The sequence below is a fragment of the Ascidiella aspersa genome, chromosome 2, assembly GCF_963924565.1.
Source record: "Ascidiella aspersa chromosome 2, kaAscAspe10.2, whole genome shotgun sequence".
Classification (NCBI taxonomy): Eukaryota; Metazoa; Chordata; class Ascidiacea; order Phlebobranchia; family Ascidiidae; genus Ascidiella; species Ascidiella aspersa.
The window spans coordinates 14,033,349-14,149,158 of NC_139448.1; the positions used below are offsets into that span (position 1 = coordinate 14,033,349).

Sequence of the window (115,810 nt, forward strand, 5' to 3'; positions counted from 1 at the left end):
TTGCAGGTTGTTTTCCTAATCATTTTACAGCTAGGCCTGATCCCCTGGATAACTGTGAACTAAGATTAGCGATAAAATCCTGTCATTGAGGAAGTGCGCACACTCATGTAACCATTTCCGAAGATATTCACGACGACACTAAAGTCTTGTCAGTGTTGTCCAACGTCAATTGTTTTCCGTGTTCTTCGACTTGTGGACATGCCATTCAACGTTATTCAGATGGTCAGTCACGCGCATGCAGCACGCGTCCATGTGACACCGCGTGTCCTCCTTGCAAGACTCGGGCGGGAGCCCCTGCTTCATTAAAACTTTCAATTTCAAGAAGGAAAACTTCAAGCCTGGCGTCATTGCTTTCCTACCTGGACATCTTGGGGAAATTGGATCAAGTTTTCAGCTCCTGGCATAGAAATGCAAAGTCGTTCTTTGCAGTTGCAACCGGCCAAATGACTGGATACGTATACAGGAAACCAATAACTGCCCTTAAATTTTCGCAAACATATCGCTATTTGAACCTCGCTTTTCTCACTTTTCTCACTTTTCGTCTAATTAATTAATTGTTACTATACAACAACGGGGTGATTTTAACGCTCCTCTCCTTGATTTATTTTTGTTAGCTTATCCACAAGAATGGTTTCCCAATAACACCATAATAACGAACCGTAAAGCTTCCTTTCCTGTTCGTTAGCTACGGACCGCGCATGTATAAAAAGGTCGCGCCCTTTCATGTCGTTTAGCAACTGGTTCTCCTAGGGTCGCCATAGCACATAAAATAACCCTTGCCCTATTTGGCAATGTAATTAATATTTCAGTAGCTCTCGTATGTTTCAAACCGACTAACTTTCGGATAAAGCGTTTTCTTTTATGTCTTTGATTGCTTGTTTGTTTTCCGACGATTCACTATGAAATGCACAAATTTAAAACTGAACTAAATTCTAGGCTAATTATACCCTCCAAAAAACAAATAGACCAAATTCACGGCTACTGAACTGCAGGATCAAAGCATCGCTTTTTCCTTGCAACAAACAAGTTTTACAGTTAAAGATTTACATGCTGGGACAGAAGCACTCGCCCGCGACTTGCGAAACTTTGAACAAATGCAACGTTCCGAAGACTGTCAACTATTCCGCCTAACACAACAAAACCGTCTTCTTGGGCTACAGAACCAACGTAAGCAACTTGAGACGTCTCACATTTCTCTCGCCACTTCAACCGCTGAACGGGATTTGCTCCGAGCCTGCCTTCGTTCACTACACACCCTTGGAAACCTCACCCGGTATAACACTTCGATTTATTCCTTCACCTCATCGTAAGGCATTCTAAGATTTTCTCGCCTTGCAAGAATTGAGTCTATGGAAGCCTCCAACACTTCCGATACGAACTTCACTGGAATCAGCGCGATCCTCCACCGGCAAAACACAAACATCTCTAAGAAACTTGAAGACATCGCGAGTTTCGACAACACAAGCATAAATCTAACGTTCAGCAACTTTCGTCCTTTGGTTTTCACTGAGGATAGCCACCTATTCAACTTCTCGCATGGCGCTTTCTTTGCTAATGCTGGTGCAGGACCCAACTCAATCGAAGGCGTCCGTGACATAGGATTTTAGGCCAACCCCTTTCAATGGTGGCAATCATCGGAAGTTTGGCGCTAGCAGCATTTTTACTTCTCATCGGCGGATGCTACGCATGGAATCGTTTTCGTCACAGTAAAGACAATGGCAAACACCGACAAGGAATCGCGTTTTCAACTCTCTTAAAAAGGGCGATGGCATGTTGCGGTCTTGCAACATCTTTAGCCGTTAGTAATTACTTAAGGAATATTAAATTAACACACTCAGTAACCCAGTGGGTTTTAAACATTCGTGCATTTCATAGGCGCCGGTTACCACGCAATTTACCTCGCGAATCTGTGTATGACTATAGCATGTGATATCACTTTTTATTGTGTAGATAATGTTGGATCAATTAGGATAGTATTCAGATATAGGAATTGGTATAGTGTATTTGTCGCTATGTATTGTTGCCGTTTTGAAGATATATTCTATGATAAGGGAAAATGTTATGTAAAAGTCTTTGATTATAGTTGTTTATTGTTTGGTCGATAATGTATGTAAGTTACTGTAATGCTTAAGCTCGTTTTTGTTGTCAATAATTAATAATGGTATTTACGTTTCTTGGTATTTTTGAGTATCAGGCAGATAGTCTTACTGCGGCAGAACATTAGCGCTAAGATACAAATAATCAGAACTCACGCTAAATTTTTATTTACGATATATGAGATCGTAAAATTGGTCCCCGAATATCGTAAAAGTACGGTAAAGACAAATCACAAAATGTACAGAATTCGTTACACAGGAAATTATACCAAGACTGTTATTCTCACAAGTGCAGGTTATAAATATAGCGTTTGATCCCATGTATCCCAATGAAAAACAACTCTGTGCAACGCTTATAATCGTGCCGGAAGTTGTCTGTCTCATAGTGTTCAAGTTCAGTAGCGGATGACGTTTGTATTTAATTGCATGTTTACAAATTTGTGCATTAAGTTCGTGACAAGTTTGTCCATTTTTGCAAAATAATGCTGGTGTTAAGAACAATCTTCTTCGAGTTTTCCATTTGTGCACGAACGTTTAATCGCCTAACTGAAATGCTAATCTAGTTGTCCAAATCTGCCAACAAATACTTTTAACTGAAACGTTTACTCGATCTAAAGACACAAGCTACCACCAGACTGTAGGTAGACGCTGATTAACATAATTACATCGCCCAACCAGTATTTAAGAAAACCACTAATCAAACAAAAAAGCGCCTTTTGTCCTTTCTGTGCAATAATTCTGAAAAATTATTAAAAACACCATAGGCCTACCTATAGAATTCAGATTTTTCTGCATTAAACATAACACTAAAATCACATTGGTTTTGTGAAAAAAATCACATTGGTTTTGAGAAAGTTATCTTTCAATCGTATGAAACACGCACTGAGTCGCACTCGTCTTAGTCTTATTTACGTCTTTAGACAGTCTAAATTCGCAACGGTAATAAACGTGCGCTACAACCCGACTATAGGCCTCTTTATGGCACCTTTTAGTCGTCTAAAATTCGTTTTCGTCTTGGTCATATCTGCGTCTATGGGAAATCGTAAAGGTAATACAACTAGTACTGCAGTAAGGTTCGAACTTACGACCTCCGGTCAAGCCGGGGCCGTCGTTCTACCAACTGAGCTATGCAGGATCAGAGAGGGACACGCGAGAAACAACCATGCGCCAATGCTCGCTCAATCTGTTAGTACCGGTACAAGCAATACAATTGAAGGGGATCCACAGTACCATATCATTTATTCGATGAAACATGCACACATAAGCGTTCTGATAACGGAGATCTAGGTAATGCACACTTATTAAAATCGTTTAAAAACACATTTCAAATATACTCTCGTTTTGGGTGTTTAAGGCGTCTTCTTGTCATTTTTATTCGTCTAAACTCGTAAAACACCTAAAAAACATCATTTAAATCGAGTACAAAAACGTTTTTATGGCGTCTTTTGAACGTCCAAAACTGGTTTTCGTCTTGGTCTAGTTTTCGTCTATGAAAAATCGTAACGGTATTTCACGACCATAAAAATCGTTTGAAATACGTGTCAGATATGATCTCTTTTGGGGGGTTAGGACGTCTCAGGTATTTTTTAATTCGGCTAAAACGCATTGATTATTTCGTCTTTTAAGTTACACATTTTCGCAACACTTTGGTTATCAACACTAGAATTACCGCGTTGTTGACAAACCTAAAACTACCACGAGCGGTCAAAATAACTGTTAGTTCAATAAGAAAAATGCAAAATAATTGCGTTTTCTTTTCATTAGGAGTTTCTTTTAACTATTGAGACGTTTCAGCGTTTATCTAGTTTAAGTTTAGCAAAACATTGTATTTCAAATGGGCCTTTATACCGTCGGTGTTGTTCCTACTAACAAAAACAGTAAACGTAATTGTGCTTCCATAACGCTATCCGTCTTACCGCACACGGATTAGTTTTAAAGTAGAAATCACTACCGCTCCTGATATCATGCAATATTGCGCTTTTAGTTTACAGACCCCAAACTAGTTTAGCGGATTATTAGAATTACAACACTATATAACACATATATTTTCAAGTTTTCGGAAACTATGAAACCATAGGAGGAAACAAATTACGAAAGGATGTTTTAACGTTTATTAGCAAATGTACACATAACAAGGTATAAATATTAATAATGGCACTCTAGTGGACAGAGAAAGAACTTCAAGAGTTTAAGCGACGCAGAAAGTCTTTGATCTGAAATTTAAAGGCATTGATAAGCAAACCTAAATAAACTGGTTTACTATTAAATAACGTAACACAACTTTACGCACGCATGTAATATTGTCTGGTATTTAACGAACGGTAAACAACACAGATCAATAACTTTTTGGACACAAAGTGTTAGGGTCTTTTATGATATTTCTGGGCCCACGAGCCCGAAAATGCGTTCATTGTTTTTTGATTAGTTTGTTTTTAAAAGCTCTACTTTTCAAAATATTCGTCAATAAAAATATGTTTAATTTTCCACGAGTGTGGTGTCTAGCAACGTGGAGGTTAAATCAGACTTAATGCAATATTTTTTTATCTTAGATTTTGCTAATACCACATCAATGTGCAGATTCAAACCTTACTTTGAGCTGGGAGATCAAGTTAATTTCGGGCTTCGCGCAAGTTTGTAAATGTTCCACAGAAACTATTTGTTTCTGGACTTAAAGCTAAATAGATAGCAATCACTTAAACAACTTTCCTCTCAGATATACGCCATGTCGCATTTTGAGGGTAACTTTTTGGTCAATAAACAATAAATGACTGTTTGTTTGTTGCATTAAGGCTTTTTTATTTCTTTGAATGTACCTGGGCGTACTCACGCTATGCCTATGTGATGTACGAGGCGACGTTTATGTATTCGTAGGCGAAAAATGCGAAAAAAATAATTTTGCGATATCTCAGAAACTAGAGCAAATTCAAACAACCCAAGTCCATTTTCGGAATCAGGGGCCCTAAAGTATCATTAGAAAATTGTTGACCCGGTAATTAAGCCACGTGTTACTTAAGCCCAAACGAACAAAGCTCACCATTGCGTATCCCAGCAAAGGTCGCTGGTTTGAATGCAAATAACCAAGTTGGTGCTCGATCTCAGATGCGAAGTCGGTGGCGAAGCTGGTTGCGTTGCGACGCTCGCCCGGCGAAATTAGCATGCAGCCTGGGAAGTAATGGACACAAGATCATTTGATTTAGTGTTAAGATTTTCTTTCAGTGTTCAGTTCACTCAAAGCAGTGGTTCTCAAAGTATCACCTGCGACCTAAACATGGGTCGCGCAGTGTCTGCCAAGATGATTCAAATCTGTTGACACCATCTTTTTTTATTCAATGTTGTGAGCTTTTTTAATTCCACCGGAATTGAATTAGTGCATTTTACGTATTTCATTTAGCTTCATCTCAATAAAACATGTTTTTTGTTTACCGTGCCGTAACAGGTTCCGAGAGTTAGCCAAGTAGCTTGTAAGACTTTAGGTTAATATTAGTTGATAACGGGAGTGTCTTTGGAGTTGAATAGTTCAGCAAGTAGGTAGTGGAGTATCAAGACACTGAAACATTGATACACAGGGGCGTACAACTGCGATCTGGCCCTTCAGAAGTCGTACTGACCAACGATAACGCCACACATATCATAGTACACGAAATACCTTCAAAGGGCTAACTAAAATCAGTTAATCAATTCAGGAATATTTGATGAATTGTGTAAGCAAGGCCCGACTACAAAAACAACTAGCCTGAGGTGATTTTGAACTTACGACATCCGGCCATACAGGGATTTTTTCACTGTTGTCAGTTTCACAACTTTTTTTAACAACAAAAAATATGACCTAATTGACCGTTACTTGCCCCACGACTAATGAGACAAAAAGGCCATTGGATAGGCCGTGATCTTGTTGATCACTCATGGTAAATCCAAGGGATGAAATTACACGTGAAAAAGCAGGAATCCATTCTAACTGACACAACAAGTTTTAAATATAAACACGACGTTAAACTCTTGTTAGTATTTTTAGATTGGCGAAACACCACATTTTAAAACAAAAACGTATACATAGGTCAAGTATGAATCGTACTGCAACTGCGACGCCAACACAATTTCGGCGTTACTTACCAAGTGCGAGGGCTTGCAGATCGAGCGCCTTGAAGTGTTGAGCCACACCGGAGATGTCGATTCTCAGCAAAACGGGACACTTCATAAGGAAGCGGTACGAAGTCAGGGCCGCATCGCGCTGAAACGTAGAAAGTACATACCACAATCAAGTGTTCGTATTGCAAAAATATGTTTCTTAGTGGCCTAATATTGTCGCCATATTAATGCCCCATATAAGTCGACCAACAAACTGAAAGAGAGTAGGGCGAGAGCAGTAACCCCTCTAAGATGCGCAAATGCGCAAATTGTAGACCGGGACATTTGTGCGGCAAAACTGCTTTTTTCGCACTTTTGCAATAAATTTCTTATTAGGATTAGGCAATAAACAAAGACAATTGTTAAAAAACTATAAAAGCACAAAAGTACGTAGAAGCTATATGAATTAAATGCGTATTTGTTCGTAATTCGGTAAAATTGTACACAAATTTTACCAGTTTACAACATTTCTAACTTATTTGTCCCTGTGGTAACTCAACGTTATTCATGCTCAACAAAACATACATTTGCAGCATACAAAGTTTCGCGAAAGAGACACTGGCAAAAAGTCTTTTTGTAGCTGACAACAAAAAACAACTGCTTACGTTTGTCTACTTTTCGATTCGATAAGTTGTAAGGAGGCTGGTACTTTTACAATATCGATAAGTTATAAGGAGGCTGGTACAATTACAATATCGATAAGTTGTAAAGAGGCTGGTACTTTTACAATATCGATAAGTTATAAGGAGGCTGGTACAATTACAATATCGATAAGTTATAAGGAGGCTGGTACAATTACAATATCGATAAGTTGTAAAGAGGCTGGTACTTTTACAATATCGATAAGTTATAAGGAGGCTGGTACAATTACAATATCGATAAGTTGTAAGGAGGCTGGTACTTTTACAATATCGATAAGTTATAAGGAGGCTGGTACAATTACAAAGCTTGAATACTTTGTACTTAACTGGGACAAACCTGTCGAGTGTCGAGTGGTGGTGTTAGCGCCACTAGCGGCAGTGTGACGCACGATTGCCAGACCGAGGCGAGGCAAGACAAGGAGCGGACAGCCGGGATGAGACAGATCGAAGGTAAAAGTTGTTGCAGGTAGGTCACCTGTGATGGAATGCAAGTGGGAAGATTACAGGTTACGTAAAAAGTAACAAAAAAGACACGGAAAAGACTTGGAAATATGTGTTTTAGATGGTAACTTTGGTAGGGTCTTAAAAATGTGCACCAAATGTTGCGTAACTAACTGGTTTTTGTCGACAACAGTATCTGATAAAGAACGTATAATATATAATCCATACCAGAATCTAGCATGAATATTCAAAAAAAAAAAAAGTATCGCTAAAAAGGATTACCAGCAGAAAATATTTTTTCAAAATGTTAAAAAAATATCAATAAATATACTGTTGCAGCCAGGCATTGTATCAACTGTAAAAATTTTCGTTCGGCAATATATTTTAATAAATGTACCGACGTTGCGACAACCCGTTATTATATTATTATACAAAGATTTTTACAGAAACATCAGCGATGCAACTGTACCGCATTTTTTTACTGGGGTTCTCTAGAAAAAAAAATCCGTGCCAGTTTTACTAAATGTACCGACGTACCGACGTACATCTAATAAATTTCATATTCTATAAAATATTTTGCCCAAACTGCAGCGACAGCAACTTTCCCCGAGGCTCTCCGTAACAAAAAATCAGTGACAGTTACGCGCACGTCGAAAGAAACAGAAGTCCGACCTGCTGCAGCGAGACGAGATGTTGCAGCAGAACGGCCCAAGTCTCAGGTGCCACTGGGCCGAACTCGCGACAGAGGTCGGCCGCCGCCCTGAGGGCCAAGGGATTGTGTCGGTGGGCCGGGGAGGCCACGATGCTGCGGGCCACCGACGACTTGTCGCTGCGTCTGAGGTGAGCCGACGGGATCTTGAAATGGGCGGCCTCCAGCTGGGTCAGGTAGACCAGGATTCGAAGCTCGGACCTGTAGTTGGAAAGTTTCCCTTTTTTAATAAAAGACGCGTTTTTATAACGGGCGTATAAACCTTGGAAAAAACTATGGGCCGCAAGGAGCCTTTTCTCTTTTGTTCTTTAATTACCAATTGTTAAATGGCATTGGAGCATAATGGTTGTGGTTGTACTTAGACGTAGTAAGAATATGAAAGCCCATAGCGAAGTAGGCATCATTTTGAACGTTTCGAGCATATCATTGTTCACTTGCACCATTGTGAGAAAAAACTGATTATGAGTATATATTAATGGCATTTTTTCGTATACAAAATCTGGGCCCATCTAAAAATGTTTTTCAACAGGTGTTTCAACTCAGTGAACAAATAGTTGTTTGTACATTTATAAATACACCTTTAAATATTTTGGCTTTTAGTCCTGTACAGCTTCGAAAAAAAGTTTAAAATTCGCACAAGAGAAAGTAACCTGACAATTGGCAGATTTTATAAACAACCACTTTTTGGATTTTTAAATTTAAACGAATTATAATGGCATATATTACCAATAATCTAGTCTATTTACTTGTTATCTGATGTTATATTTTTTTCAACTCAACGTCGTCTATGAGGGTGTCTTTCAGCAGCATTGGTAATAATATTAAGTTTTTTTGGTAATGTTGAGTGAATCACCCTTTGAATAACAAAACATTTCGTTTTGGATCGGATCGGTTGCCAGTATTCACTGCGACGAATCCTTACCGGAGCTGGTCGCCGGTCTTGTCAGTGAGCGATTGCACGATACTGTCGTTGGCGATGTGCAGCAGACAGTTGATGGCACGAACACGACAGGCGTTGGTGAACTTGCGGTTCTTGTGGTCGCCAATTAAGCGCACCAGGTAACTGCAAAATAACAAAGTTAGCAACGCTCACCTTTCTGTCCGGCAAGCTAAATTTTGGGGTTTTAGAATCTTAACTACATTTTTGGTATTGACGGACATGCGAAAAGTTTCTTTACCGACTTTCAAATGTCCCGGGACCGGTTTTTCGTCAAGATAAGAGTTTAGATGGGAGGGTTACTTAAAATGTAGAGCAGTTAATTACACACGAGGAAGCTTGGAATTGAAGTTGGATAATTAATCTTTAGGTTTATTAGGGAGACAATGTAATAGTTTTCAGAACTTGTAAAAACATTTTATGATTCCATTTGATAAACATTAACATTAGCAAACAAGTGATTTAACATAAACAGGTGATTTGTTTACTTTATTGAAAATGGAAGTATATTAATAAGATTAACCAAGAGTTGGAATGACAATTGTGATTTCTTTCTTTATGCAATTAGCTGGTCTAACCAAAGTTAGTATATGTTTTCTTGCTAATCGATTAGGACTTAAATTGTCCCACTTACGTGGCTTGCTTCAGTGGATTGGTGTGAGTGAGAAGGTAAATCAGGTGAATAAGTTCCTTTTCGTCTTCGGAACGTTCCGAGGGTTCCTGGATCAAAGCCGCAGTTCGTATCCTCTCCAAATTTGTTGTCTTAAAACAAAGTTTTAATTGGAAAGCAAGAATAAAAAATAAATAACTCCAAGAAACAACAAACACAGATAGCAGGTGGTGGTTATTTTTTGTATCTGTTTTACACGGGCACTAAGCTGAGTAATAACTAGCGAAAAATATGTTTGAAATATGAAATTAGGAATATTGTTCTGCTGGCGGCATTTACGTCTTATTAGAACCACTAATTGCCCCACCAACCAGACTTGCAGAACAGATATAATTCTAGTTTAACGCAACTAATCCTAATTCTATTCTAGTTTGTGGTTTGCTTGTGCGCTAATTTAGTGCTAATCTATTTCGGCTTTTACCAAAAATGCTACTTTCTCCAACAGCATTTTTTTAATTTTTTTTGTTGAAACTACTTGTTGAGTAAGTTTTACAGCATAGAAGCCAAAACCCACAGAAATATTTGGAATTTACATTCTGATTAGAATATACTGCGATTTAAACTAAACTGATTGTGAGTAATTAAATGTAATTCTAGTTCAAAATGTAGTATTACTTTTTTTTTTTTCAAGAATTCACTAATTCTTATACTAATCTATAGATTTTAATTCTTTTGTAATTTTGAAAAGCAAAAATAAATCAAGTTGTGCAAGTCTGCCACCAACCGTGTCATCGTCTGCAGCCGAGGTGTCTGGTTTGTCAGCAGCCAGCAGAAGTTGCCAGATCATGGTCAGTCGGAGCTTGGTGACGTCATGACCGTGTACCTCGCCCAGGTGCTCAACAACCGCGTGTATATCTGCGAGAAACATAGTGGTCACTGTAGGTTATCTAGGAAGCATCAGGGGGCGTGTTTCGAACTGTCTTGATTTTATGCGAATAGTAGCCTTGGACGAATTCAAGAATTTAAAGTGCGGATTAAAACAGAGAATCTATTACAGGATTTATGTTGACAATTCCATCCAGGCTGTACAACACTTGAACTTCAAAGTAAAGTTTGTCGATTTTCTAACGGGGCGTTATCATCCTGACAACTCCTTAAATGTTGAACTTCGAAGTAAAGTATGAAAATTATAGCTTTTGAAATATCTAAAATTGGTTCGCTCAACGCTTTTTTAATATAATTCGAAACAAATCAGTATATATAATTATACATGCCATGGTCACCGCCATAAAAAATAGTAATAGTTTTTTTTCAATGCACTTACTGAACACCTAACTTAAAGCTGCACATAACATAAATCCAAAGACTTTTAAATATACAAATAGGTTCAAAGAGTTTTAAAGACTCAAAGACTTTGTGGCAACCCTGTACATTGTACAACGTTTATTACAGTTTACAATTGCCTTGAATGCTTCAAAAAATTCGCTCGTAAAAATGTAAAAAGGGGACAAACGCCCGATGTTTAACATGCGGAGAATAGCAAAGCGCCAAAGTTCCATCAAAAAACAGCACCAGGCCGACAACGGCGTTTGAAAGGTGCCTCCGTCTCAACAAAATGCTCCCCGAATCGGTTAAACGGCTCCACGCACCTGGGTACTTGTCGCCGGGCTCGAAGAACCTCCTTACTATGGAGGGATGCTTATAGAGCTGCACCACTAGATTGGTGGGCTGGTTCATCAGTTTCAGCAGGTCAGGGCTGTCCAGGGCGTGTCGGGCCAGCAGGGCCTCGGTGTCGGCCTGTTTGTAGCTCCACACCAGGGTCTGGTGAGCGTTGCTAATGGCCTGCCGTTCGTCCGAATCGTCAGTGATCGTTTCACGCCACTTGTCCACCAGCGAAATGCACCTGTACGTGTACAGTAAAAAAAAAGACAGTCGTTTATTGTTGCAACTGACTAAAGCCTAAGAGTTTGCCCGACATTAGCTATTTCTAACTACCCCGAAATTCATCAATACTGTTAAGATTAACAGTGAGCTTGCTTAACCGCATTTTTATGTAAGTACTTTATGACCTATTTAATTGTGTGATCCTTCTATGACTTGCGGTCAAAGGTCACTGAGCACATGGTGCCTTGACATTGTAGTTGTCCTTACGGCAGTTGGTGTTACTACCTTGTCGCGGTAGGAGCTCATTTTATTAGTTACTTGTAAGTGTTTGGCAATGATGTTTAACTTACTGATTCTGTTTCAGTTTTATTAACGTTGTTCTGTATTGATTCTATTGGAATAAGGAATCCACTTGTTTAAGCCTTTGCGTGTTTTAGTAAATTCCTGTACGTGTACACTGATAAAGACTTCAGTATCGGATCGGATCCATTAGTTTTCAAATACCACACCATTTAACTGCACTGAACTGGACAATACGTAGGCAATTTTGCGATTAGATAGATGTCACAATTGTCACATAGTCAAGGTTTGGCTAAATAAAATACCAATCCTTTAAAAAAATGTGCCAAAAATAAACGATTTTCAAACAGCAAATGCATACGAAAAACATTAATCGATGTTAGCTTGAAACTACTGTAAATAACTTGGGCCTAACTCCGGCCTAACTGGCCAAGCTACAATACTGGGGTATATATTTTGTTTCAAACAAGGTATTGCTAGTATTTTTATTCGCTCCAAAAGACATAAAATAAATGTGTCACTTACCACTGGTAAGCGGCCACCTTGTCTTCGCCAGGCGATAGCACCTCGGAAATGCGCTTGGCCATTGCGACGGCCATCGTGCAAGAAGTCATCTTTTCCGTGAGGGCTTGAACTTGGGCGAACACGTCGGTGGCAAGTGCTGCGTTGCCGTCAATCTTCGATGCTTGCTGCAACAGCGATAAGACATTTAAGTTGCTTATTTCATTGAAATATTTTTAAGAAACTGGGAACCAGAAAGCATTTTAATAAATGGAACTTAAATATAGATCGCAGTAAACTTTAAACCGTTTTTTTTTTATGTTTTTTTGGTCCCGTTTGTATACATACAGTATCTGTACACACAGCCCGGACAAAGGCGACTGGGTAGTGGATAGGTACAATTTTTAAATTGGCTATGAGAGCTCTATTCCAATATTTAACTTTTTTAATGATTTTATTGATTTCATGTTGCGTTTGTTGTAAATTTTGCTTTCATACTGTCCTGTGCTTTAGTAACTGAAGAAAAACTGTTCATAATTTTGCGATTTGCGAATGTTTGGGCTACTATGTGGTAGAAAAAAGGTTAAGAACCACTGTTCTAAAGTATACAAGTTTATACAGATGTTAACTATTGATGTCCCACAATATCGGATACGAGGTTATAAGGCTAAGTGATAGTATCGGTTCACATTCGATACAAGTGTGACATTTCAGCAATTTTCTTCATTTCAGTCATGTCTTGCGATCCAACGCACAATTTTTTACCTTGAAAGGTTAATCTCTCAGAAACTGACATTAAACTTTGAGGGTCTAAGCTTTCTAAAGCCAAATCAAACGTTTGCTTACTAAGCTGGACAATGGACATTGGACAGCCATGCTTTTGCACGTTTTAGTTTTATCCATTTTGTAATTAAACAATACTAAAGGGGTCGTTTTTAAATCGGACGGCCCACTTTTAGCCCTGTAAGTAACAGAAGAAAAGAATCGTACATTCCCAGTGTAATCAATATCGCCCAACTTCACCACTGTAAGAACGTGGCGTTAAAAGTATATGGGTGCAATTTATGCCGCCATGGCATCCACGTTCTTGTGACACGCACAACATAAAAAAAAAACTAAAAAGCAGTAAATTCCCCCCGCAGACTATTTACCGTGTATCGCGTGATGACGTTCTCGGCGGCCACCATGTACAGCTGGTCGACGTCGAGGCCGAGCAGTTTAACGACGGGAGCGAGAAGGTGCGCCGACTTGTCGTCCAACTCGGGGCCAATGATCTTCCACGCCTGCGCCGCGTCGCCGTACAGAAGCGGGTGCAGCGGCAGCCTGCGAGGTTAAGAAGGAATATGAGCGATCGACGGCGGACGCCAAAATGGGACTTCCACAAGAAAACTGAAACATATGACACACTAAATGAGAGCACTCATTGCTTGAAAATTTAATGCGTGTCGCAGGCTGCACAAAATGTTCTTACAGAGAGCGTCTCTCCCTTGCTGTAAAGGCACTTTTGATGAGCAGTACACTGAGCTCCTAATCTAAATAGATATATTTGTCGCTATGCATGCGTAATCCTTATCAAGCATTTCGATTCCTGACCAAAGTATTTTGTATATATAGTCGAGTGTCTCGTTATCGAATCAAGAACCTTGCAGTACTGCAGCATTCGATTTGCTTTACCTCTCGGCGGCCAGCTTTGAGGACGACTTTGGAGCGAAGTTCTCGCGGTGATCTCGGTGCCACAATCGGCGCGATTCGAAGTCGCTCGGTTTTTGGTTACGCTTCACTTGGCGCAAGCAGCTGATCAGTCCCAAGCCCTGCGAATCCAAGTCAAAAAAAATTTGATAAGCCAAATCTAGCACATGTAATGTGTATACGAAAATATACGTCTGGTTGGGCAAGACCGACATACAACGGTCAACTTGGGTTAATCGCTTTTAAGGGTCAAGGGTTAGGACAACTTTTGCAAAAATTTTACAAATTTATAGATATCAGAATGTATTAACTTATACAGGTTTACAGGTGACACAGATAAACGTAAAGCGCTTTGCCTAATTTGGGGAAGAAACACAGGCGAGGGTCATATTTTACATCAGCGCGGTTTACAATCTGTAAAGACATTCTTTATTTTTAGACCGTTTAGTAAGGCGTACGAAACAGAAAAATCTATTTTCCAAGATGCTTTACATCAGTGCTTTTCAACCCGTGGGATGGTACGCACTTATGATGAAAAAAATTGTAATACGGATGAATGTGCGGATGAAAATGGTGCATATAATTATTTTTCATTATGTGTAATACAGTAATCCAATAAGGTGGTGCGCCAACTTATGCCTTACGGATACAACAAGATAGTCTCTTAGTGGTTCAGTGAAGCTATCTATTTTATATCGATTAAGGGCAACGGTTTTAATACACAAACCTATTCATTGGTATTTCACAAATAAGGAAAACTATAAACTAAAGGAAGCAAACTGACTGTGCTTGTTTCGCGCCGATGAAAATTTTGCGAAATAACAAAGTGCGAACGGTTCTTTTTAAAGGTTGAAAAGCACTGCTTTACAGTAACTTGAACCCTCCAAGGCATTCGAAGTTGCACTGTACTTTGCACACCACACAAGATAAAATCACAATTCAGCAACGTTCGTCCCAACGCACCTTGGTCACGTTCAGAACGCCCCTGGTGGCCGATTGGCAGGATTCGATGACGTAGAGCAAAAACTCGGCTCTGTCGTAGTCGTACGGGGTCACGTGATTGTAGAGGCAGTGCTCGAGTTGACGACGCAGTTCGTACTTGTCGCGGATGTGCTGCACGAGCCAACCTGACGCAAACGACAGGGGAAGAGTCAGCTGGTATAAACTACAGAGCAGTGTTTCTCAGCCTTTTATGGCTAGCGTTACCCCTCATAAATAATAAATAGATTGCGGCACCCCGTTAGATTTTTCTGTAGGTAATTCACTACAGAATGTCACAATAAACGGAACTGGAACAACACACATCAATTCTACACAATATAGGAAGTTATTTGCATTCATTCCACTCTAATCTAACACAAAAAGTTGTAGAAGTTAAGGAAAAATCAGATTCCCAAATATATTGCGGCACCCTCGAGGACTAAAAACGGCACCCCGGTTAAGAACAACTTCTATAAGTGTGAAGAACGTGGAGTCGTCGATTCAAACGATCACATATAAGTACGCATATTTTTTCATAGAAAGCATTTTTGAATTAAGCAAACGGGAAGGAAGTGATTAGTCATGTAACAAATAGTTTATAATGGTAGTTTGTAGCCCGAAAGGCAAGTTATTCCGACCAAGTGAAAAAAATCAGACGTCGATAAATTGATTTTCGGATTTTCGGTGTTTTGAAAATTACCGAACGAACAAAAAGCTGACCATACAATAGAAAAACTAAACTCTGTGAGCACATATATTTTAATAATATTTATTTTTTACGATTGATGTGCGTTCATTTTAGAATGAAGCTTGGTATTCATAAATGCATTTAACATATATAATATATATAATATAGTGTATATACGTCTTATGGATATCAATAAAATGAATATAATAGACCAAATATCATATAGCCAACTTACGCAGTTCTTCTTTTACTTTATTCCAGGGGAAGGTTTCTTCGTCGTCTTGCTCTTCCCGATTGTTCGAAGACGGCTTGGCCGTTTTGTAGCTGTGTCCGACCGCGAGCAGTGCAGTCGACGAGCGAGAGAACTCGATCATGCACGTGTCAGGCGAATGAGGGCTAGAGGCCTCTGCGCCGCTCAGGATATCGGCGCCGAGCAGCACTTTGACGAACTGTAGCAGTGACTGGTCACGGTCAAGGCCGTAATCGCTGTAAAGATGAATTGCGCTCACTTTAGGTGGCAACGCTACTGCTTAGCTTGCTTAAACTGCAAGTGTTGGGCGCCTGACACAATGTGGTGGGCGACGAGTTAATAATCTTTGGGCGCTAGTTTCTGATTTAGGGGTTGTGGTGAGTTTATGACTCCCTCTATGAGTGGATTTCTGTATATACTCCTCATTTTAGTTGCTTAAATAAGTAGTATGGGCTGGTAGAGTCGGACCTGAACTCGAGATTTTGACGGAATCGGCCAAGTTCGAGTTTATTTTTTAATCTGAGTGGGACTCAAGAGTAGGACTCGGGTTGTGTTAACCGACTCTGCAGCCTTTCTTAAACGAAACATCTACTATATGCAATACGATACGGACGCCAGGTAAAAACAACTTGTACTATTGAGTCAACTGCTTACTGCTTAAACACTTCATCTTACTTGCAGTAGTCGAGGATAATCGCTCCAGTCATCTGAGGATGGGCGAGAATTCGCAAGAGGAACTTTTGCTTCCACTGTTGTGAAGAGCACACGAAGCTGTCGACTGCGATCTGAAGAGGATAAATTGACAATACTAAGAGTAATGTGTTTTTTCTACATTATTTAGTGCTAATCGACCCGTCTTGCTTTCTGCCTAGTGGAAACACTAAAAACAAATTAAAACAGTTAAGTTGTTCCCAGGATAGCACCTATAAAACCACTCAGTATTACCTCACGGGATTTACGCTAGGAATTTTGCAATCATTTTTTAAGGGCTTCTAACTGGGTATTTTAAGGCTGTTTTTAAAAATCGTTTTGGTCAGTTTTGTATTAAATTTACTCATATCTTTATTTATTATACGATAAAAGCGAAAAGTTTCCCTTAAAATGAGATACACCAAGTTAAAAAAACAACTTCACAACCATCAATATTTGCGGCCCGCCTAACTGCTTAATCTGAATTCCTCTTTTTAGCAGGGGCAGCATTTACAGAATGGTTAGTGGTTACACAAGATCGACTTGTCGAAAATTAGCAAAGGTCCTACTGTAAAATAACGTATAATAAAATAAAAACAATTTGTTAAATTTATAAATTTAATGTTGTCAATCAAGTTAAATAATCGAGTATTAGCAAAGGTGTAACCTAATTAACCTGCCCATTTTCTGCAAAATATACCAATTTCAGACATACATACAAAAATGTTCAATTACACGTCGTACGTTATAATGTAATACACAGTATATATACTGTTATTTCAAATCACAGCGAAGATTCGAACGACTTACCTGTAGGGGCGATAAGTTCTGCGCCCACTTTGAGTCGAGAAGCAGCGATTCAAAGCGAGGAACGCGGGAAAGCAAGCTGTGCTTGCGAGCAACAGTCAAACCGGTTTGAGCGACCGCCTATAAAGGTAGAATATAGTCTTTTATAAGTGGATCCTCCAACCAATTGATCAAGAGTAATCTAAATTTAGGTTTTTATAAAAAACTACTTGTTTTTTTTTATTTTTAGCTCGACACAATTCAACAAGACATCTTTGAGACAAATTGTGTCAGTGCGGCGATCACTCAATCGCGGCCTTGGAGAAGGTTTGGGTTTTTTTTCCTTATTTAATTATTATTTACGTGTTTAAATATAAGCTCTATATTGTAAACAACTAAACATATAACAAAAAGCAGGATTTTAATTTCCGCCGATAAACATTTCAAAAAGTTGCAGTTTATGTGGTAATGCATATTAAACCAAAGATATTAACAGGCGCTTTTAACCAGAAACGATGACGCGCTTTCTGCTTTCCACTTAAAATACAAAAACATCCTTGTATAGAAAAATTTAGGTTCGGTATATTTTTATCAGGTGAACATCCGCTCACGCTGATCCGCTTGAAGTTCTTGCCGGCGCCCTGATAAATGTTGGTGAGAATCTGGAAAGAGTGCTCAGGCTCAAGATCAAGCAGCAAACCAATCGCAAGCGCCACGTCGGGTTCGCGACTCAAAAGCACCTGGGTAAAGTGACACGAATTATTATTTATCATTATAGGCAAGGTTCTTAACTTAAAAAAAAATTAAATATTTATTTAAACAAGGGTCTTGACTTAAAAAAAAAATATTTTATAGACAAGGGTCTTAACTTAAAAAACGAAAACCTAAGTATAAGGTAAGGTTCCCAACTTAAAGAAACAACTTATTATATCATTATAGGCAAGTTTATTAACTTAAACAAAAAATAAATATCATTAGAGGCAAGGTTCTTAAGTTAAAAAAATTGAAATATCTTTATAGACATGGTTCTTAAGTTAAAAAAAACTTAAATAACATTATAGGCAAGCTTCTTAACTTCTAAATATCACTATACCCATGGGTCTTAACTTAAAAAAAAAACTTAAATATGATTATAGGCAACGTTCTAAACTTGAAAAAAAAACTTAAATATTATTATTGCCAAAGTTCGTAACCCAAAAAAAACTTAAATATTAGTATTGACAAGGTTACTAACTTAAAACAACAAAACTTTAATATCAATATAGGTAAGGTTCTTAAATTAAAAAAACAAGAGAGGTCGATTTTTAACAGGTTTTTTTTTTCGGACAAGATTGCATCCTCCAACTTTGAGTAACAAAATATAATATTTATGATAATATTCGGATTAGATCGAACACTGGTCGGTTTTTCACTATTGCCTGCAGCATTACAGAATTTAGCCGATAAGAACAAGTAATTTATTTTCTTGTTCAAGTATTGTAAAGAAGAAGGATTTGTCAGATAATATCTCATTTACTCATTGTAACATTGACTTATATTAGTGCTGTTATCAAAGGAAATTTGCTTATATTAACGTTCCACAAAACGACGTTTTAAACTACACATTGCTACTTAATGCCTCAATAGAGAAACTTACTTTTTCAACAAGGGTCTCCAGAAAACCTTTAACTTCGGTCCCTCCCTTTTTCATTGTTGTAAAAATAATCGCCTGGATCGATTTGCGGAGCTTGCTGCCGCGCTGTAAACACAATGGGAACGATAATTATGAAAAATGATATATTTTTGTTCTACGTATCTTGGTTTATTACTAAAGGTAATATATTGATGACGAGCTCAAAGTTAGGATCGCATGTTTAGAAAATAATAAGTCTCATGCCCAAGAAAACCATAATTTGATTTGAAAGTTCTCCAATTGAATTCCATTGTGTTAACAACAGTATGAACCCACTTAACACTGGAAAGAAAGTATTTTCCAAAACAAGCAATACATCGACCTACAACACTACTTTGCTCACACAACCACCTTACATGCTACATTGCTACATTTCAATTAAAAATCATATCGAGGATTAACGGACTCGGTGCTACCACCATAAGATGACAAGTGCGAATCTATCAACAAAACCACGATTGGGGTAAAAAACGACCACCAAATGCTAAAACTTAACCGACGTCGTAGAATGACTTGTGGTTGGAGAGGTGGCTAATGAGTGTGTAGCGGCACTTGACCACCAGACGCATGGACATGGTGCATCTGCGCGCGTTCAACAGATGCTCGACCAGTTGCGCCGACACCTCGCCCAGCTTTCCCACTGTCGCCTTAGCTGCGTCCACGCTGACGGGCTGAGTGCAAGCCAACGATACTCCTGCAGCAGACAAGATATATAAAATATATAAACTGTTGCTATCAGGCATAGTAATATAAATAAAAAACAGCCCCTCTGGTAATTGTAATTATTTACCAACGTTTCGGCAACCTATGCGGGTCGCCTTCGTCAGGGTGAATGACACTGAACAATCTTGCCTAAAACGTTGGTAAAAAATAACAATTACCAAAAAAGCTGTTTTTTGATTTATAAGATATATAGAATGTAGAATCATAACTCAAAACAGCGACTCTTCTGTTGGAGCATTTTTACGAAGTTTGCGTGTTAAGGTTGGAGGCTGTGGATTGATACGCTTGTGTGGTTAGCGTCGCAATACCTACCACCATGTCAGGCGGTGGTCCTTGACCTTTTTCCTTGCTGTACCCCTTTCAAATCACTAACCAATCCTGGCACCCCCTTCTAGAATTGCTTATATAAATAAAACATTGTAATTTTATTTTTATACAACAAGTAATAACACAGTAATACAATACCAAAATGAGAGTTAGTTTTACATTTAACTGAGCAAAGAGTAACTTACAGTAACACATTTTCTGTGTCTGATTCAGCATCCCCGCACCCCCTTGGGAACAGCACCCCTGGTTAAGAACCCCTGATGTAAGTAAACGCGATCTATTGCAAGCGTGAGGGGATTTTATAGCACCCTATTTATGTTAATGACGTATTGATGTACAGTACAGTATTCCTACTTTCAGGCCAAAAAGAGAAACCAGTGTTTCACAACTGATATTTGTGCCATTAAGGGTCTATATAACACAAAAAATTGGTCCAGCTTATTTGACCCGTGGGAAGTCGCCCTTTTGGATTATAAAATGGCAGCAAGGGTCGTTACATGTCAGTTCACCATCCCATGTAACCAATGGTTTCAGATTCTCAAAAATGAACAAGTCTCTTTGAGAAAAGTTACGCATTTATTTTATTCAATTATTTTTTATTAAAAAATAGGGATGTTAATAGAAGTCCCGGTGGAAAACATCAGTTGGCCAAGTGCAAATCCAAGTGATCGTCATACCAAGTCAAACCATTGATATCAAGTATAATTATAGTATTAAAACTTGTCCTATACTAAATGATTTAAACCGAAGTCAAGCCATTGACCTAAGACAACGCTGAATTATATGGTCAAATAATTCAAACGCAATTGTTTTCTCAAATCTTTACCTATAAAATAAAACCAGTTGGATTAATACTAAAACAATACGGTCGGAGCACGTCAACAAAAATCGTCAAATCATCGACGGAGGATTCTACCTTTTTCGTTGATGAGACAGGTTCGCAGTTTGCCGATCAGCGGAATGAGTTGGTCAGCTTCGAGGTTCAGTCCGTCTTCTTCCCTGTACCAGCCGTGCAACCACTCTGTGTGATCGAACTGGGATCGCTTTACCTTGGGACCCGACGTCATGCACTAGCGCGATAAAACAGATAAAAATGGTTTAAAATATGTGGATATTAATTGTTATAAACTATAGACTGCAATCGGGTGCACGTCAGTCATAACTAAACAAAATAAAAGTATTCATCAATAAGTGTCTCCTTTGAGAAGATGTTCGATATCCGTTATGTAACAAATTGTTATCCTACCACGGTTTGTTTAGTAAAACAAAACCAAAGTTACAATCTACCGATACGACAAAATAACAAAACAAAAAATAAAAAAAGAGGTCTCTTGTAAATAGTTACTGCCCTTTTTCCAAGAAACAGAAAATTATCAATACAAAAAGGTGAAGCAACCCAAAGTATTGACAAACACACGCTAACCTTATATTTCGAGTATGACATATTAGCATCATTAACCTTTTCGGGCATCACCACGAATTGAAAAACAACGGTCAACAGTAGAGGACTTTACACCATCGATAGAGGACATTTTACAAACCGTTGTCGCATACCAAAAATAGTTCTTGCAAAATAAGTCGTTTTAAAAACATGCCACTAAGTGGCGGTGGCTCCGGTGTGCCGCAGCACCATGGTGTGCCATTTCTAATGCCTAATGGTGCCGAGAGATATTTCTTTAAGAATTTGATTGTTGCTCAACTTTTACAACTTTTTTTGTAAAGATTAGAGTGGAATAAATCCAACTATAACTTTCTACGTTGTGTAGAGTTTGTGTGTTGTTCCAGTTCCGTTTATTGTAAGATCCTAGTGAATGACCTACGGAAAATTTGTAGGGCTGCCGCAAGCTATTTGTTATTTCTGAGGGTGCCGCTAGCCATAAAATGTTGAGAAACACTGGGCTATCGTAACCAAAACAAGTACAACCAACCTGCGAGAGCACCGCCTTCTTGTTGGTATCGCTGGCTAGGAAGAGCTGTGCGGCGATGTTGCACAGATCGTAGAGCGCCATCACGTTAAGAAGGTCGTCTTCGCGGCAACAAGTCGACGCCAGGCCAGCCAGGGAACGGAGATCTGATTTGGAGAAAGTTAGATCTGATGCGAAAAACGTAAATTAATGCCGGAGCATGGTTAGATTTTTGGCACGTATTCAAAAAACTTTTTTGCAGGCCCTCTAGTGCAACAAAGTTTATTTTAAGAGGAAAGTTGGCCCCTTGACAAAAAAGCTCAACATGCACAACACGTGAAAATATCCAAGTGGAAAATGCTGCTTGGAAACGTCAGAAGCGATAAACGATTATGTGCCTATAATCATTTGCGCTGTGGTATTTTCTGGCTTTAATACTCTCGTTTAAACATATGTAACAAGGTTGCTCAACTGGGTCCCTCGGCCCTCAAGGGGCAACACGGAACAATCTTTGGGGGATCACGAGCATATAACATTTTGATTATTCGTCAGTTAAACTCAGATTTGTGACAGATTTCCCCTGTGACGTTCCGTGACGTATTTATCGGCAAGTTGGGCTAACTTCAACGGAATAAAATAATTCCGAATGGGATTACATATCCGCGGACGAAACCTATTTTCCAGCATTTAAAACGCGCAGCAGGAGACATTTTTGGGACAAAACTCACTTGGCAGCTGGCGAAAAATGATGTCGGGGTGATTTTCAAGTTGTTGGAAAAGCAAGAGGGCGACCCTGTGTAGGGTCCCAGCAGTAGATGCGGAAGGTGAGGTGTCAAATAAATCTCTACAAAGTTGAAAGATACATAACATATTGCAAATGCGACACATATGCGTGACGCAATCAGTTATATGGGTAATTTTTATTGCTTAACTTAACACATACGGCGTGTTTTAGGATTTCCCTTATTGGAAGGAGGGGCCAATAATATGATTTACATATTCTTCACAAGAGTAACATGCGCACGGCTGTTTTCGGACATTGCTAAAAAAAACTAAAATTTAATATAAACATGGCCAACACGTTATTGTCTTTACTAATACTTGATTTTGAGGCATAAAGCACCACCGTTCAACTCGAAAACAAATTTCATTACTTCAGTTAAATCAGAATTAGGCAAAATTGATACTAAAATTTCAAACAAATTTTTTGAGGGAATAAAACAAAAAAAATATTTTATAACTTAAAAGTTAAGTTCCCATTAGATATAGCGCCTCGCCTATATTTGCAAGTACTCATCGGGTATTATCGGACACCACATCAATGGTATCGGTTGTAAATCCTCGTCGAACAATTGTTAAGCTCATTCACCTGCAAAGCTTTATTGCGGCTTCGGCTTGGCACTTTTTGGCCGCCTGAACGGCGATCTTGGATTGCATGGTTTGCTGCGGTACCTGCAGCAGGCGGGCCAGGAATATCACCGACGCGAAAGTTTCACGATTCTTAGGAGTCCTTGCGTCGCCTTGCGCTGCATCGGCTTCGTGGAGCTGATTGCTGCTGCAAAACGGAGAGTTTTCTTAAAAACATGGGGGGCTGCTTTACTAAATAGAAATCATCTGTACTGTAGAGGTGTTTAATGAGACATGTTTTCGAAAGGCAGTAGGTTGGGAGGTTTTCGCAAAGCGTAGAGCAAATTTGACCGTTTATGCAGCAACATTGTCATAGATCAGAGGTGTCCAACTCAAACAGGCAGGCGTGCCAATTGTATCTTACAACTTCTTCCTGTGCCAAAGTTTGGTAAATAATTCGTTCTAATATTAAAAGCGCTTTTTTGCCAATAATAAAGCGTTTATTTGCACATGAAAAACATTTCTTTATTTAATCAAGCTAAACATTTATATTATTGACCAGACTGCCTCTTTGCAAAGGTTTGTTTTCAGACAAACTCTGCAGATTGGCCTTAACTGTGTAGTAGCAGTGCGCATTACTGCATCTTAAGTGTCCGTCGGTGAGCTGACTTTTGGTTCTTGTTTTTTTACACCAAGCTTTATAATTATGTGAATGCTAGCCTCCACTACAGTATAATGTTATAGTATCAGAAGTAATTGTTAGTTGTCGTGATTGCCGCGATTATTTTATATAGTGAATAAACAATGGCAATTACCTGTATACGAATTTAGCATTTTTTGACAGTTAGCTAAATAACAAATCTAGTAGTTTTGAAGGGCTTACGTGCTATTTTTATTAGGTCGCGTGTAACATTTGTCACGCGTGCCGCATGTTGGACACACCTTCCATAGACGCTAAAACTACTATTTTTCATACACGATATTTGTGTCTTCTACATATCGCTATAATTAGACACTAGACAGTCATTCCAGCAGCTATACGAAAAAAATATCCTTTTGCCTTCCTTTTTCGAGGCAACCTTAAACACGAGGATATATTGTTGTTTTTAGCGACCACACAGTTTAAAAAAATAGGCAAAAACTCAAACCTTTGGTTGGCGATTATCGATTTGCTTGCGTCGAGCTCGGACACCTTAAAAAAATGTAAGTTTGGTCTAACAATGGTATTTCAAAGTGGTAAATAATTGAGCTTTATTCTCACGTTAGTCTGAACGATGGCGGCCTGATGCGGCAACCCGGTGTGATTGCGGTAATAGGTCACGATGTGGTTGTTGAGTATAGCGTCCCTGTGACGCTTGTCGTTATAGTCGTTCACAGAAACCAGCTCACCGTACTGACTCTGAAATACAGGTTTGATTCAGGAGAGCTAAAACAATTGAAATATATCCAAATCAATCCGGTCGTTTTGGAGGAGTTCAAAAGTGTGACATTACATATGCCTTCACACAATATTTCTACATTAAGCAAATTTGTTTTGTCACATAATTGGTTGTTATAGTTGCAAACGCTTTAATTTAATAGAACTGCTAAATAGTTGTTAAATTGTTAAGATACCAAGCATCAGTATTAAAATTGTTAGGATACTAAGCCTCAATATCTCACACAGGAAAACAATCTAAAAAGTTATCCGCGATCTAAATTACACTTTCACCTAAAATACGTTTTAGACGAGGTATACGATGTTTTAACACACTAAGCGGCGTTGGCCTAACGTGGGACAGTCTAGGAATTATAATTAGAAGCGCAACACAAAAAATAGTTTAAAAACTCGAGTATTGTACAAAAAAATATGAAAAACAAAAAGCAACTTGGCGTAGCACAATCTTTTCGATTTAACTCATACAAATTAGGAAAAGCGCAAAAACGTGATAACCCAAAGTGGTAAATAGCAAAAAGTCTGTTTTTACCACCAGAGCCCAAAATTAGCATTGAAGTTCCCAGCTCACCTGCAGGGAGTAGATGTTCCTGTACATTTCCAGCGCGTCCTTCCAATCGCGCAGCAGGGCGACGTCCAAGTGGCCGGGGAAGTCCCGCAGCATGTACTCGACCATGCTGATGGCACTCTGGGCGTAGTCGGCCCGCTCGCCGGTCCACACTGGGTCGGTCTTCTCCAAAACCAGGAAGGCACGGCACAGGACCCGCTTGACCAAGGTGACGGCAAGGTCGGGGTAGCGGACTAGGAGCTCGACGCATTCGAAAATCTGATTGTGGTTGAAATTTTAAGTTTGAGCTTCGGGCGGAGAACATTTTTACTTTTTATGCTGGCATTACCAAGCTAATTATTATTGATAGAAAGAATTTCACTGAGCTTGTAAGGCACACTTACGTACTTTACTTGTAAATCGTTTCTTTCTGAACAAGCTTGTAATCGATTAGATTCATTTACCTATTACGGAGTAATTTAAACGTTGACCCATCAGTTATGGCGGAGAACGTTTTTACTTTTTATGCTGACATTACCAGACTGGCAATTTCAGACTATGGAAGCAAGAACTTCTCTGAGCTGTTCTATGCGGCACATTTACTTACTGTACTTGTAAAACGCTGCGTTCTGAATACACATGCAATCGATTAGATTCCTTTACTCAAAAAGAAGACAATTTGCAAATTAATTTTGCAAATTAAAGTTTTGAAATTAAAAAATCAAGAAGTGAAATGGTTTGAAAGCTGTCATTCAATCAGCTTACAACAAATCATCGCTTACTAGAAGTGTATTCCTTAGTTTATTTAAATAATTTAATCTAACTTTATTCTAGTCTCCAAAACAACATTTTCATAAAGACTTCAGAGCGCATTTTAAAGGTTGAAATTATAAAACAGGACATAATTTCAATAAAAATATAAAAGCCATAATATTTGATAAAAGCGACATTTCGCAATTTACAGACGTTTCAGCAATAAAGGACATAATTTTCTCCAACAAAAAATATAACAGTTTAATTGAAACTTTCAAACAGTATTCGCAACCTTTGGCTTTGACCTTTGATATATCTTCAGGACACACAGTCACACACACATCACCTTACTAATGACAGACATGTTTAACCTGAGCTGCGTAAAATTGGGATCGCAACCGACGTAATTCTAAAGGTATACCTTCTTTTTCTTGATGAGGTGGTGCACTTGGTAGATGTAGACGGCTTCTTTAGGTTGGCTGGAAAAGGTGTGAGCGACTTCGATTGCGTCGCATAAAGCTTCCTCGCTGTCTTGGTTGATTAGATAGCGGACGAATTTCTGTTGAATAACGAATACGGTGTTTTAACGACCACCTGCACGGTAAACGGTATTTTGAAGTGCATGCGCGCCATTTCGACAGTCAGCCGCCCAGCTACGTCACGTGTCACATTCAAAAACCCAATAAACGATTTTTTTTCGCGCCTCGCGCGATTAGACTATACTTCAGTTTTCAAAAGAGATCGTTAGACAACAACAAGCATGTTTAAGAATAATTGTTCTATCTTCTATGACGTCACGTTATGATTTTGTACTGGTGGCCGTGAGATAAATAAAGACTGTCAATGCGGCCGTAAAGAGCTAAAAGGTTGGGCACCCCTGGTCTAAACCCTACCAAAGCGTATTTTTGTTCTTAATTACGCGACTGCAGCTTGTGCTTTATTTGGCTGTATAGGAAACTACGTAAAACTGTTCTTTTAACAATAGTCACGGGTTGGAATTTGACCTGTTTACCTCGTTACCAATTGCGTCACGCTTGAAGAACTCGCTGACGTTGTACTTGGCGGTGATGGACGGGATCCTTTCAAGGTGGACGTAATGCTGCAACTCCCTGAACACCTCGCTTTGCCACTGGAACAAAAAAAGATCATAAGATCAAGTTATTCAGTAGGTCCTATAGGCAGAGCAACACTTGCGGCAGAGCAATAATAAAAATTGAAAAATCAATTTTGATTATTTTGCTATTGCAAAGACACTCATCTTAAAACTAAAACTAATACGAAAAATAGGAGGATACTTCTAGAACAAGAAGTATTTTGGAACAAGAAGGTAGTTAATTTAAAATGTTAATACATAATCAACAGAAAACTCGGATTGTAATATAGTTTACACTAAAGGGTGGATTAAACACTCACAGCTGGTTCCGTGCGCGTGCTTTCCGATTTGGTAGACTCTAGCGCAGCTTTCACCAGATCAGTGACGTCATTGGACCAGGGTATCGACGCTTTTTTGGCAAGTTTGGCAGTGGCTTCGGCAACAACCTGCGAAAATCAACTTTAAATTAAACGAATTAAATAAATGCGGCTAAAATAAAATGCAGCTGGAATCAAATCGGTCACAAATTTCCACAATTTTTTTTATTCGCTTAACTTATTCAATATGTTATTTTTTCATCGAATCGTTTACTGCTGCTTGTCTCGAACTTACCTTATCGTTTCTCATGCACCTGATGACGGCGATCACTTTTCGTTCTCGTATCGATTGGAAGGCTCCCCGGGAATTCTCGTGACACCCAGTCAGAGCATCCTTGTGGAAACAAGACGCGAATAAGTACAAGAGGAAATACCAGTTTTGATAGGTTTACAAACACAACAAAAAAAACAAAATACTGGTCGATATGGCAGTAGTGGTTGTTTCATAAACCCTGTGATGAATCGACCCTGGTAATTCAAAGCTATATTCACCGTTGAAAATAATTCTATACCTCCCCTGTAAACGTGTATGTTACCCTTTGCAAAATACACGAAAACAATAACAATAAATTACACGAAAAAAAATTACCCTTTGAAAATAACACCGCCAGAGTTGACTATTTAAAAATCAGAGTTTAAAAATCCTAAAAAAATTCTGAACATAAATTCTACCTCGATGTACTGCAAGAGAGTCTGGTCCTCGTTGAGCTTATGTTCTTTCATGTAAGGACGCAGCGTGGTCTCTAGCGACTTGGGAACCAGCTCCGGAACGCGAACCTTGTCCAACATACGGAAGGCCAAGGACGTGGTCGTCTCCTACGAAGGAAAGTAACAGTTTAGTGTTTAAGATAGATACATAACCTTTTTTCCTATATTGGAATAGGAGTTCCGCACGCGACACAGATTGTTTGAATCGATTGTACGTCTGCGGTGTACTTGGCATATTAGGGAAGTGGCTCTCAACGTTTTTTGACTTACGGCACATTCAAATATAGTTTGCGACCATCCTATTAGCATTTTCGTTAAATGCTGAACTGAAAAGTTACAGTCATCAAATCTGGAACAACTTACATCATTTCTTCACATAGGAAAAAGCAATTAGATTTCGTATACGGTAATCGCACACAAACATTAAAAATATCTCTAAATATCTCTCGGCACCGAGGACCATTCGAAATGGCACCCCAGGGCACACCTACATAGAAGCCACTGTATTTGGGTTATAGAAATATAACTGTGATGTATTTTTGTTGCGCTTACTATTAAAACGGGCAGCTTTAAACGGACATTAATAAAGTTTTTATACACATAAATTGTGGAGTACAGTATATCAAGTGTAATGCGCACATCGCGACCGACGTCTATTATGTCGGCTGTGATTGTTTAGTAGCACTCATAAACTCATTATTTATATTGAATATAGACATAAAAACTTAATAGAAACAGCAAAGTAGGAAAAATGTTGTTCAACAGAAGTAGCACGACCCTTTCTCGTCTTTCTCTAAATTCTGGAAAATCTTGCAACGTTTCTTTACCTTTATGAACTCGCTGAGCGAAACGGTACACTGGTATCTGGTCTGCAGCTTGCACAAGAGCTGAAGTCGCGACACAAGAAGCTGCAGCTTGGACACTTGCTCGTTCTTGTTCTTGTGCACGAGGTAGGTGGCCGACATTTCTTCCCTGATAGTTGGACAAGTTTAAAACCGGAAAGAAGTGCAATAATTTGGATAGATTTGTAATCAACGGGGGTGATTCTAGTCAACGGGGGTGATTCTAATCAACGGGGTGAAATATTAGGTAGCATTATTTTAACAAACTTTGATCGGGCATTAGTTTATAGGGACATTGTTCAAAACAGCTCAATGTTAAAATAACAACGTTTTTTTGGGCGTATAGTCGAACATCTTGAATGGCAGTAATCACCAAAAAAGGTCAATGGCGATATTTTTTATAACGAACCGTATGGAACCAGTCGAGGAAAGCTGCCTCTGAACTTGAAAGAACACATTGGCGAGTTTGAGTCCGTTCTCGGGCCACTCGTCGGGGAAGATCTCCTCCAGCGTCTCACTGCGTTCATGAAGCCACGACGCCAGAGTCTGCGGGGGAAAAATCCGTCGTGTTAGTGGTACGGGCCGATGCCGGGCCGGAAAAGGGGGGCCGGAAAAGCCGCAACCACAGTCGGGGTTATTTTTAAATGACTCCACAGACCTGAAAAGATCTACTACTGGTGCCAACATGTCTCCTAGTGCAGTGTATGAGAAGGCCGTTTATGTGATTTACGTATAAGCATTTAGAGATAAGACTATACGAATAGTGAATTAGTACTCACAAATAGCGTTTAACGAAATACATAAGTTTGCACAAAAAGACCCAAAGAAATTGCCAATGACTATATATTAAAAGTGAGTCTCATAGCACCCCTAGATTACGTGACGAAACTAGACACAAAGTTGGGTCATAGGATTGTCCAGCGTAAATTTAGATTACTTATAGTTGCTTTATATGCGATACCTTTATAACTTTACTAATTCGGACGAAACAGAACCCTGAAATAATTAAGGGCTAAGAAAAATAGGTAAAATTCGAAAATTTGTACCCGAGTTCAACAAATGTTATATTGAAACCAATAGACAGCCTGTTTGAAACACTTAATCCACTGGTTCTCAACCTTTTATGGCTTGCGGCACCCCTCAGAAACAACAAATGGATTGCGGCACCCCTACACGATTTTTCGTAAGTAAATCAATAGAATGTCATAATAAACAGAACTGGAACAACACACATCAACTCTACACAACGTTGGAAGTTATAATTGAATTTATTCAACTCTAATATTTTACAAGGAGTTGAGCAAAAATCAGATTGTTCAATATTCTTAAATATCTCTCGGCAACCTTGAGCATTAGAAATGGCACCCCTGACTTAATCGGTTCGATTGTATGATAGTTTTTCAGTTAATTTCGCGAAACTCACTTCAACAGAGTTTGGTAGCGACGAAGACAGTATCGAAGGAATGACGTCCTCCAACCAACTAACGAGCGAGTCGGTGGCGACATCTTGCGGAATGAGTTTGAGCAGTTTCTGGAGACTTTCCTCGCCTCCCTGTTTCAGATAGCTGAACAAGTCGGCCTGGAGAATAAGCAATGACGTTAAAAGTAGTAAGAATATCAAAGCCAATAAAGAAGTAGGTATCATTTTGAACTTTTCGAATAACTCTTTATTTATTTAAAGTGTCTTCTCACGATGTTGAAAATGAATTAAGAGTTATTCGAAACATTCAAAATGATACCCACTTCTGTATGGGCTTTGATATTCTTACAACAACATCCAACCATTATGCTCGAAACTTTAAAACAAATTTGGCGATAAAACGTCAAACAAAAATACGACCTCATGAAATTTTCATTGGTGAACACTAAACATAGCTCGGTGCACTAAACGAAATGTTTGTCACGTACAATCATAAAGTCGTCAGATAGATAAAAAAAAGTGTGAATATCTCAGTAAATATATAAGGCAGATTCTAATTACACTACTTCTCAAACCAAACTTGTTTAAAATATGTCGTGTAGAATCACATGAAGAAAACAGCAGCTTTGTTGCAAACAATGTGATTTTCCAAGTGTTGTTAGACGTGCTTTTTCTAAGTTAAAAATCAGAAGAAAATCTAGTGTTTCATTACGATGCATTGGCAATATTCACCGCAACAAAATGTCAGATAAACCAAACAAATTGTGCTTCGTAACAAATAACTGAAAAAAAAAGTTTGATTTGCATGCTGTTACTGTTAAGCGACATGTGGTGCCACAACCACCAAGGAAGGCGCAAAATACAAAACTGAACTTTGTAATTGGGTGACATCGTATTTTTAGTGGGTATGTATAATTAAGTATGTTGGTAACTTAAATGTTCTCAGTTTTAGTGACGATAAAACACAGTCTTCGCCGGATAAGAAGCATGGTACGGGTATGGTCATAGCTGAATAACTTTAAACACTCCAAAAAAATTAAAAAAAGTGTTGAATCGGCAGCGATCATACCTCGTGTCGAACACAGATGACCGACGCCGACTGCAAGTGTCCGGTGGCCAACAGACCCGCCACCTGCTCGGCCAGAGGTCGACTGCTGAAGGTCAACCACGTGGTGGCGTCGCTGCTCGAAAAGGCCATTTGGAAGGTGACCACCAGGTCGAGCAGTTTGTCGATCTAAAACGAAATATTTTTAAAGAACTTTGTTTTAAACGGTTACCTTATTATCATGAAGTGCACTAACATCAGGATCTCTATACGCATAGAGGACTTTAACAAACTAGAAAAGTATTATTTACTTAACGCGGGCGTTATTGAGGTTTTTAAACTGGACTAAAGCCCAATGGAATCAAAGTGAGCATATTTTTTTCTAAAAAGATAGGAACCGAAATCCCTCTCTGACAGATAACTAAACCTTCAATCGAGGGGTTCCTAAATTTCAATGCGCTCTTAAAAAATTGTGACCCCTGTTACCGTTTCATTAAAATAGCCACGAAAAATTACAAAGAAAAAGAGAACCCTGCGGTCTTACACAAAGCCTTGTTTGCTCCGGTCACGATTCTGTTAGCAAAAAGAACAACTTACAAGAGCATCTGGTCATACAAACTAAGACAAACAGTTCCACGCCGCGATAAAGTTCAGCTGCCAAAAGGCCAAGGATTTAAATCACAAAAATTTGGGGCTATTAATTGGTAATGGGTGGGGTTGGAAAATGGGTCAGGATTGAACTTATTATTAGGGGAGTTAGTGATGAACTTAGGGGTGGAGTTCGGGGTTAGGGAGTGTTATTTAGGCCCGATTTTGACCATTTGGGTCTTATTCCGACGGGTTTAGGACTTATACCGATTAAGACGTTATTACAATATAGGTATTAGCCCTATTTTGGTCTTATTTCGAACTGTGTTTTATTACGAAGTTGGTGTTGTTCTTATCTCGGTCATATGGTTGAAGTCCACAAAAATTCCAAGACAAAAAAAAACAGAAACTATACTGGGCGCACCTCGAGCCGGAGATGCAGATCTTGCTCGTGGCCAGGATGTGACGTCAGAGAAGCGCGAAAGGACCTTCCGCCGCTATCGATGTGCTCGCGGGCGAGGGTGAGCAGACGAAAGGTGAGCGTGATGTCGGGAAGCGAGACGCTGGTGCAGAGCTCACTCACGAACACCGAGTCCGACACCCTGAGCAAGAACGACACGTTAACAAAGTTTTTTTAATGCTTGCCGGAGACAATGTGTCCGACATTGAAACGAAACGCACAAGGCGAAATGTTTCTTGCAGGTAGCCATTGGGTTTTCAACACGTCCGACACCCTGAGCGGGAATGACACGTTAACAATGCTTTTTCCAACGTCTGGGGCAGACTTGTACAACTAGATCAGGGGTTCTCAACCTGGGGGCCATGAAATCAATTAAAAATAATAAATAATAATGATATTGTATTTGTATTTATATCATTTTATCATTCTAACTACCGGTCACTGTATAAACCAGGTTTTTAAGTAAACTGATGTTTCCTTATTTTTTCAAAAGGTTTAAAACATAAGAGGGCAATTGATTTCTCAAAATTTTCAAAGGGGGCCACGGTGTAAAAAAGTTGGGAACCCCTGAACTAGATAATTCTAGTTTTCTAATCCATTGAATTGGAGCAAAAAGCGGCCAATTCTACTTTTAATCTAATTTGTGAATTGCCTGTGCGCTCTGATTCCAGTTCTAATCTAATTCGGATTTTACTAAAAATGCAACTTTGTCCAACGGCATTTTTAGTCTCTTAGTCAAAACAAAGAATTTAAATTCAAACGCTGTGGTTGGAACGTAATTTTCACGGTCTGATAAGCTTATGCTATGCTAAAAGGCATCAAAATTAGCCCACATATATTTACCATTCACATTCTTACTAGAATACATATCGATTTAAACGAAATTGATTGTGAATAATCAAATATAATTCTAGTTCAAATTCGTTTTTTTTAATAATTCGGTAATCATAGTTCCAATTTAATTTGAAAAACTGAAATGGTCTAATTTCAATTCTAATCTAATTTTAGTTGTCCAAGTCTTGTCTGGAGACAGTTTGTCCGACATTAAACCGAAAAGTACAAGGCGAAATTTTTGTTGTACATAGCGATTGAGTTTCTTAAGATATTTAGGAAAATTGGTTTTCGCCTATCAAACTGTTTTTCGTGGTTTCGACCTTAAAAACATTAATGGAAAATTTACTATTTATTTCGTATTGCTCAACAAGCTTTAAAGTTTTGCAGCAAAGTTTTAATTTTTTAGAGAATTCCTCTGTTAAAATATTTCGTAAATTTCGCTGTAATGTGTAATACAAAAACAAGCCATTAGTTCTAGTTTGTAATATTTAGACTATTTTTAAAGTTACAGACAAAATATTCACGATGTAACTAAAATGTTTTTGATATAACTGTATGATTACTTCAAACAAGGAGCGACAGATATATTGGTTCATACTAGGAGCAAACGACTGAGAGCAAGTTGAATTGACAGCATTGCCTTCTATCGGCAATTTGCAAACGCTATTGGTCTCTTACTTGTTTGCGCAATCGCAAAACGCCTCAAAAATGCTGTTCAGTTTCGCTTGGTCGGTCAAGTTCTCCATCGAGTGAAGCAAGAAGGAAGCCTGTAGAAGAAAAGTATCAAACAGAATATCGTTTTCCACGTTTCACAACTACAGAAATAACAGGTAATGAATAGAAAAAATGTGAAACCATGTTTTTAAAAACGCGGTCCACATAAATTTACATTGATCAATTGCAGTGTTTTTACATCGTTTTCTATAACATAAGTATTATATTTTTGTCGCTGGTAGCTTTACGGCCTGCACCGAAATTTGTGATTCGAAAAACATCTTTCCGCTTTTACGGTGAGAAAAGATATTATTAACAACAAGTAAGAAGAAGTTATGCTAATTTAGAGCACTTTGAAAAAACACCCGCCTGTTGTTTGTAAATTGGCTGAGGGTCCAGGCTGTACTTTTTGGCGAACTGCAACGCTTCGGCGAACTTGTGCTGCTGCAAGAGTATCAACAGCCTGCTGTCGGGCGACGCTTGGCTGATGCACTTTACATTTACTCTCATGTCCATTTCTTCCTCGCTAAAGCAAGAAAAGGTGCATTGGGGTATTGCGTCAAAAACAAATAAACACAATAAAAGTGCACTGAGAAAATAAGTTTACTTTATGATGATTTAATGTTTTTTCGCAAAAAGATTTGTTTTTCTGAAAAAAGGTCCTACTACGTACGTTCCATGGCGTATTGTTTATTATCAACAGATTCACAAACCGCTAAAATGGCCTTGTTTAAATTATCTCTCAAAACGGTTTTATAAAGGTACTTTAAATAAACTATATGTTTAGATACGGCCCAGAGAAAGAATTACTATCGTACAGCAAGGCCGTTACAAAACCAAAAAGGCTGGACGTTTTAAACAATAGACAACGGCGAAATGTTTGGGTTGAGTGCAAAAAATGTGTGACTTGCATTTCATTTACCTTCGCAGTGGCCCTTCAGTCCATACAACGTCGTTCACAGCGCAAGGTGCTGCGCAGAATGTAGCAGTTTCATCAACCGTTTCACTGAACACCTTACAAATAAATAAAAAATATTTGTAACACTCGTTAACAAACTATTATGCGAGAGCGAAATAAATAGCACTGACCTTTTCCATTTCGGGTATCTTGAAAACCACAACACTCTGCACCGGCGAATTTGGTTCTTTTACCATAGCGTAAACTCTTGCAAGACTTGGACTAAAATTTGTTTCACAGTTAAATTAAAACCTCTAAATCAGGGATGTCCAGCCTTCTAGCAGAATGGGCCGCATTGCCACTTTAAAAATTTCGATAAATCCCGTTAAATTAAAGGGGTGACGTCATAAGTTGCGTTATAAAACAACTTTAATTATAAACACCCGCTCTTCCAGATAGAACCGCAAATACGCAAGAATTAACCCCGGGAAAGCGAAGTTCTAATCGCGCGAAACGCGAAAAATTGGTTTTACATGCTGTATCATGCTATGGTACGACACCATTTATTTCCTTAAAACCGTCCGCAAAAACACACATTAAAAAAAAACGTTAGATTCGGTTATAGTCTTAGACAATATATTAAATTAGGTCTACATCCAATACAAGTCGGAGCAAAATGTTTATATTTCTAAGTACTTATAAGTTATAGCCAAAAAGACAAAGAAAATGTACACAATTTTCATAGAAATGCCATTATAACAAACCTGGCTTGGTTGAAGGGCGAGCAAGGCATCCTTACTGTAATATCGTGGAGTTGATGGCTGTGACACCATTTTAGAAGTAGTAAATTGTTTGCCTCGAATTGATACAGGTGGCCCTAAAATATAGCTATCTTACGTATTTGAAAAGTTGTATTACTTTTAAGGTGGTGGAATGACAATTAGTGAGACTTCAGTTTTGCCAGGAGCTATTATTTTAGATATACATATGCACGTGATAAAACGTTGCAGCTAATTAACTATTATATAGTCTTTGAATGGACCAAAATCCAGGATTTTTGGTAATCAGAAAAATAATATACTTTTATGTAACTGAGCCAAGGAATTGACGCGAATACTGTGAACTAGCGCAAGCATTTGCTTCATGTTTTTAGCCCTTTTTATGTATAGTTGTATCTATTAGCCTTTTTAACTTGTTAGAAACGACAAACCAGCAAAATATTGGCTTAATAACTCTTTCCAAGGAATATGGATTATTTTATAGAACAAATGTTTATACCTCATTACTCATACAGTAAACTGCATTGAATGCGACACAAATTTTGCTGAAGCCGAGAAAAGACGAATTTTGTGCTCCAGGAAGCCTCGACATGAAGCTCCTTGTTACAGTTATTGCGGGAGAATATTCTTTGGGTGCTTTCTCGAATGCAAAGAGAGACTTGCCTGATGTCCAACTAACAAGCACGTCGTTGCCAAAACCCTTAAAACATAGAAGATGTTGATTTGCTTATTCTGTTGTTGAAGTCAGAAAAAAAGTTTAAACCGAGTGCACAAAATAAATTTTAGTATTAGCGCAAAATTCGGGAAACGCACTTTTTCAACTAAAGTGCGCAAGCAAAAAAAAAAGTATGTTTTTCACCAATTCCGTTTTTCACCAATTATCTCCAGTTATCTCCTGGAACCCCCACGACCACTATTTTATAAGGATAAATAACTGTAATACCTTCAGTGCCCCATTTTGACTTTATTAAATTTTAAAAAAGTAACCAAATTACTTTTATTTATTTTTTTTGTTTACGTACGACCAAAAATGCCCATCTTAGTTTTGTTCCAGTAACGTACGACCCAAAAACGAAATACATGTATATATACAAAAAAGCAATGTTGTGTGTTATGTCTGAAAGGAATAGACTAAATGAGCACCCTGAATGTATCTGTGAACACAGAAGACATAAGCAATAAATATGTGGCCTTTTAATCACTACTCGTGTTGTGCCATCCCTGTTTAAGTTTTTCAAAGTCACGTGTTATTACTTATAGGTTCAAAAAAATGATTATTGCAATTTAACATGTAAGTAACTAAATTGCAATGTTTTTTTGAAGTTTTTTTGAAGGCTCTAGCACGCGAAACTTGACTAATCACGTCATGCATCTTTAACGAAATGAAAACAATTGACATATATCAGCAATGCATAACGTAAAATCTTAAAGATACGCCCCAGTGTGGTGTTCGACTTGCGTAATGTGCGAACCTGGTTAAACACACTGTACGAAGCCATTACGCTTATAATTAAATCACTATTTTCCATTATGTTATACTATCTTAGAGTAAGTTTTATTGAGTCTTGTTTGCTTACCGGTAAGCCGCGTTTTATAACGGCCGCAAACGCAATAGAACCCGTGACCATTTAAAAGTGAAAACTGCTTTGACTATTGGGTGGCTTTAGCGCACTACTTTTGGAAAGTCCGTCACCCAACTCAAACAAACAAGGAAAATGGCATCTCAACCGAGCTACTTTGGCAATAGTCCAAATAGAAAGAGAGTAATTTTTTCAGTCTGGAATAAAATGATAAAATGACTCAATTTAAGAGTATTGCAAGGCCTCTTGCTTGAGGCGCGATGATACTTTCACGCTCTCTTAGTCTCTAGTGCACATTTCTCCGTCTCTTGCTATTGCTATGCAAACCTCCGCCGTCCGGCGAACAAACCAAGCCAAATATATTTATAAAATATTTTTGGGTGTTGGAAAGAACCTTTCAAAAATATATATATATATTTTTTATTCCTTGCAACGTTTATAGAATTTGCCAGACAGGTAAAAACCCATAATTTTCATGTCGCCAAAGGAATGCCTAAATCTAAACAGTTATTATAAGGGTTAGAAAGCGGTGGTTCCGATAGATCTGGCGCAAGCCTTGATCAATGTAAGAAACATAAAGACCAAAATAAAAAGCCCGCAGTCGATTTGGGCACTTTTTACATTTGGTAATTTGATCACTTTGCCCCCTAAATTTTCACTTTGCGCAAATTTTTACTGCGTATGTGGTAAAATTGTGAGGGAACACTGATGAGAACTAACTCTAGGGTACTTTTCAATTTCGAATGGACGTTTGAAACACACTAAACTACCATTTAAATTGCATAACATGATGATGATGGTTTACATGGCAAGATATTCCGGAATTTAAAAAAATATACAATAACGTTTTATAAGCAAACTAAAAAAGGCATCTGTTGTTTTTTAGGTAACTATAATTAAAAACATGCACTATAAAAAAAGGCAATACTTACAGATGTGAAAAAGCCTTGTCCAAATGCAAGATGATAAGCAACTAGTGATGAAAGTTGGTCATGATGTGAATGGAAATCAAACACACTGTGGCTGATTTTACTTTTGGTTGCACTTTTCACCTCAAGTCCTTCTGTAAAAACGAGTCTATTAATGCAGTTTAAAACACTAATTAAATTTACTTTATGTAAAAAACAGATATCTTACTGTCAAAATATAAATTTTATCTCACCATGTGTAAGTACATCAAGGTTAATGTTGCTAAAGACATGTGCATTTCCGCAATGCAGACCAGCAGCAATACAATAACAACCTAAAAAAATTGTTTCAAGTGAAACATAATTTGGACAGTTTAAGCAAAGTAATATTAACATCAAACAAGTATGCTCTATTATGATAAGTATTTCATAAAATATCCAGGAGAATGACACCACCATACAATAAGTTTACTGGTAAAATATGTACATATTTATTTGTCATAATTGTTCTACAAACAATGAAGAAATATGTTATATAAACACATTCCTAACTTTTTGATATTTCGAGTTGTTTATCGTTTTATAAGGTAAAGTGTCTGTACTACTGCAGACATCTGCACTTAAAACTTGCAGTGACAAAACCTTAGAAATCGAATTCATAAATTTAATATTCTTAATCAATACAAAAGATTTTATGCCAGGATCCACAATATATTTTATGATACATTTATTACCCACATTTTATTAAGGCCTCAAAGTTAAATTCAAATAACTTGCAAATTTAGGAGGATTACTTTGTTGTATAATTTGAAAAAAACTTACCATTGCCTATCGCAAAAATATTCAAACATGAAAAACATTCACTCATTGAAGTTACTGGTTTAATGTTGACAACCTCTTTAGAGAAAATCAATTTGGCAGAAGCACTGGCAACTATGTGAATGAAACCAACTGAGTCGCCAAGGACAAGGTAGTTTCCGTCATCACTCCATGCAATACAATCTACCATGCAGTCTTCAATACAAAATTTTAGTATATAAATAACAAGCACAAATTGATTTAAATAGGGTTTATATAGAATAGACTATAGTATCTTAAATGCCGTACTTAGGCAAACATCCCATTAACTTTTTTGCCCAAAAACTATACTAAAAAGTACCATTTTTAATAGTTGTAACATTAACCAACATAAAACAAATAATTAGAACCCACCAAGTTGTGCAGTTTCTTTGCATGTTGAACCATTATCAGACAATAAAAATAAAGAGTTGTTGATGATAAGAGCTACATTCGACTTCAATGACTGTGCTGATACAATTTGCTTGGGAAGAATCTGACAATTTAAGGTAAATGGACAATGTTGAATAAAATTAACATACAATTGTTACGGTTTCTAATAAATTTCACAACTGCAAACAGAGAATTAACATTTTTAACCTTTGTAAAAACATGAAATTATTCTCAACAAATCTTACTTAAATGAGCCAGTTCGTTTAAACCTGAAAATCATTATTACAAATTCATGTAGTTAAAATATAGTACCAATTTTAACAGACAAACATTATCACAAACCATTTAACTTTTCACGACACTTACAGTTGTGACATCATATGATAGAGATTGAAGATCTTCAACATCGTAAAGCGCTGACATGCTAAAAACTCTTATCAGAAGTATATAGGGCGAAAACCGCCAAGTGATACTTAATCTTTAACACGACTTCCTACATTAGAATTTAGATCTTGATTAGACGTGTTTTTTGGCAAACGGGTTACTTTATACGAGCGTTGTTTTAGTAAACAAATACAAAAACGTCCCTAATTAAAAAGTAGCAAAATTTAGATTCAGTTTTACTATGCTTAAATAGCCAAAAAGTCCCGCCTGTTCTGCTCCGTCGGTTTTCAACTCAAGCGTCAGAACACCTTACAGAAATTCTTTTACTGCATTTTTCAACAAACAAACAAGGTTTTAAAAATTGAACAACCATTAATTTATTATAACGTAATGTTTATGTTACATTAGTTTGATTATTGTGAGATGTATACTTTTTCACCTTTCGATGTTGTCTCTTTTATTATTGACATTGTGGAAGAAAGACAAGATGCACTGAAGCAAAGCGAGTTATATAACTTTTTGCTTTGCGTTTTTCTGGACAACTTTACTACATCGAGCGCGCAAGATAAAATTATGGGTGCTATGGGAAAAAGCGTGATGTACCTTCTATCTGCTGTACAATGGTGTGAGCAGCAAAACTACTTTACTCTAAATATCGTATGCTTGAGGGGTACTAGCAACGGTTTAATGTCGTTTTGTTACGCAGTAAATATGTAGCAAGTCAATATTTTGTTTTAATTAGGCCTCGCCTTGGCGCTTTATGTATATTCACAATTATTTCTTATTGTTCGTGAAATAATAAATCTATTTAGTGAATAAGGCATGGCAACACCGCAACTGGTTATTATCTGGCGTCAGAAAAATGCAACATATGAGGTTCGCATTTAGAAATGGGCAGTTCGTATATTTTAGTTTTGAATTAAAGTTAGCAGTCTGCTTTCGTTTAACTGCTATTACATGCCGTTTTTTAGTAAAAAACGAAGAAATACGAAGCTGAAAAAGGTTGATGGTGCTTACATTTGGTTAGCTTGGGCACTTAAAGTACAAACAGTGAGTTACGTAAGTTTAAAAACATTGTTACACAAAGCAGGCGTTTGGCTTACGTAAGATCAAATATCGCGGTATTTGAACGAACCTTTATTACTGAATTTTTCCAGTGTTCTAGAGTAGTGTTTTCTAGATAGTGGATTTTAAACGAAGATTATCAGGCAAACAGAAAGAAATGATGTAAAATTGTTAAAAGCACATTTTGTTTTGTTTTTTTAATAAAAAATTAGAAAAACGAAAAGACATTAACAGTCAATTAAAAAATAGGGGAATGCATTTATATTAGTTTTTTTTTTTTGAACAATGACCAACATGTTTTGATTTTTAGTGCACTGTTGCTGCTATTTTAGTAACAAATAGATGGCATGTAGGTCTGTAATAATAATCCAACAACTTTTAAGACTATTGTTTTAGGTTTTTGTACCCCACATTAGTGTCAACAGTTGTACAAAATTTATGCATATAATTGTTATCTTATTTGTATTTTTTATGTTCTACTTGTTTTGGTATTTTTTTGGTAAAAATAGCATTTTTGTTTGCAATTAGCATTTTACCCAATGATGTTTTTTTCTATTAGGCTTTTCTTGTATTAGATTGGCTTGAAATAGAAAATATGAGTTTGGGGAAAAGTAAGTCCAATGAAGTCCTTCCATTGGAAGAAGTAAATCATCAAAATGCAGATGCATTGTCTACAATTTCAGTGGAGGTTGATGCCAAGGAACAATTGAAAACATCCCAAACTGTTATGTCATTTCACAAAATCCAGTATACGGTGGAAACTAAAGGTTTCTGTTGTCGAAAATCATCAAAGGAGATTTTGCATAATGTTAGGTAATTACTTTTTTAAGCTTTTATTAGAGTTACTTGCTTGATGCTTACTTAGGCAAGTTTGTTTACTGTTCAGTTTTATTACTGTTTGTTTATTAGTAATCTATTACTTGGTATGTTACCACAGCCAAAAAACTATTGATTTAGCTATGAACTTATTTTTTTGGGGTACAATCCAGTTGCTAAGTTGGCAGCACTGGTTATTTTGCAATAAATGAATTGTTATATAAGAAAACATATAAAAAACAAAGTAAAATGATGAAACCTAATTCTTAACCAATGAAAGGATATAACTAATATGGTCTTAAGACAAAGTATCATTACCTACACAAGGAAAGAAATTTGCCACAACATAACTAAAAAAACTTTTGTGGTCACTGTATTTTTATAGTTGTTAGATTAAACCGTATATGTGTTTTATTTAATGAGTTGACAACTGACTTTAAACACCAAATGTATAATGCTTATTATATATTGCCAAATATGCTACTTTGGTGTTAGCACAATATTGTTTAGCTACCTAATAGCTTTATTTTAAAGGACAATTTTATAGAGAATGATCTGGTTTCATAATTTTAATCATTTTGTTTCAATTCTACAGTGGGGTTATGAAGCCCGGACTGAATGCCATAATGGGACCAACTGGCAGTGGAAAATCGTCGTAAGTATATTGATGTGACCTGATCTGGCTTGTTTGCCACTAAAAGATCTGGCTTGTTTGCCACTAAAAGTCAATTGGAATTAATAATTTAATCGGCTTGCAGATAATTTGCGAGTTTATACATCTAATTTTAGCGAAAAATAGTAAGCATTATTTTTTCACTAATACCATCTTAAACCCCAGCCATTTTTATCCCACCTACATTGCCTTATGAAATGATTGGCATTGCGGAAAATCGAATTTAAATTAATGTGTCCCTTTCCGCACGCTGTTTAATCGCTCAACGGCTTTCGGCGTGGGCTTATTATAACGTTAACATTGTGTTTGGTATACACTACTTCAACCAATGCCAACAAAAAGCCTGACTCATTTACCACACCTGCACAGCATCAATAAGTGATTGGCATTGCAGAAAATCGAATTAAAACTTTCTGGTCGTGTTTCGCACGTTTTAAACCGTTTATAACCTTCACCTGCCTTTACAATTACGTGTGAAACCTTGGTGTTTGATTCTTGGCAGCCTTCTTGATATTCTGGCTGGGCGGAAAGATCCGGTTGGCTTGAACGGCCAAGTTTTGATCGACGGCCGGCCATTGCCCTCCAACTTCAAGCGAATCAGCGGCTACGTCGTGCAGGTATGGCCGAAAATATTTAAATTAATCTAATTGCGTTTACGCCTATTAGCAGTTGGTGTTCTTCCAAATGTTGAAACTGGCGAATTGTAGTTGGCACCGGCGTTGTCTTGGATTATTCGATGAAACGTTTTATTTAATGGATTATTCGGTGAAACGTTTTATTTAAACTACGATTGACGGCTAGATTTTTAAATCGCATTGGCGTGAAATCTATCATGTTGATCTTAAAAACGAACTTCTCAAAGATTTATTTGATTTTCAAAAAAAATTAAAACTTGGCAAAGTTTACCAATATTGCTCGACAGAAAATCGTTTTTTTTGTTTGATTTAATTAAAAAATCGCGTGTTGCATCAAACCAAAATAATATTTTCTCAAATCATTTTTGTAGCAAGACATAGTGATTGGCACCCTATCTGTCCGTGAAAACCTATGGTTCTCCGCCAACCTGCGACTGCCACGCTCTGTTTCCAAAGAAGTGAAAAGCAAGAGAATCGACGAGATTTTGTACGACCTGGGTTTGACTGGATGCGCCGACACCAAGGTACACATTTCGTGCTCGTTTTCTCGTCGGCCGTTAAACAAACAAAACATCCTGCATTTTGTTCTGGTGTCATTTCGTCACATCGGTAAATACAAAAAACAGGCGAATCACATCGCAAACCATTGTCAAATGGACGCTATAGCTTGTGACCCGTGTATTAAAAAAATCGTTTTCTTTCTCTTCAAAACACACACTTCGCGCTGTGCAATATTGTATTGTCAACTGAAATATGTTATTCCCTTATCGCACAGTATTTTGCTTTAGCTTATAAAGCCGCCATTTCCTCAATAAATGGCATATGTTTGATGCAGAAATTGTCATTGTTTGGGGTCAGATACTATATACGCTGCTTTTGATTGGGAGATTACTGTTAAGCCTTGAGTCATGTCATAGTAAATATTTTTGTCTAGTATATGTTTTGGAACTGTTATCCGCTTTGCCAATCAATCTATGGAGGAGCCTAATATTTTTTCTATTTTTGTGGGTTAAAGTATATATGTCGAATACCTTCTCTATGTTGTATGCGTTTATTTTCCGTTTACAAGTCGGTTGGTCTGCTTTAATAGCATTAGATTTAACGAATATTTGACGATATATTTGGGTCTGTCCGCCGAATACGTTTACCAGTTAAACAGATACAGTGTACACAAACACTTCCTTTCACCATAACGGGGTAAATTTGTCACGATCACCAACTCATCAAACATTTTTTGCTAGCAACGTCGAATGTTTACGTCAAAGGCAACATTTTGCAACCTTTACAGTTTACACTATGAATTCAAAAGGCGTTTGAGTACAAGCAGAACTCCAGAAGGTCGGGTAACTGGACTGCTCATATGCTGAAATACACTGGAATAAATACCATTTTTTTTAAATTGCGTCTAATGTCTAACTTTCAAAAACGCAACTTGAGCAAAATTTTACACCGAGATCAGCTAAGTTCATAGTTTCGTTCTACATTTAATATAATTTTGCACGTAAAACTATATCTAGGGACCACAATATGTTATCAATTTAGTAAGTAGATAAGTAATGTTTATTTTCCGTTGGCGCTGAAATTAAAATACACAAAGTATAAGAAACAAATTCATGCGCTAAACTAGCTTTTAATAAAGACATATGATTGAATAACAATGCTTGGATAAACATAAGCAGAAAACCGTAATTTTTACTATGTGCGTCAAATTAAACTCGAAATTGAATTATCTTTATATTTCGGACTAATACGAAACCATTAAACATACAATTGCCGCGATTATGCATGCCTGAAAAAATCCTAATAGCCCTCTTGCGTAAATTCACCATGATTGACGTCTTATTTGACGCAATGTTTTCAACCAATTTAGTGTATTGGATATTATAATACCTTGGTAAATAGGTTTTGCAATAGTTTGTTCAGGTGTCTTAAAGCAGTGCTTGTCAACCAGTGGGTCGCGACCCCACACGTAGAAATCCAATATGTAAGCTCAAGTTTCGCAATAATAGTAAATTGATTGTGTATATGCTTTGTTTCTTTTCACATTAATTTGTTTTTTATTCATTCGGTCATATCTCATTGCGGGTCGTAAAATTGCATTAGAAGTGGTTCGTGAACTAAAAAACTTTGGTAAGCACTGTCTTAAAGTGTCATCATATGCCCGAACAGTTTTGATTTCAGCCTAAAAACAGTCCAAAGTGGCCCAAACTCGACCCTCACACAAAGAAGAATCTTTATAGGTTCCAGTTCTAGCACCACCGGATTACAGATAAACGCAGCACTTTGTCCGGCTTGCTGCTGCCTCATGCTCAAAGCTCATGCGCTGCTACATCTTCCTCGCAGGTCGGCAACGAAATGATCCGGGGAATCTCGGGTGGCGAGAAGAAGCGGGCCTCGATTGCGATGGAGCTCATCACCAACCCTACCGTGCTTTTCCTGGACGAGCCCACCACTGGACTGGACGCGTCCACCGCCAACGCTGTCATGGTGCTGCTGAAAAGGTGCGCTTTGAGTTCGCAACTGGTAGTCGTGTAGCGTGTAGTTTCGGCGACCGACGTTGCAGCAAACTTGATTAGTTGTATTGACCGATTTTCGAATGAATTTTGTCGGGTTACTATAGTTCGCCATCGGGTTCACAAAGGTTACTCGAATTCATTGCGTGCAAATACTTGAAAGAATTCGACCCTAAACTTTTCATTGCACGCTATAAGACTCTTTTGCGCCTCTGTAGCGTTGCTCAATATCGCATTGTTCACAGTAGTTTTATGCTCTTAAGCAGTATCCAGAAAATCAAACAGGGGGGGCTTTCGAATTTTTCAACTTATAGATTTCCTCTATTTTTCGTTTGACGTTAATGAAAAAATGACGTCATTAAATAGTGACTGGTATGACGTCATAACTTGGCGATTGAAATGACGTCATAAAAAAATCAGACACAGTCAATTAACGTCCAGCAAAAGCGAACCATAAGACGCAAAGCAACACGTGCGTCGAAACCGCTTATTATGCAATCGTCAACTTTAGGCGAAAAAATACCAAAACGGTGAAATGTGTGTGATTGATTTTGGTAGAACCATGTTTACACTATCAGCAGCGCAGTTTTCTAAGTTGCACTCACGGGGGGGTCACGCTAAACAACAAACACGCTTTTCTCCACCTGCAATACTAAAGAAGATCGTTTTTCCCGGGTGTTATTAGCGCAACATTTGCGCGAAGCTGTTTGCCAAGTCAGCTAAAATACAATCTGCGGTTGAGAAAAAAAGTTGTGTCAATTGCACACTGAACACGTGGTGTTATGATATGCTTATAGAAAAAAAATTGCGCTAACTATCATTACATAAAAAAGGCCACTTTAAACAGTCACAGTTCGACCACCTTATAAGAGTATCTGCTTCAGTTAAAAAAATGCCGTTGTTACACAACAGCGAGAAATGACTCGACGTTTTTTAGCAAGAAAAAAGGAAGAAGGCTTGATTTCGTGCTGTCATTTGTTAAATACACCCTTGCTAATCAGCCGACTTGAACGAATAACGCAAGGCGAAAGAAACCAAATACCCTGCATTTACGGTCGACCAAACTAGAGACGAAAAACGGCGTTTGCGTTTGATTATGGATTCACATTAGCTTAAAACGCTTGGGTTAATCAGATTAAAAACATTTACACTTTGGACGGTGAGTTAAAACCTGACAAAAACGAAGAAAAACGATAATATCACTTCCGAAAGGGGGTCCTACCCTGGATACGCCACCTAAAAAGAGTTTTTGTTGGATTTTATTAAACCTCTGCAGAAAAGTAATATGAGCTGTTTCGATAGTGTTCATAATTGTTTTGTCATATGAAAATATTAATTTGGGTACACTATGCACGGATCTGTAATGTAGCTTGATAATAAGTTGCAAAGCCAAAAAGGTCGAGTAATCGACAGCATCTCGATGTTTAGTTACTAAACGTCGACACCTTATCAACACCGCTGTACCTGTTCAACACCTGAATGCTAAATTATGTTCCTACTTTCGAAACTCAGACTGATAACAATTGCGTCCCATCTCTTATAAGTGGTGCTCAAATTGCTTCTCAGTCACATTAACTGAAGATGATACAAGCTCGTATCGTCTTAATCAAGATGCTGTCGATTTACTCGACTTTTTTGGCTTTGCAATTTATTATCAAAATATTTATTTGTATTATAATTTTAATGTTACTCCATATTTTGTCTTCGCTACCCCGGAAGCTACTTTATTTTGCTTACTGTTTTACGACGCACATTTCTTCACTTTTTGTGAATTACTTTTACAACAAACAAACTAAATTGCTAAATGGTTTGATGAGCTTGGAAATAACTCTTTCCAAACTAACTGCCCTTAATTGCTTCATGTGCAGACTCGGCAGCAGAGGCCGTACCATCATCCTGTCCATCCACCAACCGCGCTATTCCATCTTCCGACTCTTCGACTCCCTCACCCTACTGTCCCTCGGTCATGTGGTCTACCATGGTCCCTTGGAGAAGACGTTACCCTACTTTGAAAGTATAGGTATGGCGACACTATACGAATTTACCAATTCAAGGTCTCGTACACATAATTAACCGATTTCAGGTTTCACACGTGAAAAATGGCTTTCGTAAGTAACGGTGGTTTATCGATTGCCTGTTACATGGGCTGCGATAACGTGCGCAAAATTTGTAACTTTGATTTATAGGTAAGCGCTTAATCGATGTGATTTTATACAGACACGCCATTAATCGTGCAAGCCTGTGTGAATCCCCTGGATGATTTTATTTGAAAACAATTGCTCCCATATCAGTCCTGGCCTTTTTAGTAACCAGGCCATCTCACATCTGCTGGCCACAATGGTTATGACAAACGTTTTACAGTCAAATCCTACTATGCCACTTGCTTATTATAAATATCTTAACAGTTACTTGTTTCCAAAAAATTACCCATTTAAATTAACAATCGGTTATGCACTCTCTTTTAACATGCTGTTTTACTTCAATCATTTTCTCTGGATAACACTACTATTTTAACTAAAATTTCTTACCAGCAAACGTATTTTAGCACAATTCAAAAATTTTAATAAAATACCTAGTATCACCTAAAATTGTGTATATTCGCCTATCACGATGGGAAATGCCACACAATGTTTGATTGAGCATGTTGAGGCCCGCTGTTAGCCAACTTACGCAACACAAGTGGTCACGTTTTAGAGCAAAATTCGTTCAGCCTATGGCATCAAATATTAAGCCTAAATATTTAAGTTGAACCCTATACTCCTTGGTACTACATAGTGCCATCTGGGGTAGGCGATTTTGTTTTTTTAATAAAATGTTAAATTGATTCACGCCACTTTCAAACAGATAATCAAATTGTTGTGAAAACCATTCTAACAATGCAGTAGACAGTTCGTCAGTTTCAACAAATTAAACCAGCACTTATAAGTGCACTAGGTAAATTATTAATGCTGTCACACTAAATGCCTGAGACATTACGGTGACCTTACCAAACAAACAAACAATGCATTTGTTCATTTTTATACTCAACAGTTTTACTTATGTGCGCAGTGCAAACTTTTTTGCCAAGTCTAACTATATACATATACAAACCGAATGTTTATTATGTTTCTGGTACGCCCGGCGGTCATTTTACAAATTATTTTCTTAATCGAAATTATCATTACGTTTTAATAATTTTCAAATATAAAGGTTTAAAAAAGTAAACTGATAATAAACGTTGTACACACTTTTTTATCAAACAAACGCAAAACCTAAGCAATCTTTTTTTTCAATCAGTTTAAACCTTTTGTCGTAACTATAAAATGTTTGCCAGCTAAACGACAGTCTTCAAGAGTTGTTATTGAATTTAAACTTCGCTAAAAATGTCGCCACGCTGTCTGCAAAGTTCCACCCCATATAATTGGTATTTATATTCACAGATGTTTTATCCTGCCTTGCTATTTCAATTCGTTAACAGTGTTTCGTATATGGTCGGTTGACCGGACTTTTGGGATCGTTGGAATTTTACCCTGTTTGATGCGCTTGTTACGTTCGTTTTTGTTTGGTTGTGCAAGCGTGTATAATTAGCGATAAACGCTATCTTTGGCAAACTCTATGAGACCTCGTCCCGCACCTTGCGCAGTTTGCCATTTTATCGGTTGTGCGCAGGTCACGTGTGCGAGGAACACAACAACCCGGCCGATTTCTTCCTTGACGTCATCAACGGCGACTCGACCGCGTTGGCGAGTACGACTGCGGGTGTCGAATCCACGGGTAAGTGATGACGTAGCAATGTGTTACACTGTTACAATTTACCAGTATTTGTTTTAACCAATATTCACTAATTTGCTAATGTTTTAAGGGACAATCATTTATTGCATTAATTTTGTAAAAAAATGAGATAATTGTGTCTTTACAATACCAATTTCTACTTATAATTAAACGTTTTTTTTTAAATTTAATCGTAAACTGCAATCATTGTTTATAGCCCAGTTTCGAGTAGATTATGCTTTGTGTATTATATGCGTATTTAGTATTTGTCTGCGCACAATTATCCTCATTTTAGGCCTTTTTGAAATGCAAAATGCACCATCGCATGTGCGAAGGCAATGACATTAGCTTTCACCCTAAAATAATTGTTATTTTGTTGCTGCTTGGCTCTCTTTTCGTTGATAAAAGAAGCCAACGGCGGCCAACTAGCCGTGCGCTATGCCGGAAGAGGTCTCAATGGCGACGGTAAGACAGAAAATGCACTTAATAAATCAATAATTTTCTGCATGTAATTATATTTTTTTGTTTGCTGCGATAACAAGGTGTACGCGGCCCGTTTACTTTTTGTTTCTATCAGTTTCAGTTTGTTGAAAGCATGTGGATTTTTGCGTTGAGGTAACTTTGTTGAACAATGAGTTTTTTGTTTTGCACGGCGTTTAACGTTTACCACACACTTTTGTTTTTTTCCATGCCCTTGGTTTACAATGCCTTTCTATATTTTATTATTTTACATTATATCATTTTGGATAGGAATATATAAAGTTTTTATTACGCTTGGATGTTTCTCAGAAACGCCTCTTTGTGTAATATTGAACGCACAAACAAGTTTTCAAACACTTAAGTTTACTGCACCTGGGCCTTGAAGCGCCCAATACTAATAATAACAGGAATTCCTAATATTCATAATTCGGCTAACCACCAAACTCGACGTGCGTATTGTGTGTTGCCCAGTCCACTGTCGTGCTCGTCGGTCGATCAAAGTATTTGCACGTTTGACCCAGTTGGGTTAATTTGCGGCAACCACCACGGATAGTGCCGCATAACTTCCAGCAGGAATGCATGTAACGACAACATTGTTACCTATTTAAATCACTTAAACATGCATATACACAATGTGTAATCTGTGATCAGGCCCTCCTAGAGTCGTACTGGCTAACTATAACAATATATAGTACACAAGATGCCTTCGAAGAGAAAAAAAACCTGGCCTAGCTTGCACAACAATCCTGTTCAGGCTGACTTGATTTTGGTAAGCCTCTCTGAAGGCTTCTTGTGTACTATTTAAATACCATTTTACATTTTCGCATAACTGTTAAAGCACATTTAACTGATTTCAAGCTCAACTAAACCTAACCGCATTAAAGTGTCGGATAAAAAAAAATAGAATCAAAAAATTAAAGATTCAAGTTTCTCGAAAAGCCGAACTAGATTACAAGATATGTTAATCTTAGGTTTTGATATAAAAATTTAGTTTTCTCTTCTGGCTTTTGAAAGACCTCTTTATGCTTACAATTGATATACTTACAGAAGTGGCCGAAATCTCTGAGGAAGCGGCGACCAGCCTTGCCGAGCAATTGGCCGACAAGTTCACTGAGTGTGACATAAAAACTGAGACGGACAATGAACTTTCGGCCATTTACAAGCAATTCCAGGGTAATGAGCTATGTTTCATGCGTGTGTTACTGCAGCCTTTAGAAAAAAAGCAGCCGCCGTTTAACCAACTTGGAAAATAAAACTTTAAACTCGTGTTCCCAAATATTGTAAACCCTAACGCAACTAACTGCACATAAAGTATTTCCCTTTCGTTTCCATAATGAAATAAAGCCAAGTACAATGGCGCTTGTTCTTAAACCAACCAGTAACGAAGTAGACATGATAAAAAAACAAAATACCCTATAATCCGTGTTTAGCAAGGTTTGGTGCATTCATATCTGCCTGAAGAAATTTAAACTTCATTCAACGTCACTTGTAGTCTGGTAAGTGAAATATAATATTATGTCTACGTATTACGTGAAGTGGCATTTATTAGACACGGCTAATTTTTTATTGTCATATTATTCCAAACCATGTATCTTGTGTATTTCAGCCAAGAGCGGCCGAAAACCTTCACTGCATAAGACCAGCGTCTACGCCACGCCCTTCTATTACCAGTTTGCAATTCTGTCACGGCGCGCCTTCAAAAACGTCATCCGCAACCCTCTTGCCTCGGTTGGAAACGTGAGTTTTACCAAATGTCTAAACAATATTCCATAGCAAAGTTTTCCGTAAATCAGCAGTTCTTTAAATGTGTGTCGCGGCAAACCAAAATGCCTTGATAGACTCTCAAAAGCGTATTGTTTTGTAAAGTACCCAATCGTCTTACTAATTGACTTAAATGCGCACTGTTCGTTAAAAATCGAAAAATGTTGTGATATCGATTTATTTAATGGTAAACTGACCGTTTAAAAATGAAGATATTTCCTCACCTTCCACGTAAATGACGACAATGACTTCAAATGGGAACAAATATTCTTTGAACTTTCCTGTCCTAGTCAAAGTCAGTGAATAATAGGTCGCCCTTACACGTAAATTTGATTCATTCGAATTAGGAGAATGGTCATGCCTTATTTAGTGGCGAAATATATTTTTCTTTAAAATAACTGGAACTTATGAATGACTGGCTTTGACTAGGACAGGAAAGTCAAAAGAATGTTTACATTTGTTTGCTGTTAAATGTAGTCTGATAATCGGTACGTAGTCGTTTTGCTTGCTTACACATACATACGTTTTCGATTTAATGCTATTATACCGTAATTAAACTAATACCACATTATATAAAACCCCACATACGTCGTTTTCCATGCGAAGTAATACGCGCATGTTGTTTTATATTCCAGTTGGTTCTCAACCTTATCGTTGGCGTTGTGTTCGGCCTCTTGTATTACCAAGTGGACGACTCGGCAACCACTGGCGTGCAAAACAGGTAAAGGGTTTGTTCGTAAAGATTGGTGAGATTAATAAGTGAAGTGTTCGAAGTTAGAGGTAACAAACGAAGATAGGAGGGGAGAAGAAAACTCCTATACTGTAAAGCAGTGCTTTTCAACCTTTTTGCTGGAGTGGAACCCTATGGAAACATTCCAGTAGCTCGAGGAACCCCAGTGCAATAATTCCACTGGCTCAAGGAACTCCAGTGTAATAAACACACCTCAATTAGCTAAACAATTTAGCAATTGCGGAACCCCTGGACTGTACTAGCGGAACCCTAAGGTTCCGCGGAACCCTGGTTGAAAACCACTGCTGTAGAGACTATACAATTATACATACAACCGTATTTTTACATACTTCACAGATTTTTACGGAACGGCCATTAAAAAATCGGTTCATTTTGGCGGACTGGCAGTTGATAAAACGCCACTTTTTTGTACTCTAATGATGTACTTTTAAAATGTTTTTCGCCATATTGGTGAATTATTTTTAGTTTGTTAGTTTGTATCATGCAAATGGGATATGAGTCCACCTATCTATGCCTAAGCGAGCATTTCGTCTGATTATTTTGCCCTGCTGTCCACAACAACCAGCCGTCTGTTTTTTGCTATTTCTAGTGTTATGTCCCACTTTTTGACTAACAACTGATACGCGTCCTCCTTTTTCAGATTCGGAGTCCTGTTTTTTATCACCACCAATCTTTTGTTCGGCTCTATCAGCGCTATCGAGGTTTTCGTCAAGGAAAAGGACATTTTCGTGTAAGCATCCTGGCGATTTATGTTCAGCTATTTAACTCTCGTAAATAAAACCGGTGCTAGTTTTTTTCCCGGTTGCTGCACACTAGACCGATATTTCCTGATAAATAGCTTAAGTGAATCAGTCCGACTCCAGTGGTGTCCCCGCCGTCTATTGGCGAATGGACGTTAACTACCTCTACCCGTCTATCCATAACTTTGGCAAGGGCCATCGTTAAGTTCATGTGTGGCCAGTTTAAATGCTCGTTAAATTCACCGTCGACGTACAAACGGGTTTCTTTTTTCTTAAAGTCTAATTTTGTGATTTAAAACTATTTAAAAAAAATGCATTGACTGAGCCTAAAAATGGTCTTTCTTTTCGAATCTCTGTCGTATTTTGTGTGTAAGCAAATGAACAGTTTAATATATTCTTATAGAGTACTCTCTTAGTAATCTTGTGGTTATCGTATTAATTGCACAATTCCTGCAATAATGCTTTTTGAAATTCCAATTGCAGGCACGAATACGTTTCGGGATATTACAAGGTTATTTCCTACTTTCTTTCCAAGTTGGTGGCTGACCTTATTCCGATGCGAACCATTGCCCCCATTATATTCTGTTCGGTCACTTACTGGATGGTCGGTGAGTCGTGTGTATATAGATTTAGCATAAACTGAATTGCTGTCAGTTGCGTCCACTAAAAATAATTAAATCGGAGGGACACGAACCTTCTAGCAAACAAAATGTTTAAAATGCGACTGCGTAACTGTCAATGCAAACGATCTTAAATCTCCAAAGTTTGAATGTTTTTAAATTTTTTCATAAAATTTTGTTGCAGCCCTGTTTTATCGGACATCTTAATGGTTTAACATTGAAATGGCGCTCTGGTCTAACGCTCATATTTAAACTAGAGATAGACCGATATAATTGGCTTCTACCGATATATCGGTATCGGTAAATGTAGGCCGATTTTTTAGTACGAACATACAAGATATAATTTTTCCTGTACCTATTTTTTGTTTAAAAAAGTTGGATTATAGCACCACGCCAAGTTAATATGCAAAAAAATAGTTTACTATAATTGCTACACAAATTAAAAAAACATCGACGCTCATATTTAAACACACAGTTTTTGTCGCGACAGGCCTCAAGACGGACGTGGCGTCCTTCTTTACGTTCGTGCTGTTCGTCCTGCTCACAGGCTACGCGGCCGTCTCCATCGCGCTCTTCTACTCGGCCACCTTCAGCACGTTCGGTGTGGCCAGCATCTTCATCTCGCTCACGTTCGTCTTCTCCATTGTGAGTCGGACGCGAAACAACACCCAACCTTTTCGCCTTATCTTTGCCGAGCAAAATCTCGCCTAAATTCCCGCCAAGCACATCGTTAGGTGTCATGCGTAAGGCAACTGAGGCGTTGTGCCTTATCGCCGTGCTTAAGCTTTTTAAGTTTCGTTCAACCCTAGCACCTATTTCCATATTTCATTCATTCTTGTCTCATGATATGATAAAACTATCTCGTCTATATATAACATAACAAAATTACTTAGGTTGTTTCTATTTTTGTTAAGATCAACTCAAGCCAAGTTCCAAATAGAAAGAGAGTATTTTTTTTCAGTCTGGGATGAAATTATAAAATGAGTTAATTTAAGAGTATTGCAAGGCCTCTTGCTTGAGGCGCGATAATACTTTCACGTTCTCTTAGTCTAGTGCACATTTCTCCGTCTCTTGCTATTGCTATGCAAACCTCCGCCCTCCGACAGACAAACCAAGCCAAATATTTTTGGGTGTTGTAAATCAGTGCTTATGATAAAACTATCTCGTCTGTATATAACAGCACATCCGGAATATCCGCCCTGCTCGCAAGCTATCATCCATTTCTAACGGTTCACCCTTAATTACCCCTTTTGGTTGTTTCACCTCTGCAAAATTTTTATTCACCTGACTAAGAAACACTGCCTTACCCGACGCACGTTTTGCCAAATGTTGGTGTACGCTTTTTGGTGGCGCGAATTTTCAACAGCTCGAACGTACGGCATACGCTCGGGCAGTGAAAGTTAAAAAGACTTACACCACAGATAATGGAAGAAATAGCATACCTGCTGAAAAAACATTACAACCGATTTATAGAAAAAGAACAATAATTAACCTATCGCTAAAAGTGTGTTGTTTCACGTGATTAATTCTACTGGAAAACATAGTAATAGTTGTGATTGTGAGTTTGATTTAGTTGCACGTTCAGACAAAAATATATGACCCATTGCACAGAAAACATTTTTTGTTGTATTGGCAGCAATACCGAAACGAGTCATAAGCACGCTCGCTTACGGAAATAATTAATTAATTAATCAATTAATCAGGCACTGGTCGTCGTTTTTTTTTTATCCACTGTTAATCCCTTTGACATTAAACGCTTTTCCGAGGGTCATGTTGATGTCTTACAAAAAACAAAAAACGGATAGAAGGGTTAGTCGTGAACTCCTGGTTATATTTCCCTGTTCGATGTCTTTCGTTTTGCGTGGATTAATCGGCCTTAAGTCTTCTTCACCACCCTTGTAAAAATGCAAGAACCGTAGCACTCCTCCCCACACGATAACTGTATCCCGGTCGTAACGTTTCTCATGTTTATTTATTCACAGCTTTTCGCCGGCCTACTGTTGAACGTTGAAACCGTTCTACCATGGCTCTCCTGGATCGAGTACCTCAGCGTGGCACAATATTCCTACACGGTAAGCTCTTCATTACAGTTTATGTATAGTTGCTTTTGGGTCTTAAATCGATTTTACAAAGTAAACAGCAAGTTACAACATTCTTGAATTCCGACAGATTAAATCGGGCCAATGTCGCCTTTTTATATACTTTCTGGGTTACCGGTGTTTTAGATTTTGTGTGGCAATTGAATTTATGATACATAACAATCGTCTTAAAGCTTGAACAAAGTAGAACTGTCAAAATGTTGTTCAAAACTGTATACGAGTGATTCTCAACCGGGGTGCCGCGGCGCCCTGGTGTGCCATTTGTAATGCTCAATGGTGCCGATAGGTATTTGAGAAGTTTTAAGAATCTGATTTTTGCTCAATTGGTAAGCTTTTTGAGACAGCTATTTATGCTAGATTAGAGGACATTATATCAAATGACATTTTCCTACAGTTTTAATTTGTTTGGGTTGTTCCAGTTCAATTTATAGCGAAATTTTAGTAAATACTCGACGAAAATTCTAGTCGGGGTGCCAAAAATCCATTATTTTTTAGGTGTGCCGTAAGCCATAAAAGGTTGACAATCGCTATAGTCACGTATTGCAACCAAGTTATCGTCACGTATTGCAACAAGTTGGATTGTTTTCGCTCGGTGCCTTGACTATATGTACATTGTACAAACCACCCACAGGGCTTGTGCGTGAGCGAGTTCCGCAACCAGGAATTCACGCAGTGCGGCTCCCTGACCGATCCGACTTTCTCGGCCTCGCTGCTGCAGTTTTCCAGCTCGTCTAGTCTGAACCTGACTACGCAGAGCGACAACGTCACGTCTTGGTGAGTAAACATAAGTGGTTAAAAGTAAGCCTGAACGGCGTTTGAATATTAATGCCAAAGCCAAATAGGTTGATTAAACCGAAGTCATATTATTAAAGACGTTTAAAGTCAAGCATTTCGAGTGAAATTATCAGCAGTTTATAATAATTTGTAAAATAGCAAAACAGTGTGTTATATGATAAAGTACTATCGAGTCTTAATCAAGATGAGTTTGATTTAAGTCTTAATCAAAATGATGTCAGGTAAAAAATGTTATGTAAAATATTTTATGAAAAATGTTCTGGCCATGTTTTTTTTCCCGGGGATATCACACATCTCCTTGAATGTATTTAAACTTAAATTCAGTTGCATATTTGTGCACTGCATTTATACGAACGATAAGGTTACTTGTTTTCGTGACTTTGTAACGTCATTCCTAAAATATATAAGCTATTGCTACCAGGCATAATATCAAGTTTGTAGAGCTCTTCTGGCAAATGTAGTTTTTATTCCGTTTCGACGTCCTATACAGGTCGTCTTCATCAGGGTAAATAACACTGAATGCGACTAGTACAGTGCACGATAAACAAAGGAAAAAAAGAATGGAACGCAAGCACGTTACTTGTCATTCCTAAAAATTTGAAGCGTTCCGGTGAAATTTTTTTTCATCGTTTGCTTAATTATTCTAAGACAATTATTCTACTGTCACCACTGGTAAACACGCCAACAAATCCCATCTTTGTCTGTGTTCGAGTTGAAAAGGCCGTTTCTCTTTTTACAACACTTGTTTCCGTTGTATAACAATATTGCCCTGCCATGTTTAAATTATTTACAAAATATACATAAAAAGGGGAAAGTCAGTTGCATATGTCCCAAGCGGACTTTAAAAATGGCGAATTTTGGTAGGAGGATAGAGTCGCTCGCTTACCTGCCTCGTGTCATATGTCTATTTGGTCCTACTTTTAAAAAGGTAATTTACTATGAATGTGAACCAATGCTTCTTAATATTACAACGTACCATGGTGGCACGTGTAGGATATTCAGGTGATACGTAATTTGCTTGTAGGTCTAATGCAGATTTTATGAAAAGTAACTCACTGGTGATATAATGGTGACTGCCGTAAGGTGTTTTTTTCTCTTTGACGCAATAACTTGACCTTTCCACAATCTAAATCTAGCGCCGTGAGTGCGTTTTATGGTTTATATATCAATTATTAGATTTTGAACCAGGTGTTACTCATTGGTACAACGCCAGAAAGCATCGCCTTTGCAATTTTGATGAGCTTAAGCGAAACAAACAGCTTTCCGCTAGCGTCAGCACTAATAGCGCCTCGCAAATCCACCGCCTGTCGCGCGACTCCATTGTTAAACTCGAGCTCGTTTCACGCAGCTACACCATCCCGGGCGAGGAGTTCCTGGTTCAGCGGCTGGGTTTTCCCGACGACAACATCAGCGACTGGCAGCTGTGGCAGAACGTAGTGGCGCTGGGCTGCATCACCATCGGCATGTTCACTCTCACCTACATTCAGCTGGTCAGAACCAAGATCTACACATAGGCCATCCTCACGCTTACAAAACTGGCGGACATGTTACTTCTTATTCACTCGTCGGCCAAATATTTTCGGCCGTTTTTTCGTTGTGCTTTCCGGCTTGATGTTTTCTGAGTTTTTGTCTTTGTGTGCGACAATCGATTGCTTGTTTCCAATTGACACCTTATTAAGACCGAACGTTTTTGTTTTCCATCATTTCGGTATGCTAACTGGCATTTATGATGTTTTTTTCTCTTAATTGGCAAGACATGCTCTGGTCCTTATAGTTTCCTAGCAAATATGTGCCTGTTTAATCTGCCTTTAAAAAATCTGTACACGAAAGGATGTAAATATTGCCAAAAAAGGTGTGCTTTTTTTCCAACTTGTATTTTCGGTGTATTTAACCACCAACTCCCATCGGTGTTCAAGAACACTAACTTTTCCGCTGCCTGACAACTTTAACTTTATTTTAACCCATTCCGTTACTCACACGACAAAGCGCTTTGACGAAAAAGTTTTTGCGGCACGTACAAATGAAAACGACCTGTCACATGGTCTAACGCTGTAATGGTTCCTCGTTGATGCCCGACTGTGTAATATTTTTCGCCCTACGCACGCTGTTGCGCAGCATTCTAGTTCGTTTTTTTAATGTACGCTTAATTTATACTTTACCGTCTTCATGCCTTGACTTCGTTGTACGTGGCTTTTTTGTGATCGGTTCAATGAGTTGTCCTTGCGTAATTTTCAAACTGATTGTGTTTAGTTTAAAGGCAAAGTCATGGCAATTTAACGCCTTGCAACAAAAGTCAGCCGGTTGCGCGGTGTTATAGTTTAATTCAGTGAAGCGATTTTACTGTTGCCCGTGCTTCTGTTTACAAGCCGTTGCAACAAATATATATGTATAGATATTTTTTTTTAATTTTCACCGAGTTATTTGTTTTGTTGTTTGTGATACCTCGTACTCCATTTTCTTGCAAGAGCCCAGTGTTAAAATGCCTAAATCACGTAGAATGCCCAAGGGACCAGGAGTGAAAGTAAAATATTCTCCTTACCGGAACGATGAAAAATTTTGATGACGGCAAAGTCATACCTTGACGTCTAAAAAAGCAACCTTTAGAAACTTAAGATGATCGTCCGATATAGTACACAAATATGCAACTGGATTCCTAGTTTAAATACATTCAGGGAAATTAAGAACAGTTTTCACCGATACGGCCTGCAAAACCGCCTTACCGGACCGTTCCGACTTCTACCCCTGTAAGGAACCCTTACAAGCCATCGGTTTCTAACTGCGTCTTTCTTGCGGATCTATGCTTGACATGTTCTTTAATTTATCTAATAAAGTTATATTTACAGTGTGTTTACTTCTTTTTAGGAGCTGAGATCTAAAGAAAACTAGATGCTTGAAAAACTGTCTGTCTTACCAAAGAAGGACAAGATGCGCTGATTTCAGTAAAGAGTTACATTTGAAAAGTTATTTAGTCATCCATTTTAGAAAATTTGCCGAAAACATTATTCAGGTATTATCAACTATAAATTAAAAAAGAAAATCTATTCTAGTTCGTGAACCAAAAAGAAGAAGAGATATTGTTTTTTATTCTGCAGGGAACTGCTACCTGATAGAATAGGTATTTATCAATAATGCATAAGATGTTTTTTTCTATCTTAAACTCTTCGGGTTTTGATTACCACAATTCCCGGAAACAATACATATCCAAATGAAACTCCATCACCACAAAACTCAACGCATTTAGCACTTCGGTAGACTATGGCCAGACAAATACGTTTTTATTGACGTTAGTTCGACGCTATTTAAAACAAAAGTTAATCAAACAGCTATGAAAATGACTCATCGCATGCATTTAGATTACACTTTTCGCTAACGCAGCCAACAGATATAACGCGACAAGTCAGCGTATCGTTTTGCTGATATGCCAAAGTTATGTTCAAGTAGACAAAGCTTTAGTTATTCTATTTTGTCGCGTTAGTTATTTCGTTTGTAACGAGAGCGTTAGTAACTTTATACCCTTAATAAATGTCTCACAAAATATAAAAATGTTTTTTTTAGATGAAATCCCATTCTAATTGTACGTTAGTTATTAGCCTTTGTAAGTGACAAGAAGTTTAGGACCAGTGATTTCCTTAATAGAGGTGTCTGTTCAAATAAACAATAATTTAACTATCGGTTACAAATTTCTTTTTCACACTTGTTAAATTATAAAAAAACGTTTTTTAACAATTTGTCGTTTAAGTTGACGATTAATGTTTGCGCGAAATACAGAATGAAATCATCTTTAGAAAGCATTGTGTCAAAATATTTTTTTAGCCACAAAATTGTTTTCGCCAAGCAACACTTTTATGGAGAAATGCCTCAGAACATCTATTGCGCCTATTTATACGTGCCACCATTGCAATATGGCCCAATCGTAAAAGCCTGCAGAAAAATTACGAAAAGTATTTACCTTTTAACTAAAGTAAAGTGAGGGTTTAGGCCAATTAAAGTAACAATGATGTAGGTCCACCCAATCAGAAATATTGACGTACAATAGACTACAAATAAGAACGTCGATAGTGAAGCGTTCATTTTAATGGAAATATCGTTTCATTGTATATAGTATAAAGTTCAAGCAGGAAATGAAACCTGATAAGGCAATGCGTTTTTTGTTTGCTTCCAAAAAATAGGGTAAATGTAAGGTTAAACGTTAAACATGAGGTAACATTTCAATATTTTGTATGCCGATAAGGAACACAGTAAAATGTTTTTTCGGGGCAGGCCTATTTAGGAAAAATGCTCGTCATTTTAATATTCGTTGTTTACTGTATAAATCTGACTTTGGGGAGCAGCACCGATGTGAAATCAATTCAATTCCAAAGATACCAATGTAGCTTTCTAACAAAACGGGAGTTTAGGCAACTTGTTGGATCTAGTATCATGGAAGCCGTTTATCAACTGGGTGTTCCTAACTGGATGAAGGTACCGATTCCGTACATCAACTGTCACAAACGAGGAATTCAAACAATACCGAAAGATCTAGACCCAAGCGTTAGAATCTTGATGTTAGACAACAATCTCATCAGGTACGTTGGTGTTGACGATTTTGCAAGATACACGTCACTGGTAGCAATTAAAATGGGCAACAACTGTCAGACAAAAAGGTTAGTAGTAGCCCAACCACTGTGCGGTGGTGAAATGAAATTCCACCCTCTGGCCTTTAAACATTTAACCAAGCTGAAGCTTCTTAACCTAAATAACAACGTTATGTATACCCTACCGAAAAACCTACCACCTTCACTTCAGATATTGATAATTGATGAAACTTTTATCGGGCCGATTCACGAGCACCAACTTTCTGTGCTAACAAACTTAAAGATTATTTCCATGGCGTCGAATTGTATACAGGAGGATCCCGTAAATCGATGTCCGAGAAATTTTACTGTCACTGGAAACCCTTTTTTCAATAACACACTTCGTTACCTCAATGCAGAGTACAACAACTGGAAATCAGTCCCCAAAGGTATTCTTGCCGCAAGTTTAGAGGTCGTTCGTTTTCGCGGAAACCCGATACATATTTGTCAAACAGATGACTTTAATCTTACTACAAATCTATTTTATTTGGATTTGTCGTGGACATCTCAGTACGACTTTGTACCTTTAGTCCTTAAGCCTGGCGCATTTGATGGGTTACGTAAATTGCGACAACTTGATTTATCGGGAAACATGCTAACCACCTTACCAAGCAAACTCCTTGCTAACAACGTTAATCTTCACATTTTAACACTCGAATTTAACTGCTTCAAATTTATGACGTCAAATCCGGCGCTGTTACCGAGTTTGCCGCAGTTGTACATACTTAACCTTGCTGCAAGTAATCGCTGCCACAACAATTCATTTTACCCAAATCCACCAGAGCAAGAGGAACTTATACTGGGGACGGCGTACCAAAAGTTTCCATTGCTATATTCGTTGACACTTGGTTCCTATAGCACTATACAACATGAAAAATTTGCAATTTATGGAATAACATATCGAAAAGTCACCGCACGAAGTTTTGCAGCTCTTTCCAATCTTACACATTTAAAAAGACTACGCCTAGCCCATAACGGTATTACTAGTTTTGACATGCACGCATTGGACAATCTACCAGTTTTAAGGGATCTCGACTTGGCATACAACAATATCGAGCATATTAATTACGACAAAAATAGATTAATCTTGCAGCGTAAGGTTAACAATGCTACCGAATGCAAAACTAAACGCAACAATTACAAGAATCAACTTATTTTGCGGAGGAATTCTTTATCTCGTTTGGGAGTCGACACGTTTGGCAAAAATAAGTTTGTGCAGTCTCTTGACTTGAGCTACAACAGGATAATCTACATCGCAAACAAAACTTTTCATTCGCTGAAAAAACTGAGGTATGTTAATTTGAACTATAATCCGATTCGAATGATAGCTCCGCTTGCTTTCGAACGAAATGTAAACATAGAAAGCATTTCGCTGTTTGGATTATTGTATGACCCTGGTATTCGAATGACATTTTTAAACACATTGATTAATCAATTAAGCTTTAAAGTTGGAGGCAGTGAGAGTGGAATCTATCTCTTGTTGACCTGGTATTTAACGTACAATGTCACATTTAAAAGCGTAGAGAAGCTTGATTTATCGGACACCCCGTTCCCACCATACAATTTACTACGAGACGATTTTATGTTTCCGATGTTTCCCAATATTAAGCAGCTGACCATGCAGAATGCTAATTTGAATCCGGGACTCGGTAGTAATTTTCTAAAAGGCAATCCATCAATTGAAAAGTTGGACGTCTGCCACAATAACATAGAATGGTTTCCATACGCCACGCTTCATACGTTAAAGAACTTGACGTCACTACATATTGATTGGAATCTGATCGACTCTCTTAATACTTCCTTAACTTGGTGTTGCTCAAATTTAAAAGTACTATCGATTCCGCACAATATGATTCATACCATAGAGCCAGGAACTTTCAGTTTGCCAAAGTTGTACAACACGGACTTATCCTTTAACAAACTGACTAATCTGTCTCCACTTATATTTACAAAGCAACTTCTTACACAGTTAGTTGCCATTGACTTACGAGGAAATGTAATGACGTGCCACTGTGAAATGAGTGACAACTTTGGATGGCTGGTGCGATCAAACAATCTATTTAACGTTTATGTATTGGGTTTCTTACCTTACTGTCCGAGTCAGATGTTAGACTATTTCGGTGGATGTCTTGTCTGCTACACAAAAGATGAAAATCTTGAAACCATTTTTAGTTACAGCCTGTCATATTTTTGCGAAACCAGCACAGCTTTACGTAATAAGAATATCAAAGCCCATACAGAAGTAGGTATCATTTTGGACGTTTCGAATAACTCTTTATTCTCTTTATTCTTTATTCATTGATGTTGAATATGAATAAAGAGTTATTCGAAACGTCCAAAATGATACCTACTTCTGTATGGGCTTTGATATTCTTATTACGTCTTACTACAACCTCCAACCATTATGCTCCACAGCACAGCTTTGTTCGACATGTCAATTTTTGTCCTCGTTAATGTGGCGTTGTGTGTTGGTGGCTTGTTGGGCTTTAGTAAGTGGTTTAAGCTAATTTTAACGAAGTGTATACACAAAAAGATACGCACATGGCACAACAATAAGTCAGAACCAGGGGTCGATTGTTCGCCAGCTGTGGCTAACGATGTGACATATTCCTATCACGGCTTTGTGGTATGTGACTCCACTGACTTACCTTTAGGTGAGTGGGTTTCTAACTGCCTAATACCACAAATGAAAAGTGGTAATCCTCCATTGGTAATAGGTATTGCCGGCCAAGATAACTCGTGTGGAACTACACCACTGAAACAGCTACTGTTAAGGATGCAATCAAGTCGAAAGACGATCGTGATTTTATCAAAAAACTTTTGCGAATCGCACAAATGCAAGTATGTGATTTCAGTGCTGGAAAATTGGTTATATTCTGGGTCGCGCAATCGCTGTGTCGTTGTTAATTGGGAGCAGGGAATCGGTTGCGGATCGTTCGCCAAGTTTAAGGCAATGAAGTATCCCCACAGCGTTGTACAGTATCCTGGGGCAGACGGAGATATGGAGGTGTTTTGGGAAGAGATGCGGACCGCTGTTTTAATGTAAAATTAATTTTTGACCTTTATGCCTTTTAAATATTGTAATACCAGTAGTCCAGGGGCGACATCATATTTTCCTATTTAAATTACTTAATCTAATATTGTTTTGCTGAAATGTTTTAAGCCCAAAGGCGTCCTGCGTTTCATCACACGCCCTGAAAGGTAATTTTAAAACTAACTACATTTGATCGCCATTTTAAACTGGATAAACGATAAAATTTAGTACAATTTTTGAAACTTTTTTTCTTTTTTATATATGTGACAATATGTGTTAATATACTGTGACTTTTTCTAATATACAATAAAATGAGTTTGTTCGAGCTTCGGGAGTATAAATAAAATTATTGTGATATGGTTTTCTTTTGTTAGTTTACCTCTCAAACGTAAACCTTTATTAGAATTAGCGCACTGATTGTGCATTGAGCGATAAAGCGTAAGAGTTTCTACTTTGTAATAAAATCACTCGTCATTTATGTTAAGCCAAGAAAAATTAACTTCGCAAAAGTGACTTTGCCAAAATAACAATCTATGCCCCTTCGAATACAATCAAAAGCTAAAGCAACAAATCGTAGGCACTTCGCCAAAATGCGTCCAAAAAATGGAATTAAAAATGCAAATAAGACACCATGATTGTTGGAACGTTTGGGTCGAATAAATTAGTTCAGCGCTGTAGTGTACCTTCTTTGACCAATTGTAGGCCTAACGCATTTTTTCTTACACATTACTACTTGCTTTTCGTGAGAAGTGCAACAGTCTACGTCAAGCTTGTAATTCTTTATCTGCTCGCCTAATTGCCAAACATTGTTACGTCACATACAACCAACATTTGTGTTTTTCTAGTATACTCAGTTTCTCTTTGGAACGTTTAAAAATGTCGAAAATTTGCAAATGGTGCGAGAGTTACGTTTTTTTTGGCTTCACAAAAGTTAGACAAGACGGCCATGATTGTGCGCAGTGTCTGCACTGCTCGGTGGTGATGTCAAATGCATCATTACGACCCTCAAAACTTAAAAATCACGGCGATAAAAGGCATCCCCTAAAAAAGAATGATGCCGCCGATTTTATTTCTGCTAAAAGAGTACGATTTGAACAGGAAGCGACGTCACCTGATTTCAGATTTTAATTAATTTATTCATTCGTTGGCTTTCGTCCGATTGAAGTGTTTTTTTTAACAACGTGGTGAAATAAAATAAGTGAAAACACGTTAAACACAATTTTAGTTATTTTTTATAATCGAAGGGGGCCACGAGGATTAAAAGCCTTTCGAAGGGGGCCACAAGGCACGAAAGGTTGAGAACCACTGGTCTAGACTAAAGTTTTCATTACGTCATAATCATGGATCAGATTGTTATTCAGTGTGTCTCTGATCTCTACCTCGATTTGCTAGTTGTTAAATCAAGCTTGAGCGCTGTTTTGTTTTTTCGTGATATTAAAAAACTTTAACGTAATTAGACTGTAACCATAATGGGTTCTATTTGAAAACAATAAATTGTATAGAATTTGCCAGTTCATGACCTTTGCGGGTCATGGTTAATTAAATAAAAAAAGATTAAAGTTATTGTAGCGTACTATTTTTTTGAACAGAGGCTTAAATGTGCTTTTTCTTCTTTTTGAATAATACAAGATAAATATAACATTGGCTAGCCTAAGGTCAAATTGTTAATATTCGAAATATGCTGTCGGGAAGAATTTGCATATATGTTTTTCCGGTGATAGTCATTTTGTCGCGGAAAGTTTGGATTAATGCCGACTATTGCTGTGGCGAAACAATTACTGCGCTACTTTAAGTACAGCTATATATGCGGGGCACAGATTTCCTTAAACGGAATTTTTTTGCAAAACAAACATTTCATCGTAAAACGCGCAAAGTTCGCTGCGGGGTTTCTTAACATAATTAACATATCAAATTTTTAATTAAGTATAACTAAAACACAACATTGTTTTTATTGCACTCACTATTTGGGCAAATAATAAGTTTTGGCAACAATCTGGTGTTTCTAACATGTTTTGTGTTCTTGTTTAGTTTTTTGTGTAGTTATGCAATCTAATTTTAAAGTGATAGTTATTTAGAAAGTTATTCATAAGTCATTTTCGATTACAATTACATATATTAGCAATTATTGCTGTTTTGTCACTCCCCCTAAATTAATAAATATTTCAAAAAGTGTTAAGGCTGGTTCACACTAGACGCTTTAACGTCTAGCGTTAGCGTCTGGCGTCTAACGGCTAGCGTCGTCCAGTTCACACATAACGCGTTTCCGGCGTTAACGGCAAATTTCCTCGCTTCTAACTGAAAGCGTCAAAGTTGAAATATTTCAACTTTTCCGCAACCGAAAGCGTTTTTTAAAAAGGTTTTACGTTAACGCTAGACGCGTCTAGTGTGAACCAGCCTTTAGGATTCGATATTCCGGATTCGCTACTCTAAATTCGAAAACTATTATTGTAGAATACCTTTGGATTCTACTTTGCAGATCCTACCCGCCAGTTAAACTTTCTAGAATTATTGCTAGAAGTTTTATAGGTAGCTTATCGCGGAAATGTACAAACCTTCGATCGGCGTGAGAACGCCAGGCGTTATAAAACACAGACTTTCACTTTTACACTGCAATGAAGTTGCCACATAATAACACAAGTGATGGCTCCAGTTTTTGTGTCTGTTCGAACCCCCTACTCAGCAAGAAGGCCGTCGTGGTGTGCGCCTAGTCGCAACAATAACTATCTTTGCAAAACTGGATTTTCTGATTTTGCGTGCAATAGAACGAAAAAAAAACAAAAAAAAAACAATGCTAGGTATTTTTATAAGCAGGGGGCCACAAGCGTTGAGAGCTTATCAAAGGGGGCCACGAAGTATAAAAGGTTGACAACCACTGGTCTAGACTAAAGTTTTTATTACGTCATAATCATGGATCAGATTGTTATTTAGTGTGTCTCTGCTCTCTACCTCGATTTGCTAGGTGTTAAATCAAGCTTGAGCGCTGTTTTGTTTTTCCGTGATATTAAACAACTTTAACGTAATTAGACTGTAACCATAATGGGTTCTATTTGAAAACAATAAATTGTATAGAGTTTGTCAGTTCCATGACCTTTGCGGGTCATGGTGAATTAAATATAAAAAAGATTAAAGTTATTGTAGCGTACTATTTTTTTGCACAGAGGCCTAAATGTGCATTTTTCTCTTTTTGAATAACAGGAGATAAACATAAAATTGGCTAGCCTAAGGTCAAATTGTTAATATTCGAAAATATGCAGTCGGGAAGAATTTGCATATATGTTTTCCGGTGATAGTTTCTATATTGATGTCTATAGTGAGTCAAATGGCATGCAAGTGAACTTAGCAAAGTTCAGAAAACACTTTTGAAAGGAACGGACATAACTTATTCACTATTGGTCGACCATTAAGGCAGAAATCTGGAATTTAATTTTATGATTAGACTATACCAGGGTTCGGCAACCTTTCGTACGCACTGTGCCAGTTTATGAATAATGTCAAAATATCAACAACTCGTGTGCCAAAACATTTTTCTACGTTTGGTTGCACTGCCAACCGCAGGACTGCGGAGTTGGTTAAAAACAACCCGAGTCCGACTCCGGCCGAAGATGAGATTTCATCGCGTCCCGAGTCCGACTCAGCCTCTGTATTTCACCAATTTACGTAACTAAATTAAGGTGGATATTCCGCAATCCACTCATAGGGTCCTGAAAAATATGCCACCAGCATATGCTGTTCCACCCTAACAATTTACAGTTTGCTGCCTTATCAGTTTCGAAATTTGGTATTGCGCATGCGCACACGTCGGACTCGGGTAGTTTTACCTTGTCTTACTCGAGTCCCGAGTCCGACTCCGCAGCCCTGCTGTGATCTGGCATCTAATTTACGTATATTTTTTTAAATATACTTTTTTTAAGCCGATACCTAGAAGGGTTAACTAACAGTTTCGCTTGTTGTTGGTTTCTCAGTCGCACAAAAACACACCTGCTAACTTTTAATGTAGAACAGTGCTTCTCAACCTTTTTAGCTTACGGACCGGTAAAATTTGAAACAATTTTTGCGGACCGGTGGACCTTCAAAAATTAAAATCAATCCAAAATGTAATTATGACAAAAGTATGCAACTTAAAAGCAAATAACGAAAACTTCAATGTAATCAGAAATTTGCTGCTGTCTTTTTGATATCAAACGTGTTATACGTGGTTCTATTGAAGTTTTTCACGTACAACTGATCTTAAGGTTTAAGACTTAAAGTTGTAGCCTGGATTTATACAGCTGGGCTCAACACTTGCATTGTGACGTACGATAAAGTCCAAATGTAGACCATTAAATCTATGTTACGTCACAATGCTGCAAATTACGGAACTGGCTAAGTTCTAAATTTGATGGACAAGCCGGCAAGCCGCCTTCAACATCTTGCTTTTTGCAATTGAGATATAAATTTGTAATATATTCGGCGGACCAACAGGAAAGTTGACGCGGACCGGCGGTTGAGAACTACTGATGTAGAATGCCCTAATGCTTTAGGTTCTAAAAGTTACGCCAAATTTAGGGCATTGTGACGTAATACGAACGGCTAACGGTAAACAACAAGCATAACGCCAACAAAAATTAATATAAAATACAACACAGTTAAGACACTTATTTGTGACACGAACTGGCAATGTGTGCACTGTGCAACCATTTAGTTAGCGCCAGTGTTAGTGATATAATAGTAATGGTTATGATGTGTTAGTAATGTAATGGTTGCACTTGCTTAAGGTGATATAACGTGCGCGTTAAATCAATTGGCGTGCCATGCAAAATCATTTTGCGTGCCGCACGTGGTTCTTGCGTGCCAATACCATATTAACCCAACTACATTGTTATGATTCATTACGATCATTTTAAGTGTGTGTCTCGCGGATGAAATAATAAAAGATGTACTATTGTCTTATATGAATGCATATTTGCATCACAGATCCACTATAAACTAGCAAAAATAGAACACGTTCTGACGTTAATCAGGACATTTTTATCTTGTAGAACCCTATTATGATTGTCTATCCCAAAAGCAAAAGGAATACCCACTGTCCAGTGGTTTTCAACCTTTCACAAAAATTTTACGTAGCGGTCCTCTGAAAACATTTCATGTGATTCACGCTCCAAATAAAAAGAAGGACAATCAGAACAAAAAGATTATTTTAAAAACAATAATTGATTCCCCAAATCAGTGCCGGACATTTTTTGAATTGTAAATTACGACAGTACCGAAAAAAAAAGGATATAGTATGGTAGATGTAACGTTCATTTTTATCAAGAATTGCATATAGCAGTGTAATTGGCGGAAAAGTCTTGTCATCTAACTTCAACAACTCTTATGAGCGCTTTTCTATTTAAGAGCCATCTCATGTGTGAGTACAAAGAAACACAAGGGTGGTTTGTTCTCTGTTTTAGTGCAGTAAGAGCAAACAGTCACACACAAATCACAAAACACAAACCAATGCTTCTTAATATTACAACGTACCATGGTGGCACGTGTAGGATATTCAGGTGATACGTAATTTGCTTGTAGGTCTAATGCAGATTTTATGAAAAGTAACTCACTGGTGATATAATGGTGACTGCCGTAAGGTGTTTTTTTCTCTTTGACGCAATAACTTGACCTTTCCACAATCTAAATCTAGCGCCGTGAGTGCGTTTTATGGTTTATATATCAATTATTTGATTTTGAACCAGGTGTTACTCATTGGTACAACGCCAGAAAGCATCGCCTTTGCAATTTTGATGAGCTTAAGCGAAACAAACAGCTTTCCGCTAGCGTCAGCACTAATAGCGCCTCGCAAATCCACCGCCTGTCGCGCGACTCCATTGTTAAACTCGAGCTCGTTTCACGCAGCTACACCATCCCGGGCGAGGAGTTCCTGGTTCAGCGGCTGGGTTTTCCCGACGACAACATCAGCGACTGGCAGCTGTGGCAGAACGTAGTGGCGCTGGGCTGCATCACCATCGGCATGTTCACTCTCACCTACATTCAGCTGGTCAGAACCAAGATCTACACATAGGCCATCCTCACGCTTACAAAACTGGCGGACATGTTACTTCTTATTCACTCGTCGGCCAAATATTTTCGGCCGTTTTTTCGTTGTGCTTTCCGGCTTGATGTTTTCTGAGTTTTTGTCTTTGTGTGCGACAATCGATTGCTTGTTTCCAATTGACACCTTATTAAGACCGAACGTTTTTGTTTTCCATCATTTCGGTATGCTAACTGGCATTTATGATGTTTTTTTCTCTTAATTGGCAAGACATGCTCTGGTCCTTATAGTTTCCTAGCAAATATGTGCCTGTTTAATCTGCCTTTAAGAAATCTGTACACGAAAGGATGTAAATATTGCCAAAAAAGGTGTGCTTTTTTTCCAACTTGTATTTTCGGTGTATTTAACCACCAACTCCCATCGGTGTTCAAGAACACTAACTTTTCCGCTGTCTGACAACTTTAACTTTATTTTAACCCATTCCGTTACTCACACGACAAAGCGCTTTGACGAAAAAGTTTTTGCGGCACGTACAAATGAAAACGACCTGTCACATGGTCTAACGCTGTAATGGTTCCTCGTTGATGCCCGACTGTGTAATATTTTTCGCCCTACGCACGCTGTTGCGCAGCATTCTAGTTCGTTTTTTTAATGTACGCTTAATTTATACTTTACCGTCTTCATGCCTTGACTTCGTTGTACGTGGCTTTTTTGTAATCGGTTCAATGAGTTGTCCTTGCGTAATTTTCAAACTGATTGTGTTTAGTTTAAAGGCAAAGTCATGGCAATTTAACGCCTTGCAACAAAAGTCAGCCGGTTGCGCGGTGTTATAGTTTAATTCAGTGAAGCGATTTTACTGTTGCCCGTGCTTCTGTTTACAAGCCGTTGCAACAAATATATATGTATAGATATTTTTTTTTAATTTTCACCGAGTTATTTGTTTTGTTGTTTGTGATACCTCGTACTCCATTTTCTTGCAAGAGCCCAGTGTTAAAATGCCTAAATCACGTAGAATGCCCAAGGGACCAGGAGTGAAAGTAAAATATTCTCCTTACCGGAACGATGAAAAATTTTGATGACGGCAAAGTCATACCTTGACGTCTAAAAAAGCAACCTTTAGAAACTTAAGATGATCGTCCGATATAGTACACAAATATGCAACTGGATTCCTAGTTTAAATACATTCAGGGAAATTAAGAACAGTTTTCACCGATACGGCCTGCAAAACCGCCTTACCGGACCGTTCCGACTTCTACCCCTGTAAGGAACCCTTACAAGCCATCGGTTTCTAACTGCGTCTTTCTTGCGGATCTATGCTTGACATGTTCTTTAATTTATCTAATAAAGTTATATTTACAGTGTGTTTACTTCTTTTTAGGAGCTGAGATCTAAAGAAAACTAGATGCTTGAAAAACTGTCTGTCTTAACAAAGAAGGACAAGATGCGCTGATTTCAGTAAAGAGTTACATTTGAAAAGTTATTTAGTCATCCATTTTAGAAAATTTGCCGAAAACATTATTCAGGTATTATCAACTATAAATTAAAAAAGAAAATCTATTCTAGTTCGTGAACCAAAAAGAAGAAGAGATATTGTTTTTTATTCTGCAGGGAACTGCTACCTGATAGAATAGGTATTTATCAATAATGCATAAGATGTTTTTTTCTATCTTAAACTCTTCGGGTTTTGATTACCACAATTCCCGGAAACAATACATATCCAAATGAAACTCCATCACCACAAAACTCAACGCATTTAGCACTTCGGTAGACTATGGCCAGACAAATACGTTTTTATTGACGTTAGTTCGACGCTATTTAAAACAAAAGTTAATCAAACAGCTATGAAAATGACTCATCGCATGCATTTAGATTACACTTTTCGCTAACGCAGCCAACAGATATAACGCGACAAGTCAGCGTATCGTTTTGCTGATATGCCAAAGTTATGTTCAAGTAGACAAAGCTTTAGTTATTCTATTTTGTCGCGTTAGTTATTTCGTTTGTAACGAGAGCGTTAGTAACTTTATACCCTTAATAAATGTCTCACAAAATATAAAAATGTTTTTTTTAGATGAAATCCCATTCTAATTGTACGTTAGTTATTAGCCTTTGTAAGTGACAAGAAGTTTAGGACCAGTGATTTCCTTAATAGAGGTGTCTGTTCAAATAAACAATAATTTAACTATCGGTTACAAATTTCTTTTTCACACTTGTTAAATTATAAAAAAACGTTTTTTAACAATTTGTCGTTTAAGTTGACGATTAATGTTTGCGCGAAATACAGAATGAAATCATCTTTAGAAAGCATTGTGTCAAAATATTTTTTTAGCCACAAAATTGTTTTCGCCAAGCAACACTTTTATGGAGAAATGCCTCAGAACATCTATTGCGCCCATTTATACGTGCCACCATTGCAATATGGCCCAATCGTAAAAGCCTGCAGAAAAATTACGAAAAGTATTTACCTTTTAACTAAAGTAAAGTGAGGGTTTAGGCCAATTAAAGTAACAATGATGTAGGTCCACCCAATCAGAAATATTGACGTACAATAGACTACAAATAAGAACGTCGATAGTGAAGCGTTCATTTTAATGGAAATATCGTTTCATTGTATATAGTATAAAGTTCAAGCAGGAAATGAAACCTGATAAGGCAATGCGTTTTTTGTTTGCTTCCAAAAAATAGGGTAAATGTAAGGTTAAACGTTAAACATGAGGTAACATTTCAATATTTTGTATGCCGATAAGGAACACAGTAAAATGTTTTTTCGGGGCAGGCCTATTTAGGAAAAATGCTCGTCATTTTAATATTCGTTGTTTACTGTATAAATCTGACTTTGGGGAGCAGCACCGATGTGAAATCAATTCAATTCCAAAGATACCAATGTAGCTTTCTAACAAAACGGGAGTTTAGGCAACTTGTTGGATCTAGTATCATGGAAGCCGTTTATCAACTGGGTGTTCCTAACTGGATGAAGGTACCGATTCCGTACATCAACTGTCACAAACGAGGAATTCAAACAATACCGAAAGATCTAGACCCAAGCGTTAGAATCTTGATGTTAGACAACAATCTCATCAGGTACGTTGGTGTTGACGATTTTGCAAGATACACGTCACTGGTAGCAATTAAAATGGGCAACAACTGTCAGACAAAAAGGTTAGTAGTAGCCCAACCACTGTGCGGTGGTGAAATGAAATTCCACCCTCTGGCCTTTAAACATTTAACCAAGCTGAAGCTTCTTAACCTAAATAACAACGTTATGTATACCCTACCGAAAAACCTACCACCTTCACTTCAGATATTGATAATTGATGAAACTTTTATCGGGCCGATTCACGAGCACCAACTTTCTGTGCTAACAAACTTAAAGATTATTTCCATGGCGTCGAATTGTATACAGGAGGATCCCGTAAATCGATGCCCGAGAAATTTTACTGTCACTGGAAACCCTTTTTTCAATAACACACTTCGTTACCTCAATGCAGAGTACAACAACTGGAAATCAGTCCCCAAAGGTATTCTTGCCGCAAGTTTAGAGGTCGTTCGTTTTCGCGGAAACCCGATACATATTTGTCAAACAGATGACTTTAATCTTACTACAAATCTATTTTATTTGGATTTGTCGTGGACATCTCAGTACGACTTTGTACCTTTAGTCCTTAAGCCTGGCGCATTTGATGGGTTACGTAAATTGCGACAACTTGATTTATCGGGAAACATGCTAACCACCTTACCAAGCAAACTCCTTGCTAACAACGTTAATCTTCACATTTTAACACTCGAATTTAACTGCTTCAAATTTATGACGTCAAATCCGGCGCTGTTACCGAGTTTGCCGCAGTTGTACATACTTAACCTTGCTGCAAGTAATCGCTGCCACAACAATTCATTTTACCCAAATCCACCAGAGCAAGAGGAACTTATACTGGGGACGGCGTACCAAAAGTTTCCATTGCTATATTCGTTGACACTTGGTTCCTATAGCACTATACAACATGAAAAATTTGCAATTTATGGAATAACATATCGAAAAGTCACCGCACGAAGTTTTGCAGCTCTTTCCAATCTTACACATTTAAAAAGACTACGCCTAGCCCATAACGGTATTACTAGTTTTGACATGCACGCATTGGACAATCTACCAGTTTTAAGGGATCTCGACTTGGCATACAACAATATCGAGCATATTAATTACGACAAAAATAGATTAATCTTGCAGCGTAAGGTTAACAATGCTACCGAATGCAAAACTAAACGCAACAATTACAAGAATCAACTTATTTTGCGGAGGAATTCTTTATCTCGTTTGGGAGTCGACACGTTTGGCAAAAATAAGTTTGTGCAGTCTCTTGACTTGAGTTACAACAGGATAATCTACATCGCAAACAAAACTTTTCATTCGCTGAAAAAACTGAGGTATGTTAATTTGAACTATAATCCGATTCGAATGATAGCTCCGCTTGCTTTCGAACGAAATGTAAACATAGAAAGCATTTCGCTGTTTGGATTATTGTATGACCCTGGTATTCGAATGACATTTTTAAACACATTGATTAATCAATTAAGCTTTAAAGTTGGAGGCAGTGAGAGTGGAATCTATCTCTTGTTGACCTGGTATTTAACGTACAATGTCACATTTAAAAGCGTAGAGAAGCTTGATTTATCGGACACCCCGTTCCCACCATACAATTTACTACGAGACGATTTTATGTTTCCGATGTTTCCCAATATTAAGCAGCTGACCATGCAGAATGCTAATTTGAATCCGGGACTCGGTAGTAATTTTCTAAAAGGCAATCCATCAATTGAAAAGTTGGACGTCTGCCACAATAACATAGAATGGTTTCCATACGCCACGCTTCATACGTTAAAGAACTTGACGTCACTACATATTGATTGGAATCTGATCGACTCTCTTAATACTTCCTTAACTTGGTGTTGCTCAAATTTAAAAGTACTATCGATTCCGCACAATATGATTCATACCATAGAGCCAAGAACTTTCAGTTTGCCAAAGTTGTACAACACGGACTTATCCTTTAACAAACTGACTAATCTGTCTCCACTTATATTTACAAAGCAACTTCTTACACAGTTAGTTGCCATTGACTTACGAGGAAATGTAATGACGTGCCACTGTGAAATGAGTGACAACTTTGGATGGCTGGTGCGATCAAACAATCTATTTAACGTTTATGTATTGGGTTTCTTACCTTACTGTCCGAGTCAGATGTTAGACTATTTCGGTGGATGTCTTGTCTGCTACACAAAAGATGAAAATCTTGAAACCATTTTTAGTTACAGCCTGTCATATTTTTGCGAAACCAGCACAGCTTTGTTCGACATGTCAATTTTTGTCCTCGTTAATGTGGCGTTGTGTGTTGGTGGCTTGTTGGGCTTTAGTAAGTGGTTTAAGCTAATTTTAACGAAGTGTATACACAAAAAGATACGCACATGGCACAACAATAAGTCAGAACCAGGGGTCGATTGTTCGCCAGCTGTGGCTAACGATGTGACATATTCCTATCACGGCTTTGTGGTATGTGACTCCACTGACTTACCTTTAGGTGAGTGGGTTTCTAACTGCCTAATACCACAAATGAAAAGTGGTAATCCTCCATTGGTAATAGGTATTGCCGGCCAAGATAACTCGTGTGGAACTACACCACTGAAACAGCTACTGTTAAGGATGCAATCAAGTCGAAAGACGATCGTGATTTTATCAAAAAACTTTTGCGAATCGCACAAATGCAAGTATGTGATTTCAGTGCTGGAAAATTGGTTATATTCTGGGTCGCGCAATCGCTGTGTCGTTGTTAATTGGGAGCAGGGAATCGGTTGCGGATCGTTCGCCAAGTTTAAGGCAATGAAGTATCCCCACAGCGTTGTACAGTATCCTGGGGCAGACGGAGATATGGAGGTGTTTTGGGAAGAGATGCGGACCGCTGTTTTAATGTAAAATTAATTTTTGACCTTTATGCCTTTTAAATATTGTAATACCAGTAGTCCAGGGGCGACATCATATTTTCCTATTTAAATTACTTAATCTAATATTGTTTTGCTGAAATATTTTAAGCCCAAAGGCGTCCTGCGTTTCATCACACGCCCTGAAAGGTAATTTTAAAACTAACTACATTTGATCGCCATTTTAAACTGGATAAACGATAAAATTTAGTACAATTTTTGAAACTTTTTTTCTTTTTTATATATGTGACAATATGTGTTAATATACTGTGACTTTTTCTAATATACAATAAAATGAGTTTGTTCGAGCTTCGGGAGTATAAATAAAATTATTGTGATATGGTTTTCTTTTGTTAGTTTACCTCTCAAACGTAAACCTTTATTAGAATTAGCGCACTGATTGTGCATTGAGCGATAAAGCGTAAGAGTTTCTACTTTGTAATAAAATCACTCGTCATTTATGTTAAGCCAAGAAAAATTAACTTCGCAAAAGTGACTTTGCCAAAATAACAATCTATGCCCCTTCGAATACAATCAAAAGCTAAAGCAACAAATCGTAGGCACTTCGCCAAAATGCGTCCAAAAAATGGAATTAAAAATGCAAATAAGACACCATGATTGTTGGAACGTTTGGGTCGAATAAATTAGTTCAGCGCTGTAGTGTACCTTCTTTGACCAATTGTAGGCCTAACGCATTTTTTCTTACACATTACTACTTGCTTTTCGTGAGAAGTGCAACAGTCTACGTCAAGCTTGTAATTCTTTATCTGCTCGCCTAATTGCCAAACATTGTTACGTCACATACAACCAACATTTGTGTTTTTCTAGTATACTCAGTTTCTCTTTGGAACGTTTAAAAATGTCGAAAATTTGCAAATGGTGCGAGAGTTACGTTTTTTTTGGCTTCACAAAAGTTAGACAAGACGGCCATGATTGTGCGCAGTGTCTGCACTGCTCGGTGGTGATGTCAAATGCATCATTACGACCCTCAAAACTTAAAAATCACGGCGATAAAAGGCATCCCCTAAAAAAGAATGATGCCGCCGATTTTATTTCTGCTAAAAGAGTACGATTTGAACAGGAAGCGACGTCACCTGATTTCAGATTTGAATTAATTTATTCATTCGTTGGCTTTCGTCCGATTGAAGTGTTTTTTTTAACAACGTGGTGAAATAAAATAAGTGAAAACACGTTAAACACAATTTTAGTTATTTTTTATAATCGAAGGGGGCCACGAGGATTAAAAGCCTTTCGAAGGGGGCCACAAGGCACGAAAGGTTGAGAACCACTGGTCTAGACTAAAGTTTTCATTACGTCATAATCATGGATCAGATTGTTATTCAGTGTGTCTCTGATCTCTACCTCGATTTGCTAGTTGTTAAATCAAGCTTGAGCGCTGTTTTGTTTTTTCGTGATATTAAAAAACTTTAACGTAATTAGACTGTAACCATAATGGGTTCTATTTGAAAACAATAAATTGTATAGAATTTGCCAGTTCATGACCTTTGCGGGTCATGGTTAATTAAATAAAAAAAGATTAAAGTTATTGTAGCGTACTATTTTTTTGAACAGAGGCTTAAATGTGCTTTTTCTTCTTTTTGAATAATACAAGATAAATATAACATTGGCTAGCCTAAGGTCAAATTGTTAATATTCGAAATATGCTGTCGGGAAGAATTTGCATATATGTTTTTCCGGTGATAGTCATTTTGTCGCGGAAAGTTTGGATTAATGCCGACTATTGCTGTGGCGAAACAATTACTGCGCTACTTTAAGTACAGCTATATATGCGGGGCACATATTTCCTTAAACGGAATTTTTTTGCAAAACAAACATTTCATCGTAAAACGCGCAAAGTTCGCTGCGGGGTTTCTTAACATAATTAACATATCAAATTTTTAATTAAGTATAACTAAAAGACAACATTGTTTTTATTGCACTCACTATTTGGGCAAATAATAAGTTTTGGCAACAATCTGGTGTTTCTAACATGTTTTGTGTTCTTGTTTAGTTTTTTGTGTAGTTATGCAATCTAATTTTAAAGTGATAGTTATTTAGAAAGTTATTCATAAGTCATTTTCGATTACAATTACATATATTAGCAATTATTGCTGTTTTGTCACTCCCCCTAAAATAATAAATATTTCAAAAAGTGTTAAGGCTGGTTCACACTAGACGCTTTAACGTCTAGCGTTAGCGTCTGGCGTCTAACGGCTAGCGTCGTCCAGTTCACACATAACGCGTTTCCGGCGTTAACGGCAAATTTCCTCGCTTCTAACTGAAAGCGTCAAATTGAAATATTTCAACTTTTCCGCAACCGAAAGCGTTTTTTAAAAAGGTTTTACGTTAACGCTAGACGCGTCTAGTGTGAACCAGCCTTTAGGATTCGATATTCCGGATTCGCTACTCTAAATTCGAAAACTATTATTGTAGAATACCTTTGGATTCTACTTTGCAGATCCTACCCGCCAGTTAAACTTTCTAGAATTATTGCTAGAAGTTTTATAGGTAGCTTACCGCGGAAATGTACAAACCTTCGATCGGCGTGAGAACGCCAGGCGTTATAAAACACAGACTTTCACTTTTACACTGCAATGAAGTTGCCACATAATAACACAAGTGATGGCTCCAGTTTTTGTGTCTGTTCGAACCCCCTACTCAGCAAGAAGGCCGTCGTGGTGTGCGCCTAATCGCAACAATAACTATCTTTGCAAAACTGGATTTTCTGATTTTGCGTGCAATAGAACGAAAAAAAAAAAAAAAAAAAACAATGCTAGGTATTTTTATAAGCAGGGGGCCACAAGCGTTGAGAGCTTATCAAAGGGGGCCACGAAGTATAAAAGGTTGACAACCACTGGTCTAGACTAAAGTTTTCATTACGTCATAATCATGGATCAGATTGTTATTTAGTGTGTCTCTGATCTCTACCTCGATTTGCTAGGTGTTAAATCAAGCTTGAGCGCTGTTTTGTTTTTCCGTGATATTAAACAACTTTAACGTAATTAGACTGTAACCATAATGGGTTCTATTTGAAAACAATAAATTGTATAGAGTTTGTCAGTTCCATGACCTTTGCGGGTCATGGTGAATTAAATATAAAAAAGATTAAAGTTATTGTAGCGTACTATTTTTTTGCACAGAGGCCTAAATGTGCATTTTTGTCTTTTTGAATAACAGGAGATAAATATAAAATTGGCTAGCCTAAGGTCAAATTGTTAATATTCGAAAATATGCAGTCGGGAAGAATTTGCATATATGTTTTCCGGTGATAGTTTCTATATTGATATCTATAGTGAGTCAAATGGCATGCAAGTGAACTTAGCAAAGTTCAGAAAACACGTTTGAAAGGAACGGACATAACTTATTCACTATTGGTCGACCATTAAGGCAGAAATCTGGAATTTAATTTTATGATTAGACTATACCAGGGTTCGGCAACCTTTCGTACGCAGTGTGCCAGTTTATGAATAATGTCAAAATATCAACAACTCGTGTGCCAAAACATTTTTCTACGTTTGGTTGCACTGCCAACCGCAGGACTGCGGAGTTGGTTAAAAACAACCCGAGTCCGACTCCGGCCGAAGATGAGATTTCATCGCGTCCCGAGTCCGACTCAGCCTCTGTATTTCACCAATTTACGTAACTAAATTAAGGTGGATATTCCGCAATCCACTCATAGGGTCCTGAAAAATATGCCACCAGCATATGCTGTTCCACCCTAACAATTTACAGTTTGCTGCCTTATCAGTTTCGAAATTTGGTATTGCGCATGCGCACACGTCGGACTCGGGTAGTTTTACCTTGTCTTACTCGAGTCCCGAGTCCGACTCCGCAGCCCTGCTGTGATCTGGCATCTAATTTACGTATATTTTTTTAAATATACTTTTTTTAAGCCGATACCTAGAAGGGTTAACTAACAGTTTCGCTTGTTGTTGGTTTCTCAGTCGCACAAAAACACACCTGCTAACTTTTAATGTAGAACAGTGGTTCTCAACCTTTTTAGCTTACGGACCGGTAAAATTTGAAAAATTTTTGCGGACCGGTGGACCTTCAAAAATTAAAATCAATCCAAAATGTAATTATGACAAAAGTATGCAACTTAAAAGCAAATAACGAAAACTTCAATGTAATCAGAAATTTGCTGCTGTCTTTTTGATATCAAACGTGTTATACGTGGTTCTATTGAAGTTTTTCACGTACAACTGATCTTAAGGTTTAAGACTTAAAGTTGTAGCCTGGATTTATACAGTTGGGCTCAACACTTGCATTGTGACGTACGATAAAGTCCAAATGTAGACCATTAAATATATGTTACGTCACAATGCTGCAAATTACGGAACTGGCTAAGTTCTAAATTTGATGGACAAGCCGGCAAGCCGCCTTCAACATCTTGCTTTTTGCAATTGAGATATAAATTTGTAATATATTCGGCGGACCAACAGGAAAGTTGACGCGGACCGGCGGTTGAGAACTACTGATGTAGAATGCCCTAATGCTTTAGGTTCTAAAAGTTACGCCAAATTTAGGGCATTGTGACGTAATACGAACGGCTAACGGTAAACAACAAGCATAACGCCAACAAAAATTAATATAAAATACAACACAGTTAAGACACTTATTTGTGACACGAACTGGCAATGTGTGCACTGTGCAACCATTTAGTTAGCGCCAGTGTTAGTGATATAATAGTAATGGTTATGATGTGTTAGTGATGTAATGGTTGCACTTTCTTAAGGTGATATACCGTGCGCGTTAAATCAATTGGCGTGCCATGCAAAATCATTTTGCGTGCCGCACGTGGATCTTGCGTGCCAATACCATATTAACCCAACTACATTGTTATGATTCATTACGATCATTTTAAGTGTGTGTCTCGCGGATGAAATAATAAAAGATGTACTATTGTCTTATATGAATGCATATTTGCATCACAGATCCACTATAAACTAGCAAAAATAGAACACGTTCTGACGTTAATCAGGACATTTTTATCTTGTAGAACCCTAGTATGATTGTGTATCCCTAAAAGCAAAAGGAATACCCACTGTCCAGTGGTTTTCAACCCTTCACAAAAATTTTACGTGGCGGTCCTCTGAAAACATTTCATGTGATTCACGCTCCAAATAAAAAGAAGGACAATCAGAACAAAAAGATTATTTTAAAAACAATAATTGATTCCCCAAATCAGTGCCGGACATTTTTTGAATTGTAAATTACGACAGTACCGAAAAAAAAAGGATATAGTATGGTAGATGTAACGTTCATTTTTATCAAGAATTGCATATAGCAGTGTAATTGGCGGAAAAGTCTTGTCATCTAACTTCAACAACTCTTATGAGCGCTTTTCTATTTAAGAGCCATCTCATGTGTGAGTACAAAGAAACACAAGGGTGGTTTGTTCTCTGTTTTAGTGCAGTAAGAGCAAACAGTCACACACAAATCACAAAACACAAACCAATGCTTCTTAATATTACAACGTACCATGGTGGCACGTGTAGGATATTCAGGTGATACGTAATTTGCTTGTAGGTCTAATGCAGATTTTATGAAAAGTAACTCACTGGTGATATAATGGTGACTGCCGTAAGGTGTTTTTTTCTCTTTGACGCAATAACTTGACCTTTCCACAATCTAAATCTAGCGCCGTGAGTGCGTTTTATGGTTTATATATCAATTATTTGATTTTGAACCAGGTGTTACTCATTGGTACAACGCCAGAAAGCATCGCCTTTGCAATTTTGATGAGCTTAAGCGAAACAAACAGCTTTCCGCTAGCGTCAGCACTAATAGCGCCTCGCAAATCCACCGCCTGTCGCGCGACTCCATTGTTAAACTCGAGCTCGTTTCACGCAGCTACACCATCCCGGGCGAGGAGTTCCTGGTTCAGCGGCTGGGTTTTCCCGACGACAACATCAGCGACTGGCAGCTGTGGCAGAACGTAGTGGCGCTGGGCTGCATCACCATCGGCATGTTCACTCTCACCTACATTCAGCTGGTCAGAACCAAGATCTACACATAGGCCATCCTCACGCTTACAAAACTGGCGGACATGTTACTTCTTATTCACTCGTCGGCCAAATATTTTCGGCCGTTTTTTCGTTGTGCTTTCCGGCTTGATGTTTTCTGAGTTTTTGTCTTTGTGTGCGACAATCGATTGCTTGTTTCCAATTGACACCTTATTAAGACCGAACGTTTTTGTTTTCCATCATTTCGGTATGCTAACTGGCATTTATGATGTTTTTTCATCTCTCTTAATTGGCAAGACATGCTCTGGTCCTTATAGTTTCCTAGCAAATATGTGCCTGTTTAATCTGCCTTTAAGAAATCTGTACACGAAAGGATGTAAATATTGCCAAAAAAGGTGTGCTTTTTTTCCAACTTGTATTTTCGGTGTATTTAACCAACTCCCATCGGTGTTCAAGAACACTAACTTTTCCGCTGCCTGACAACTTTAACTTTATTTTAACCCATTCCGTTACTCACACGACAAAGCGCTTTGACGAAAAAGTTTTTGCGGCACGTACAAATGAAAACGACCTGTCACATGGTCTAACGCTGTAATGGTTCCTCGTTGATGCCCGACTGTGTAATATTTTTCGCCCTACGCACGCTGTTGCGCAGCATTCTAGTTCGTTTTTTTAATGTACGCTTAATTTATACTTTACCGTCTTCATGCCTTGACTTCGTTGTACGTGGCTTTTTTGTGATCGGTTCAATGAGTTGTCCTTGCGTAATTTTCAAACTGATTGTGTTTAGTTTAAAGGCAAAGTCATGGCAATTTAACGCCTTGCAACAAAAGTCAGCCGGTTGCGCGGTGTTATAGTTTAATTCAGTGAAGCGATTTTACTGTTGCCCGTGCTTCTGTTTACAAGCCGTTGCAACAAATATATATGTATAGATATTTTTTTTTAATTTTCACCGAGTTATTTGTTTTGTTGTTTGTGATACCTCGTACTCCATTTTCTTGCAAGAGCCCAGTGTTAAAATGCCTAAATCACGTAGAATGCCCAAGGGACCAGGAGTGAAAGTAAAATATTCTCCTTACCGGAACGATGAAAAATTTTGATGACGGCAAAGTCATAACTTGACGTCTAAAAAAGCAACCTTTAGAAACTTAAGATTATCGTTCGATATAGTACACAAATATGCAACTGGATTCCTAGTTTAAATACATTCAGGGAAATTAAGAACGGTTTTCACCGATGCGGCCTGCAAAACCGCCTTACCGGACCGTTCCGACTTTCACCCCTGTAAGGAACCCTTACAAGCCATCGGTTTCTAACTGCGTCTTTCTTGCGGATCTATGCTTGACATGTTCTTTAATTTATCTAATAAAGTTATATTTACAGTGTGTTTACTTCTTTTTAGGAGCTGAGATCTAAAGAAAACTAGATGCTTGAAAAACTGTCTGTCTTAACAAAGAAGGACAAGATGCGCTGATTTCAGTAAAGAGTTACATTTGAAAAGTTATTTAGTCATCCATTTTAGAAAATTTGCCGAAAACATTATTCAGGTATTATCAACTATAAATTAAAAAAGAAAATCTATTCTAGTTCGTGAACCAAAAAGAAGAAGAGATATTGTTTTTTATTCTGCAGGGAACTGCTACCTGATAGAATAGGTATTTATCAATAATGCATAAGATGTTTTTTTCTATCTTAAACTCTTCGGGTTTTGATTACCACAATTCCCGGAAACAATACATATCCAAATGAAACTCCATCACCACAAAACTCAACGCATTTAGCACTTCGGTAGACTATGGCCAGACAAATACGTTTTTATTGACGTTAGTTCGACGCTATTTAAAACAAAAGTTAATCAAACAGCTATGAAAATGACTCATCGCATGCATTTAGATTACACTTTTCGCTAACGCAGCCAACAGATATAACGCGACAAGTCAGCGTATCGTTTTGCTGATATGCCAAAGTTATGTTCAAGTAGACAAAGCTTTAGTTATTCTATTTTGTCGCGTTAGTTATTTCGTTTGTAACGAGAGCGTTAGTAACTTTATACCCTTAATAAATGTCTCACAAAATATAAAAATGTTTTTTTTAGATGAAATCCCATTCTAATTGTACGTTAGTTATTAGCCTTTGTAAGTGACAAGAAGTTTAGGACCAGTGATTTCCTTAATAGAGGTGTCTGTTCAAATAAACAATAATTTAACTATCGGTTACAAATTTCTTTTTCACACTTGTTAAATTATAAAAAAACGTTTTTTAACAATTTGTCGTTTAAGTTGACGATTAATGTTTGCGCGAAATACAGAATGAAATCATCTTTAGAAAGCATTGTGTCAAAATATTTTTTTAGCCACAAAATTGTTTTCGCCAAGCAACACTTTTATGGAGAAATGCCTCAGAACATCTATTGCGCCCATTTATACGTGCCACCATTGCAATATGGCCCAATCGTAAAAGCCTGCAGAAAAATTACGAAAAGTATTTACCTTTTAACTAAAGTAAAGTGAGGGTTTAGGCCAATTAAAGTAACAATGATGTAGGTCCACCCAATCAGAAATATTGACGTACAATAGACTACAAATAAGAACGTCGATAGTGAAGCGTTCATTTTAATGGAAATATCGTTTCATTGTATATAGTATAAAGTTCAAGCAGGAAATGAAACCTGATAAGGCAATGCGTTTTTTGTTTGCTTCCAAAAAATAGGGTAAATGTAAGGTTAAACGTTAAACATGAGGTAACATTTCAATATTTTGTATGCCGATAAGGAACACAGTAAAATGTTTTTTCGGGGCAGGCCTATTTAGGAAAAATGCTCGTCATTTTAATATTCGTTGTTTACTGTATAAATCTGACTTTGGGGAGCAGCACCGATGTGAAATCAATTCAATTCCAAAGATACCAATGTAGCTTTCTAACAAAACGGGAGTTTAGGCAACTTGTTGGATCTAGTATCATGGAAGCCGTTTATCAACTGGGTGTTCCTAACTGGATGAAGGTACCGATTCCGTACATCAACTGTCACAAACGAGGAATTCAAACAATACCGAAAGATCTAGACCCAAGCGTTAGAATCTTGATGTTAGACAACAATCTCATCAGGTACGTTGGTGTTGACGATTTTGCAAGATACACGTCACTGGTAGCAATTAAAATGGGCAACAACTGTCAGACAAAAAGGTTAGTAGTAGCCCAACCACTGTGCGGTGGTGAAATGAAATTCCACCCTCTGGCCTTTAAACATTTAACCAAGCTGAAGCTTCTTAACCTAAATAACAACGTTATGTATACCCTACCGAAAAACTTACCACCTTCACTTCAGATATTGATAATTGATGAAACTTTTATCGGGCCGATTCACGAGCACCAACTTTCTGTGCTAACAAACTTAAAGATTATTTCCATGGCGTCGAATTGTATACAGGAGGATCCCGTAAATCGATGCCCGAGAAATTTTACTGTCACTGGAAACCCTTTTTTCAATAACACACTTCGTTACCTCATTGCAGAGTACAACAACTGGAAATCAGTCCCTAAAGGTATTCTTGCCGCAAGTTTAGAGGTCGTTCGTTTTCGCGGAAATCCGATACATATTTGTCAAACAGATGACTTTAATCTTACTACAAATCTATTTTATTTGGATTTGTCGTGGACATCTCAGTACGACTTTGTACCTTTAGTCCTTAAGCCTGGCGCATTTGATGGGTTACGTAAATTGCGACAACTTGATTTATCGGGAAACATGCTAACCACCTTACCAAGCAAACTCCTTGCTAACAACGTTAATCTTCACATTTTAACACTCGAATTTAACTGCTTCAAATTTATGACGTCAAATCCGGCGCTGTTACCGAGTTTGCCGCAGTTGTACATACTTAACCTTGCTGCAAGTAATCGCTGCCACAACAATTCATTTTACCCAAATCCACCAGAGCAAGAGGAACTTATACTGGGGACGGCGTACCAAAAGTTTCCATTGCTATATTCGTTGACACTTGGTTCCTATAGCACTATACAACATGAAAAATTTGCAATTTATGGAATAACATATCGAAAAGTCACCGCACGAAGTTTTGCAGCTCTTTCCAATCTTACACATTTAAAGAGACTACGCCTAGCCCATAACGGTATTACTAGTTTTGACATGCACGCATTGGACAATCTACCAGTTTTAAGGGATCTCGACTTGGCATACAACAATATCGAGCATATTAATTACGACAAAAATAGATTAATCTTGCAGCGTAAGGTTAACAATGCTACCGAATGCAAAACTAAACGCAACAATTACAAGAATCAACTTATTTTGCGGAGGAATTCTTTATCTCGTTTGGGAGTCGACACGTTTGGCAAAAATACGTTTGTGCAGTCTCTTGACTTGAGTTACAACAGGATAATCTACATCGCAAACAAAACTTTTCATTCGCTGAAAAAACTGAGGTATGTTAATTTGAACTATAATCCGATTCGAATGATAGCTCCGCATGCTTTCGAACGAAATGTAAACATAGAAAGCATTTCGCTGTTTGGATTATTGTATGACCCTGGTATTCGAATGACATTTTTAAACACATTGATTAATCAATTAAGCTTTAAAGTTGGAGGCAGTGAGAGTGGAATCTACCTCTTGTTGACCTGGTATTTAACGTGCAATGTCACATTTAAAAGCGTAGAGAAGCTTGATTTATCGGACACCCCGTTCCCACCATACAATTTACTACGAGACGATTTTATGTTTCCGATGTTTCCCAATATTAAGAAGCTGACCATGCAGAATGCTAATTTGAATCCGGGACTCGGTAGTAATTTTCTAAAAGGCAATCCATCAATTGAAAAGTTGGACGTCTGCCACAATCACATAGAATGGTTTCCATACGCCACGCTTCATACGTTAAAGAACTTGACGTCACTACATATTGATTGGAATCTGATCGACTCTCTTAATACTTCCTTAACTTGGTGTTGCTCAAATTTAAAAGTACTATCGATTCCGCACAATATGATTCATACCATAGAGCCAGGAACTTTCAGTTTGCCAAAGTTGTACAACACGGACTTATCCTTTAACAAACTGACTAATCTGTCTCCACTTATATTTACAAAGCAACTTCTTACACAGTTAGTTGCCATTGACTTACGAGGAAATGTAATGACGTGCCACTGTGAAATGAGTGACAACTTTGGATGGCTGGTGCGATCAAACAATCTATTTAACGTTTATGTATTGGGTTTCTTACCTTACTGTCCGAGTCAGATGTTCGACTATTTCGGTGGATGTCTTGTCTGCTACACAAAAGATGAAAATCTTGAAACCATTTTTAGTTACAGCCTGTCATATTTTTGCGAAACCAGCACAGCTTTGTTCGACATGTCAATTTTTGTGCTCGTTAATGTGGCGTTGTTTGTTGGTGGCTTGTTGGGCTTTAGTAAGTGGTTTAAGCTAATTTTAACGAAGTGTATACACAAAAAGATACGCACATGGCACAACAATAAGTCAGAACCAGGGGTCGATTGTTCGCCAGCTGTGGCTAACGATGTGACATATTCCTATCACGGCTTTGTGGTATGTGACTCCACTGACTTACCTTTAGGTGAGTGGGTTTCTAACTGCCTAATACCACAAATGAAAATTGGTAATCCTCCATTGGTAATAGGAATTGCCGGCCAAGATAACTCGTGTGGAACTACACCACTGAAACAGCTACTGTTAAGGATGCAATCAAGTCGAAAGACGATCGTGATTTTATCAAAAAACTTTTGCGAATCGCACAAATGCAAGTATGTGATTTCAGTGCTGGAAAATTGGTTATATTCTGGGTCGCGCAATCGCTGTGTCGTTGTTAATTGGGAGCAGGGAATCGGTTGCGGATCGTTCGCCAAGTTTAAGGCAATGAAGTATCCCCACAGCGTTGTACAGTATCCTGGGGCAGACGGAGATATGGAGGTGTTTTGGGAAGAGATGCGGACCGCTGTTTTAATGTAAAATTACTTTTTGACCTTTATGCCTTTTAAATATTGTAATACCAGTAGTCCAGGGGCGACATCATGTTTTCCTATTTAAATTACTTAATCTAATATTGTTTTGCTGAAATATTTTAAGCCCAAAGGCGTCCTGCGTTTCATCACACGCCCTGAAAGGTAATTTTAAAACTAACTACATTTTATCGCCATTTTAAACTGGATAAACGATACAATTTAGTACAATTTTTGAAACTTTTTTTCTTTTTTATATATGTGACAATATGTGTTAATATACTGTGACTTTTTCTAATATACAATAAAATGAGTTTGTTCGAGCTTCGGGAGTATAAATAAAATTATTGTGATATGGTTTTCTTTTGTTAGTTTACCTCTCAAACGTAAACCTTTATTAGAATTAGCGCACTGATTGTGCATTGAGCGATAAAGCGTAGGAGTTTCTACTTTGTAATAAAATCACTCGTCATTTATGTTAAGCCAAGAAAAAATAACTTGGCAAAAGTGACTTTGCCAAAATAACAATCTATGCCCCTTCGAATACAATCAAAAGCTAAAGCAACAAATCGTAGGCACTTCGCCAAAATGCGTCCAAAAAATGGAATTAAAAATGCAAATAAGACACCATGATTGTTGGAGTGTTTGGGTCGAATAAATTAGTTCAGCGCTGTAGTGTACCTTCTTTGACCAATTGTAGGCCTAACGCATTTTTTCTTACACATTACTACTTGCTTTTCGTGAGAAGTGCAACAGTCTACGTCAAGCTTGTAATTCTTTATCTGCTCGCCTAATTGCCAAACATTGTTACTTCACATACAACCAACATTTGTGTTTTTCTAGTATACTCAGTTTCTCTTTGGAACGTTTAAAAATGTCGCAAATTTGCAAATGGTGCGAGAGTTACGTTTTTTTTGGCTTCACAAAAGTTAGACAAGACGGCCATGATTGTGCGCAGTGTCTGCACTGCTCGGTGGTGATGTCAAATGCATCATTACGACCCTCCAAACTTACAAAAATCACGGCGATAAAAAGCATCCCCTAAAAAAGAATGATGCCGCCGATTTTATTTCTGCTAAAAAAGTACGATTTGATCAGGAAGCGACGTCACCTGATTTCGGATTTGAATTAATTTATTCATTCGTTGACTTTCGTCCAATTGAAGTGTTTTTTTTTAACAACGTGGTGTAATAAAATAAGTGAAAACACGTTAAACACAATTATTTTTTATAATCGAAGGGGGCCACGAGGATTAAAAGCCTTTCGAAGGGGGCCACAAGGCACGAAAGGTTGAGAACCACTGGTCTAGACTAAAGTTTTCATTACGTCATAATCATGGATCAGATTGTTATTTAGTGTGTCTCTGCTCTCTACCTCGATTTGCTAGGTGTTAAATCAAGCTTGAGCGCTGTTTTGTTTTTCCGTGATATTAAAAAACTTTAACGTAATTAGACTGTGACCATAATGGGTTCTATTTGAAAACAATAAATTGTATAGAGTTTGCCAGTTCCATGACCTTTGCAGGTCATGGTGAATTAAATATAAAAAAGATTAAAGTTATTGTAGCGTACTATTTTTTTGCACAGAGGCCTAAATGTGCATTTTTGTCTTTTTGGATAACAGGAGATAAATATAAAATTGGCTAGCCTAAGGTCAAATTGTTAATATTCGAAAATATGCAGTCGGGAAGAATTTGCATATATGTTTTCCGGTGATAGTTCTATATTGATATCTATAGTGAGTCAAATGGCATGCAAGTGAACTTAGCAAAGTTCAGAAAACACTTTTGAAAGGAACGGACATAACTTATTCACTATTGGTCGACCATTAAGGCAGAAATCTGGAATTTAATTTTATGATTAGACTATACCAGGGGTCGGCAACCTTTCGTACGCAGTGTGCCAGTTTATGAATAATGTCAAAATATCAACAACTCGCGTGCCAAAACATTTTTCTACGTTTGGTTGCACTGCCAACCGCAGGACTGCGGAGTTGGTTAAAAACAACCCGAGTCCGACTCCGGCCGAACATGAGATTTTATCGCGTCCCGAGTCCGACTCAGCCTCTGTATTTCACCAATTTACGTAACTAAATTAAGGTGGATATTCCGCAATCGACTCATAGGGTCCTGGAAAATATGCCACCAGAATATGCTATTCCACCCTAACAATTTACAGTTTGTTGCCTTATCAGTTTCGAAATTTGGTACTGCGCATGCGCACACGTCGGACTCGAGTAGTTTTACCTGGTCTTACTCGAGTCCCTAGTCCGACTCCGCAGCCCTGCTGTGATCTGACATCTAATTTACGTATATTTTTTTAAATATACTTCGATGCTTTTAAGCCGATACCTAGAATGGTTAACTATCAGTTTCGCTTGTTGTTGGTTTCTCAGTCGCACAAAAACACACCTGCTTACTTTTAATGTAGAACAGTGGTTCTCAACCTTTTTAGCTTACGGACCGGTAAATTTGAAGCAATTTTTGCGGACCAGTGGACCTTCAAAAATTAAAATCAATCCAAAATGTAATTATAACAAAAGTATGCAACTTAAAAGCAAATAACGAAAACTTCAATGTAATGAGAAATTTACTGCTGTCTTTTTGATATTATACGTGTTATACGATACGTGGTTCTATTGAAGTTTTTCACGTACAACTGTCTTAAGGTTTAAGACTTAAACAACTAAAATAAGTTGTAGCCTCCATTTAAACAGTTGGGCACAACGCTTGCATTGTGACGTACGATAAAGTCCAAAAGTAGACCACCATTAAATCTATGTTACGTCACAATGCTGCAATTTACGGAACTGGCTAAGTTCTAAATTTGATGGACAAGCCGCCTTCAACATCTTCCTTTTTGCAATTGAGATATAAATTTGTAATATATTTGGCGGACCGGCGGTTGAGAACCACTGATGTAGAATGCCCTAAAACGCCCACAAAAATTAATATTAAATACAACACAGTTAAGACACTTATTTGTGACACGAACTGCCAATATGTGCACTGTGCAACCACTTGGTTAGAGCCAGTGTTAGTGATGTAATAGTAATGTTAATGATGTGTTAGTAATGTAATGGTTGCACTTTCTTAAGGTGATATAACGTGCGCGTTAAATCAATTGGCGTGCCATGCTAAATCATTTTGCGTGCCGCACGTGGATCTTGCGTGCCAATACCATATTAACCCAACAACATTGTTATGATTCATTACGATCATTTTAAGTGTGTGTCTCGCGGATGAAATAATAAAAGATGTACTTTGTCTTATATGAATGCATATTTGCATCACAGATCCACTATAAACTAGCAAAAATAAAACACGTTCTTACGTTAATCAGGACATTTTTATCTTGTAGAACCCTATTATGATTGTGTATCCCTAAAAGCAAAAGGAATACCCACTGTCCAGTGGTTTTCAACCCTTCACAAAAATTTTACGTAGCGGTCCTCTGAAAACATTTCATGTGATTCACGCTCCAAATAAAAAAGGACAATCAGAACAAAAAGATTATTTTAAAAACAATAATTGATTCTCCAAATCAGTGCCGGACACTTTTTGAATTGTAAATTACGACAGTACCGAAAAAAAAGGATATAGTATGGTGGATGTAACGTTCATTTTTATCAAGAATTGCATATAGCAGTGTAATTGGCGGAAAAGTCTTGTCATCTAACTTCAACAACTCTTATGAGCGCTTTTCTATTTAAGAGCCATCTCACGTGTGAGTCACACACAAATCACAAAACACAATAAGGTTTCTATCTCCACCTGACTTTATCGCAAAAAAAACATTCCAAATTTAGCTGAACTTTGATACAGAAACAATTGAAATAAAGAATCAAAAGAACCCATTTGTAACGTACCGGAAAATTAGTACTTTTTTTATTTATTGTTTTTTTTTCTCCCAAAAAATACTTTAAATAAGACATTTTAGCGACAGAACAATGGACTTCTAAAGAGTTCTTGAACTATTTCCCTTTCTTTATTTTCTTTGACACTCGCTTTTAAGCTGGTCAAGGTTATAACACCATTTCAGCTATCCCCTTTTTACCTGTTTAGCTGCATATACGTTGCTTCGAAGAGTGTTTTTCATTTATTTTTAGCGTCGATTACGAGCACTGTTATCTCAGCGTTTTCTTCGCCGGGCCAATAAAACCGCTTCGCGGACCCCAGTTTGAGAACCACTGCTCCATAGCATGATGACAGATTAATATTTAATATTGAGTTTCACTACATGTTTGCGGTGACCTTAACCTTGCTTCTTGCATGTTCAAATATTTACATAATCCGGTATCCAGGTATGCCAAAAGACTAATGTTTACATCACATTTGCATCTTAGTTTCAGTAATAAGGTCAGGCATGATTTAAATTGGTTGGGATTAGGTTTTTGATAACATTGATGCCTGTCATATTCTTACGAAAAATATTCCAAAGACTGCTGTTTTCGCATTTAAAAAATCTTACGCATACTGCTTATTGCTTTGATTTGCAAAACCATAAATTATTGAAACATTTCCCGATTATTTAATATGTGTTATTTTCTAATTATTTTAAACTCGTTTCTTCAAAAATAAAGTTACGTATTTTCTAAAACAAGTGTTAAAAAGTAAAATGCAAGACTACAAATTTGTGAAACACATATTTACAATAATAAAGTGAAAAACAGAAATTTGATAAAATAAAGTGAGTTATTATCGAGTTAAATGCTATGCTGCATTTTAGCTTGTTTTGATTTAAATCACGCCTATAATCGAAATTGCCTGTATTAATATAACACCAAAACGTTTGTGCTTTGAGTTTTGAAAACTTAGGCCTATTATTGTAGACAAGAAAGGCACAGACAACAACCGTATATATTTATGTAAAATCTCACATAAAATGCAACGAACAGGGCATTTTATACGTGGCTTCCGTATTTCAAGACTGATAAAACATATAATCTGTTGTCGGGAGATTAGGCTAAAAATGAACACCTGTTATCCGTTGCGGGATCTTAAAGACTGAACTGTGCATACCTTTCTTTGGCGGTATGACAGTTAGGACACTTTTTCATAATGTCATTGTAGCGTATTTTTTAGCATCTTTTAACGTTACATTGTTAAATGAACATGAGTTAACAAAACCGCCCATTTCTTGCGCCATTTAAAAAGATCATAAAGTACCGTGTGCGTGGGTCAGTCTAATCTCCTCAAGCGCACTTTTTAGACGTACGCGCGACTCCGAGTGGCTTGGCCCTAAGGCAAATCGCGCCTAAAAAATTTATTCGCTAACTGGCTTGGTTGGCCGTAAAATATACTAATTATTAATACAGTTTTATATTATGTTATAAGATTAGACAGAACTTTATCTGAGCAGAACACTAAGTTCAGAACTCATGTCAATCTATATAACTATTAATAACGTTATTAATATTATTAAAAAGACGTTATAGTCATTTACAATCGTTTAAAATCCTAATGTATTTTATTAGGATTGGAACAGCAGAATACTCTAGCAAACTAAAAATTTAGACCAGTCACTATTAAAATATCTTAACATATATACATAAAACAACAGGCACAGGCCGAGAGACGCAGCAACGCAAATCGGCACACAATCTGCAGGGCGAACAGAAAAAAGAGAAAATGAAGTAGAGGCGTAAGAAATCAATAATAACACGCAAACGCTACTTAATTTGTGGCAGTACCATTTTTTGTGTATTGATGCTATCTTTAATTTTGTTTAGCTATCTATCTTTACAAATGTCTAACATGTGGAACGGTGGCTGGGCAACAAACTGAACAATATAACATTTAGAAATTAAAGGTTGTCTTTTAACTACCATAAGGTGGAATATCGCGTAGTGATGCTGCAACGCAGTTTAGTCACTTAAACCATCGTGTCGAAATGCATTTCATAAAGAACGGTTAGTAGACCAATGGGTGGAACATTTATTTTTAGTTTCCCCAAATATTGTTATTTACACAAAGGACGAAAAGTATATGTTGCAACGTATAAACCGTAATTGCGGCAGGCTAGCGCTTCCTTAAGCAGTAAGAATGGCTGGTGTGGCTATGTGTGGAGTTGATTTTTTTAATAGAACATTGCTAAGATTGCTTGGGACTTTCTTTTCAAAATGAGGATGTTTTTCTAAGGCGTATATTGTCGCTGCAGATACAAGTAAAACGGCGACGGACAATAGTAAAATTAAAAATGAATAATGACGTGTATCCAACGGCAACACACGAGAAATATTTCAATTACGTATTGGTAAGCATAAAGTTATGTAAGTAGCACAATTAACTTAAATCGGCGTAGATGAGGTTCATAATATTCATATGTCGGAACAAGTGGTTCGTTGTCAATAAGTTTTCTGCATAATACGTTAAACCTGTAAGTGTCCGGTATATGCAAATAATGTACACGAAAATGAACAGCGCTGTAATTATCCTTCAAGCCCAAGACGTCGCTCCAGGCAAGAATAAATTAACCTGTTTTTATTAAATTCGCTGGCAGACTCAATCGGCAGCTAATCGATCTTGCTTCAAGGTGAGAGTTGCTAAAAATTACAATTTAGTTTTACAAAATAGTTTAAAAATAGTAAAGACAAAAATCTGCACACTATACTGTCATACTTTATTATTTAATTATTAGAGTTCAATGTCTAACAAATCGTCCAGTTGATTTCCAGAAATTTTCGTTGATCTAGTTAAGTTTTCGTGGCCACATACTTGACGCTTACCTAAAAATAACGTTAAAAGAATTTCGTGTTCGCGCATAAACGCCGTAAGCATTCACCACTGCCGCGGCGAAGATTACACGCCGAACTTCATGTTAATAATTAGGTTGTTTGCGACGTTCGTTTGCCGTTAGGCTTCTATTAAGCATTGACAAGCACTTTAAAGATCGCAGAATATCTCCAAGTACGCTTAAATTTATTTCCAGTGATAGTTTTTGTAAATACTTCTTTTGGAGAAACATAATTTTGTAGGACAAGAAAATTTTAAAATACCGATAAAATTTATTGCTTATTTTGTCGAAAAACGACTTTGTTGCAGCTTCGTTGAATTTTTACTTGATAACTTAATCATTTAACACATTGTGCCGCATCCTGATTATAATTAAAACGAACTTTAAAATATTTAATCATCGTGAAATTTGCACCATATAAAAATGCAGTCAAGCGCCGACGCTTTTTTACTATTAAAAAGTACGTTGTCACAAACTTCCCTGTTTTTTTAGGGCAATATTTTGTGTGTTTAGCCGATAAGCTATTGAAAATCAAGTAATGAGGAATGAAAAGAATGGCAGTCAGTCAAGGGAAAAATCCCTGAAAGGTTCAGAGGTCATTTCGATTGATGTTGACCGCAAGGACAAGTCAGATGCACCAACATTGTCCTTCCAGGATGTCAAATACAAAGTAAACCTGGCACAAGGGTCTTGCGCGTGTGCAAAGAAACTGGTTACCAAGGAAATACTACATGGCGTCAGGTGAAACTAGCGTGCTTACGTTTTATGCTGTTTTCCGTATATTGTTATTATTTGTTACCTATAGCTAATAAACATTTCCATAAACCTAGCACTGTTTACGCCCCGTTTTAAAATAATGTCCGAATTTTTTTTTAACTGCATGACCTTTACAGCAGTTGATCTTAACATAAACGGGTTTTAACACTTTGTTCCGTGGGTCAATTAATTAAGCATAAGCCTTTTAATTTTAATTTTTAATTTTTAACGTTTTGGTTAAAGTGAACCCAAAATGGGAGGGATTTATTCATCTTTTAGCTTACTTTTATTATTAAAAGGTGTATATTCACAATATTTCTACCTTATTAACAGCGGTATTATGAGGCCAGGGCTGAACGCAATCATGGGTCCGACAGGAAGTGGTAAAACATCGTAAGTATATTGTTGCACTTACTAAAACTAGGTTCAAATTTGTCTGTCATACATTGTGTTTCCTGTCACTTGGCAGAAAGGCAACGTCATTAAAGGACCGCCAGAGTTCGGCTCTATACGGTAAAGTCAACCCCAGCGCCACCAAATTTGGCAAAGTTTGATCTTACATAATCATTAATCATAGGTATAGCAAAAGCATTTGTGCGGTGCACGCGTCGGTCAGCTCGTGGCACTGGCTTAACGAAACTAGCGACGAATAACACGCGGACAATAATAAACAGTTACGCAATGCAATGTTATCTGTGAAGGAAAATGTGTTCAAATCGATTTTTTTAGACGCGTTTCGCTTGTTTTATTGCAATCCAAATGACCGTAACTTGTTTTCGCGAACATTTCAAAGTGAGGAAATTAGTACTTGATGTTTTGTTACACAAATCACTTCTCCGTTGTGCAATACATTTTTAATTAACTAGTTAACGACTTCTTGTTAAGCATTTGTGGTTCCACGGATAGAAGTTTTTATAACCTTACACTGGCTAAACGGTATCCGGTATCGTGTTAGACTTGTTTGTTATCAAGTAAACGCCTCCAAATAACTGCGTGATTTCAGATTACTGGACATCTTGTCGAATCGTAAAGACCCAACTGGCCTGACCGGCGAGGTCCTTATCAACGGAATGCCACTGCCGTCCGATTTTAACCACATTAGCGGCTACGTTGTCCAGGTATCGTATGTGCATGGCCGTGAAAACACTGATTAAAAAAACTGGTCTAAATGTCAATTCCGGCAACCAAGGGATTAGTCTAACCGATTTACCCCTAAATGCCAAAATATTTCACCAATGTGTACATCTTATACTTTAAACAAAATTTTATTTTTATTGCTAAACGCCTGTGAGTCTAAGTTGACCCAAGCTGTACTTTCTTCACATATATCTCATATGGCGTCAAAGTGTGTGCTTCTAGTATTTTTAAAGCAATTAATGTTCTTTAATTAGGCATTAATAATACGTAAAATATTCCATTAGTAAAAGAGCTAGGCTTAGGATTTAGATTGAAAAACCTTCAAGGTCCTCAGAGTCAAGGTAAAAGTATAACTTTTTTGAAAGTCAATCTACTTTTTAGAAATAACTCTACAATTATAAAAAAAAAATAAATTGTTCATCTGCAATTCAGTCACTTTTGATTTATTGCCACAAGGTATATGTAGTTTAGTAAAAGAAGGCTGTTAAATAAAGCAGAAGCCGCTACAAAACTGGCAGTTTGGCCGGCTTATAAACACATAAACTAAATAAACAGTCATCTGTAGTAGTTACATGGACTAAAATAAGTTCAGAGAATGTGACCATGAGCACTGTAAAAAAAAGTAATTAAGATATTACTATGAAAGTAATAAGATATTACGACCAAAATCTAGTTCGAAGATGAAATTTGTCGCTTACCGCGTACAAAGATCATCCAAGACCCAGATAGGAAATGGTCGTTGGTGAATCACTATGGCTTCTAAAAGGTTAAATACTTAATTAAGTAAATGATACTCAAAAAAAACATACGCTTTGACGGAAAATTCTCGTTACGCATATCAACCATAATCTGGTTTACAGCAATCATACTGTGATATTGTATCATTGATCACAGCAACGCAAACTATTACTCCCTCGATAAATTGTGGATAAAACGTTCGGCGCTCGAGGGTAAAATAGTTTAACGATTTTAAACACGATTTTTTGCTTTTGTTTACTGACAACTAGGCGCGGCGAGCGAGCGCGGTTCTTATCTTGTTTATGTTGACACAACTGTGACTTCTGCAAGTTGGTGCATGGTTCATCAACAAACAACCTAAATCTACTTAATTGGCCGAGAACAGTTTAATATATTTTTTCACAATTGAAAAGCTTTTCGTAACTTGGTCAAAAAGAGTTAAACAAACATGCTACATATCCATTTGCAAGAATGTGTTCGAGGTTGTGTAATAAACCTAACTTTCGATGTAATTACTTATGACCGCAGCAGCTGAACGGACAACTATAGGCGGAGCTTAATTGTCAAGAAGCTGCAATTATCAACAAGTGTCTGTAATCGCAAATAAAACTTGAGCTATACTGAGCGAGACTTGTTATGCTTGAAATAGGAGACGTTAATTAAAGGCGCAGTAAACAGAGCACTTGTCAAGCTATAAAATTACCTAAATGATATATGCGCGCCCATGTCACACTTACAAAATATTTTTCGTTCCTAAAGGAACAGAAATGATATACCGTACGTTCTACAACTGACAACAAGCGATTTGTTTTTACTTTGGCAGAGTGATATTCTGATTGGAACCCTAACGGTGCGCGAAAACCTTTGGTTCTCGGCCAACCTTCGTTTGCCGACCAGCACTGACCGGAAAACAAAACTGAAGAGAATCGAAGATGTCATCGCCGACCTCGGAATAACACATTGTGTAGACACCAAGGTAAAATGCGGCCTATAGAGAGAGTCGCTCTCCCAACTCCTACGGTTCTTTTAAAGTAGATTTCTCGACAAATCACGTTTTGACAATAATTTCACAGTACGGTGGAAACCATAAAACATGCTTATGAAGAACTTTTTGCATAATAAACTACCAACTAGCCTGCCACATATTTCGTAAGATAATAATTGTTCTACTTTATTTCAGTAAAAAACGGGGAAGTTTGCCTCAATTGAGCAAAACAGTATAAAACCGCTGTCGATTTTTTAGTTGGATACATCACGTATAAAGTTTAACTTGCATTTCACCTAATTGTCAAAATTTTTATTGCATTTCTTTTTCATGCTTATGTGAATATTTGTGTTTAAATTATACGGGAAAGAGCCAATATAATCTCGAATCAAGCCTGGCTAGGCTGTAAATTATAAATGACTGGTGAAATAAAAAGAGAAATTGAAATAAAAATGAACTTGCTCTATCAATATTTGTAATGGTTTTTTAGTTTGCTTATCGAGTAAATTTTAGGACTTTTTTTTGAAGGCTCAAAACGATTCTAAAATTGTTTTAAATAAAATTAAACAGTCCTTTAAGTTATGAATTTATTACTGTAAGGTAATGTAACAAAGAAAATAATAGTCAAAACTTAGTGAGACTTCAGGTTCCAATAAACTGCGTATAGTCACAGTAAAATACAAATTATGTGAATAATTCGGATTAATCGTCTCTGTTTTTTGCCAACAAAACTGTGTGAGATCCTTCACAAACAAGCAACAATATTTCGGCGTAACATTTTGCGGCTTTATGTTGCGTACACGATCCAGTATATTGACGTGTAAAACTTAAATGAATAACAAGTCACTTTGCAAAACAGGTCGGCAACGAAATGATTCGAGGTATTTCTGGCGGGGAAAAGAAACGGGTGTCCATAGCAATGGAGCTGATATGCGCCCCTTCTGTTTTGTTCCTCGACGAACCGACATCCGGCCTGGATGCCTCAACTGCGAGAACCGTGCTGCGGCACCTCAAGAGGTTGTTAGATTGAAATTGACAGTGTTGTAATGACATAAGACAATTACTTGCTTTAAGTGCACTCAAGTCACTATTTTCAAATGACTTGACTTAAGTCATTAGGGCAAAATGACTTCACTTGACTTAAGTTTTTCGGACAAATTACTTGACTTGACTTAAGTATTTTCTTTTAAATTTTGGTTATTTATTCAAATTTTTGCACATAAAACATTTTGCTTTCTATATGTTACCCTTTTTTTAACTTTTAGTTCAGTTATTGCTCATAATCAAACGAGTTTACACATTCTAATACTTTAACGTTTTATTTTTACGACAAGGAAGTGACTTGCAGTTGACTTGCTCTAATTATAACTTAACTTGACTTGCGTAACTCATGACTTTGACTGGGACTCGACTAGTTATTTATTAAAAAATACTTGACTGGGACTTAAGTCATTTTAAAATGACTTGTTTACAACACTGGAAGTTGAGATATTTTCATCTTGTCATCAATATTCGTATATGCTCAAGTGTTAACTCACCTTGAGGTTTTAAATCACAAACCATATTCGTAACAAACGTCGATTTTTATGTGCTAATTGTGACACGCCAAATGCTTGCTAATCAACCGCGATCCGAACATGAATCTGTTAGGTGTGAAGAAAAACATCAATTGTTTTGTCAAGCACACACAAAAAAAGAATAAAAGTTTTCGCCACGCTTGAATAACTTACGCATCACTATGACCAAAACGTTATGGAGTCATATCCTTTTGCGGGTCATCGGATTTTTCTGTGCATAAAACTTAGACTGTTCTACAATGTGAGCATGATTGGGTCATGGCATCTCAAAATAAATAAAATGTTTGTTACACCCAGAACTGCGGAGTCACTTCTGGAGGGGGGTATTTTACATCCACTTATCGTTGGTGGGTGAGTAATATGACAAGTGAGTTGTATATTCATCTTATAGTAGTTAGGTGGATGGATAAATACAAGGATGTGGAGACTGAAGCAGACTCGACAGATTCATTTGATAAGGCTTGAGTCGGATTTGGATTTGACTTTATTTATTCATTCTATTTTGTTTCGAAAATTTATAAAAAAAAATATGCTGTATTGTATGCCTAAGCTGATCGAACGATTGTTGCCTGCACCAGATTGGCTGAAAGCGGTCGCACGATAATCCTATCTATACACCAACCTCGTTACTCCATCTTTCGTCTCTTCGACACACTCACCTTGCTTTCAAGCGGACGCTGCGTTTTCCACGGTCCGTGCCAGGAAGCCTTACAGTATTTCGAGTCCATAGGTAAGTAATCCTTATTTGGACTTAGTTATTGTTTCAACGTTTGAATCTATCGACTATAGTTTACAGCAGGGGCGTGCAACTGTTTATCGCAGCGGGCTATAATGTATAACTATGATGGTGGTGCGGGCCGGACAATCGAACAACATATATATTTTTTAAACAAATTTTTTATTGGAAAACCGTGTAGAATCAAGTTACTCATTAAGCGATTAATGAGATGTGTGATATCTTCTCTGACCAGAGATCTTGTTAGTTTTGGCAGAAGTGCCAACTCGAAGTTCACTTATCAGTCGCTCATCTGTGAGCTGATTCCTGAATTTTGTCTTAAACAGGCTTTTCTTTTTCGGCAATTGCTTTCGATAACTTGTAGCCCAGTTTTGTAACAAGCTCAACGTCTTTCTTATAACAATGAAATACCTCTTGTTGTTTGCTCAAAGACTTTTTCAATTGCAGCATTTTATCAACCCGCAATTGACCTACAACGCTATCATAATTAGCACAGTGTTTTCAACTATAGTGTCCCTTAGAAATTATACTCTTTTATTATTGATATAACGTTTTGACAAGCAGGCAAACTACATCTTGCTTGTTAAATTTCCACCTTTAATAATCAACCTTTCTTTTTTGCAAGCAAAACAAGGCAGTTTTACTACAATGCACACTATGACGCAATAATAGAGGTTCGGACAGTGTGACGTAATACAAATTGATAAATGCCAATGATTCCGTTACAAATAACTTCTTAAACAATGCAAAATTTAAAAAAACAATGGGCTACTTGACGTAGTCTGTGCGGGCCACGTAAATAGGTCTCGCGGGCCGTGCTGTGGCCCGCGGGCCGTATGTTGCACGCCTCTGGTTTACAGCGTTTTAAAAATTCAAAATCTTGAAAGGGCGCCTTCGTAAGGACTTACCGAAGTCTGTCGGCCTATATCATCATTGGTCTGAAATACTAACTATGGTAACTTTACATGATAAAAAGTGCGCAACTAAATTAATAAGGGTTACTGTATTTGGTCGGCAGCAGTATCGTTAGACATTAGTGTTTTTTGTCCACCAGACTATATTTGCGAGCCACACAACAATCCGGCAGATTTTTTTCTTGATGTTATCAATGTGGACTCGACAGCGCTAAATGGAGAAGTGAAAAAAGGTAAAATAAATATTAACGAACAAATATCACTACTCCTCTGGTAACTACTCCTCTGGTAATTGTTTTTGATTTATATTACCATGCCTGGTAGCAACAGTTTATATAAATATCACTACATGTATTTTCCCTAATTTTTTTAACCAAAAACATTGGTTAACAGAAACAGAAAAAGCAGATGACAATCCGTCTGACAGCAGTGTGACCGTTTTGGAAAGAAAGTTCAAATCGTCGCTCATACACCAAGAACTGCTTGCTAGCTTAGATGAAATAAAACGAAACACTAGTAGGTCGAAGTATGAGTAGGTTTGTCCAATTTTTCAGTACGGGTGTGTTAACACCCGCCGACAAAATCAATTTGTAAGCAGGCAAATATTTCGGTCATTTGTAAACAATGTCAGTAGCATTTGACTCCTTTACTTCGTGCTTAAAAAAATTAAAGCGACAATAACGGATGTGTTGACCAAACACAACTGCATGACTTAAATATATGTTTCCTTGGCTTATCGATTTTGTGTAGTGCATTATGGGCTTAGAAATAGCATATTCATAAAAAAGCATCCATCGGTAACCTATATGGTAAAATGTTGTTTTCTAAAATCAGCAATCAATTTGGGACATTGCCATTTAGAAGAAGAGAAACGATTTTTATATCTATTAATTGAGCACTCTTCTAAAGGTCAAAATCAGAATACAACCCAGTCAAGAAGAGGATACCCGACCTCTTATCTGCACCAATTCTCTGTGCTGGCGAGAAGAACCTTTATTAGCGTCATAAAGAATCCAATAGCGAGCATTGCCAATGTAAGTTCTAATTGGCTGGCACTCAAATCGATTTTATTTTAATTCACGTTTTAACACACGTTGTTTGTTAAAAACTTTCTTTTTCTTTTTTTTATTTGTAAATCATATACAGATTCAAACAACGTCGCTAAAGTTCAAAACACTGACTGTACTAAGATCTAATACAGGGGCGTGCAACCTGCGGCCCGCGGAACCAAAATATCTCTGCGCAGCAAAGTAGTTTTTCACCGCGAATCTCGATCTAAATAAGTTTTCACAGCTGAGAAAATTTGTCGCTTTTAAGGTGGCATTGTTACGTTAAACTATTTCAGGACTCCCTACTTCACGGCCTGTCGGATGCCTGAGCACTACACGAGACTTATCTGTTTAGTATATAATATAGGACGACAGAGGCGAACTAACATATAAAACATAAAACAATCGAAGCGCGTAATATAAAGCGACCAGAGATTAAAATAGGGCGTAAACGACGACGATCTAAACGGGTGGTTATCCCTGCCTTGCCCAGCCTGACTGTCACCATTCGTTTTCCACTACGCGAAACACAACGAAAGAAAAAATGGTGTGTGTCAAACGTAACTAATTATTAGGTGTAAACGGAAAAGTGATAAGATAAGAAATAAAGCGTGAAAGGTGAGGGGCATAAGTGGAAAGGCAAGAAAAGTTAAGTTAGTGACAACGCAATAGTGAACATAAGGCAAAAACAACACACAATGAACGATAAAACATTTTGTGCAAGAGCAAATTGTTCGGTTCAACGTACGTGTGAGATCAATTTTTTTGTCGTAGTCACTAACACAGTGGTAGGCCAACTGTGAACCGCGAGTTATTTTTGAATAGCTTGGTGTTATCATCTACTGTAGTTGTTGGCCGCATGATAGCCGTACATTCATTGCACTTTATTTTAACAATTGGTGTGGCCTATAATGTTTTAAATTGGCTAAGATTGGAAAGACCCAGCACGTGCCAAATGTGGTCTTGTGAGCCTGTAAAACTATATTTTTTGCCAACTTTAACTCTATGTAAACGCAAATTTTTCGCGCTTCGCGCGTAATTTACTTTTTATATAATGTTTTATATAGCATGGCAATGTTTTGGTCAAAAAGCGCCGTAGAATATTTCACCTTAAAACCAAATATCCCCCTGAATCCGCCACTGTGTGGTTTCACGTAGTGGGCCTTTAAGTAGTTCTGAAAGGACTACTTTGGGCCGCAACAAAAAGTTTGCCGACCACTGCACTAACATGTAGACGACGAGATAAGCAAGTGGTCCGTGATCTAATCCGAATACACATATTTGGCCCGGCATTATGAAAGGTTGCACGCCCCTGATCTAATACCCACTTTTTTATACAGTGTTAAACACCAATCGAAAGTCTTGTGGACTTTTGAGTGGTCGTAATTGTTTCAGGGTGCTCTAATTGTTAATGGATTTGTTTTGGTGTTTTTGTATATTTTATTTTTTATGTGTTTAATTTCTTCATGACTAGGCTATACCTAACCAAGGGGACATCTCAAAACACCACGTGTGATTAACAACATATGTTAACGAACTGAAAATTCCTTAGCTATTACATGCTTGTCGTAAATGGATTGCAAAAGAAAACTTTATTTTGCAGATAATGATTTAGTTGCGAGCTCTTTTATGGGAATTGAACCTCGAATATTGAAAACATTAAGCTCGAAAAATAAAGATTTAAAAAAATTGTTATAATAGTGAAATCCGTAGGCCATCCCCTCCCGGATAACACTGAGTTGAAGTTTCTATAGGCTACCTGTTGTTTTGCCCGCCTCTTTACAAAATAAATTTTAGTACGAATATGGTTCAAGGGCATAACGCACGTTTCAAGGTAATAACCACTTTAAAAATGTTTTCAGCTTGTTGCCAGTTTGATTGTCAGCCTTCTTTTTGGATTGCTCTTCTTTCAAGTGGAAAACGACCCTGACCACGGATCGCAAAACAGGTACACTCCTGTATGGTAGGCCTAAATTTGGCGATTTACTTCACATGTACTTCTTTTTATAGGATTTGTATAACAGGTAGCCTACAATTTACAAAAATACATTCAAAAACATTTTTTACTTGTTATTTCGAGAAAAAATGTTAATTCCCCATATATTTTTCAGATTTGGGGTCATCTTCTTCTTTATAGCAAATCTGCTTTTTGGCTCAATAAACTGCATACAAGTATTTGTTAAAGAACGGCATATATTCTAGTAAGTGAGTTAGTTAAATTATTATCTGTCACAACCATTGCCTAAGTTTAGATTTATTTGGAATAAATGGGTCTTTTTTTGAAATAAACTCCTAAAGCTAGGGTCTGCGTCTACCTATAGATTAGGAGCCTAAAAATCGGTAAACGGTTTAACTGTACAGAAAGCATAAAACTCACTTTAATATTGAACAAGATTAATTACATGATGTAGTTAAATTCAGTATTACAAAGGGGATTTTTTTCATAATGAATTATTTAATTACTAATACATGTAATAGGGGTTCACGTTTTAACAGTAGGCTACAAATAGCAATATTAATGTTTTACTTTAAAATTCCTTGATAGCATCCTACTCGATGACTAGAACATGGATGGTTCTTATATTTTGCGGGGACAGTTTATAGTTTCTGTAAGTGTTTTTTTACTGGAGGAGGGGTGCAATAAAATCTTATAGGAGCGCGAGCTCTCGGCGTTTGGACCTCTTTCAATTATATTTGCTACGTTAATTTGAGTTCATTTATATTTGGTTCGGGTTATTTGTTGTCAGAACAATTTGGTAAAGCTTATGGAGATATTAGAACACAGATTATAGTCTAATATCGTTGATAAATCTGGTGTTTTTGTCGATACGCTCGAAGTATTTTTAGCACAGACCCTAATTTTTTCCCGTGTAAAATTAAACTGACTGACTTTTATAGATTTACAAAATATTTCAAAGTTACACGCCAACCAGTTTTCCTTAACCTTTTTCTAGTCTACCCAAATACTAAACTAAGCACAATAGGAAGCTTTGTCGATCCGATCATCTCACTAAACTTTTGAAAATTGAACAAAGCATAATTAATAGCAAATTCGAATTTGATTAGGCTAATATGAGCCATTGCAGAGAATTTTAGCCGATCAGCAACTAATATTTTGAGCTATAGGCCTATCTGTTGTTTTGGTGGAGTTATGTTGCTTTATGGTGTGTTAACCCAGTGTTTATGCCACCCAACTTGTTACCATATAAACACGTTTGCTTTGGCCTTCTTGGCCCCTGTTTTATTGTGGACTGACTCTATAGTCTGCATCATCCTGTTTCAACAATAGTTTACCATTTTTAGTCACGAATATGTTTCCGGATACTATTCTGTGCTTCCCTACTTTCTGGCCAAGCTTGTGGGAGATTTGATTCCAATGAGGACTATTGCACCAATCATAATGGCGTGTATCTCTTATTGGATGATCGGTAAGTGCAACTAAACGTATCTGTCAGGGAAAGCGTTGGCAAACTTGTGCCACACGTATCAAAGAAGGTCAGACCAATAATACGCATAAAGCAAAAATTTACGCCCGTTATAATGTTTCTGTGTAGTAACATAAACATACAAGAAATAACTCAATAGCTTCTTGACGGGTTGTTATCAAAAATGAATTGATTGAAGTCGAAGTTTAAAAACTTTCAGTTAAAGCATTTGAAAACAATCTGCGAAAAGATTCGGAAACCTAATATTTTTTTTGCTTTTTTTAAATTAACTTCAAATTAAAATTTGAGATCCTATAATTAGTTTTCTTAAATTAGATTAAAATATTAAACCTGCAGAAACCGCGATAACTAGAAAGTAAACGCGCGTAAATTAAAAACAACACCTTGTAATCATAATCATAAATTGTTGATGGTTTGTTTAGTTTTTATACTTTGTACAGGCTTGAAACCCACAGCTGCCGCTTTTTTCACGTTTCTGCTTATCTTGGTTCTCACCGGTTACGCAGCAATTTCCATTGCAATATGCTTGTCGGTGTTGTGCGGAAGTTTCGACGTGGCCAACGTTTGCATCACGCTCGTTTTTATTCTAAACTTTGTAAGGTTTACACGTTCCGTTTGCAAAAGGCCCTGACATTACTAAGGCCTAAATACCTTCAGTTACTTAACGATATGTAGCCTCTTTTGCATTTTTACTAAATTGCATAATGCTTGTATGACGACTGAATGTTTAATTCTAGGATAATTAATAATAAAAAAAAATACATTTAAAAATATTATAAAAAAACGCTGAAAACTATAGGCTACGTTGCCCGATCTAACGGAAAATTAAGGACAAAAACAATTTTAAGTACCGTAGGCTATTTAGCCTACATAATATTGCAAAGGCCGTAAGTGTCAATTCCCGTAAGTTACTAATTTAAAAAAAATGTTCAGCTGTATTGTGGAATGATGGTGAACGTGGATACCCTAATGCCGTGGCTTGGATGGATACGTTATCTGAGTATCGCATTTTATTCTTTTTCTGTAAGTAAAATTCACAAAATGTTTACTACAATCCTGCTACCGGTACCAATTGCTTATATTTGGCATTTATAGGGTCTTAGCATTAACGAGTTTCAAGGACTGACTTTTACTCTGTGCGATCAATCTGCTAAGTTAAGCAACACATCGGAAAGAGGAGTTGAATACCTTGCGTTGGAAAAATTGGAAAATACGTCGAACTGGTAATTTTTTTCCATATATAAGCGTTTGGCGTTGTTTAGCTAGATAAGTTGGCTGAGTGCTGAAGTTCGGCATAAACACCAAAATTGAAAGTTTAATAAAGACCTGTAAATCACTTTTTGGTTAGTGCGAACCCCTTAGCACGATTTACGACAATTAAATTGCAAAAATCGTTTAGAAACGATAATTATATAGACTAAAACTTTTTATCATAAACTAGGGTGGTTTACAAATGTAGTGCGATACTGTAGGCTACTATACATATTTATTAGCTTATATTTTATGGTGACTACTTGATGGAATCTACTGGATAACCGAAAATGCTTTAACATACAGAAAAGGCCAATGAATCATATTATACTATTAAAACAACTTATTTATTTAATAAGACAAATTATAAACACCTACGGCATTTATTTTTTCATTAGCCTACGTCGTTAAGTCTACTACTAAAAGGCTAGGAAAATTTGTAAATTGCATTCAGTGTTTCTGTTCGCGGTGAAAAATTTCTTGAGAAGCAGCTTTCCATCGGAAACGGCAGCGATGACCTCAGCAGCTGGGCTTTGTGGTCCAACGTTGTTGCACTGGCAACAATCACAGTCGGCCTACTAACACTGACCTTCATTCAACTATCCAGAACAAAGACCAAGCTGTAAATTAGTGCTACTAAAACGCCCTCGTGTTTGTTGTTTTGCAATAACCTTTGTTAATACATGTTGCTTGCCGGGAGAGTTTGGGTTGTTTTTGGTCGAAAAGTTACAGAAACATTTAGGTATTGGCTATAGACCTACAGAGCTTGTATAAGGCTTTTACCGCCGTAGTTTAGTTTTAATCGAAAAGCAACGGGTATAGAAGACTAATTAGAAAATACCTCTCAAAAAGATTTAAAACTATGTGCTAAGCAAGTATACTAAACCTTAAAGTACCTAAGCCAATGGTTTTCAAAAAGAATTAAAGTTGCTTGTTTTATGACATTAGGCTATCTCTCGCACTGTTAAAGCGTTTCGGGTAAATAATTATACTACTTTTACCACTGCATTCGGTGCCAATTAAGAGATCACCACGAAATACGTGAAGTCACAGATTAACGAGTTTCTCTTTATTTTATCTGAACCTTTAATGCCGTTTAACTGTTCCTTTTTACGTGCTTTAACTTTGGGAGGCTAACGGATGGCCTAAGTTAGGTTGCCCAAAATATTTTTGATTTGTCCAATAACATCACTAATAGCAGAGAATACGATTATTTAAAAACGGATTGTTTTTAGGAATAACCTTAAAACGACTTCTGCAGAAACCCCTAGAAAAAACTTTTGGCTTTCTCTTGGCATTTCAACTGGAAAAAGCTAGCCAGTCAGCATATCCAAAAAGCGCGAATTCTTTTATACATCACACAAACAAAAGACGAAACAAACATGTGGATAAGTAAGATATGTAATATATAGTGGGAAGAGAATTTGCTGATAAAATAGTTGTTTTTAGAGCAACCGATTGTGCCTAATTTGAAGATTCTTTCTCGGTTTGTCCTTTTGCCAACACAATAGGTCGTATATCCCATCACCATTAGCATCTAAGATCTGAATCAACATAACGATAAAATTATACGTAAACTAACTAAAAAATAACATAAGCCAATTTAAAAAATATAAAATGTATTAGCTAATAACATTTCTTCAGATTATGCTGTACCTTTATGTTTCCATCCGAGCAATACGATGAAGTGTAATCAAAACCACTTAAAAAGTCACCATTTTTCATCAACTTGACTTGAGTATTTCTACAAAATAATAACTTTTATATTGTGTTTCAATAAGCCTGCCACTTATAAATAATCGCAATGAGACCTGCAACATTCAAATCTGTTTTTGTGGCGGGGTAAAGGTTTTCTAGCTTGGATTTTAGGTCTAAACAATTAACCTATAAAATTTCAACAATTTTAATTCAGTTTTACCAGAATATTTTACTTTTTTTAAAGCTGAATTACTCAAAAGAGAACGGCAAATTTTATCGACGACAAACGTTAGAAGTGAAGCGTCATGAAAGATTTTGCAAAACTAAAAACATATAAAATTATTATTTTTAGCACTATTTCGGTTAATCAAAAAAGTTTGAATTTTTTAGGCAATTTAATTTGGTTTAGGCCTACGGTAACGATTTCCCCACGAACGGGACCTCCTAGTTAGATACCAATACTCTTTTTCCAGACACATTAAGAATTGTAACAGACATACACTACTTCGAAGGCATTGTAAAAATTCTTATTTAACTGCAGATTTGCTATCACGTGTTTAAAAACTGTATTAGCAGTTTAGCACATTGAACTACTTATATGTTTTTTATACCATTAGTTGGTACACCTATTTATTACGGGGAGAACATTTTTTTTTTGAAAGCTTTTTGGCAAATTGAAATATTTAAACCCCATGATACTTTAATATTTTTGTTATATTAAATCAAAAACTGGAGAATAAACTTTTAGGTCTGTCTAACCCGTTGTCTGGGCACAAGATATCGTCATTAGAATCCCCATCAAAATCTGCAGCAAATCTTTGTTTTCCGCAACCTGTGAGTTGTGCTGACTTGTCCATAAAGAATTTGTTGTCAAAAGTGCTCACTGCAACTTTCCTGAAATAAGAGAGAACAAAAAGTAAAAAAGGTCGACATGCAAAACATATTTTTTAAGAGCCCCTTAAAAAATGGGCTTATCTTTTTTAATGGGAATGTCAATAGGTTTACTCCACATTCACGACTTAACTAGAAAAAAATAGCCCAATACACTTCCTGCAATTTGCAATAAAGCATTATATTGATTTTTAAATTACAAAACACTTCCATGTGTCTAAAAAAACATACACAAATTGCTAAATAGAATTTTATTTTTAACGTTAAGACAAGAGGGGTAAAATGAAAGTTGGTTTTTATTATTTATCTATGCTTTAAGTCAGGAGTCACCAAAGTTTTTTTTTTATAAATGGCCGGATAACTCTAAGGATTGGCGATCGAGGACGAATTTAAAATTATGACCGTATGGGGTTGAATATTGTTAAAAAAAACATTAAATTAAAATTTACAAAAATAAATTAGAATACAATTTGTCTTTATATAGTGCCACCTGATTACCCCAAAATTATACAGTAAGCTTTATTAAATTGTTGTTTGGTTTAAATTTATTCAATTTAGTTCAGCTTTGCATCTAAAAAACAATTGTAATAAGGTTCTATTATTTAAAAATGTACACTTTTTCATTACAAGCTAACCCTTCTTGGTGATTAAATGCAAGATTAAATGAAACCCAGAAATAAGAGCTGAACTAACTAGCATATGTTTGTAAAACTCAAAATAAAAATAAAATTCATTTACATTAAGGTAAACAAATTCCATATCTTCATTTTTAAGGCCATTACTACAACTTAATTTAATTTGAGCAATACGCCTCTAAAATAAATTAAAAAAACCTTACATTTTTTGTCCATCCTTTGCTCCACACATAACATCAACTTTTCTATCACCGTTAAGGTCCCCGAAAACCCAAATGCTTCTGATGGACGACTCACAAACTTTGGGAGGTTTTATCTCCACTGGACTAAATGCTACATACAAATATATACTTTGATATTTTCATCACTTTAAGGTGTTAATAGTTTATTCTTATTTATATTTTAGTAAACCTTTTGGTGACAATAATTGATAAGCCAAATCCCACCTGTTCTGTCAGTGCTACTTTCATCACTCAAACCTCCATAACAAGGGTTTGAGTTACATTGATGATTATATTTGTATCCAAGACCTAAAATGCAAATAAATTTTAACATGTATCAGTCAAACAAAAAATTAAATTCAAATATAAAGGAAATTATGGAAAATATTAAAATGCTAGACTTTCTTTTCGTTCAAGCAGTTATTATGAAGGCAAATACAAGAACTACTACTTTATCTTCATATAAAAAATTTAAATTCAGTCACATCAACTGAAACATCTTGATGAAAATGATGTTGATTTACTTGACCCTTGAGTTTTAGGATTAAAAAAAATTCAAACAAGATTTAGAGTTTGCGCCTTTAGCAACCCTGTTCTATGGAGGAAGAGGGGAGAAAGTTTTTTCATTGATTTATATGCAAAATGCTTTTTTCACTATAGTGACCGTCACAAGTTTATTTTAGATCGGACACACGCTGACTTGGTTTCTTGGGGATAAGGCTTTGTGTGACTTTTGCAGCCTCCATTTTCTCAGCGCTGCATAGTTACTTTGTATGCTATTATGGCTGTTTTTCTGTGATATAGCTTTGGCATTCGTCACGTGAATATCAAGCAGATTTAACACATTTTAACATATTTTGACCACAGTTTATAATCTCTTGGTTAGAGAAGTTTGAGCATAATGCCAGCAATTGGTACTGTCCAATAAACGTCTTGTTTGAGAAAGTAAAGTAAGTAAAACCTTATCCTTAGCATCTACATTGGGAATTGTGTGCCAAGCTAGTCTATTACAGTGACTAATGCTATAAAACAGTCTATAACGTTAACAATTATTTACAGTTTCTTGTAACAGACATTCTCATGGTGTTCCAAACCATTGCTCTGTTAGATGTGTGCTCAAAAACACTGTAAGATGAGCCAAAATTTTACTAATTTTTTCGCTTGTTTTTTTTGTACTGTTTAATATTCAGGAAATTTACACTAGTTATAAACATACACAAAGGTAGGGATTTCAACAGAATTCATAAAATTAAAAGCTATATTATACAGTCAATCCCAAATTAACTAACAAATTTAAATAATTTGAATACCTTTTATACCTCCATACATTTGAATCTAATTAAATGCACCACACAAACATATGTATTTTATCTGTATGAACATCAGTTTGCACTGTATAATTTCATCTCCCTTTTGGCCGTCAAAGGAAATCATATCACAAAACTACTAAAAACATAATTTCAAGCTTTGTATTCCTAGCACTACATTAGAAACTCTTAGTACACACTGAACAGCCATAGTAAGGGATACCTAAAGCCGGTCATAGAACAAGGGACTTAGTACATTTCTGAAAGTTAGTAAACTGCAAAATTACAAGACAAATGTAAAGTAAACACAAAAAAATTGCAAGACTCAAAATTAGGTTTTTTACATCTTATTTTTTACCAGAACAGCCAGAAGAACGAAGTCCATTCTTCATGCAGTCACGCTTTTGATATTGGAAGCCAGTGCCACATGTTTTCGAACATGTTGAGAAAGCACCCCATTGACCCCAGCTTGCAGCACCATAATTCGAACGTCCACCGTAGTTTGAACCGCCACCAGAGTTTGAACCTCCACCATAACTTGAACCTCCACCATAGTCATTTATTCCTGTCCCCAGGCAGAGTTGTGTCATAGTTTAAACTTTCATAAAAAGTCAACTTAACATATTTTTTCAAATATTTTGTAAACTTACCAGAGTCCATACTGAATCCATCACTTAATCCTGGTGCTGCTGCATAAAACAGAGTAACACATGTTGGTTTTGCATTTAATTACGTTTTTAGAATCACAACCATTCAATACTTTGATTGGACTATTATATGTGGTCACGGCAAAATTGTTTAGTTTATTAATTTTTCGGTTATTTTTCATGGATTGTAAAGGTAAAGATGTAAGAAATTATGTAGGATTCCTTTTTCCCACTTAGTTAAAATAAGGCAAATATGTAATTTGTTTATGTTGATAATTAGCATTATTAAGTATGCTATATGTACCTGCTTCTTCTGCTGAGTAACATGATTGACGGTTGCATGTTTGCACAACAAAATTTCGACCTATACACTTTCCCGTTTTGCAAGATTTTATCCTAAAAAATGCATAAAGTGTTAATTTTATAAAAATGTCCATGTTGGTAAAAAATGTAACCAAAAGTTTAACAAAAAATATCTATCTTCTAGACTAGAATCTCAGGTTTAGAATCTTAAATACCATGACAAATCATGAATCTTGGTGTAACATGCTTGTCAATTTAAACTGTTTCATATATAAACAAGAGTTGGTACAGTTACATGATTTTAGTTAAATTTCAATCATAAATTAAAAATGTTTAAATGAATTGCAAATGTGATCCCTCAAACATAAAAAAAAAATACCTTCATGGATACACATATGGATACACTGCTACTTAAAACACAACATATAATGGCGATATTACAATGATACTTTAAATTACTACAACCCACGAAACATGCATTAGTCTGAGCCTGTGTTATCCCTAGTCTGGTAGATTTTTTATCAAGACAATAAAAAAGGTAAAATAAAAGTTGGTATTTATTATTTATGTGTACCTCAAGTCATTTAAGGTTTAAGGAAAAAAATTGAGGAAATGTTAAACTGGTAGAACCTTGCATCTCGATCCTCTGATAAATTAAAAGCCATTTAGTGAAATCACTCCAATGGTAAACACCATGTTGATACAAAAAAGGTTGTTATTTAGTATTTACAGGACTTACGAGCCCAGGTAATAACTGAGCCCAGGTAATAACTGTGTTAACTTCTTGGTAGTTCTAGGCTTAACAAAAAACAAAACCGCACACAAAGGTAAAAAGTGGCAGGGTTGAATGTAATAAAAAATATGCGACAAGCTGACAACACCATATGGCAGGGATATCGAACCACTGCCGTCAAATATTTCTGTAGCTTTGTTAACTTTTTGTTAATGCAGCCTAAATCCTTCATTTCATATTTTCATATTTTGCTATGTCCACGGCCTAGCGCTGTGTGGACTTAACTCTCTACAACTGCAATTTTTATTATCATTTATAGTTAATGCTTTTTTTGCTTAAGGCCTTGTTTGTAGTTTTGCAGTATGGTCGCTGGATTGTGAGTATCATGGGCAGCCACTCAGCTGTGATGTCAATTGTCCCTCATCAGGCAATGTGCTAATATCTAATTGGTTTTAAATCAGGTTTGTTATGGGATGATTAAAAATTGTGAGCTGTGGCAGATAACAGTAACAAAGGTTTTTTTTTATATAAGAAAGAAAATTAGATGTAAGTTTATAAATTTTCAACTGTTATATTTATGCATACACTTGAAATGCCCGTCTTGGTGGGCGTTTTCTGCGTTAGTTTTATGGATGAAAACAGGTTTAAAAAGTGCCACACAATTAAAAAAACTTCGGGAAACACAGCATAACACACCACTTGCGAGGCATTACCATGTACCGTATGCCTACATATCTATACATGCTTTTATTGCCCAGAAACAATCGGCACAATTTATACTTCCATGATACTTAATACCTCCATTGATATCCTGTGGCACAAGTTTTTGTGCACGTATTCCATTCTTCCCATCCTCCCCACTGCCAATCAGTATCAGAAGCAGGACAAGGTTGAATGTCTGGACATGGCTCTACTTGAGAGGACTTTCCAGGACATCTAGTCTGTTGATATATAGTAAAATAAGTTACATTAAACCATAATAAAGAAATACTTTACAATCTCTATTTTTCTCACGATCGCCAGTAATCACAAATTGGACTTTGTAGATTTAATTAGTAACGTGACACAATATATATAGATACCAACTTTGATATGAAATGCTTTACTTGAAATGGACTAAAACCCCATAAAGACAAGCTGCAGTTCACACGAAGCGCTGAAAAAATTAATATAACAAAATTTGCCAAAAACATATTTTTTGGGTGGGGGGGGGGGGGGAGGAGGTTGGGGGCTCAGGATCTTTCCAATTTAAATCTGATGACTAGCATTGGAGATCGGTGTCTGCCTGGCCTATGACATAAAAACCCTGTCAAATTTTTACACTTTCAAAATTCCAATTTCCAACAATCAACATACGGCCGGCAACACTTGCATTTTTATAAACATGTGGAAGGCCGCAAAGGTTTATTTAAATGACCGTAGGTTGTGCACCCCTGTTTTAGAAAAAACACACCTTTATAAAAACAAACCACCATGGCTGTCCTAATCAGAAATGACAAGTGCAAGAAAAAAGTGCTATTTGAGGGAAAAAATAAGTTTTGTTCTTAAATTGTGAATATGCAAAATTGATAGCGTAAACTATGGTGGTCAAGGGAGAGCATCGCAGGTCACAATATTTCATGCATATTCTTTGAGGGCCACATAAAGTGCTATGCATGCAACGAAGCAGATCAATTATTCTCGTTTGGTCGGGGCATGAAATGTTTAAAGATGAAGATACAAAGCATCGTCAAAAAGTAACGTCGAAATAATACACATCAGCTTCATAAACTTACTGCTCTTGTCGAACTTGTGCGCCAATTAAATCGAGTAATAATGAGATTGGCAAAATAGTGCGGGGGAAGCGCGCAAAAAATCATACTGACAAAACTTTTAATGTAGAAGACTAAGCGTAG

At 37.2% G+C, this 115,810-nt stretch overlaps 5 protein-coding genes across 5 annotated transcripts; 4 read left to right on the forward strand and 1 right to left on the reverse strand.

Moving 5' to 3' along the window:
• Positions 1-223: 223 nt before the first annotated feature.
• Positions 224-39,989, reverse strand: LOC146163843 (kinetochore-associated protein 1-like). The gene is made up of 45 exons (XM_083380606.1): positions 39,879-39,989; positions 39,495-39,615; positions 39,160-39,296; positions 36,294-36,494; positions 35,780-35,892; positions 35,207-35,297; positions 35,040-35,131; positions 34,487-34,643; positions 34,082-34,170; positions 32,534-32,711; positions 31,546-31,710; positions 30,480-30,635; positions 29,466-29,602; positions 29,042-29,186; positions 28,179-28,322; positions 27,742-27,840; positions 27,450-27,575; positions 27,049-27,165; positions 26,458-26,595; positions 25,308-25,562; positions 24,563-24,700; positions 24,450-24,493; positions 23,324-23,509; positions 22,683-22,798; positions 21,979-22,121; positions 20,967-21,120; positions 19,501-19,694; positions 18,965-19,066; positions 17,940-18,068; positions 17,353-17,469; positions 16,528-16,637; positions 15,838-16,088; positions 14,897-15,060; positions 13,919-14,055; positions 13,396-13,567; positions 12,269-12,420; positions 11,209-11,462; positions 10,344-10,474; positions 9,584-9,711; positions 8,935-9,075; positions 7,976-8,213; positions 7,200-7,337; positions 6,207-6,324; positions 5,131-5,258; positions 224-355 (listed from the first exon to the last, which is right to left on the reverse strand). Exons 1-45 carry the CDS (start codon positions 39,933-39,935, stop codon positions 224-226), a joined length of 6,435 nt encoding a protein of 2,144 aa, XP_083236732.1. The 5' UTR covers positions 39,936-39,989.
• A 1,536-nt stretch (positions 39,990-41,525) lies between these two features.
• Positions 41,526-58,312, forward strand: LOC146163844 (broad substrate specificity ATP-binding cassette transporter ABCG2-like). The gene is made up of 17 exons (XM_083382741.1): positions 41,526-41,774; positions 42,373-42,432; positions 42,953-43,067; positions 43,457-43,609; positions 45,429-45,586; positions 47,467-47,612; positions 49,247-49,351; positions 49,757-49,813; positions 50,876-51,001; positions 51,435-51,565; positions 52,225-52,310; positions 52,981-53,070; positions 53,564-53,688; positions 54,191-54,345; positions 55,683-55,772; positions 56,431-56,573; positions 57,943-58,312. Exons 1-17 carry the CDS (start codon positions 41,557-41,559, stop codon positions 58,106-58,108), a joined length of 2,124 nt encoding a protein of 707 aa, XP_083238867.1. The 5' UTR covers positions 41,526-41,556; the 3' UTR covers positions 58,109-58,312.
• Positions 58,313-61,013: 2,701 nt separating this feature from the next.
• On the forward strand, positions 61,014-64,504 carry LOC146163845 (uncharacterized). The gene is made up of 2 exons (XM_083380608.1): positions 61,014-62,497; positions 63,623-64,504. The coding sequence occupies exons 1-2, from the start codon at positions 61,014-61,016 to the stop codon at positions 64,251-64,253; spliced, it is 2,115 nt and encodes a 704-aa protein (XP_083236734.1). The 3' UTR covers positions 64,254-64,504.
• An 8,679-nt stretch (positions 64,505-73,183) lies between these two features.
• LOC146163846 (toll-like receptor 8) lies at positions 73,184-76,261 on the forward strand. The gene has a single exon (XM_083380609.1). It carries the CDS (start codon positions 73,184-73,186, stop codon positions 76,208-76,210), a length of 3,027 nt encoding a protein of 1,008 aa, XP_083236735.1. The 3' UTR covers positions 76,211-76,261.
• A 19,270-nt stretch (positions 76,262-95,531) lies between these two features.
• LOC146163847 (broad substrate specificity ATP-binding cassette transporter ABCG2-like) lies at positions 95,532-108,106 on the forward strand. Its single transcript, XM_083380610.1, has 16 exons — positions 95,532-95,632; positions 95,981-96,040; positions 96,651-96,765; positions 98,346-98,498; positions 99,367-99,524; positions 100,663-100,814; positions 101,875-101,967; positions 102,128-102,250; positions 102,644-102,768; positions 104,646-104,731; positions 104,895-104,984; positions 106,087-106,211; positions 106,670-106,824; positions 107,163-107,252; positions 107,325-107,452; positions 107,935-108,106. The coding sequence occupies exons 2-16, from the start codon at positions 95,988-95,990 to the stop codon at positions 108,104-108,106; spliced, it is 1,818 nt and encodes a 605-aa protein (XP_083236736.1). The 5' UTR covers positions 95,532-95,632; positions 95,981-95,987.
• Positions 108,107-115,810: the final 7,704 nt, after the last annotated feature.

What these genes read in the sequence shown, in the direction of transcription:
- LOC146163843 (XM_083380606.1), bottom strand. Translation starts at nt 39,935, where the DNA reads ATGTCAGCGCTTTACGATGTTGAAGATCTTCAATCTCTATCATATGAT. An exon ending in AGCCAATTTACAAACAACAG is followed by an intron (nt 34,171 to 34,486) that starts GCGGGTGTTTTT and finishes TTTCTTCTACAG; the next exon opens with GCTTCCTTCTTGCTTCACTC. An exon ending in TCCTCGACTGGTTCCATACG is followed by an intron (nt 29,187 to 29,465) that starts GTTCGTTATAAA and finishes TCCAACTATCAG; the next exon opens with GGAAGAAATGTCGGCCACCT.
- LOC146163844 (XM_083382741.1), top strand. Translation starts at nt 41,557, where the DNA reads ATGAGTTTGGGGAAAAGTAAGTCCAATGAAGTCCTTCCATTGGAAGAA. An exon ending in GTCATGGTGCTGCTGAAAAG is followed by an intron (nt 45,587 to 47,466) that starts GTGCGCTTTGAG and finishes CTTCATGTGCAG; the next exon opens with ACTCGGCAGCAGAGGCCGTA. An exon ending in AAGAGGTCTCAATGGCGACG is followed by an intron (nt 49,814 to 50,875) that starts GTAAGACAGAAA and finishes ATATACTTACAG; the next exon opens with AAGTGGCCGAAATCTCTGAG.
- LOC146163845 (XM_083380608.1), top strand. Translation starts at nt 61,014, where the DNA reads ATGGAAGCCGTTTATCAACTGGGTGTTCCTAACTGGATGAAGGTACCG. An exon ending in CATTCGCTGAAAAAACTGAG is followed by an intron (nt 62,498 to 63,622) that starts GTATGTTAATTT and finishes TATGCTCCACAG; the next exon opens with CACAGCTTTGTTCGACATGT.
- LOC146163846 (XM_083380609.1), top strand. Translation starts at nt 73,184, where the DNA reads ATGGAAGCCGTTTATCAACTGGGTGTTCCTAACTGGATGAAGGTACCG.
- LOC146163847 (XM_083380610.1), top strand. Translation starts at nt 95,988, where the DNA reads ATGAGGCCAGGGCTGAACGCAATCATGGGTCCGACAGGAAGTGGTAAA. An exon ending in CACATTGTGTAGACACCAAG is followed by an intron (nt 98,499 to 99,366) that starts GTAAAATGCGGC and finishes TTTGCAAAACAG; the next exon opens with GTCGGCAACGAAATGATTCG. An exon ending in TGAAATAAAACGAAACACTA is followed by an intron (nt 102,251 to 102,643) that starts GTAGGTCGAAGT and finishes ACTCTTCTAAAG; the next exon opens with GTCAAAATCAGAATACAACC.